Here is a 118,806-nt window from a genome sequence, read left to right as displayed (position 1 = left end):
TGGTGGCTCACAGCCATCTGTAATTACAGTTCCAGATCCTACTCCCTCTTCTGGCCTCCATGAGAACCAGGCACACATGTGGTGCACATACATGCATGCAAACACTCATACACATAAAATAAAAAATGTAATATATATAGACAATTTACTGTTATTTGTTAATTATCTTAGTACTGCTAATATACTGTTGTCTGATTTTTTTATTTTTTATTTCTCAAGACAAGGTTTTACTGTGTAGCTCTGGCTGTCCTGGAACTCACTCTGTAGTCCAGGCTGGCCTCGAACTCAGAGGTCCACCTGCCTCTGCCTCCTGAGTGCTGGGATTAAAGGCATGTGCCACTAAGCCTAGCTATAAGGTATATTCTTAATGGTCTTATTTTAAAAAGACTTCTGTGGATATTTGGAAGGTTTAAATGGAAAAGAAAAGTTGTGTGTGATGTCATGGGAACTTTATAAAAAAGAAAATATTCTTAAATGTCATTACTGATGTGTATTTTCCCTTCATACAAAGACCAAATTTAAAATGTTGGTATGGTAGTTTTAAAAGCTGAAGTCAATAAGTCTGTAAAATTAGTCTGAACTTAAGAAAATAAGCTTACTTTTATAGCTATCAAGCTTCTACAATTTTAGAATTTTTTTGTTGCTCATTCGAAAAACTTTTTTAACCTTAGCAATGACATCTGAGGTTCTTCCTAACTTTTAGAGTCTACAGTTACCTGTGTGCAAATGTCCCTTCCCTTTGTGTGTGTGTGTGTGTGTGTGTGTGTGTGTGTGTGTGTGGCTTTCAAATATTTGTAAATTCTTCTTTCACCTCGCGATGCCCCTGTTAGTCACCCCTATTTAGGTCTTTTAATTTTCCCCCTAAACCAATGCACATGCAGCCAGGGGCCTAGTCGGCCAGCTAATGAGAATGGTACCCTCATCTGTAATTAAAATTCCACACCTTTAGTCACTTCCAAGGAGTCTGTGTAAGAAATGGCAGATGGCAGAGAGAGGCTTTGAAACAAATAATTTTTTTTTTTAATTTCTGCATCCCATAAAAGAAAGGCATGTGGTAATTGAACAATGGCTAGGAGTGAACCCTATGGTTTTGGGGTGCCAGTAGCATAATTATAATATATATTATTTAGATACACTTTTTTTTTTTTTTTTTTTTGGTTTTTCGAGACAGGGTTTCTCTGTGTAGCTTTGCACCTTTCCTGGGACTCACTTGGTAGCCCAGGCTGGCCTCGAACTCACAGAGATCCGCCTGGCTCTGCCTCCCGAGTGCTGGGATTAAAGGCGTGCACCACCACTGCCCGGCTAGATACACTTTTTTATTCTGGTGTGCAATAGAAATTTCTCTCCAATTCTAAGCAATCACAGAATAAATGAAAGATTTACCAGTGAGGGCCTGAGAAGATTTTAGTATTCACATATGCAACGGACAACCCAGCCATCATGAAGAGCACCTATGTTTGAACAGCTCAGACACTGTTTCTTCAGGGAGTCTCAGATTGCTTGTTTCCTAAGGTTCTTCTGATGGGTGCTAGCCAGATTAAATATGTCAGCAAGAGTACAATGAATAGTTTATGTACTTACTTGTATACATATTAGTTGACAGAGCCGGAAATCATGAGAAGAAACCTCAGCTGAGGGTTTGCCTAGATTAGGTTGCTCTATGGGTACCTCTGTGAGGAATTATCTTGTTTATTAATTGATGGAGGAGGGCCCAGCCCATTGTGGGTGGCCCCCTTTCTTGAGCTGGTGATCCTGTGGTTGACTGAGCATGAGCCAAGGAGTAGGTCAGCAAGAAGTGGTCTTCCATGGTTTCTACATCAAGTTTCTCCCGGAGTTTCTGCCTGAATACCCTCAATGACAGATTTGACCTGGAAGTAAAAGCCAAATAAATCCTTCCCCACAACTACCGAGTTGCTGTTTTGGCCAGCCTGTCTTAACACAACAACAGAATGAAACTGCCACACCTCGGTGACTTTCTCATCACTGTGAACCCGGCACACACAGGGATGGCAGTTCCCAGAGCTCCTGTATTGTATCTGTACACCTGCTAAGAGGAGAACATGAACAGCAGCACTATATATATACACACATATATACGATATACATACATATGTATATATACATACATAAGTCATAGGTCCAGCTGCAATGACTGAATGTCAAACTATGACTGGGAAGAGAAGCTCTTGACTGAAGTTTTTAACCTCACACTGAGTAGTCAGACTAATGTAGACAGAGAGGTTGGTGTCCGGGAGGACAAAGGGGCCAGCGGGTTTCCAGCCCCCATTGGTGAACTGTTTTCATGATTGACTCTATGTGCACATGAATCATAATCTTACCACAAAGAGAGGATTCTTTCACCCACTCTTTGGTATCGTTAGGAACTCTCAGGTCAGATCATCTCCTTAGGTACTATTTACAAAGCAATTAAATTGGGCTCAGTAGGTACATTTAGACAAGCCCAAAATCTTATGTAGGTGTGTGTGTATGCACATGCATGTGCACACATACACGAATTCTATGCACATAGATACGTGTGCACACCCAAAGATGGAAACGTAATTACTGAACACAGAAAGAGAAATGTGTGTGACACTTTGACTCAACGAGTCTCAGAAGGATATAAATGATGGACGGGAGCCCTTATGTGACCACTGTGTTAAAAGATAGCTTTTCTGTTTTCTCCCTGGGGAGGTATGGGAACAAAGCCATCCTGGAACAAAGGCCAAGCGGTTGATCTGACATAAAACCATTAAATCCGGAAATACAGACCCCGTTGGTGAACATCCTCATAAAACTGGGCACTTAGGAAGTTGAGGGCATGTCGGAGGGGGCACTAATTTAACAGAGGAGACTCTAATTTAAGAAATCTTTTGGAATTCAGAACCAGTCATCAAAAGAGCAACATCACAGAAGATCTCTTGGCATGCTATCCTGCCTGCTTTTTTCCCCCCTTCTCATTGTCTTCCTATTCTTCCTTTAACATTCTGATAAGAATGCACAAGTCTGCCAGGCAGTGGTGGTGCACACCTTTAATCCCAGCACTCGGGAGGCAGAGCCAGGCAGATCTCTGTGAGTTCGAGGCCAGCCTGGGCTACAGAGTGAGTTCCAGGAAAGGCACAAAGCTACACAGAGAAACCCTGTCTCAAAAAACAAACAAACAAACAGAAACTGCACAAGTCTCCCAACTACATGTGAAGGAAATGCTGTGTCTTAACTTCCAAGGCTGAGCAGCAGTCAGTAACTAGAATCCTAGGAAAAGGGTAACTGGAGCACAGTCCCTTCCAACTAGGGATGCCCATCTTCAGTCGGTGGCCACCAGGCCTCTGAGTGTGTGGATGAAAAGGATGTTGTGGGTTCTGCAGGAGTCTCAGAATAGAGAAAACAGGTCAAAATGCTTGCCCATCCCCTACCGCTGGAAATCCTCAGAGAAAGAAAAAACTACTAAACCCAAGAAATAGAGGTACATAGATAAAAGGACAGATCGTGGATGTATACGCACACACAAAAAAGAACACAAAGGCTAAATGTATAAGGTCAAAACTGTAAGACACAAGAAGAAGTAGATAAGATCATTATACCCAGAGACTCTGATATGCTGGTTTCAGAATTGGGCAAACCTTGAGCACATGTTTGGCCTGGCATGATAAAAGAATTGAATACCATGATATAATGGGTGCCTATGTGTAAATAAGCCATCTCTCAAACGAACAAAAAAATGAAAATAAGGAATTTTGGTATCCATAGAATACTTACAAAACTCAGATATATTTAATAATGAATAAGTCCTTGAAGTGATCAAGCTATAACCCAGCATTCAGAAGGCAGAGGAGGAAGGATCATGAGTTCAGGGCCAGCCTGGGCTACATGGTGAGAACCTGCCTGAAAAATAAAACAAAATAAAAACATTCTTAACAAATTCTCACAGCTGCATTCTCTGTCTGGATCCCAAAGTTCTTGTGACTCCTAAGGATAAAGTTGATGTTAACCTCCACATTAGTATTTTGCTTTTCTGGATCCCAAAGTGGCAAGAAGGATTGGACAGTGAATAGTACACTACCTCCTCCCTCCTCCCTCCTTGCTCTTCTCTCCTCCCTCCTCCCTCTTCTATCCTCTCTTCTCCATCCTCTGAGAGGCGTGCAAAGACTAGCAGGCAGGTATCTTTCTCTCTGCTTCAGAGGAGAATTTGGGCACAGTTTGCCCTCCCACAAAAAGCTTGGAGAAAGGATAACACATTCCCTTCCTCCAGATCTTCTACTACATCTGGGAACATACACTTCACAAAAACTCCAATCCCTGAACCCGCTGAGCCTACCAAGGAAATAACACTGTATCTAAAGGGACAAGAAGACCAGATTTGTCTGTAACCCAGGGTTCAGAAGGCAGAAGTTGGAGTGTTTTAAGTTTAAGATCCTGGACTACATAATATGACTCTGTCTCAAAACCAAAGAGAACTCTCCAGATGACTCAGAGGTACAGGCACTTGCTACAATGTTTGATGACCTGAGTTTGATCCTGGGAACCCAAAGGGTAGAAAGAGAGAACCAACTCCCATAAGTTCTGACTTCCACAAGTGCACAGTGGTGCATGTACCCACACACACAAATAAATAAACAGACATAGAGTGATTTTTTTTTTAAAGACAGAGGATTTTTGTACTTGATTTTATACCTAAATGAAAGAAAAGATCAATCGCTACTGAGATACAAATTAGTGAATCAAAGGATCAAATGGGAAAATATTTCAAAGCACAGAGCAAAAATTAGATTGGAGGATAGCCTAAGGGGTGTAGTGGGTTGTTTTGGGGATCTGGATAGGCAAAAAATGTTCAGATAAAGGAAATAAAACAAACTTGCAATGGAGAAAATTTAGACCTAGAAATCCCAGACACTGTGCTCAGGGAATTACATTCTAGACTGTAAACACACACCCTAGCAAGTTCCTGATGATAAAATCTGAAACTCTTTGTGTTGGGGTAAGGTGAGGGGTTATAAGTGGATACACAGAAGGAATAAGAATCTGGGGACTGGTAAAATGTCTCCCCAGTTAAGAGCACTTAATGTTCTTGCAAAGAACCAGAGTTTGGTTCCTACCATACAAGCAGCAAAGCACCATCCTTCTGCTCTAGAAGATATGACTCCCTCTTCTGGCCTCCTCAGGTACTGCATGCAGGTGGTACACATACATGCAGGCAAGATACTCACCACAAATTAGTAAAAGTTATTAAAAATATTACTAAAATATTATTAATAAAATAAATAAATAAAAATATTTATGTATACAGTGTTCTGTTTGTATGTATCCCCGCAGGCCAGAAGAGGGCACCAGATCTCATTACAGATGGTTGTGAGCCACCATGTGGTTGCTGGGAATTGAACTCAGGACCTCTGGAAGAACAGCCAGTGTTCTTAACCTCTGAGCCATCTCTCCAACCCCAATAAATAAATCTTATTAAAAAAAAAAACAGGATCTGATTTCTGGAAGTTAGTACAATAACAGCCACAGACTTCTGATAAAAAAAGGACTCCAACTCATGAAATTCTTGACCAGTCAAAACTCCACTCAGATATAAGGGTGAAAGAAATCTACTTAGAGACAGGCCAGAAGTTGGAGACTAAACCCTGTGTTTTCCCACCTGAAGAAAATGTTTCAGAGGGGACTTAACCAACCAACAGACAAACCATAACAGAGCTAGGAAAATGACAGAGAAGGGAGGAGATGGTAGTGAGCAATGAAAATTGAAATAGAGGTTCATAGATAAAAAGACAGATCATGGATGTATAAGCACACATGAAAATGAACACAAGGGCTAAATGTCTAAGGCCAAAACTGTAAGACACACAAGAAGAAGTAGATAAGATCATTATACCCAGAGACTCTGATATGTTGGTTTCAGAACTGGGCAAACCTTAAGAACATGTTATGTTCAGCATGGCATGATAGAAAAATTGAATACCATGATATAATGGGTGCCTATGTGTAAATATGCCATCTCTCAAACGAACAAAAAAAATGAAAACAAGGTATTTTGGTATCCACAGAATACTTACAGAAGTCAGATATGGGCTGGAGAGATGGCTCAGCGGTTAAGAGCGCTGGCTGCTCTTCCAGAGGTCCTGAGTTCAATTCCCAGCAACCACATGGTGGCTCACAACCATCTGTAATAAGATCTGGTGCCCTCTTCTGTCATGCAGGCAGAACACTGTATACATAATAAATAAATCTTTAAAAAAAAAAAGTCAGATATATTTAATAATGAATAAATCCTTGAAGTGATCAGGCTATAACCCAATGCTCAGAAGGCACAGGAGGAAGGATCATAAGTTCAAGGCCAGCCTGTGCTATGTAGTGAGAACCTGTCTGAAAAACAAAACAAAAACATCCTTAACAAATTCTCACAGCTACATTCTCTGCTCCTGTTGCTTTATTTATGATGATGAGTCTGTCACCCAAGGCTCTCTGCTTTTCTCTGCACCACCGGGAAATGTCCTTAGACATAGTTTCGGATCTCACTCAAATAAAGTTGGAATTAGATAATATAGAAGTTACCAAAATTGGGGCTAGATGGCTCAGCCATTAAGCACTCATACTGTATTTCTCTCACAGAGGACCAGAGTTTGGTTCCCAGCATGCAGGCCGGACAGCTCACAAACACCTGTAACTTCAAAGCCAGAGGATCTGGTGGCCTCTGGAGGAACTGGCACTGATAGGCACCTACCCACACACAGAAATGCATACATACACAAAGTTATGGTTTTAAAATGATCAAAATCATGTGAAGAGGAAAAAATTCAAAGTATAATAGTACTTGTCATCAATCAGAAAGAAAATATTTTTTACCAAAATCCAAAGGTCACAGTGAAAACTGTACTCGAAAGATAAAAATGTGTGCCATAAATGTTTTCAATGTTAAATAAGAGAAAATAAAACACAGTTTGTTTTTTCATAAATAAATTAAAAAACAACAAAGAATGGAAAACAAAGCAAGTGATTATACCAGAAAAGAAGAAACTATGTGTGGACACAAGTTTCTCATTGTACAAAGGGGTACACAAATTTGTTCAGGACAAGACTGAGTGAAAGTGATCCATGAGCCACAGAAAGAAGTGATTAAAAACTGTAATGATTCTATGCCAACAAACTGGAATTTTGAAGACAGTGGGTAATTTCCTAGTGAACATGCAAATTATCAAAGTGAAATCAGAAAATAAAGATTAGCCAATCAATTGGAGAAAAGCTTGGAATGGTACTTTCAGATCCTGCTCGGGGACAATTCCAGGGTTCCATGTGCTCATAGTTGAGTATCAGCGACCAATTGCTAATTCTGATGTTGTTGTAAACAGTCAAGGTTGCTGCAGAATAATCCTTCTGTGCACTATGTGAATATATGTCACTATGATTGGTTTAATAAACAATCTGACTGGTCAATAGCTGAACAGGATAAAGTTAGGTGGGAAAGCCAAACTGAGAAGGGTGGGATGAAGAAGGGTGGAGTCAAGGGAGTCATCATTCAGACGCTGAACAAGTCAAACACACAAAATGGGATAGAGGTAAAAGCCACGAGCCTCGGGGCAGCACATAAATTAACAGAAATGGGCTAAATTATAAAAGCTAGTTAGTAACAAGCCTGAGCTATTGGCTGAACATTTATAATTAATATTAAGTCTCCAAGTCAGCTATTTGGGAAGCAGCTGCTGGTTATTTGGGAGCAGGTGGTTGGGACAAGAAAACTCTGCCTATACAAGGTCTAGAAGAAAATTAAAATAGAATTCTCTTTGGTTCCTTTTGTGGTTTAATATCAAAACTGTATGGTTTTATTTCATGTAAAAGAAAATGTCAAGGACTGTAAAACTCACTTCATTTAATGTTCTAGTGCAAAATCACTTAGGATTTTTGTTTTAAATTTAATAAAAGCACTGCTTTGTGTCTATTTTTAAAGTTTCAAAGAATAATGAACATGAGAGAAACAGATAAGACATTGGGGGAAATTCTTTGTCCTCAACACCACTCTGTCCTGATTATTTTTCAGGTCTCTGATGCTGTCAATGACATCCTCTATAATGTCATCCTCTATACTATCAAAATACAGGCAATATGACTTTTTCTGAAAAAGAGGTCTGTTTCTGGGATTCTTTTCCCAATGACTGCTTTCCCCTTGGGAAGTTTTAATTTACAGTGGCTTTCTTGTTTTTGCAAGAGTCATTGGAACAGCAGTTTGTCATTGGAACATTTCAGACCTGTCCAGAAGAGGCCATGAGCATCATGTCATGACCTGGGCCAGGCCAATGGCAGCTTTTCCCGCTGCGTTCTGATTTCAGAGATATTAAAACACAGAAACATATACATTACAGTATCGGTGAATATAATAGCATGCAAAGAATACTACAGGCTAATCTCACTGGTAGAACATAGGCATGAATATTCTAGAAACGGTATTAGCAATCAGGATCACATAATAGATAGAAGAATTGCCAACACCAGACCCAAAATTATGATCACTAGTTGAGCAATCAATAAGGAGAGAGGTGGGGGGGGAGACATTTGAGCTATGAATATTGAGATAATTTAAAATTTATCATCACCATTACTGAAAAACAGTGCTGGGATTGTAAGTTATAGTCTTGGTCCAGTCACGTACCGTCTGTGTGCTCTGGAGCATGCAAACCCTCCCTGGTTCTCCTTGTCTTCATGGAAAGTAGGGCAGACCTGGGTCCTTTCAATGAATAGTCTAAGAGCCTGTGCCTCGAGGACTACTTCTGAGCCACAAGAATCCAGCCCAGACTTTACCTCGGTTCAGTACAAGTCAAGCCCTTGGTTACTCAGGAAGAAAGCTGGTCACACTGCCCAATAAATCTTCCTGCTCTTTAATTTCACACAACAGTGCAGAGTCTAATTCCAACTCAAATGGGGAATTTAAAATGACTAAGTTCTCCTTCTCCACCTACTCCAGGCAAATATGCATGTCCTGGACTCCTTTCTGGGTGCCCATAAAAGCCAAGGTTAACCTCAATTGGTTAACCTTGGTGAGAGGCACAGACACAGGCACTGAGCTTGTTTTGAATGCCACCTCAGAGCTGCTCACACATCCTGCCATTCTCTCCTCCTGCAAATATTATTTATTAACGTGAGTTTACATATGCTTATTTACTTACTTTCTGATTATAAAATAAATAGACACAACAGAAATTTAACATTTTAACTTTTTTTTTTTTTTTTTTTTTTTTGAGACAAGGGTTCTCAGTATAACAGCCTGGACTGTCCTGGAACTCTCTCTCTGTAGACTCAAGAGAGATCCACCTGCCTGTCTCCCAAGTGCTGGGATTAAAGGCATATGCCACTACACCTGGTTCCTTTAAAGGAGTTTTAATCATATAGTTCAGTAACATTAAGTACACCCACAGTACATTGTGTGCAAACTCCTTATTTATATTTTACATTTACATTTATTTAAAAAATAAATGAATTGGACGGAGGTTGAGAAGATGGCTCTCAGCAGTTAAAAATGCTTACTGCTCTTTCAGAAACCGGGTTTGGTTCCTAGAACCCACATGGCAGCCTGCAACTGCTTGTAATTCCAGTTTCAAGGAGTTCTAACACCCCCTTTTCTTCTCTGCAGGCTCCTGCTCTCATGTGGTACACGTAAACTCACTGTAGGCTCACACACATACAAGTTAGATAGATAAATAGATTGATAGATAGATAGATAGATAGATAGATAGATAGATAGATAGATGGATAGATGGATGGATAGATAAACAAATAAATAAATAATAAATAAATAAATAAATCTTTTAAATGAATAAGCAATCAAAAGCCAAGGATGTAACTCAGTTAGCAGAGGCTTGCACGGAGATCCAGGTTCGATCCCCAGCATTACATGAACACGGCGTGGTGGTTCTTGCATATGATCCCAGCACTGGGAAGGTTGAGGACAACCTGGGATACATGAGATCCTGTAAAGAGGAGGAGAGACACCGACTGCAGGGAAGTGTTAGAGGCGCGTAGGTGGGCAGGAACGCCTAACAACTACTTCGATAACCCAAGAAGAAATGAAGACATTTTTAAGGGGCAAGGTTTATTGAACTCCAGGTCTCTCTCCAAGAGCCTCATGGGTGCTGTCCTGGGATGGACAGCCAAGACAGCGATGGTCATAGTTAGAAGAATGTTTTCATGAAACTCAGGAATGTTCACATATGTTGGCCGTAGGCCTGAGGGTCTTTCATTTTGTGGTTGAAAAGAACAACAAAACAATCATATCTGGGCAGGCAGGAGGCAATGGAGATATGATGAAAGTTGTGTAACCATGAAGGATCTGGACGTGGCTGATAATCAGACCACTTTACTCGACATTAAATATCAAAGTTTTTAAATCCTAGAGCTGAAAAAATTAATAAAGTTATATGTAATATATATAAAATGGACAATTGACTAAGGACCCATTAGTTAACGAAATAGGGCAAGCTGTAAATGTCAAGAAATTTAAAGGAAACTCAAGAGAGACCAAAATAGATGACTTTTTTTAGAAAAAGGAAAACTAGAAACGGGGAGTTTCTCAGGACTGTCTTAGGTTGTGCAGAAGAACCACCATTCACACCACACGTGTTTAGGATTCAGTCCAGGAGAGTCCTCAGCCGAGATGAATGAAGACCTGACCTCGCGCTAGACCTGGCCCAGCCTGCTTCGGAACCTCATGAATCAGTTGCCCAATTCTGCTGGAACTCTTTGTCCTCCCTTAGATGTTAGAGACGTTCCTCAAAGGAAATCATGTTAGTCCTCGCTGATCCAACCCTGACAAACTTCCACGCATACTACAGGCGCCCTGGCATGCTCAGGTCGGGTAAAGGACACGGGACAAGGCTCAGCAATGTGTTATTTGTTGTGGAGTCTGGTATGTGACCTTTGAAAGCTGACTGTGGCCTTTGCTTGGTGGCCCGGTGGGAAAGCTGCAGTCACACACCGCACTTGAGGCGCTGACAGTTCACTGCAGCTTGAGCTGAAGTCAAGGATTTGCCTCCCTCACCCCTCAGCAGCCAGCCATGCCCATGTATGTTTTATCTTCAAAGCTCAGGCACCGACCATGAGGAGACCTCTTCTAGGAGTTGGCTGAAACATTTCCCCGGCACTTCCTCTTTATTGAAAGCCCCGCGGGAGCACGTTCTGTTCTTCGCCCAGTTCCTTTCCACGCCTAGGCCCATTCCTGCCCTCTTAGTCGCGGGTGGAACACACAGGAACCTTTCTTAAAGGCCCCTCAACAGTGAGAGGGTTGCTTCCACTTAAACGGCACGCACCAGAAAAGTTTCCTTAACGACCTAAATGCCCAGCAATGAGGCTTGTGGAAATAAGATTTTGTGCACCTAAGACAAAACTATGCAGATCTTTAAAACGATGGGTGTAAATGAAAGGCTATTTATCAGCAGCAGCTCTAAGTAGCACGAACTCCATGTTGTACATTCAAAAAGTACAGCAGACAGAATAGACGACAGAAGTGACCTCTGGGAGCTGGGACGGTATAGCTGTGATGGTTTTGCCTATCATGTTTCTCGGTCAAGGACAATGATGTATTATTTCTGTAATAAAGAGACAACAGAAGTTATCATTTTTTATATCCATACCCCTTAAATAAGTGCTTGTGTTTCTGGGGGTTCACGTCTGAGCTTAAGCACACATACAAAGACTAAGCTACAGTACTGCTAAATGGTTTGTCATAGTGAATATTTAGATGCCGTTCTATTTCTAGAGCTTGAGAACGTAACTTTTAATATAGGCATAGATTATAATATTGGCAGCTAAACTGAGTATTTACGATCTGGAAAGACTTTCACAATGTATTAAGCAATAGGTTTAAAGTGTCGAGTTATATAACAGTGTATTTTCATACCCTTTGACCTAGTCATTCCAGTTCTAAGAAATACTAGCACAGAAAAACAAGTGTAAATATTGTGTCATGTCAGTAAAGTATTAGAAGCTGCCCAAATTTTATCAATGGAGATTGCTGAAACAAATAATGGCATATTCATATAATGGGGTGCCAGTGACCATTAAAAAGAATGAAATCTTTATGGACAAACATAGAAAGTGTGACTTAAGTGTGTATAAAATATCATCTATATATGTAATTATACATATTTTATGTATGTATGTCATGCACAGAAATGTAATTATGTATGTGTATATATGTCATACATAGAAATGCAATTTTATAGATGATGTATGGATATGTGTGTGTGTGTGTGTGTGTGTGTGTGTGTGTGTGTGTGGTAGGATTAAACTTAGAGCCTCACTTAAACTGGGGGGAGAGTGATATTTTCTTAAAAACATTAAGACTAAGTAATTTCTTCTCTTTTTTTTTTCCTAAGAAGAGCTAGGATAACCACTAAGCTTCCCAGCCTCAGAGGACCGGCTGGGTTTGGACTCTGAACATCTAGCTTGGTGGAGTGTGGGAATCCTGTTAAGATTCTTCTTCTGGATCAGGAGAGGGAGGAAGAAATTTAAGGGAGGTAGGAAACAGAAATAATGGAATACATGTCCTAGGAAAGAAGAATTGAGAACTCACTGGAGCAAGAATGGGAACCAGCTGGAGAGGAGAGGGAAGGGCAGTGAGGGAGAGGTACGAAGAAGGAAATAGAAGGATGTTTATGTATAAAGACGCTGTGATGAAGCCCATCACGTCGAATGCTAGCCTAGAAGGCAAGAGCACATACTGCTCTTGGAGAGGACCCAAGTTTGGTTCCCAGAACCCATGTCAGGTGACTCACAACCACCTGTAACTCAAGTAGCAGGGGTCCTATGCCTCTGGCCTCCACATGCATCCGCAATCACAGGTCCATGTGCACACACACACACACACACACACACTGAAAAATAATACAAATAAATCTTAATTAAAAACAAAGCAGTGAGCCATGGTGCATAAAACACTGGGTGACAAAAGCAGGTTGGAGATGGTGCAGGTTAGCCTTCGACACAAACCTGGACATACCTGGGAAGAGGGGATCTCAGCGGAGAAATTGTATCCATCAGACTGGCCTGTAGGCAAGTCTGTGAGAGCAGGTTTTTGATGTTGTTTCTTTTGAATTATTTTATTGTATATGTGTGGATGTTTTATATGATAATCTGTCTGTGCATCACATGTGTACCCTGTCCACGGAGGCAATGGAGTTCCAGATACTTGCAAGCTACCGAGTAGGTGCTGGGAATCTAACCCCAGCCATGTGCAAGGAGAGCCCCACATTGTCTTGATCAGTGACTGATGCTGGAGGGCCCAGTTCGCTGTGTGGAGTGCTAACCACGGCAGGTGGGCGTCCTGGGTTGTCTAAGGAAGCCAGCCAGTAAGCAGCGCTGCTCCACGGCCTCTGCTTCAATTTCCGCCTCTAGGCTCCGCCCGTGAATTTTCTCCTCTGACTTCTCTTTATGATGGACCGTAAGCTGTAAGGTGAAATAAATCCTTTCCTCCTCAAGTTGCTTTTGGACATGGGGTTTTGTCACAGCAGTAAAAGGCAAATTAAGGGGCTGGAGACTGGAGAGATGGCTCAGCAGGTAAAAGTATTGGCTGTTCTTGCAGAGGCACCAAGGCTGGTGGGTCACAACCACCTCTAATTCCAAGCCCCAGGGGATCCAACACTCTCTTCCGGCCTGCTTCGGTGCGGCATACACATCGTGCACAGACATACATGCAGGCAAAACACATAACATAAAATAAAAATAAAGTAAATCTTAAAAAGAAAAGAAAGCAAGCAAACAAAGACAGAGATTGCCTATTGGTTTTTTGTTTTGTTTTGTTTTTTTTTTTTTTTTTGAGACAGGGTTTCTCTGTGTAGTCCTGGCTGTCTTGAAACTCACTCTGTAGACCAGGCTGGCCTCAAACCCAGAGATCCACCTGCCTCTGCCTCCCGAGTGCTGGGATTAAAGGCATGTGCCACCACCACCCAGCAAACTTTTTTCTTCTTAATATCATGTGTATTTCTGTTTCCCACAAGTGTATCTTGTTCCTACCTGTCCTGTGGAACTCATGGTTGGGCAGTGAGGCCTATAAGACAGGTCCCTGTTGAGAGTCACAGTGGCGTTCCCTACCGATGGCCTCAGGTGCAACCAAGCAAGGTTGACAGCCGAGGACTCTCACCTCTTTAAAAGGCTTGCTGGCGGCTCAGAGAGTCACCCAAGTGTTGCTTTAGGTGCACGACTGTAACATGAAAAAGACAACCTAACAAAACCTGCTAATTACTATGACTCGGTCTCTGGTTCACACAAGATGGGCACCCACACACATGAGGACCAGGATCTCCCTCCTCACCTTGTAGGAAGTTATTTGATTTGCTCCCGGAAACAGTTCTAACCCACTGTGTTATTGGACTCCTGCAGGGCACTGGCCCCTCTTCCTTGAAGCTGCTCTTGCTGTTGCTATTGACTCTTTCCTGGGGCAGATTCCTCCCATTGACATCACCGTTTAGTTTTTTTAGGTACCACCCGGTGCGCACAGGGTAAATTTTTTCATCTCTCTGAGCGTCTATTCTTCATTTTTAAATTGAGGAGTTTGACCTGGACGGGCTTTAAGAGTTGTCCCAGTTTTGAGGTTCTACGCTTGCATGTTGAGTCAGGTGTAGAGGAAAGCATTCACGTTTTTCCTTCCCCTAGTAGTTTTTAGGCCCGAGTGGGAAGCCTCTGCCTTGCATTTCTATTCAGCATCACTGACCTTTAACCATTAGTCTCCACTGTCTCTTCTCGTGTGAGCCACAAGAATATATTATAGAGATTCAGCTGTTTATTAAAGGTATAGTTTGACTGACCAAGGGTCTGTCAAATGGGAAGCCATTTATCACGGAATACTTGGTGTTATACAGCTTTACTATTCAGCTGTGCCTTGCTATGAATTTCTTGTGGTTCCATATATTACTAGACCATTTGGCAAACAGTTCAGCTTTTCAGACCTGCTGAACCTCTAGGTGACTAACTCCCTGCTGAGTCTAGGAGACAAGCAGGCTGCAGGTGCATAGCTTTGCTTCTTGCAAGTGAGGCTCAGACCATCCCCTTCCTTCAGGCCTAGGGGCATGGCAGAGAGACTGACTGAGGACAACAGGACTTTTTGCATAACCAGGTGCAGTAAGGACCGGAGCGAATTTCCACAGGCAGACACAGAATCGTGTGGCCAGAGAGAAGAGAGAAAGACAGAGCTTCGGTAGAGGATAAAGCAGATCTCTTGTAGAGTTTTCTGAGAGCCTGTAGTAAGGAGCTAGGAAGGATAGATGGACAATAAGGAACAGAGGACAAAGATGAGGTCAAAAGCATAGGAGCTTACTAAAACTATGAGGACAGGAAAAATGGACACAGAGGGAGCTGAATGTGAGGACAGAGCTGAAGCTGCATAGATAGAATTTTGTCATAGAAGAATAAAGTTAATGGACAAAAGAGCTTGGTGTATCGAGATCCTTTCTCTGTCGTTGGTAGCATCTCTCCTGGGCCCCTGGGAAGGAAATTAAGAGTCTGGACCTCAAAATTCTGAAACTCTACTTAGACCGTGGTCAGGAAATTGCACGTTCTAGTTCCACCTCACCCGACCATCACCTCCCTTTTCTCCCCAACAAGATCTCTTCAGTTCAATCCAAACAGGCAACTTGCCTTGGGCATCCCCCCCTCTCTGCAATGCTCAGGGGTCTTTTTCTTTGGGGCAATTTCAAGGTAAAACTCCTAGGACTTAGTTTTCAATTCTAACCAGGAACAAAATGAAAAGGAATCCAGAGGAGAATCTAAAATAGAAGTTATAGTTTCAGGAGAAGGGATGGGATGGGAAGAGGGTTCCACTTTGTCAAGCTACAGCAGCTGGTTGGTAGTCTATTGATATAAACTGAGGTAACAATAGTGCCTCAACTTATATGAAAACATTACATCTACCAGTTGGACACAGGGGTGCCGTTCCTTCAATTCCCCACCCAGCCTAAGAAGGCTCACTAATGAGATTTTATCTTCAGAGTCTTTCTACTGAAATGTGCGTACGTCTACTGTTAGCCTGTCTTCAAGTTCCTGTCAGCCATCTTGCAATTAGTAATTCATCTTGCTGTGGAAGTTGTTCCAACTTCGGAAACATTTCACTAGTGTTAGTTATCTTCAAAAAAAAAAAAAATGGCCCCAAAGTGTCAAGACCTAAATTTCAAAAATCTCTCAGATGATGCAAATGAAGAAATCAACGTTGTTGGAGGAAATGAATTGTTAACATGGAGTAGTCAATAAAAAACAATATTAGGGATTGACAAGATGGCTCTGTGGGTAAAAACACATGCTGTTGAACCCGATGATCTCAGTTTGATCTCTGGAACCCACGTGATGGAAGGAGAAAACTGGCTCCCATAAGTCGTCCTCTGACTCCCCCCCCAGAGGTTATGCTGTATGTTGTGTAAGTGTACACATGTACAGGCACACATACAAAGTAAGTAACTAAATAAATTCAATCTGTTTTTAAACAGCAACAGTGAAATCTGGGGCTACAGCTCAATTAGTATAGTGCTCACCTGGCATGCATGAGGTCCTGGCTTCAATCCCGAGCACCGCATATACACTTCTGTAACCCTAGCACCCAGGAGACACAAACAGGAACATCAGAAAAATTAAAAAATGTCACCGAGATTCCATCTCACCCCGTTCAGAATGGGTGTCATCAAAAAACCACACAGGATGGGTCAGTGGATAAGACACTTGCAGCTTGCATGTGAGGACTGGAGTTTGGGGGGGGCGGGTGTGTGTGTGTGTGTGTGTGTGTGTGTGTGTGTTCCCATCCCAAGGCAAGCTGACTAGTTAGACAGGAAATCAGCAAACATGGGTTCAATGAGAGACCCTGCCTGAATAAATGAGGTGGTGAGAGATTGAGGAGGCCACTCCTTGTCAACCCTGGTCTCCATGTGGATGTGCACTTGCTCACACAAGTGTTCCTATACATGCGAGTATGCATCTAAACATGGATACACGCCAAACACATGTAAGAGAGGTGGGCAAGGGAGAGGGGAGAGAGAGAGAGAGAGAGAGAGAGAGGGAGGGAGGGAGGGAGGAAGTAGCTGGATGAGGATATGGAGATAAACAGACCTGCCTTATGATCCAGCTGTACCATTTTTGCAGATATTCAAAGAAATCAAACTCAGCATGCAGAAGCAGTGACTGTACACCCATGTTAATTGCAGCACTATTGATAAAAGCTGCATTGTAGTATTAGCCTGGGTACCCACCAATGAATGAATGGATCAAGAAAATGTAGTGTATATGTATGGTAGAGTAATTGTCAGTCATAAAGGATAATGAAGGGCCAGAGAGATGGCTCCACGGTTACAAGCATTCTGCTCTTGCAAAGGCCCAGAGTTCAGTTCCCACACCACACTGGGCAGCTCATAACCACCTGTAACTGCAGCTCCAGAGGATCCATGCTGTCTTCTGGCCTCTACCTCCATGGGCACCCATGTACACATGCACATATCCACATGGATAAAAGTGATGAATCCGTTTTTAAAAGAATAATGAAATGATGTCATGTATAGTAACATGGGTGGAGCTGGAGATCATCCTGCTTAGCAAAATAAGCCAGGCTCTAGGTTGAGTACATGGGTCCACAGAATGCTTGCAGGAAATGTGGGTTCAGCTCCCAGGCACCCTCATGGTGGCTCACAACTGTCTGTAACTCCAGTTCTAGGATATGCAATTTACTCTTCTGAACTTGGTGGGCACCAGGCATGCATCTGGTATACATGCATACATGCAGGAAAGCACACATTAAATAAAAATAAATCCTTTTTAAAAAAAATTATTGTAATCACTTGTTTGGGAGGCTGAAGCAGGAGGATTGCCATAGGTTTGAGGCTGGCCTGAGATATGTGCCACATGAGACTGTTATAGGAAATTATACACAATCTATATTTCATATATATACATATGTACCATATATACATACACATACACAAATATATATGTATATATACATACACACATAATATACATATATATATATATATATATATATATATATATATATATATATATATATATATAGAGAGAGAGAGAGAGAGAGAGAGAGAGAGAGAGAGATTTAAACTTTTTCTTTTTGGTTTTTGAGACAGAGTTTCCATCCTGGAACTCACTCTGTAGACCAGGCAGACTACAAACTCAAAGATTCGCCTGCTTCTGCCTCCCAAGTTCTGGGATTAAAGGCGTGCACCACCATCGCCAGGCTGAAATGCAAACCTTTTTAAATAAAATAAAATAATATAAAATAAAATAAAATAAAATAAAAACATATGTGCCCAATGCCTTGGGGGGAAGAAGATGAGACAGAAGCATACTTTGCCTTGTACACTCTGGCAGGGTGACAGGAAGACACAATCAGCTGTGGCACCCCACTTAGGGCTGTAACAGGCAGAGTGCTAAGAAGGAGCCGTTAACTCATCTCACGGATCTGAATGATAAGATCTGGAAGAATGATGTTGATGGACAAGGCATTTGATTCAGACACTGAAGGGTCCGGGGCAATTCAACCGGTAAAGATGTGGATGAGGAAAGGGAGGGAGCAAAAGAAAGATGCTTTGACAGCCCAGGCAGGGTGTATTCCGAGATCTGCAGTTGACTTCGCTTGATAGGAGTGGACAGAGGGTTGGAAAGCCAACCGGCTCTTCAACTGTGGCAGTTTGACGGTGTTAAAATCGCAGGGGAGAGTTACAGCATGGGTAGGCGGTGGTTTGCTTGTTTTGTCTTGAAAGTGACTTCTTAAGTCTGTGTTGATGGCGAGGAGACCCAGAGGCAGGTTAGGAGACCTGTTAGGAAACTATTAAAATGATTCAGCCCAGGGTAATTAAAACTTAACAAGGGCAGCAGTGTGGGAATGCGGAGGAGAAGAGAATCGCCAGAAACACTTCTGAAGGAAATGCGGTAGATCCAGGTGGGAGATGAAAATCGGTGGCCAGGAACTGAGGAACTGCGACATAGCTTGATGGGAAAAGGACAGAGGGATGGGAAAGGGGACCAAGCTGGAAGGAGTCCACGGCTACTTTTAGAGGGATTCCGGGGTAAGGTAAAGGCCACGGAGAGCAGAGGGGAAATCCTTAATGTGGAACCACAGATTTCAAGATCCAGCTTTGGATTCTGAAGTGAGCATTGGCGGAGAAAGACAGTCCCGGAAACGCATGCGTGAAGGAAGACACGTGGCGATCAGAAATTGATGGCAGCTGTCTTCCTCAACTGTCCTAGTTTTGTCCTAGTTTTGAGACAGGCACTCCCAGTGATCCTGAAGTTTAACCAGTTTAGATTGGCTGTCCAGGAAACCCCAGAGATCCGCCTGTCTCTGTGCCCTGCCCTCCCCGCCTCCAGCCTTGGGGTTACAGTCTCGGGGATTTTTATATGTGGGTGGGTGTCGGAACTGGTTCAGGTCCTCATGTTTGCAGGGCAAACGCTTTACCAACTGAGACATTGTTCCAGCTCCCCCACACCCCCACACCCCGCCACAGCCTTTTAAACTAGGTAACCCCAAAGGTGGAGAATCAAAGGGACCTCCGTAGCCTCTCAATGACAGCATCTAGCTGTGCAGAACAGAAAGTCACATTTTGCTCGTTTTCTTAAATAAGACGTTTGCTTTATTTCTTTCCTCGTTAATAAAATATTTTCCTGTGACAAGAAGGCTTTGGGTGACATAGCGGGTGTGTGTGTGTGTGTGTGTGTGTGAAAATATTAAACCCAACCTTCCCTATCATGTGATCTGAACCCTGCAGCCCTATTGGGTTCCCTTTCATCTCCTGTCCCTAAAGTATGTGGTAAAAAAAAAATGTGGCGTTTGGGGCCTGAGATGTGTCTCCCTGGATGAGTGAGTTCTCATCCACTTCATCCTGTACACGGACACTTAGGTCTGCGGATTTAGAATAAAATAAATGAAGATATGAAGTTCAAAGCAGATACCCAGGGCCCAGCTCATGCTCTCTCCCCACCTGGGCCCATGCCGGGTTTTCCTTAAGCGAGTCCTACACACTGTACATTCCTATTATACGCAACATTCTTGTCTTTCTGATTCTAAAGTAAACATAAACTCAATGCAAAGAATCAAAGAGTGCAGAGATAAAAAAAAAAAAAAAAAAAGAAGGATGAGGAAAAAGAAAGAAGAGAGGAGGGGGTAAGAAAGAGAGGGGTAAGGAAAGGAGAGAGGAAGGAAGGGGGGGATGCAAGTGGCCAGTTTGGGACCCGAGTCTGAGAACCAGGCGCAGGACCTGCTCCCCCCAGGCCTGAGCATCCTTCGCCTGCAGGGCTCCCCGGGCCAGCCACCCCTTACCCCCCCCCTACCCCACCCCGTGCTCTCTGAGCACAGTGCGAGGAGCTGCTGGGGGATGGGGTGACTCTCGAACCGCGCGGATGGGAACGGAGGTCCCAAGGAGTGGAGGATGCGGGAACAGGGGGCGCAGGAGTGGAGCGGCCTGCAGCGGAGCGCAGAGTCGGGTCCTGGCGCCGGGTGGCGCCAGAGGAGGGACGGCGGGCAGGCAGGGGAGGAGGCGACCCGCAGGGCACCGCGCACACCGCACAGCCGCCGCTCTGCTGTCTGCGTGGCGATGGGCGCGGTCCGCGTCCCTCCCGCCGCCGTCCAGCCCCGAGAACCCACCAGAGACCTGGAGACCACGCGCGTCCCACCCACAGCAGCGGGCTCGGCGCTTCTCAGCGGCCGGGGACCCCGCGAGGTGAGCAGTGCGCCCCTGAGGACCCCACGCCCGAGATTTTGTAGGAGCTCCCGGTGGACGCCGTGTGTCCACAAAACACCGGGCACCTGAATGCTACAGTAACAAGTGGAGAGGGCAGGGGCACTCTCTTCTCTTTAAAACCTGGGCAGGGTGTTCGGGAATGGTTTAAGAAAAAAAAAAAGGGATCAGGGATGCTGATGGCAGTTTGGGAGGAAAACGAAAAGAGAGAAGAGAGTGCTGTAACGGGGTGTGAACAGAGTGTGACTTCTCTGTTTTGTTGAATAAGCGGCAAACTGCTGAAAAAACGAGATCTCAGAACTATTTCCCACAGTCTGGAGATTTCTAAGCGTGACCCCAAATCTACCCTGCAGGTGCAAGCTCACCCCGAGGGCAGGGTGGCGAGCCGATGTTCCCCCACCCCGGCTCTGAAGTCGGAGAAGAAAAGTTTTACTACACTGTGTACGATCTGTAGGATGGCTTTGTTCCTGGGCACCCGAGGAGTGCCCCAGGCGCCCCAGCATCCTTGGATCTGGCCGGCACTTAGAAAGCTAGGCACCACGTGCTGCTTTCTGATCTTTCCTGTCAACTGTTAACATTTCAGGATTAAAACTGTGGGGAGACTGGAGTGGCAGGTTTTTCTGGGTGCACGCATAAGGAATAGGCAAATTGTGTCCTGACCCTATAATACATTGACTTTTCCGCTGTATTCTTTGAACAAGGGTTCAGAGGGTGACGTTAAGTGTGTGTGTGTACTTAGGTGAAAAGAAAAGGTTTTCTGGTGGGAGTTTAAAACCCCTTCACTTGTTGGTGTGTTAATTAGGCAGCCTGGCGGTAAAGAAAAAAAACACCTTTTCTCCACCAATAGCTGGATTCTCCCAGCAGCTGGAATTCCAGCCAGGCTTCCCAGTTTGTAGATGGTTTTGGATTTTACTGCTGCTGAAGGAACAAGGGGGTGTATACACATAAGTGAAGGGGATTCACTTGTCTAGGGGCTTCAGACACTTGGAGTCTGGGGCATAAAGTGCTTTGGCAAGCTTAGCTTGGATTAGGGCTCTCTCAGAAAGAGTGGAGGGGCTCCCTGGCCCCCATTTTGTCTGTCTTTAGGACCACCTACTGTATCTGGCATATTGTCTTTCTTTCTCTGTCTCTCACCTCCAACTTTTAGTTTCTCTCTCTTCCCTGATGGCTGGAGGCAGAGTGGTGGTAGCCTGGGGACAGAGATGTCCTGGTCCAGGGAAAACAGAAATGTCCCCCAGCAGAGACAAGGATGGTAAATAGCAGGAAGCAGATTCCGGCCTAAAGAATGGAACGATGATCAAAGGAACAGAGTCACCTACAAAGAAGAGGCCTTGGACACATTGTTCCTTGATGAGGGCTCCTATGTTCTACTTGCTCCCAATTTGAAAGTTGTATTGGAGGAAAATGAGACTTCTGAGAAGTACCCCCTCTCCTCAGATTTACTTTTAAAAAAATGATCTGTGTATGTCTGTGCGCATGTGTGCGCAAGTGTGCGTCTTTGTGTGTCTGTGAGTATGTGTCTGTGAGTGTGTGTGTGTCTGTGTCTGTGAGTGTGTGTGTGTGTCTGTGTCTGTGTGTGCAGACACATGCAATCAGAGGATGCCTCGGGTGTGGGCTCTGGTTTCCGTCTTGTTTGAGACAGGTCTTTGTATTTGTGTGTTAGCTGTGTGCACCAGGCTAGCTGGCCAGAATCCGAGGATTCTCCGGTCTCTGCCTCTCACCTCCTGGTAAGAGGGCTGGAACCACAGACCTGAATGCACAACATCTAGGTGTTCTGGGGATCCAAACACCTTCACAGCAAGCACATTTCCCACAGAATGCCTATTTCATGTTTCAAACCTTCAATGTTTTCAGGGAATAGCTTGGGGCAGAGGCGAGAGGAAGGAATGGCCATGAGCCCTGTAATCCACAGAAGCGGAGAAGTGCAGGCCGACCTGAGCAGAGAAACCGGACTTGATAGTTGAATGGAAAACAGACAGAGCCCTTATTTTACAGAAAGGACTGAGAACTATTGGTGTTTAGTTTCTAATGAATTTGCTAAAGGATGCTGATGATGAATGCAAATCCCTCACTTTTTTCTATCAACATTTTATTACGAGAAATTTTAAATATGCCAAGAAGTTATTTACCTTTATTTTTATAAACTTTAATTATCTTATTTTTAAAAGCTTATTTGTTTTCATTTTATGCACGTAAGTGATTTTGCCTGCATGTATTCTGTGCACCACATGCCTGCAATGCCCATGGAGAACAGAAGGGGGCATTAGATCCCCCTGGAACTGGAGTTACAGGTGGTTGTCGGCCACCATGCGGGTGCTGAAAATGGACACAGGTAATTAGGAAGAGCAGCCAGTTCTCTGAACCGAGATCCATCTTTCCAGCCCTTTTAATTATCTTAAAACATAAAAAAAAAAAAAAAAAAAAAAAAAGCGTAGGACCCAGTATGTGATCCAGGCCTAGACAAAGGTTAAATCAGAAACTGATTAAGAAAAAAATGTTAGGAAGATTTTTTGATTAAAAAAATTAATTATATTATATGAATTTTGTTTTTCTTAATCTTCCATAACAGATCTCTTGATTTTGGAGGCCCCCCCTCTCTCTTCCCCCAAATTTAAAGTAGCACACGTGGTAAAGACAAGAGGAGAAAGGCAGACTGACACTATTCTTTTACTCATTTATTCATCCATTCATCCATTCATTCATTCATTCATTGCAACAGGGTCTTACTATGTAGTCCAAGCTGGTCTCTAATTCCCAGTCCTCCTGCCTCAGCCCCCAATACAGAGATTACAAATGCCTTATTCTTTTTTTTTTTTTTTTTTTTTTTTTTTTGGTTTTTTGAGACAAGGTTTCTCTGCATAGCTTTGTGCCTTTCCTAGAGCTCACTTGGTAGCTCAGGCTGGCCTCGAACTCACAGCGATCCTCCTGGCTCTGCCTCCCGAGTGCTGGGATTAAAGGCATGCGCCACCACAGCTCGACAAATGTCTTATTCTTAAGGACACCACTTGGATTTATCACTCCCCCATGTAAAACCCTCCAATAGCTTCAACTTGCACTTAAATAAAATCCAGTCATCGTCAGAGGTGATCACAGACAGCTCTGTGTGATGGGATATGCTTGGCCTCACCTGGTCACATCTGTTGCCTGCAATCCTCCGTGGTTTTCACCGTCTGCGCTCACCTCTCTCTTATCTTTGTGACCTTAGTGAGAAGGTCCCTGGCATTTGTCACTTTCTGATGCTGTATGGCTGTCTCTGTCAATTGGGCAGATCTCCACTGGAGACCCCGTAAGGGCAAGAGATTTTGTTGTTGTTTGACTTATGGTTATGGTCCTAGTTGGCAAATGATAAGCAATTAACGTATGCTATTGAATTAATTAGATAATTAATGACACACATTCTCCCACCAGGCTTGGGAAACCAAGTTAAAAACAAAACAAAACTTGGTAAAATACTAGAAGTCAGGCAATCAATATTTTATAGTCAAATGATCTGGAGACCAGTGAACTCCTTTATCTTCAGGGTATTTCCCAGCTTCGGCTGCTGAAAGTCGGGTCAGTTTTGACCACACAGCCCAGCAAAATACACAAATTCCCTCGTGCCTCTTTCTAGTCACCCCCACCTTCTAGAAGCCATTGATCTTCCTACTTGGATGTTAATGGCTCCTGCATGTCACGTAAATGCATTTGCATGGTGTATCCTCTTTGTCCGGGTCATGTAAACGCATTTCATGGCGTATCCTCTTTGTCTGGCTTCTTTTTGCAGCAGCCTCTGAGAGATTCATTGTTGTTGAGCGTATCAATAGGCCACTTCTTTTTATGTTAAGGTGGTATCCGTTGTATGAATATTACTGTTATGGGTATTCATGCTCCTATTGATGGACATTCACGTTGTTTCCAGTTTGGGGCTATTTTGAATAAAGCTGCTATGATGATGCTTATAGATTCTGCCTCACTTTAGTTCTAAGTATTTCACTTGAAATAGGAAATGCTGTGTCCCCATGTGGAGAGAGGTGTGGTACAGCGACAGGAGCTCATGACAGGCAGTGTGGAGCCCATCTGTAGACATTACTGCTGTGGAGCTGATCTACCTCATATTCCGGAGGATAGCACTTGGAAAATGAGCACCCATGCAGTCAGGAAAGCCCTCAGGTATTCCTTATTGTATTTTAGGTCCTTAGAAGAAACGGTGTGATGTGCCTCCTATTCTCACTGTTCTATACCCCTCCTCCCCTCTCAGCTTCCCAGTCCCAGGACAAGTTGACTCTAATCAGTCCTGAACAGTATGCTACTGAGGTGTTAAAACATTCATGAGAAAGAGTCTTGTTCAGAACCTGATAAAATATTTATGTGTTTCCATGGGGCATTGGTTTCCATCTAGATTTCTCAAGGCGTTTTTTCTGAGCTGTTCATCATACTCATGAGCTATACAGACAGACGATACAGCCTCAGATGATGCTGTGTTCCTGAAGCCAGTATTAGAGCACCCTGCTTTCTGGGGATGGAGATAAGAAGCCCACAGAAAACGATTAGCTTCCAGTGTGATGACATCAAGTATGTGCTGTTGAAATGGCGTAAGGATAGAAGGGCTTGTTAACGAGGAACACTCACAGATGTGATCTAGAGGGAACAGTGAAGAGAACATGCTGGGGTGAAGAAGGATTCATCAAAGCAGGATGCTTACATTTCACATGGGAGGCTTAGTTCCTCTGATTCTGTCATGGACAGAGTCTACCCAAGCTAACTCTGCCCAGTGCTACAATGAAATTAAGACTTCCTGCCATGATAGGCTATGGCCAGGGGTGGAGTCTCTGCAGGATTTCCATGAGAGAAAAAAGTCAAAAGAAGAAAGGACATTGGGGTAGGATTCTGAAAGATCGATGCCTCTCTGGCTGGCAGCTACAGTGTAGAAGGGGTTTCCCAGAGGCAAACTTATAATTTGAACTAGAGTAAGATTGGGTATTATAATCAGGACCAAAGTGCCGGGATGGTTTGAGGAAGGTACAAAGAGGGTGAGGGGATGAGTGGCCAGGCTTTGGTAACAGATAAAGCTGGTAGGTGGCACACACCTTACACCTCAGTACTCAAGAAGCAGAGGCAGGAGGATCTTTATGAGTTCAAGGCCAACTTGGACTACATAGAGTTCCAGGACATCCAAACTACATAGTGAGACTCTGAGATACATAGATGGATGATAGATAGATAGATAGATAGAGATAGATAGAGATAGATAGATAGATGATGGAGACAGATAGCTAAAGGCCAATGCATTGATGGGACTTGAGTCTGTTTGTCATGGGTATCCATGTAACTTTTGGCCAGAGATTGGGTCAGATTTTGAGCCATTCTTAGGATGTGTGTCCAGCATAGGCAAAATCTTGAGATATGGTTATAAAAAGGACTTCCAGCTATTCTACCATGTCCTGTCCAGTCTAGAGAGAGGCTTGGTGCAATGTAATCTAAAGGAGGTAACAACAGGAGGTTAGGCAGACTTAACATATTCCCAGACATGACCTGAGTAGGTCTTGGTGCCCACCTACTGCTCCTAACAAAACTCAAGTGCCCCAAGTCAAACAAGATGTAGAGGCTGCATGCTGATTCTCTGCTGTATCATAACTCCTTTACTTCAGTGGGGGAAACTGAAGTCTAAGCACCCCTTCATCCAGCATAATTCAGCTGAGGGCTAGTAAGTGTGGTGATCTGAATGAAAATGGCCCCATGGGCTCATAGGGAATGGCACTATGAGGAGATGTCGCCTTGTGGAAGTAGGTGCCACCTTATTGGAGGAAGTGTGTCACTAGGGGTGGGCTTTGAGATCTCAGATGCTCAAACCAGGCCTAGTGTGTCTCTTTCTTCCTGCTGCCTGCCAATCTGGATATAGAACTCTCGGCTCAGTCTGCAGTACCATGTCTGCCTGTGCCGCCATGCTTCCCGCCATGACGACAATGGACCAAACTCCAATTAAACACTTTCCTTTATGAGAGTTGCCGTAGTCATGGCATCTCTTCACAGCAATAAAGTCCGAAGACAAAGGCAACCAAAGGCTAAGCAATGGGGCTGCCGAACCATCACCCCAGCCCACCAGACTGGGATGGTAGGGACAGTTATTAATGTGGAACGGAAGTCACATACATGATGACCCTTGGACAAGGCTGCCAGCCACCTTCCGTATGTATTTTCCCTTCAGGCTGCAGGTTCCTATCAGTTAGGATCTTTGGACACTCAGCCATCCTCTGGTATCTGAGATAGGTTGGTTCAGAAGCCCCTGCAGATACCAACATCTCCAGATGCTCACATCAGTTATATGAAACTATATAGTATTTGCATATAGCCTATACACATCCTCTTGTATACAATCTGGATTATTTATGATAACTATTACAATGCAAATGTGGTGTAAACAATTCTGTATTTGATTGTTTTGGGAATGAGGACAAGAAAGAATATCTATGCAAGGGGTTGGGGATTTAACTCAGTGACAGAGTGCTTGCCTAGTAAACGCAAGGCCCTGGATTCGGTCCTCAGCTCCATGGGAGGGAGGGGGAGAATGTCTGTGCACAGACACAATTTTCTTTACCCCAGGATTTGCAGTGTGTGCTTGATAGAGTCCACAGATGGCAGAACCCACAGACAGAGAAGGCTGGCTGTATGTGGATTAGCCAGAAGCTCTGGAATAGGGGACATTTCTTTGAGTGGGGACAGGAAATGGCATGAGAAGGTCTCCGACAGAAATTTCCATTCAGCCTGGTTGGAATTCCTCCCTTGCCATGATGGGATGGCAGGGTTCCAGAATGACACTGGACACATCTGCCCTAGTGTGCACTAGGCTTCCCATGGCTGCCACCTCTGCTGGAACATCAGGCTGTCCATGGGCACTGCCAGCATCTGCCATGGATCCCTGGGGGTGACTGGAAAGACCTTGAGAGAAAAAGCAAAAGTGGACATCTTAGCTAGGAAATGCTGACAGACCGACCGTGTGACCTGGGCTGAAGGCATGGCAAGGACTTGAAAAGGTCGGTCTAGCAAGATGCTGGATTAGCGAAACTTTTCTTGGAGGCTAGGCATGGTGGCACAGGCTTTTAATCCTTACTCTGGGGACGCAGACCAATCTCTGTGAGTTTGAGGCTAGTCTGGTGTACGCAGTGAGTTCAGGCCAGCCAGGGACACTTAGTGAGACCCTGACCAAAAAAAAAAGGGGGGGGGCCTGGAGAGATGGTTAAGATGGCTGCTCTTCCAGAGGTGGGTGCTGGAACCCCAGCTGTAACTCCAGTTTCAGGGTACCCAGCACCCTCTTCTGACCTCCACAGTCACTAGGCAGGCATAAGGTGCATGCATATACACACACGCAGACAAAACACTCATGCACATAAAATATAAATGAATAAAAATTTAAAAGAGAAATAGGAGAAGCCGTGAGGTATGGGTTGTGCTAGGGAGGACTGTAGAAGAGAAGGGCGTATTGGGAGACAAGTGAATTAATTCTTCAGATTTTCAGCTTAAAAATGTTTTTGAATTCCATAAATCTAACACACACACACACACACACACACGCACGCACGCACGCACGCCAAAGATCCTGAAAATGTCCATTACAATGAGACTAAGTTGCAAAACCAGAGCCAGGCATCATCTCTGCGGGGCCATTGCCTTGGCCGGTGCCATTTTGGGGGTGACAACCAGAAGGCCCTCAGGTGTTTGTCAGCGCTGCTCCGAGCATCCTCCGCGAAAACAGTCACAGGCCACTTCAAGCCTGAGCAGCCACGCGTCTCCACAGCCTCATGTGAACTCCTGCAGAGGCTGGGCTAGCTCTGTGTGTCTCGGCTGTGGAGGACACAGCAGGGCCAGCAAAGGCTGTCAGTAGTTGGAGCAGTGGGATTTCCCCAGGCAAAGCCTAGGCTGTTCTCATCCGTGCCTCTGCCCGCTGCACACCGGCTCTGGCAGCCCCTGGGAGGGAGGCTCGGTAGCTGATCGGTAGCTGAAGCATTGGAGTAGATACGATGACCATCTCACAACCACTCCAATTGTCCAGTGCCACCGTCGGAGCTGTGCTTTTTAATTGGCTTCTGTTGAGTGACACCAGGCAAGTCCTCTCTCCAGAAGTTTCTATCTGCCTCTGTCCACTAGGATCAATTAACAGCACAGGCTGGAGAGCCACATGCCTCACTGAGCTCTGGGGGCTGGTCTTACTTGTAATTATAAAATTTCGGGTCTTTTAAAATGTTTTTGTTCTTTCTTTCTTTCTTTCTTTCTTTCTTTCTTTCTTTCTTTCTTTCTTTTTTTTTGTTTTTTTTGTTTTTTTTTTGTTTTTCAAGACAGGATTGTAGCTAGAGTTTTCCTGCCTTGCCCACAGTCAGGACAATCTCTGTCACCACCAGTCCCACAGCCACTCAGACCCAACCAAGTAAACACAGACTTATTTTGCTTCAAACTGTATGGCCGTGGCAGGCTTCTTACTAACTGTTCTTATAGCTTAAATCAATCCATTTCTACAAATCTATACCTTGCCACATGGCTTGTGGCTTACCAGCATCTTCAAATGCTGCTTGTCCTGGCAGCGGCTGGCAGTGAATCCTTCTGCCTTCCTGTTCTTTCTTTTCTCCTCTCTGTTAGTCCCGCCTATACTTCCTGCCTAGCCACTGGCCAATCAGTGTTTTATTTATTGGCCAATCAGAGCAACAGATTTGCCATACAGACCATCCCACAGCATGAAACTTTCTCTGTTCTCATTTTGGGGGAAGGTGTCAGAGGCCCAGTGTGAATGTTTTTTCACTCTAGTTCATCCCAAACCAGTTCTTATGGAGTTACTTTTGACTTTATATGTAAACAGGATAATAACATACCAGTTACTATGCTGTTTCATTTTACTTATCGTATTATGTACATTATTTTAGATCAACACATATAAATAATCAATTTATATTAATAGAAAATTTTTGTAATTTCTCCATTGATAGCTGTTCGTGTTTTCCTCCAGTTTGTTTTCTACACAACAAACTATGCTATAATCCTATTCTGTGTTGACCCATACACTTCAAGGGGTTTGTTTTTGTTTGTTTGTTTATTGATTTATTTATTTAGCAGAGCTAAAGGTTGAACCCAGGGCCTTATGCATGCCATACAGTGCTCTACCACGGAGCAAGGTTCCTAGTCCCCATGCACTCTGATTTCCGTTTCTGTTGGAGAGACTCCACAGACGGGCTTTCCTGGGCCAAAGGGAACACACACAAGTGTAACCCTCAAGGTGGACGAAGGGATCCCCTCCCTCCTTTTGTCTTTCCCTGCCTACCTTCCAGCAGGAAGGCCTGTGTGCACAGCAGGAGGGCCTCCAGGGAGACTCTCTGCCAAGCTTGGATTATACCCGCTCAGCGGGTAGGGAGTCTGCGGAGCCTTGGCTTCATTGAATCTCTCTTGGCTGTTGGTTGGCCAGACTGTTTATAATTCCCCTCACTCATTTATTCCATGCTGTGGAGTAGAATGATGCACGGCCTTCAGCTGGGGAGGGGGAGCAGTGTGCTGGGAGGGCCAGGCTTTCCATAAAATGTCCCTGCTCTCCCACCAAGTCGTATCTGCGGTGTTTGCTGTGTCCTTTCTTCAATGGCTTCATTGAGAAAGGTCCTTCCACCCCTGTCTCGGTCTTCTTCCATTTTAAGGATTTGGGGGAGCTTTATAAGCATATAGTCAATCAACTGTAACTGATTATTTAACAGGAGGATAATTACATGCAAAGGTAGGGGTCTTGGAGTTTAAGGATCCGCGCCAAGCAACAGATGGGCGCACTCTTAAACAAATGATTTTTGTGAACCCTGGAGTTAGGAATGAGCTTTTCAATAGCACTTGGCTTTCACGTTCAGTTTTGCTCTGGTTGGGCTTCGAAATTCAGTCTATTGGGCTAGGGAGAAGCAGGATCCCCACCACACCAGAGATGGCTAAAACAACAGGGGGCCATTGAGGGAGGCGATACAAGCGAGCGAATTCCAGCTAACCAGTCAAAGGGCCAGGTTTTTAAATCCTCAGCTGAAGGCGGCAGTGTGAACATGAGCCGGTGAGCTACAAGACACAGTGTGGGAATTTGTGATCCTAGCCCTTATCCGATGGGATTCTGCACAGAAAATGCCAACATTCACGAATTAAGTCCTTTTCCAGGCAATTTCCTGGGAAAAGTTCTGTAGCCTGCTATGGAAAAAATGGCTTCTGTAGGCTGCAGTTTGGACTTAGCTTCAGGGTGGAGTTCGAATCCCAGATTGAACACTAAAACAAGGGAAACAGAATAGGAATTATTACAACTAATTTCTAAGGAGAAATGTTTAAAGTTAGTTTGCATATATATGAATATACACACATATATTTATACATATATATGCCTTCAAATAAACATTAGCTTTTATGTTAATATGTATTTTATATAAACCTTTACTTTTAAAATATGTACTCAATGATAATGATAATTAAATTTGTACATATAGGTGTGTCTTTTATAACTTAAGGATTCTATTATGTATCTTTTCTTTCTTTTTTTTGTTTTTCTTTATGGAAAGAGTTCCTTTATGTAGCTTTGGCTGTCCTAGAACTTGCTCTGTCAACCAGGCTGGCCTCAAACACACAGAGATCTGCCTGCCTCTGCCTCCTGGGTGCTGGGATTAAAGGCATGTGCACCACAACCACCTGTCTCTGTTAAGTATCTTAACTGATGTAGTTAATAGTAAGAATAGTCATGTTGTATAGTACTAGTATTTGTACTCATTGGGTAAACGTTACCTTTACTTTGAAATTACATTTCTTGGTACATTTTTGTGCTCACACACATGCCACAGTGTGCATATGAAAGCCAGAAGGACAACTTGAAAGACATGGTTATCTCCTTCTACCACACAGGACCCAGGAATCAAACTCAAGACATCAGACTTAGCAACAGGTGCCCTTATCTATTGAGCCATCTCACCAGCCTGTACATGTTCTCTAAATTGTCTGGTCTTGTCAATAATAACAACAATAACAAAGTAAGGTTAAAGATCTTTCCAGCATTCAGTATCTGCTTCTGGTTGTCACAAGCTAACTGGCAGTAGACTATTGCTGCCATGGAGAAAAATCTAGAAAAGCTATATTAAAAAAAAAAAAAAATTCATAGTCAAAGAAGACATACTAAGGCAGCTAAGAACTCAAGTGCTAAGATGCCCCCAAAAGGAGAGAAACTCATTAAATACCTCACATTCCAAACATCCTTTTCCTTGGGCCATTTGTTCGATAATAAACAATAAAGTAGTGGCCTGGAGTCTCAGAAGAATATGTGCAGTCTAATGGGGCTGAGAAGAAAACACGGGCATGTGAACTGGGCACAGGAGACCACAGCCACGAAAGAAACAAGGCACAGAGCGATCGGCTACTGGTCTAGGAACACTTCCCTTCCGCCCTTTACCGACTTGTAAGTAGCACAGACAGAGAGTTTTTAAAAAATCAAGCAGGGGAACGTGCTTTTGTAAACCCTGGGGGACTGGAGCAATTGTCCAGTGGTCAGGAGCGTTGCTCTTTCCAAGAATGAGGATTCAGTTCCTAGCACTCACAAGCACCTGCAAGTCCAGCTCCAGAGGCATCAGGTGCACACATGTGCACATACCCCCACACACACACACACACACATGCAGACACATAATAAAAATAAGTCTTAAAAAAGTAAAAAGCTCGAAAGCTAACCAGAACTACTTTTGTTGTTGTTTAATGCTTTAAAAAAATTTAAGTACATGGCTGTTTTGACTGCATGTGTGTCTATGCACCACATTGATGCAGTGCCCATTGAGGCCAGAAGAGGGCGTCAGACTCCCTGGAACTGAAATTATAGATGTTTGTTAGCCAGCATGTGGGTGCTGGGAATTGATCTCAGGTCTTCTGGAAGAGCAGCCGGTGCTCTTAATTGCTGAGCCATCTCTCTAGCCCCCCACTTGAAAATAAAAATTGGGGTTCAGATCTTACCTAGATAGAAAAGCCTGAAAAGCACCCTAACTTTTTTCTGGAGTTCCTGAAGGATTGTGACTGCACCGTTGGGGAGACAGAAGAGGTCTCACACAAGATGAAACCCCAATCAGCCAGTCATTGACTGGATCAGAGGTGCCTGTTCCTACTTCGGCCCCTGTCAGAAGCCATTTCCATTTTCTTTTGGGGAAAGAAAATGATGTGCTTAATAATGATTTATGAGATTCAGTGAAATTAAACAACAGGCACACCATGATGGAGCTTCCAGAACACAGTACAAGAAGGATAGCTCAAAACTCTCTGCCTTCGAGTCTAGGGAGACGGGCGACTACGGTTCCTAGGAAAGAATACTGGAGAAGAGAAGACATCAGAGAGTCTCTCAGGACACGCCTCGGACCTAATGGTGTGATAAACAAGACAACAAAAATGATCACGGATGGCAAAGATGACAATATAATAAACCATCTTGACACCATCGATCTTTACGCGATCCATTACAACAACAGGAAAACATACATTTCTTTTTGTCTTGGTTACTTTTGTGTTGCCTGTCAAAACACCATGACCACGGCTGCCTATAAAAGAAGGGATTTAGTTTGGGGCTCACAGTTCCAGAAGGTTAGAATTCGCCATCCTGATGGCAGCAGGCAGGCAGGCATGCTGCTGGAAGAGTGGCTGAGAGCTTGCCTCTGATTTACAGGCAGGAAGCAGAGAGAGACTGGGCCTGGGCTGGGCTGTTGAAACCTCAAAGCCCACCCCCAGTGACACATCTGCTCCAACAAGGCCACACCTCCTGATCCTGCCCATGAAGTTCCATACTGGAGATCAAGTATTCAGATATGGCCTATGGAGGCCATTCTCATTGAAACCACCACACTTTTTAAGTATAAATGGAACACATATCAAGACAGACCATATGCTGCATTGTATCATACCACGAAGACTCAATAAATTTAAAGAGATTGGAGTTATTCAGAACACGTTCTTGAACATGGTAGAATTGAGAAATCAGTAACAGAAATCTACAAATGTCTGATAACAAAATAACATGCTTCAGAATGACTTAGGAGTCAAAAAACTAATCAAGGGCTGGGGGGGGGATTGCTTGGTGGGCATAGTGTCTACCACACGAGAACTGCAGGCCCACAGGAAAGCCAGGCATCTGTAACTCTTGCCCTGGGGTAAGGTGTGCCGGAAGGGTCCTGGAGCTTGCTAGCCAAGCAGTCTAGCCAGCCAGTAAGTTCTGGGTTTACTGTGTTTCAAAAAAAAAAGAAGGTGAAGACTAGTAGAGGAAGATACTAGATCTGCCCCTCACCCTCCACATACACTTGGATACATACGCACATGCATGTACACAAACTACACACACACAACAGTTACATGAACACAAACTAGCTGGGTATGGTGGCCCACACCTTTAATCCCAGCACTCAGGAGGCAGAAGCAGGTGGGGCTCTGTGAATTCAAGGACAGCCTAGTCTACACAATGGGTTCTAGGCCTGCCAGGTCTACACAGTGAGACCCTGTCTCAAAACAACAATAACAAAAATATATAACTAAAAGGTGGACAAATAAAACAAGAATAAATCCAAAGAGAAACTATTGCCACTGAGTGAATGTGGAAAATCACATAGCAAACCAGTGCCTAGCAGGAAATGCTGTTAAGAGGAGTCCCACCAGGCAGGCAAGGCATAAACCAGTAATCTCGGAACTCAGAAGGCTGAGGCAGGAAGACTGCAGTGAGTTTTAAGACATCCTGGGCTACAGAGTGAGCTTCAAGCTAGCCTGAACTACTGAGGAAGACCCCTGTCTGAAAAAGTAAATAAACAAACAATAACAAAAAGAAAGCTTTGAATCAATATCTTCAGGCTTCATCTTTTTTTTTTTTTTTTTTTTTTTTTTTTTTTTTTTTTTTTTTTTTCCAAGACAGGGTTTCTCTGTGTAGCTTTGTGCCTTTCCTGGAACTCACTTTGGAGACCAGGCTGGCCTCGAACTCACAGAGATCCGCCTGCCTCTGCCTCCCGAGTGCTGGGATTAAAGGCGTGCGCTGCCACCACCTGACTGTCTAATTTCTTAATCATACTTCCCTGAAATCGATTTTGGAGAATAACACCAGTGGCTTGATGCATGTCTGTGTGCCTGGGCTTTGTCAGAATAGCCTGCAGCAAGTTCAACCAACGGTTTGTGCAACTCAAACTCTAACGGAATTCTATACTTCCTATGCTGAGCTATGGTTCTCATCGAATGATTTCCCAGGCAATAGCAGCCATCATCACTTAGAACAAGTTAGCTGCAAGGCCGGGCAGGGCAACACAGCAAGAAGAAAGGGGAGAAGCAGGGGTCGGGGAGAGGAGCAGAAAGAAGAGGAGGAAGAGGAGAAATCCCCGAGTTCTCGCTAGGTTTAGTATAGTGTGTTAAGGAAGTGGCTACAGAGTGGCTGGTGTGTTGATAGTTTACATTTTCCATCTTTTTCCTAAAAGAGCCCAAATGGCTCCCACCCAAGGGATGTGGATTATTACACAGCAATGCTGAACTAGTATAGGGAAATCTAGTGTCCATTTCAATCTGGAACTCACAGACAGCATGAGAGCTCACTTACACAGATTCATGCTTGAAGGCTTTCAGGATGAGCCCCTGAACCCCAAAGGCTTTGGCACTCACATTCCTTTGTGTGGTACAACATCCAGTCCCTTGAACAAAGTGACCATCACCCAGCTGTGTGGCATCCTCACGATGGCATCCTTGAGCCGGGGCTCAGGGTCACTGTGCTCTGTTAGCATAGGGACTTATTGAGAGGGACGAGAGTCTCTCTGCTGCAGCAGGTAGAACCAGGCGCTGTCCAAAACCCACGTCCAAAGCTGTCGACTCACCGCTCTCTCTGGTCTCTGCTGCCAGAAACTTGATTGTTAAGGCACCTGACTGCCCCGCTGAGAAATGGCATCAGATATTTCACAGGAGTTTTCGTTGAAAGGGGGCAGCCAAGTGTCACTCACCCTTGGCCCTTAATAGTTTTCAAGTGAGAATTTTGTTGCATATTAATGAGCACTAATTGATATTTGTTGACTCGTTTCTATGGAAACCATGCACATATAATTTACATACTAGCTAAGTGCCTCTAGTGTAACTCTGAAAACTTAGTTTCATATGATTTTTTTTTTTCAATTATCAAATCCCAGTCCGTGGAATATTAAGGGGTCTCCAGGATCCAATTATGAGGTAGCAGAGATTCACAGGCTGGTTCTGTGGTTGTTCCAGCACGTACCTGAGAGTCAACAACACACTTCAGGGTAGGTCTCTGAAATCAGGAGATGTGCCCAAGTAATGCAAGCAGTATTCCAGCTCATTAATGGTTGTGGAATATTACTTTAACTAGGCAAAGATGTGTTGCATTTGTTTAATTATGTAAAGATGTATTGTATTTGTTTAATTATGCAAAGATGTGTTGTATTTGTTTAATTATGTAAAGATGTGTTGCTGTTTCCCCTTGCCTGCCTGATTGCACCTGATTGGTCTAATAAAAAGCTGAATGGCCAATAGCTAGGCAAGAGAGGGATAGATGGGGCTGATGGGCAGAGAGAATAAAGAGGGAAGAGAGGATGAGAGAAGAGAACAAGGGAAAAAGAGAGAGATGCCCAGGGCCAGCTAGACAAACATGGAAGAAGCAGGAATAGTCAGACATACAGAATAAAAGAAAGGTAAAAAGCCCTGAGGCAAAAGGTAGATGAAGAGAAACAGATCAAATTAGGTTATAAGAGCTAGCAAGAGTCGGGCAGTGGTGGCTCATGCCTTTAATCCCAGCACTTGGGAGGCAGAGCCAGGCGGATCTCTGTGAGTTCCAGGCCAGCCTGGAATAGAGTGAATTCCAGGAAGGGCGCAAAGCTATACAGAGAAACCCTTTCTCAAAAAACAAAACAAAACAAAACAAACAAACAAAAAAAAAAGAGCTAGCAAGAAACGGACCTAAGCTAAAGCTGAATATTCATCACTAATGATAAGTCTCTGTGTCAGGATTTGGGAGCTGGTTGGTGGCCCAAAAGAAAGCCTGCTACAGTGAATCTTTGGGTCATGTCAGCAAGTAGGTATTGCTTTCCTACTGTGTGTGACAGGCACTGTGGCAGATGCTTGAGTAGGATTGTGTTGGCTTGTTCCTGGTGCATCCCTACCTCTTAGCAGGTAATATAAACTGATGTTCATTGAATTAAACAATATGATCTCTACTCTTGAGGTCTGTAATTCATTATTCTTACAAAAGCTGATTTTTAAAAAATTATTTAATTTTATTTTATGTGCATAGGTATGAGGGTGTCAGATACCCTGGAACTGGAGTTACAGATAGTTGTGAGCTGCCATGAGGGTGCTGGGAATTGAACCTGGGTCCTCTGGAAGAGTAGCCAGTGCTCTTAACCATTGAGTCATCTCTCCAGCCCCACAAAAGCTGATTTGAAATATGGAAATTTAGAGAAGCAATGTGGATGGGTGGATAACCTTGGGTATGTGTACCCTCGTGTTCTGTATAGATGACCCTTCTAGATGGTGGAAATGAAAGAAGTTGACATTTATTGAAGATACAGTAGGTATCAGTTGCCTTTGCGTATGTACCATATGTGATATGATTTAATCACCAACAATCCCATGAAGCACATATTCCTGTTTCATTGAGCAGGCAGCTAAGAACCGAAGAAGTCCTGGCCCGAGACACTACTAGTAGAGCATCATGAAGCTGGAGCTTAAATTAAAACCAGGCTATGTCTATTCCAGTGCCACTTATTATATCCCAGCATAGGAAAAGGGAAGCCAAACTCCACATACTGGATGGAATTCTAAGTTGGCCCAGTGACACTACAGTATTCTCCTCATTTAGAATGACCCACTGTGTATAAAAATCCTACTGCTTATGGGACTAGAGAGATGACTCAAAAGGTACAAATACTTAATTCTCTTGCAGAGGACCAGGGTTCAGTTCCAAGTACTCTCATGACAACTCACAATGATCTGTAACTCCAGGACTTGGGCATCTGATGCTCTCTTCTGGCCTCTGTGGGTACTTTACTGGAACTTTTGGGAAGCCAAGCTAGCATCCAGTCTGCATACTGGCAGCAACAGCATCTTAGAGAGACAGAGAATGCATCACCATGGAGATCTGTGAGCATCCACACCCTCGTTTCCTAGCTCTGGAGCTCCGTCATGATTCAATTTGTTTGTTATGCTTTTTGTATGGTGCTGGGAATCAAACCCAGATCCCAGACCATTACTAGACAAGCCTCTTACCTGAACTGAGTTCCCAGGCCTGGCATGATTCCATTTTATTGTTAGTTAGGCAGGAGCCTACTCAACAGGAAGTGAGAATATCATCCAAGGTGATTGTGATTGAGAAATAAAAATATATGTGATTTGAATATAAAGGATGATTCAACACTTGCATATTTGCAGTACATATATACTTACAGGCATAACTTTAATTAAACCTTTCCCCCCATTGTTGTGATATTTTTTCTGGGGAGACTATTTCTGTTCACTCCAGAAAGAGAGCAATGACTGATCAAGTTACTAAGTCCAGTGTGGTGAACCAATGAGCCTATCAGTTTACTTAGGGAACAGGGAAGGGATACCTTGAGCTTGGTGACGTGGGCAGCTGAAGCAAAGCTCAACCCAGCATGAGTGACAAGTCATGAAATCTGCATCCTGGGCTCCCTACCCAACCTGCAGGTGACCAAATGTTGGCTGCCTATATGACCTTAGGGACAGGCCTTCTGAGTCTTCTCTCCTCCAGTAAGTCTTGTAAGTTTCTTGAGCATCCTAATTCTTCTAAGTTTCTTGTGAGTTTCACGAGCCTGTGAGTCTCCCTCTCCCTCCATGTTTTAATCTGGAGGAAATGGCCACACAATTAAATTTACCTTGTTCACTGCTCTGGATTCCTTTGCTTAGGTCCACATTTATATCTGGCATCATTTTACTTTGGCACCAAGACTCTCCTCTGGCATTTTTTAAAATATATTTTTATTAATTCTTACAATTTCATATAGCATACAAAGTATCTTGATAAGATTCACCTTCATTCCTCCCCCCAATTCCTGCCAGATCCACCCCAACTCCAACTTTAGAGGACACTTTATGTACATACACATACACATAGATAGATCAGAGATAGAAAGAAAGATAGATAGATGATAGAAAGATAGATAGATGGATGGATAGATAGATGATAGATGGATAGATAGATGATAGATAGATAGATAGATAGATGATAGAAAGATAGATGGATAGATAGACAGATGATAGATAGATAAATAGATAAAAAGATAGATGGATAGATACATGATAGATATTAGATAGATAGATAGATAGATAGATAGATAGATAGATAGATAGATAGATAGATAGATAGATAGGAAAGAAGGAAGAAAGGAAGGAGGAAAGATAGATAGATAGGTAGACAGAGATACAGATACAGATATATCCCACTGAATCCCATACATGGGCATGGGACAATCTACTGGAGCAAGGTCCATCCACCAGGGCCACACCTTTAAAAGAAATAAAACCACTAACTCTCTGTCCTCTAGAAGCCATCAACTGCTTATAGTATCTAGTTCTCCTATTTTCTCGGCCTGAATTTTTTTTTTTTTTTGGGGGGGGGTTTCGAGACAGGGTTTCTCTATGTAGCTTTGCAACTTTCCTAGGACTCACTTGGTAGCCCAGGAATGAAATTTCTTAATAAGACTGTTATTTCTTTCTAATTGCTTTCTACCCTCTCCACTTGAAACATAAGTTCCATGTGTGCTGGAGCATTCACTAACATGCTACACAACCCTGTGCTCATTTTGATTAACATTTTTTTCTTCTATGTTTCATCTTTGCTACTTTCCCCTGCCAAGTCTTTGTTAACCAGTATTTCTTTCTAACATGTTTAATTGAGGGTATTTTGTTTCAGATGTTCTGTTTTTATCCGAGGGAGTTCTGTTCAGCTCTTCTTTGTGTCTTTGTTTCCTAGGCCTTTACTGTCTCTTCTGGTAGCTACGTAGAACAGTTGTCTTAAGGTCTGTGTGTGCTAGCTCTATCTTTTCTGTTATCTGCTTCCATCGAACTATTTTAAATTTTTTACATTTGTGAGTCGGATTTATTTTGAATCTTTAAATGCTTGGCATGTTCATTGGATGGTGTGTGTGTGTGTGTGTGTGTGTGTGTGTGTGTGTGTGTGTGTAAGATCATGTATATGTGCACATGTATATATAGACATGTGTGCATACACATAGAGAGGTCAGAGGTCGAAGCAGCTTGTCTCTTTCAGTTGCCATTCACTTTACTTTTTGAGACAGGGCCTCTCCTCAACACTTACGCTCTCACCAAGGCAGCTACCCTGGCTGGATCTTCTGTCTCCATCTCCCCAGTGCTGGGATTAAAGTGTACACTGTCATGTTTGGCTTTTTTAAAAAACATGGGTGCTGGGGATTTAGCCCATGTTCTTATGCTTGTCAGCAAGCATTTTATAGCTGAGCCATATCTCCAGCTCCTGGATGATAGACATTTCTAATTTATGTTGTTAACTGTTAGATCCTGTGGTGTTGCTGAAAAAGAATTGGGTTGTGTTCTGGAAAGGGCTGAATATTCTACAAGTTGTTCTGGTCCTTTGTAGGCACACTTGGTTTTTTATTATTATTATTATTATTTATTTATTTATTTTCTGAAACACTGTTAGGACAGGCCGAGAGCACCCTTTGGACTTGGGTTAATTTAGTTCAAGCGCTACGATGTGACTTTCCCGAGGACTCTATTCAGTGTTCTGGGTATTCTGAGTTTCCCTTCTCCGGCGGCTGGGAACACTGTGGAACGCCGAGTACTCATCTCCCGGACTGCGTAGCCGCTGCCTGCCAATAGTTACTTCTTCGGCTTTGAGAAGTGATCTCTCACTTGGGCAAAGGTCCCTGAAAGTCTGAGGCTCCCTGCAGATTCCCTAAGCGCTCGCGCTCTCTCTCTCTCTCTCTCTCTCTCTCCTCTCTCTCTCTCTCCCTCTCTCTCTGTACTTTTTCTTCTCCATTACTCTGTCTTCCAATTTCAGCCACCTCACCACCCTAAACTCGCACCTTTCCCTTCCTTCCTTCCTTCCTCCCCCCTTCCTTTATCTCAGCCAGACATCTCCTTTCTGTTTGGATTCTTTCTCCCGCTTGCTGCCCCAGCCCAGAATCTGCCTTCAGGCAGACTGTCTCTTAGGAGCCAAAGTCCTGTGATCTGTTGCCCAATGTCTGAAAAAAAAAATGCTTCATATGTTTTGTCTGGTTTTTAAGTCTGGTTTTTAAGTTTTTATATTGGTTATGTGACCAATTTTTCAATGACCAGAAATAAATAGGATGATTTATAATTAAAAAATAAATAAATAAGTTAATAAATAGGATATAAGACCATTGAAAGCCCCATAAAACACCGTCGTGGGAAAGAACTCTGTAGTGACTGATAAATGAACTGTAAGCACATGGCCTTGAGTCTGCTGCTGGGTGTAATAGTAACATAGTTTCCCCATGGGGACCTTACATATAGGGATGTGGGGGTGGATTTGCTTTAGGAAGGGTGTGGCAGACTTCACACCCTGAGCCGTGGGTTCTGACTCTGTTCTCATGGTCTGATGCCTCTCCCCAGTGAGTCAACACTATAACCTTCCAGCAGCTCTCTTTTCGATGGCCAAGCCCTCTACTGTTCAGAACTTGGACCTGGGAGTTTGTTAACACTGAGATGCACCTGCGATTGGTTCATTTGTGGATTTCTGTGACTAAGTGCCATCTTTGGGATTGCATGCCTGCCCATAGGGCAATTTAATACTGTCCTGCGTAAGGTTCCTGAACTGGAGATTCATGGACCGAAGGAAGGGCTCCTGAGACTTAGTTCCCAAAGCTTTACTTCTCAGGATTTCCTCCAGTATGTGCTACATCACGTGTCTTTACCAGGGGGTCTCAATTTGGCACGTGCTGGGGACAGTTGGCAATGACTGGAGACATTTGTGGTTGTTGAAACTGGGAGGGGAGTGCCAAGCATGCCACTAAACTAAATATTCATAAAGTGGTCCAGACAACAAAGAATTACCAAGCCGGAAATATGTGTCTTTGGCTTACCAATACGATGGAAAAGACAGAATAAGGCATATTTCCTCCAGACTGTCATAGTGTGATCTGCTCTGTGATTCGTGACATTGCTCAGTAGGGGATGCCTGAAAAAAAAAGAAAGAGCCTTTTTAGTGGGAATTCCAACAAAACTAGGATGTGAATAGCCATGCCTTGTTTGTTTCATAAATTTTTTATCCAGTCGTCTGCCTAGACCACACAAGACTTCAGATGCTAATGGGAGACAGTGGACTTCAGTTTCCTCATGAGTGCCCTGTCATGAAGCTGGTAAATAATTCAGGAACATAGCAGAGGCCAGTGACCGGGCGACACCTGGTGCTGTATTGTCCGGGTCTAAGCACACAGACTCCAAAGATGACACTCCGCACCTGTCACCATTGTGCGGCTTTAATCGTGGGCCTAGTGTTCAGTGACTATTGGTTAGTAGCAATTAATGTGTGTCCCAGTCTTCCTCCAGAAAAGCACAAAGCAGAAATGGCATCCTCTTAAGTTCCCTCCATTAACCCCATGTAGCAGGAATCTTAAAAGTTCTTATTGATAAAATCAAACCCGAGGCCAGTTATTGGGGTGAATACTGGAAGGTCAGAGAGACAGAACAAGCCACCACTACCTCACCTTGCCGGATCCTCAGCTGGTCTTGTCTCCTCAGACTGGAGGCCTCTGAGTCCTCATCCGGAATGGGTCTCAGCTGAACTGCTGCTCGAAAACCTGAAGCTTAACCGGCCAAATGCTTAACCAGCCAAATCTTAACCAGCCAAAATCTTCTAGTTTCTGGTCCTCACGCCTTATATATCTTTCTGCTTTCTGCCATCACTCCCTAGGATTAAAGGCTGGCTTTCTGGGATTAAAGGCGTGAGTCACTATGCCTGGCTGTTTCCAATGTAGCCTTGAACTCACAGAGATCCCAGATGGATTTCTGCCTCTGGAATGCTAGGATTAAAGGCGTGTGCTATCACTGCCTAACTAGTGGCTTTTCTGTTTATTAAGGTACACAATATTTTGGGGGAACACAATACCACCACAACCCCATGTCTTTTCTCTCTCTCAAAGGATGGATTGGTTAAAAAGAAGGGATAAGACACAGGCATGTCCAATCTGTGACCCAAGAACCACATATGCCACCCCCCTCTCCCACCCCTACCCCTTCCTCATCTACCTTTCTAGCCAGGCTCACCTAGCTCGGCATCCCAAGCCCTGAGATTCCTGATGCCTGGCTTCACTTCCTTCCAGATCTCAATATTCAACCTTCTGAGAGAAGTGCCACCTTCTCGGCCCCTCTCCCTAGAGCCTGGCTAGCCCCCTTACACTTCGGCGATTCTGACCATTTAAAAACCAGTCCAAGCTCAGGGCCACTCAGCTGTCTGGACACGGAAGGCTCTTCCACGCCCCGAGAGACAGGAGAAAATAGCTACAAGGTAATTGATGTAGAGAGATAGCATGCGGTACTCAGCCCAGAATCGCCAAGATCAAACAGAGCTTACGAACGTGGAAAGATCTTAGGACATGGATTTTGCAGAGGGAAAGGGGAAAGATGTGCCCTTCTAAATCAAAAGTAAAGTTTTTCAAGAGCTTGGCCATTAAAAGGCTCTGGAGGGTGAAGAGACTTTTACCTAGAAATTCTTAAATGTACTTACTTTATCTCTGTTTCTAAAGTATTCATTACGATGAGTTTTAAACATATTTATTAAAATATTTTCTATTTTTAAATGTTGTGATATGTATAAGCATATAACTACACATGATAGAACATAAGCGCATATAGTTAAGATAGTAAAAATATTTTAAACCTGTGTGTGCGTGTTTGTAAGCTGGCCTGACTGCTTTCCTCCAGGGCCCAGTTTGACTGCCCTCTGGTGGTGAACCGGAATCCACACGTTGTACGACCCGAGATGCCCACTCTTGATCACGTGGTACCCACTGGCCCCAGGGGTCCCGCTGAAGAGTGTCTGGTGTTCAAATATGACTGGTGACGGAGCCTAATGAAACAACCCTTCACCTCCACCCAGATCCCCTCTTCACCCTGGATCTGGAGTCTGGAGGCGGCTCTGAGATGGGGCCTCTGAAGGGAAGACTTGAGTCGAGTCTGCGTCCTTGCCCGGGAGTAGCCAAGACTGCGTAGGCGCCCATCGAGGGAGCATGTGGTGCCATGGATCCGGAAATCAACTGCTCTGAATTTTGTGACAGTTTTCCTGGCCAGGAGCTGGATCGGAGACCCCTTCATGATCTCTGCAAGACAACCATCGTAAGTGAGCAGCCGTGGGCATCAGTGCTCCTCCCATACACGGTGGTGGGGATGGGGGTGGTGGTGGGGGGATGGGGGTGGTGGTGGGGATGGGGGTGGTGGAAGAGGAACTGCCCTTTAGGACGAGCATCATCAGCTTTGATGCTGTCTATGGAGTCTTTACTCTTGTTTTGTTTTTCAAGACAGGGTTTCTCTGTGTAGCCCTGTCTGGCCTGGAACTCACGCTGTAAACAGGGTGGCCTCGAACTCACAGAGATCCACTTGTCTGCACCACCAAGCCCAGCAGATCCTTCATTCTTAACAGCGTCTTCTTCTTTTTTTTTTTTTTTTAATTCTACCTCCAGACTGATTCGCAGCCCAGCAGCGCAGACGTCTCTCCCCTGTCTCCCGCCTCTTGGGTATTGTTTGGACTTTCCTCAGCTGTGGACTACTTCTGGTGCTCTTCTTTCTCGCTTTCACAATTCGCTGCAGGAAGAACAGGTAAGCAGCCTCCTGCCTAGAGTCCCACCTCCTGTAAGCAGAACCGGAAACCCAGAGTGCTAGCATCACCTTGGCTTCGTGAGCAGCTTAGCCAGCGTCCATCAGTGCAAAGCCTGGGGTCACAGGGACCCTGTGTCTCATGCTCCCCACAGTGCCTCTAGCATTTAGAACAGATTGACACATAACGGGTGCTCAGTACATGTGTTTGGTGGTCTTGGAGGGAAGACCAATCCAAATGGTGAATGCTGCCAAGAAAATGACCGGAGAAAGTATAGAACTACAAGGTTTTATAACATCCGCCAGTGCGGGGTCAGCAAATTATACAAGGATAGCATTGTCTCACACGTGATTGGCTCTCAGTAAACCAGTAGTTGAAAGCATTCAGGGGCAAGCTTTGTTAGTGGAAACTAAAGAAACTTTGGGCTGGAGAGGTAACTTGGCTGGTAGAGTGCCTGCCCAGCATTCACACAGCCCTGGGTTCAGTCTCCAGCATCGCATTCAACCAAGTGTGGTGACACATGCCTGTAATCTCAGAACTCGGGAGGGGAGGTGGGAAGATTAGTAATTCAAGGTCATTGTCTTAGCTAGAGTTTCATCGCTGTGAAGAGACACCATGACCATGGCAACTCTTATAAAGGAAAACATTTCATTGGGGGTGGATTATCGTTTCAGAGATCTAGTCTATTATATGGAGGGTGACAAGCAGCATGCAGGCAGACATGGAGCTGGAGAAGGAGCTGAGAGTTCTACATCTTGATCCACAGTCAGCAGAAGGAGACTGGGTACCAGACTGGGCATAGCTTGAGCATATAAGACCTCCAAGCCTGCCCCAACAGTGGCACACTTCGTCCAACAAGGCCACACCTACTCCAACAAGGCCACACCTAAAAGTGCCACTCCCTATGAGCCAAGCATTCAAACACATGAGTCTATGGGGGCTATTGCTATTCAAACCACCACAGTCATCCTTGGCTATAGCAAGTTTGAGGCAGGCTCTTCCTTCTCAGCCAGTGAGATGGCTCAGTGGGTATGGGAGCTTGCTGCCAAGTTTGATGACCTCAGTTTGATCCCTGAGACTCCACATGGTAGAGGAGGAGAACTAGTTGTTACAAGTTGTCCTCTCTCTCTCTCTCTCTCTCTCTCTCTCTCTCTCTCTCTCTCTCTCTCTCACACACACACACACACACACACACACACACACACACTCTAAAAAGTAGAATAAAATTTAAACCTCCCATCCCCAACAAGGAAAGAAAGCTTTAACCTGAGAATACCATGTGGTATGCTCCCTCAGTACAAGTCGTGGCCAGGTCAATGGCTTCAGGATTCCTGTCTTCCCTACCCACAAAGTTGAAGGAGTAGAAGAGGACATAAAGGAGATATTTGGCTATGTTAAAAACAAACAAATCCCTCGATTGTTGAAGAATGCACCAGGTCTAGAGTCCATTTTAAATTTTAGTGACAATGTTGTCACTAAATTGAGGATAAATGCCATAGAACCTACATCTTGAGATTTAAGGCTACAAAAGTAAGCTGTGATACAGAGCATCATGAATATTGACTGAGGGTTAGTGCTTTAATTGGGAGAATTAGTATTTTGTTAAGATTTGCTACAAAGTTAAATGTAGTTTGAATGTTATGCTTTCAAGGACAACCTAGTGTTTTTCTTCTGATCAAGATCCATAATTTTTATATGTAATTTTTCACAATGGGGGTAAACATCGGGGGTAAAGATGGCTCAAAGGTTAAGAGCTCTGGTTGCTCTTCCAGATGACCCAGTTTTGATTCCAACCACTTACATGACAGGTCACATCCTGCTGTAACACCATTTCCAGAGGACCCAATACCTCTACAGGTACCAGGCACACATGTAGTACACAGACATGTCTGCAGGCAAAACACTCATACACATAAAATTAAATTAAATCTTAAAAGCTTTATCAAACATTTATACATACTATTAAAACAGAAGCACCTGATGGGTATGGTGGTGCATGCCTTTAATTCCAGCACTTGGGAGCCAGAGGCAGGCAGACCTCTGTGAGTTCAAGGCCGGCCTGGTCTACAGAGTGAATTCTGGGACATCCAGGGCTACACAGGGAAGCACTGTCTCAAAAACACAAAACCCAGAAGCACCTATGAGCAGCGCTGAAACAAAACACCCATATTTCTGTCATGCCACTAAAGATCTTCTGCCTGTCTTGTTCGCAATGGGAACGTGACTTGGCATAAAGAGTGAGATCATAAGAAGCCCTGCAGATCGAATTACAGTGTATGGTGAAGTAGCTTAGGAGACCCGGCAGGGAAGAAGAACGAACCCATTTCCAAGTGTGCCTTACTGAACAGGAAACTTTGTTCAAAGGAGCAACATCACAGTCAGGTGATCTGCTTTATTTCAGTTTAGGTCTCGTGTGTGTGTGTGTGTGTGTGTGTGTGTGTGTGTGTGTGTGTGTGTTCCTTCATGTGATTGCACATGTCAGAAAGAAAAGTATATTACTGAAACAAAAATACTATAATAATGATTAAATTTAGTCATAGATATTGCATTTATTTTAAAATAAAGTTAACGTAGCCTACAACAGAAAATCAGCAAAGACCTAGGAAACTTGACCTAACTGGTACTTGTCTAACCCTCCACCCAGCAACAGCAGACTCCCTCACATTCTTTACAAGGACACACAGGACACTGACCAGACCTGGAAAGACTCTAGGCCCCAGACAAAGCTGTACTGAATTTACACTGGGTGTGGGGACTCGTACTGCAACCTCAGCACTCAGGAGGTGGAGCCAGCGGGGAGGGCAAGTGTGAGGCTAGCCTTGGCCATACAGCAAGTTCTAAAACAGCTTAGAGCCTGTCTGAAAAATAAAACAAATGAAAAAGAAAGAAAAGAAGAAAGGGAGGGAGGGAGGGAGGGAAGGAGAGGGGGGAGAGAGAGACAGAGGGAGAGAGGGAGGGAGGAGGAAGGAAGGAAAGAAAACTTAAAAGAATTCAAGTCATACAGAGTATGTCCACTGAATACATTGGAATTAAATTGAACTCAGAAAATCCTAAAATACACAGAATCTACTTAGAACACTCCAATAAAACCATCCTCAAAGAAGGAATCAAAAGGAAAAGTAAAATAGAAAATATATCTTGGATTGAATGAAAATGAGCATGTATCAAAGCTGGTTAACTGTCTTTAGAGTAGTTCTTTGGGTACTCATCTCTTTATTAGACATGAAGAAAGGTCCCAAATCACAATCTCACCTTCACCCACGCACAAAAATAGACTAGAGAGCAAATGAGCCTAAAACAGATAGTGGAAAGAAAATGATAAAGATCAATAGAAATTGATAAAATGGAAAACACAAAACAACAAGGAAAAATAAATCATAACCAAAGCTGCTTCTTTATAAGTATCAGTAGCATTGACCAAGTTCTGGTCAAACTGATTGGGGGGAAACATTAAAGATGCAGTTATCCAAATGAGGGAAGGAAGAATGGACACCCTACACTGTGTCAGGTTGATAAGAGGGGTTGCCTCTGGAGTACTCTCCATTGAGTTCCAGCTCCAAGGAGTCTCACTCTCTGAAATCTCTTTGAATGTGACTAGACTGATTGACTTGCTTACTAATGAGATGCCATTGCTGTTGTTGGGATATAAAATGATATCTTCCGTCTCAGATCTTATTCTTCACCTGGTTGCTCTAGACTGCTCTGTTGTAGGCTGCCCGACAGTGAGACCCTTATGAGAAGGAACTCTCTGGGACTCACTCTATTAGTCATGGTTTTCTAGAGAAATATAACTGGTATATGCATATATGGAATTTACTAAGTCAGAATGTTTATAAAGAATAAGACCATAAGAAGCACTGTGGACCCAAATCCATTGTATAGGGAAGTAGCTTTTGAGGTAAGAAAGGAAAGATGAAATTGCCCATTTTCAAAGGTGCTTTATTGAACAATAAAATTTATTCAAAGGAGCAACATTACAGTCAGATGATCCAGCCTGGCATGGTGGTACATGCCTTTAATCCCAGCACTCAAGAGGCAGAGGCAGAGGTGGATCTCTAAGTTCAAGCCCATCCTGAGTTCCTGAGTTCCAGGAAAGCTGAGGCTACACAGGAAAACCCCATCTCAAACAAACAAATAAATAAAAATCATGATCCACTTCATTTCATTTCTGAGGTTGTGTGTGTGTGTGTGTGTGTGTGTGTGTGTGTGTGTGTGTGTGTGTCTATGTGTGTGTGTGTCTGTGTGTGTGTGTGTGTGTGTGTGTGTGTGTGTGTGTGCTGTTATGTCTGGGAAATACTGTTTCCCTGAAGTCATCTACTGCCTCTGGCTTTTACAATATTTCCAATCCCTCTTCCTCATAGATCCCCTGAGCCTTGAGAGGAGTGTGATATAGACATCCCATTTAAGGCTGAGCACTCTCCACTCTCTTGTTTTCTGTATGTTGACCAGTTGTGGATCTCTGTACTAATTGCCATCTGTAAAGAAGCTTCTCTGATGAAGGCTGAGTGATATATTGACCTATGGGTACAGCAATAAGTCATCAGGAGTCATTTTATTGTATAGCTGGAAGTTTTCTGTGTCCCGCCCAGTCCGCAGTCACTCAGACCCAAATAAACACACAGAGCCTTATATTAATTAAAACTGCTTGGCCATTAGCTCAGGCCTACCACTGACTAGCTCTTACATTTAAACTCAGCCCATTTCTGTTCATCTATATGTCACCACATTTTCCATGGCTTTACCTGTGTGCCATTACATGCTGCTCCCTGGATGGCAGGCTGGTGTCTCTTGACTCAGCCTTCCTCTTTCCAGAATTCTTGTTTGCTTATTCTACCTATACTTCCTGCCTAGCTACTGGCCAATCAGCATTTTATTAAACCAGTGTACAAAAGCATTATCCCACAGCATTATTTCTATGTTGATTTAACAGAATAATAGTAGTAGATTTTCCTCTTAGGCCCATGACCTATCTATCCATAGCTGCTTGACCTCATCAGCGGTTTCAGGAATGGATTCTATCTTAGTTAGGGTTTCTATTGCTGAGACAAAACACCATGGCCAAAAAAGCAAGTTGAAGAGGAAAGTGTTTACTTGGCTTACAATTCAACATTGCTGTTCATCACTGAAGGAAGTCAGGACAGCAACTCAAACAGGGCAATCCCGGAGGCAGGAGCTGATACAGAGGCCGTGGAGAAGAGTTACTTACTGACTTGCTTCCCGTGGCTTGCTCAGCCCACCTTCTTATATCCCAGGAACAGAAGTCCAGGAATGGCACCACCCACCATGGACTGGGCCCTCCCCCACTGATCACTAAATGAGAACATGCCTTACAGGTGGATCTCAAGGAGGCATTTCCTCAGCTGAGGCTCCTTCCTTTGATGACTCTAGCTTGTGTCAAGTTGACACACAAAAGCCATCCAGTACAGGTTCCATCTCACAAAGTGGGCTCAAATCCATATTTTCCCTGTAAAGTGGTTGGTTACTCCCATAGGGTCTATACCACTATTCCACCAATGAGCGTATCTTGTCAGGAAGATCAATAGTGTAACTCACAGCGTTCATAGTTAGGTGAGCTGGATAATTATTTTTCTCCTCTTATAGCATGCATAACACCTCCCAGAACTATGAAAAGTAGTCAGCAAGAATAAAACTTCCAGCTGAGTACCAGTTAGATTTTTTCCATATTCAGTGACTCAAATATGTGATGTCTTCAGCACTAGGGTCTTAAAAGGTATCTACTTATTTAAAAAAAAAAAAGCACTAAGCTGGGTGGTGGTGGTGCACACCTTTAATCCCAGCACTCAGAAGGCAGAGACAAGTGGATCTCTGTGAGTGTGAAGCCAGCCTGGTCTACAGAGTGAGTTCCAGGACAGCCTGGACTACACAGAGAAACTTTGTCTCAAAACAAAACAAAACAAAACGAAAACAAACCTAAGATGTTTTTGCTCTCAGCTAATCTGATTATATAGCAAATCCAAAGGAATTTATTTTTAAAACAAAGCACCTTCCCACCAAAACAAAAAACAAACCAACAAAAAACCTATTACAGGGGCTAGAGAGATGGCTCAGAGGTTAAGAGCACTGACTGCTCTTCCAGAGGTCCTGAGTTCAATTCCCAGCAACCACATGGTGACTCACAACCATCCGTAATAAGATCTGGTGCCCTCTTCTGGCCTGAAGTCATACATGCTGTATACATAATAAATAAATAAATCTTAAAAAAAAAAGAAAAGAAAAGAAAAAAAAAAGAAATAGTTAAGATGATGAGTTTAAAAAAAAAAACCCCTATTACAAACCAACAAATGAGCAAGTTTGTAGGGTGTAGGACCAATGCACAAAACTTAAGTGCGTGTCAATAGACTAACAACAGACCATGGAAAAGTGAAGTTAAAAGCAATGCTATTTATAACATCAGGAGGATTGTGAGACCTGGTCTTAGAAAAGGAAAGGAAAGGAGAAGGGGGTGGGAAGAGAGAAAGGAGGGAAGGAGAGACTTGTGGGTAAATCTAATGATGTGGAATACCTATACTCTGAAAACCATGACATACTAGAGAAAATTGGAAAAACTGAGTAAGTGGAGAGATGCTGTGTTCAGTACAGTAAAAATATCAGTTCTCTAACTGATTTGTAGAACAGCCCAATCACGTTACACCCACCCCCATTATATATCGGCAAGCTGATCCCAAAATTCATACCTGTTTGTAGTGGCTCCCGCCAGACAGAGCTGTGGCTATCTTGTGGCTGTCTGTTCCCACCCAGGCTGAGGGCACAGGGCAGGCCTGTCCAAAAGGTTTTATAATTCCAGTTACACAAAATTCTAGAAAACTAATCCGTTGCTAACTAACTTACACTAACAGAAAGGTCAGCAGTTGACCGTAAATGGGTGAGGTTAGCAAAAGGAGACAGGAAAGAGGAATTATAGAAAATCATGTAAGAAACTTAAACAGCTGTGAATGAGTGTCGTGACACAGACATAAGAAAGTTTGTATTGGGGCTGCAGAGATGACTCAGTGATTAAGAGTGCCGGCTGCTCTTCCAGAGACTCAGCTTCCATTCCTAGCACCCACATTCTTGGAATTCCAGCCCCAGGGGATCTGACGCCTTCTTCTGGCCTCCATAGGCACAGCACACACGGTACACAGACATATGTTCAGGCAAACACTCATACACGTAAAGTCAAAGTAAATGTTATACAAACATTCTTATGTTTCTGGGAAAGATCTCATGGGAAATAAAGTATATAGGTTTGTTTTTGTTTTTGTTTTCGAGACAGAGTTTCTCTGTATAATAGCCCTGGCTGTCCTGGAGCTCACTCTATAGATCAGGCTGGCCTCGAACTTAGAAATCTGCCTGCCCTGCCTCCCAAGTACTGGGATTAAAGTTGTGCACCCCCACACACATACAGGTATGTTTTTCTAAAGGGCTTGCTAAGTTATCTTAAAATCATCTAATAACTTTATTAGATATTAATAACTGATATAGAAAAAATATTTTCCTTAGATTATTCATGAACTTATTAATAAGAATATTCCTTTACTAATATTCTTATTAAACTGTACAACTTAAGTTGAAATTGTTAAAATATTTCAGGCCCAATAGGAAGCTCTCCTGGTATCTATCTCCTCTGACATGCACAAAATAGGACTCATATTCTACAATCTACACTAAGCTAACCTTGTTCAATAAGGCCTTTTATTCTGAGGTCTTATTTCACCATTACTTGAGATGATAGTTATAGATTGTAGATTGATATCTTGTTGTATCTCAAAGTCGACACTGGAATTCCCATCATAGTATTCAGTGAAATGTTGCTGTCTGAGAAATATGAGTCATAATTATTGTGTAGAATGTGGATTTTTACTCTGCTTGCAAACTAACAACTTAACCTGTTACTGTTTCTTGGATGTGAGCCAAAGTAGTCAGCACTCATGACTGAAACAGTAAGCAGCTTCTAGTTAGATTGATTGGCTCCCAGGATAATGACGGGCCTGTGGACACAGTCCAAATCCCAAGAGCACGAAGAAGGGCCCGTGGAGGAGGCTTGAATAGCCAGTGAGTTACCTGTCAAGGAGAGGGGCACTGTGTCTAGAGGATTCACTGCCTTTACAGTGAGTTACAAGCTTGGAGTGTGTGAGTGAGTGAGTGAGAAAAGGAGAGAGAGAGAGAGAGAGAGAGAGAGAGAGAGAGAGAGAGAGAGAGAAGGAGAGAGAGAGAGAGAGAGAGAGAGACAGAGAGAGAGAGAGAGAGAGAGACAGAGAGAGAAGGGAAGGAGGGAGGAAGGGAAATTGAGATCTACATTACTTTTCAAGGTTGTTCATGTATTATGTGATCAACCCTGAGAAGGGCGTGGATAAAGAACAGGCAGGCACTTGTGTCTTGGAGGACCCAGCAAGAATATACAGAGCTGTTCCTGGGCCCACGGTAGCTTTGCATCCAACTCAGAATCATGACAGTCAGCTACCTAGACCGAAAGTGTCTTTTCCTGTGCCCTCTTCACTCCTGGACATGGTCCTCCCCAGGTAGGATCCTCACCCAGGTCCCCTGCCTGCTTCCAGCAGAGCTGAGTCTCATGCTCTAGTGTGCGTGCTGTGTTTACCTGCCCTGCTTCCAGAAGATCCACGCCATGGTTCTCAAGCACCACCTTGTCCCCTTCTCGGACTCTGCCTCCCAGTGGGTTTCACGTCACTGGTCCTCATCACAAAAGTCCTTAGGATCTCCATGCTTTCTCAAGCAGGCTTCGACTCATATTTTTCTTCATTCTTCCCATTTCTGAGAGTGTTATATTATCATCTGAGTGAGGCTGATCTTATTACAGTCAATAGGAAATGTTTAGTGAGCTGAATACTTTGTACCCAGGACACTGTGTAAAATGTGATTTATGAGTCTCCGAAACCTTGAACTTTATCTGTCCCCGGGGTAGGGAAACATGAACAAGTCAAGGTATGTTCTGTTTTTGAAAATAATAATAATAACTTTCAGGCAGAAGTGGGGCTAGCTGAGGAGAGAAGGGACCAGCAGGAAGGGACGGGGACTGGGGAAGGGTCAACAAAACAAAGAAGGTAAGAAAATGCCATCATGAAATCCATTGCCCTGTATATGGATCTTTAAGAAGTTCATTTTAAAATCCGGTTTGAAACCTAATGCCTTGCTGCTGGGTAGGATCTGTGCTGTCTCCACATCGATTGTTCCAGGGCTGTCATCTTTGCGGGCTGATTCATTGGCGCTGAAGGCAAGGTCACGGGAAGGACAGGCAAGCAGTACCAATCACTTTGGGCTGAGGGAAGCTTGCACACTGGCGTGCCGGGATCGTGGCTCTCATCTTTGACACCGTGATTGCTAAGCAGGACAGAAGAAGAGGAAGCAGTCCCTCCTAGAACAGACACTGACCAGGTTGCCCAAGTCAGGATGATGTTGCAGGGTCTGGGGCTGGATGAAGCAGAGGGGCCAGGGACAGATCCTGAAAGGCTCTACCATCACAAGAAGCTGACCGTCACAGAAGGGAAATATTATTTGGACCGTTGTTTCCAAGAGATGGGGCAGCGTGCTAAGGGTAGATGTCGTAATCATGAGGTCAGATGCCACTGGCATGTGGGAACAGGGCAGGAACAGAGATGCAGAGCGAAAATGAGGTGGTGGGTGGGGAAGGTCTTCCGTGGGTCCTGCCTGTGGCATAGAGTATGGGTGGGAGTGTATGGAGGTTAATGAGGCAATCAGGTTAAGACTTAAGAGTGGTCTCGGCACAGAGCTTTGATGCTCTTTAGTCACCTGGCAGACAGGCCTAGATGGGTCTTAAGCCTAGATGAGCTGCTCACACCTTCCTTCAAACCTCTGTGGATGTGAATTTGCATAACTAGCCAAGCATGGTGGCATAAGCCTTAGGAGTCAGAAGCTGGAAGATCACCAGTTCAAGACCAGCCTGGGCTACATAGTAAAATTCCTGTCTGAGAAACCAAAAAAAAAAAAAAAAAAAAAAAAAAGAATAAGTAACTAAAATAAAAATAGATAGACACATGGGCTGGCAAGAATATTAAGTGGCAAAGGCACTTGCCACCAAGCCTGACCACCTAAATTTAATCCCAGGGGCCCATAAGGTGGAAGGAGAGAACTGTCTCCCAAAGTTGTCCTCTGACCTCCACATGCATGCCATGGCACTTCTGCACATGCACACATACCCACAACACGATAGATAGATAGACCGATAGATAGATAGTTCGATAAATAGATAGATAGATAGATAGATAGATAGATAGATAGATAGATAGTGGATAGATAGGTAGATGATGGATAGATGATAGATAGATAGATAGATAGAGGATAGATGAGTAGATAGATAGATAGATAGATAGATAGATAGATAGATAGATAGATAGATAGATAGATAGATAGTGGATAGATGAGATAGATAGATAGATAGATAGATAGATAGATAGACAGATAGACAGATAGACAGACAAACAGCTGAAAACAACTGTCACTGTCTTACAGCTGGTGGTGGATAGCATTTACTGAGTTGGGAGAAGGCAGTTCTAACTCCTTTACCAAATAATGAGATCCTTGAACTTTTTTTTTTTAAATTAAAGCCTTGTTTTTATGCTCCTTGGTGTTTTGCCTGGAGGTGTGTCTTTGCACCGTGAGGGCATGCAGTGCCCTCAGAGGCCAGAAAAGGACACCAGATCCCCTAAAACTGGAGTGACAGGCAGATGTGAATTGCCACGTAGATGCTGGGAATCGAACCCTGGCCCAGTACTCTTAGCCACCGAGCTGTCTCTCCAGCCTCTGTTCTTGGATTTTTGAACATGTATTTACTTATTTATTTAGTAGTGGTCCTGAGGGTAGAACCCAGGGCCTTGTTCATGCCAGGCAATTCGTCTACCATTGGCCACCCCCCAGCTCCTGACTGTTTTCCTCTTTGCTCTCCATTGTACCCAGATTATGTTCTTTTCCCAGGGGAACACTTTAGCTGGCCTGGAAGAAAACCGAGCACAGGGATAAGGATAAGCTCTTGGAAGACAGACAAGTCCTTTTGCCTACTTAACAGTTTCAAGTCCACACTGACAGTGCAGAGCAAAGCGACTGCTCTCCACCGTGGCCCTTTTCCCTCCCCACCCCACCCCCCAGCATGACACACTGGTCCCCAGCCCTTCTGGCTGTGGTTCTTCCAACCCATCCTCCCAGTCCCGTTATCCCACAGAAACGGATCCATCCTTGGTGCACTATTGGCCATGGTGGGCTGTGCTTTTAGAGGGCCTTCGTGCCGTCACGTTCTTACATAGCTGGCTATTGTTATCTACAGATCTGTGAGTTCAAGGCCAAATTCGTGTACATACAGAGTTCTGGGTCAACTGGGACTAGATACAGACTGTCTTTATAAATACACAAGCCCGGGCAGTGGTGGCGCACGCCTTTAATCCCAGCACTCGGGAGGCAGAGCCAGGCAGATCTCTGTGAGTTCGAGGCCAGCCTGGGCTACCAAGTGAGTTCCAGGAAAGGTGCAAAGCTACACAGAGAAAACCTGTCTCAAAAATAAATAAATAAATAAATAAATAAATAAATAAATAAATAAATACACATACACGCACACACACACACACAATTGTCAAGCAGTGTGATAGATGCTATCTAGGTCCTGGGGGTCATATTAAAGGACAAACTAGGCAAAAAAAAAAATCATCTCCTTCATGGAATTTGTTTTCTCCAAGTTGAGGACTCAGAAAATAAAGCGTAAGTACATGGGCTGGAGCAGATTAAACGAGGCAAGATAGGGGAGGGTGAGGTCAGGGAATCAACAGGGCAAGATCCATGGGCACTTTGTAGGTCAACATAATTAATGTCTTTGGCTCCTGCCCTGGTTGTTACAGGCAGCCACGGTAGGATTTGGAGCTGAGACATAACATTGCTTGACTTCCATGGGGTAGAAGTCTAGCTGCTGTTTTATGACTAGAGTATTAACATTTAATGGAGTTGAGCAGAACTGCCTTAAATATATCCATCTCTCCAGGTGCCTTAATCCAGGCACCTAAATGGTAAAGTCTCTGGGAATATTGGAGGAGTGCTTCTTGGCTTATTCTGCTCATGGCTGGTAAGTGGGCACCGACCCTACCAGTTTGGGTTGGGCTTCCCTGGCAGAGCATGTCCACATCCAGTCTTCCTCTACTCTGTGCTCTTTGCCACCGGAGGGTTGGTGGCACACGGAAGAGCTCTCGAGGGACAAGACCCTTAGTCTAAGCTAAGAGAAACTTGGTACTGAGAGGCATGTGTTGCACGAATCCTAAATGGTCTTATAATCAAAACCCAGAGCCCAATGTCAGGGTGAAAGCTGAAAGATCAGAGAAGCAGAGCAGGCCACAGCTACCACCTCTTACCTCACCAACTCCTCAGCCTGCCAGAGCCTCTGCAAGAGAGTGAATGAATTCCTGTTTCCTGCTGCCTCATATTCCTTTCGCAGAGAATATCACAGCCATATCACTTCCTGTCTCAACCTTCCTAGTGCTGGAATTAAAGGTGTGTGCCACCATGCCTGACTCTGTTTCTCTTTTAGGCTAGGTTAATCTCATGTAGCCCAGCATGGCCTTGAATTTACAGAGGTCCACATGGATCTCTGTCTCTGCCTCCAGAGTGCTAGGATTAAATGTGTGTACCACTACTGCCTGAACTCTCTGGCTAGCTCTGTCTTCTGATCTTCAGGCAAGATTTATTTCTTAGATTACAAATATATCACAACAGGGATGAATACTTAACGCCAACGGTACTGTTCTTTTTTAAATGTTGTTTTTTATTATTTGAGCGTGTGTGTGTGTGTGTGTGTGTGTGTGTGTGTGTGTGTGTGTGTATACATGAGTGCACATAATTGAAGTGGTCATAGGTGGGTGTCACACACCTCCGGAGCTAGAGTTACAGACTGTTGTGAGCCACCTGATGTGAATGAGGAAATGAACTCATGTCCTCTGTAAAAGCAGGAGGTGCTCCTAACCTCTAAACCATCTCTCCAGCCCCTCTAATGGAACTATTCTGTAGGGGCCACAGGATAAAAACTGAAGGAACAAAAGAAAGCAGATTCCAACATTGCTGAATAACGATAGAAAAAGAAGGGGCTGTTTATATTCAAACAGAATATAAATACTATTATCGTGAAGGGAAAGATTGTTCAGTTTCTCTACATTAAAACTAAAAGGCTAGGTGTGGTGGCGCACGTCTTTAATCCCAGCACTCGGGAGGCAGAGACAGGGGGACTTCTGTGAGTCTGAGGCCAGCCTGCTCACATAGTGAGCTCCAGGATAGCCAGGAGTACATAAATAAATCTTGCCTCTGGATAGATAGATAAATAGATAGATAGATAGATAGATAGATAGATAGATAGATAGATAGATAGAGATAGAGAGATACAGATAGAAAAAAAGAGAAAGATACTGAAATTTTCTGTTAAAGATACCACTATAAGAAAAGGAAGCCAAGCCATGGAGTGAGACAATGTATTCACAACGTGTGTATAAGGAAAAGATTTTTATCCAGAATGAAGAACTATAAATCAATAAGAAAAAAAACCCTTTTTTTTTCTTGTATTGAAGACAGACACTTTTCTCATACAATATAACCTGATTATAGTTTCCCCTCCCTCTAGTCTTCCCAGTTCCTCCCACCTCCCCTCACCTCCAGATCCACTCCCTTTCTGTCTCTCATTAGAAAAGAACAGGCTTCTAAGAGATAGTAACCAAACATGACAAAATATAGCATATTGAGATGAAGGATTGTTTTTAATGAAGAAAAGATATGCAGTGATACTTCACCAACAATCCAGCTAGCCATAAATTGACCATAAATAAATAATGGTCAATCCGAGGCATGCACATTGAAGACACAGTGGACAGCCTACATGCTTACTTAAGAGACGGACAAAATTAAGTTTGGAGAAGCTGAAGAGCTATAGGAATTCTGATGCATTGTTATGGAAGTATCGTTGCTTAACTAGAGAGATGACCCTCTGAGAAATGTCTCATCATGTGAGGTATTGTGTGAATGTCATAACACATTGCACACACCTAGACAGCATGGCCTCCTACAGACCTAGGCTATAGAAACCACTGCTGTATGAAGACTATATGCATGTGGTGTCTCAGTATATATATATATATAAATGCGTTCACTTTGCAAAACTGTTCAGCAATATCTATAAACCTTGAACATATTCATGCGCTGTCTGTCTGAAGTCCCAGAAAACTGCACATAGAGCTACCAAAATACATTTACTAGAATATTCTTAGCGGTACTATTTATAACAAACCTATCTCAGACCACTTTGTGTTGCTCTAACAGAATATCTAAGGCTGAGTTATGTATAAAGAAAGGAGTGTTATTTGGCTCGTGATTCTGGTAGCTGGAAGACCCAGACAGGAAGGTGCTGCTATTGGGTAAGAGGCCCTAGCTGTATCCCAACATGACAGAGGAACAGAGAACAAAAATACACACAAAAGGCCAAATACATGGGGGTCGTCTTGATTTGTAACAGCTGGCTTTCATGCTAACCTGGTCTCACAAGAATAAACCTATCGCCATGAGGTGGTCATTAATCCCTTCCATGGTGATGCTTACATGACCCAAGTAGAGATGATGTCCCATCATCTCGAAACAGTGTTGCACTGGGAACCACACCCCACCATCAGTTCGGGTGGGAACAGATGATATTCACGCCATAGCAGAACTGTCAAGAAACCGGAAGCAGCTCAAAATGTTCATCAACATTTTTAACGTCGCAATACCTTCAGATACATCCCATAAATCGATGCTACACCATGACAGTGATCTACAATTACCTGCCACAGTACTGACAATATTGTTGAGCAAACACAAAGATTATACCTGGTGTGATATCTCTTGCATGAGAAGCACAAAGACAGACAAGCGAGCCTGTCAGAATTCTGGGCAGTTTTTACTCTAGGTCAGGATAGAGAAAGGGAGGCCACATGGTGACCAGCAGAGCCAGGGACAGGTGTCTGAAGGGTAAGTAGGCTTCCTTCTTGGGCTGTGCACTGGATGCAGAGGCGTGTCTGGGGTGGATTTTTGAATTGTGTATTTATACATATGAATTTATCTTTATTTGTCCCTGTTTTCTTTTGGATTTGTGTTTGGTTTTTATTTGGTTTTTGAGACCAAGTCTTGCTATGTAGCCCTGGAAAGCCTGGTGTTTCTTGTGTAGCCCAATCTGGGCCCAAATTCATGGTAATCTTCCTGCTTCCGCTTCTAGAGTGCTGGGATTGTAGGCATGTACCCCCTTCATGCCTGACCATGTATATTTTTCTTCAACGTGTTTTTAAAAGTGTCATTGGGTTGTTTTTTTTTTTTTTCCACAAGATGAAAACCTCCAAAAGTGATATATGTCAGTTTGTTATAAGAAACAAAAATTCTGCTGGGCGACGGTGACGCACACCTTTAATCCCAGCACTCGGGAGGCAGAGCCAGGAGGATCTCTGTGAGTTCGAGGCCAGCCTGGTCTACAGAGCAAGATCCAGGACAGGCACCAAAACTACTCAGAGAAACCTTTTCTCAAAAACAAACAAACAAACAAACAAAACCAAGCAAACAAAAAACCCAAAAATTCTTAAATATTTTTCTGGAAAAATATTCTTACTTATGTCTCTATTATGTATATTGAAGGACATAATGATTAGTTATACTGTAAGTGTAAGGTGAACTATGTAAGACTCCTTTATATGCCACTGATTAAATAAAAAAGGAGGAGAACTTGGGCCAGCAAGATAGCGTAACAGATAAAGGTGCTCCCTGGCCACCCTGACAATTTGAATTTGATTCCCAGAACCCACATGGTGGAGGCAGAGAGCCAATTCCTCAGTTTTTCTTTGACCACCAACATGTAGCCTGGCTCATGCTCACACACACACACACACACACACACACACACATCAAATAAATGTAAGGAAGAAAGAAAGAAAGAAAGAAAGAAAGAAAGAAAGAAAGAAAGAAAGAAAGAAAAAGAAAAAAAGAACTTGTTTATCAAAAGACTCTTAGTTAAATGGCACAGAAGTACACACAATAAAAGAAAACCAAGTTCAGGATCACCAAAGTTAAAACTGCTGTGCCCCAGGGGATGGAGGGACAGTGCAGTTTAAGAGCATGTACTGCTCTTACAAAGAACCAGGGTTCAGTTCCCAGCACCCACATCAGGTGGCTCATAATTGCCTGTAGCTCCCGCTTCAGGAGATCCAACACCTCATACAAACATAATGCGGGCAAAACACCAATGCACATAAAATAAAAATAAATCATAAAAAGGAAGTGTTTTAAAATGATATCTCAAATAAAGGATTTATGTCTAGATATTTGAAGGGATGCTTACAACCCAATAGTAAAAGACAAACCAAAACAAAATGAATATAAACTAGACCTGCCCATTGATTGTCAGCAGACCTGAGTAGGACATATCTCACTCTCATAATGAAGAGTGAAAACTGGTACAACCATCTTGGAAAACAGTATAAAGTGGGCCGGGCATCTGAAAAGATATATAAAAACTCAGCAGGCACTTCCTTAAGTAGGAAGAGGAAAGCAGATCCAACCGGATTGTATACCACTTTCCACCCCCTGGGATGACTGTAATTAAAAAGTGAACAAGTGTCTTTGAGGCTGTGGAGGGATTATAACACTCACATACTGTGGGTGGGAATGTAAAACAGTTGAGCTTTGTTATGGATGTCGTTAGAGAATCCCCCCAAATATTGAGTGGTCAACAGTTAAATTCCTAGGTCCTCTATCTAAGAAAATGAAAACATATGCCTACATCAAAACATAAACGGATGTCCACGATATTATTTATAATAGCTCCCAAGTGGGAACAACTAACCCAGGTGTCAGCTTTAAAAGCCAGTCATGCACCGTGTGATTCCCCTTCATAAAACAGTTCAAAGTCAGAACTAACTGAATTATAGTTCTAAAAGTCAGTGCAGCGCTTTGCCTTGGGAGAGAGGGAAGGTAACAATTATGATGTGGCTGTAATGGTCTCGATTTGGACTTGGCTTATGGTCACCTAGATGTTCTCTTTGTGGTAGTTCATTTATAATCTGTGTACGCTAAAAAAAAAATAGCTTTCCTTGTCCACAATCATTACAAAGGCAAACTGTCAGAAATGTATATGTATAGGCGTCACGGACAGGAAGTAGCTACGCCTTCAGGGGACTACGGAATGTAGGGACCAGGAGTTAACTTCCAAGCATCCACTTTACATAATTCTAGATGTCATGAGCACCAGGCTCCCCAAAATTCATACATGGAAGCCCTGAGTCCTAATGTGACTGTGTTTGAAGACAGTTTTTGAGGTTAAATGGCGTTAGGTTAGGTCACAGCACTAGCCCCTCAGGGCTGGTGTCCTGAGGGTGCTCTTACAGAAGTGCCTGCTAATGAGGAAGAGTCCGTGGAGATGGCAGGCCAATGTCGCAGGCTGGAAGGGACCCCGCACTACAAAAGAGCCTTGGCCCACTCATGACCTTGGACTTCGAGTCTCCTGGATATGAGAAATAAAATCCCGTTGTTTACTTCGTCAGGTCTGTGGACTTTGTCATGGCAGTCTGCGCAGAACGGTACAGCAGATATTGCTGCGTATTCACCAGCCTTACCTCTGATCAAATACTGGATCGAGATCTATTCAAAAATTCCCTGCTCTCTCTGCTTTTGTAAATGTAACCCAATATCCAAATTTTACTCGATTGGGGGTACTAACTAGATTTGAAAATAGTCTGACATTAATCTACCCTGACTCCCTCCCTGCGCGGTCTTCGCCACCCCCGAGGCCAGGAGCTTGCTTTTGCCTCTGTAATTCACCAGAGAGTAAATATGCTTTCAAGTATTTTGAATTTTGCAATTCTCAATAGCAATGGCAAATGGTGCCCCCCCCACACACACACTGTGTGTGTGTGTGTGTGTGTGTGTGTCTGTCTGTCTGTCTGTCTGTCTGTCTGCCTGCGGTGGGAGGGGTGGTGATCGCTGTGCTAATCTATGCACAATGACCTTTGTTTCTAGCTGACTGAGCAGATGTAGGAATTAATCATTGTCACTCCTGGATGGCTCGGCGGCGGCAGCTGTCCCCCACTGCCTCTCTCGCCCCTGATAGATTTATTAGTGTGTTTTGTGTGTTGGAAAACACATCCGAGCACAAAAGAACTAGCAAATTGCAGTCACTTATCTGTAAGTATGGATTTCTAGAAACACATTATTTTTTTCCTACATGTCTTTAAATATACACACTGAGCCTTTAAAAGAAATGGGAGGAGGAAAAGAAAGAGAAGAAGGTGATACCAACTGGCCGTGCTGTTTCTGGGACACCAGGATGATTCTTTCCTTTCTGAACTTCACTTTGGACCTGGCATGGCCTCCAGCCTAGGCCCTCCCCCAGGACCTGGGAACACCTGGCTTCTGGGCCCATGAAAATGAATGGCCTGGTTTACTTAGCACCAAATTTCATTTTATAGCAAGACCATCTCCCACCTTCAGACCATAACCACCACCTCCTGTGGGCCCTAGACACTCCTGCTGTTCCCACAGCTCCTGCAGATCGGCCCCTGGTGATCCTGACACAGGCCTGGATGGACATTAAGCAGCGATGACCCTTTGCATGTTGGAACTTGGCCCCCAAACCCAACTTGGGGTTTGTGGGTCTGGGCTTTTGTCTGTTTTCAATCAGGTACCCCACCAGCCACCAAATCAGGTCAGCATACCGCAGGGCAAAGGCTAAAGAGAGTAGAACAATGCCTGTCAAAATCTGTTCTTTCCTTTCTGATGGCCCATGGCCCTGCTCAGAGTCTTAGACCTGGGAAGATGTCCCAGCCAGCCTGGGCCTGACTGGTCCCACCCTTCCCTCGTTGGGCACTGTGAGGGTTTTCTGCCTGACAGACTGACTCACACTCCCAGTCTGCCCTTTTGTGGACTCTGTCTGTACTTTTCTTCCCCAGAATGTCTCTGGTACACACCCTTATGTATTCAGTCCTTTGCTCACCCCTGCCTGTCGTTTCAAGTTTTTGGCATCGGCCTGTGGGTCTGCCAGACTCCTGAATTTAAACTCTTCTCATTTAAATTCTTTGGCTAGTGTTTGACAATGCTGATAGTATTTCTATCTGGAAGCAACAACATGCATCTTTGTATGAGATAAACATCAGACTTCCCAGTTAGAGCTAGCTCCCAGAGCAAGAGACATAAAACACCTATTAGTGGTAGCTCATTTTGGACAGAGTCTATTATGGAAACATTGCTTTAAAGTTATATATATATATATATATTTGCCTGTACTGTCTCTTGGATGATAATGATCATTCTAAAATTTACTGTATTTCACAGGTTAAAAATTATAGATAGAAATGAAATATATTACAAAAATTATAAAAAGAAAAATATTATAGGAAAAGCAAGCATTTTGTCTATAATATTCTAAATTTACATATCTGAGTCTTTTCTTTTTGTTGCATGTACTTATTTATTTATGTGTGTATGGTGATCATGAGCATGTACGTGCTATCGTGGGCATGTACATACTATCGTGAGCATGTACGTGCTATCGTGGGCATGTGGCAGTCAGAGGACAAGTTTGCTCTCTCCTTCCACCATGAATGTCCCAGGGATCAAATTCAGGTTGTCAGGCTAGCGACAATCATCTCACAGAGCATCTCACTGGCCTCGTATCTGAACTTTCAAATGGCAGTTTATCTTTCAAGTGTTTTAGAAATTCTGCCATACTCGCTCAGCATCTCTTTACACCTCACTGGTCTTTTCCTTTCCCGGCTTCCGAGCAGTCTGTCCTCACTTACTAGGAATCCTGTCTGTCACTTGTGTTTCCCCCCATAGAACTTACTTTTCTCTTATCCTAAAAGTGGCTAACGTCAGATGGTCCACGTTAATACACTCTGAGGACTCAGCCTAGGCATCAGGCAAAACTAGATGACTCCCTTCCTTTCTGTCCTGATGCCTAGGCTAAGGTGGGAAAAACGGTAAAACAGAAATGTGCTTAGAAGGGCGTCATCCTCAACGAACCGAACCGTTGAGCAGGAAGCCCCCCCCCCCCCCAGCTGCGAGATGACAGTTGGAATGCACGGGCTCCTTTGATGTCTTTGGATATGGGACTCACACACCATACATCAACCCTGTCTTTCAAAAGTTTCCGGAAGAATCCCACAGTTGGGAAGCCATCATCAGACCATAAGTTTAATGTTCGAGAATGACTAATCCCAGAACATTTCATTATCCCAGTACTCGGTGCTGGCTTGCAGTTTCTCTCCATTTTCTCCTTCTCCAAGCCTCTGGAAACCAAGTAGTCTTTCTGTATCTGTGGGTTTATCCATCCCAGACACTTCATGTAAATGGATTCCTAGATTAGTGACTGGCTTCTTCTATTCAGCATAATATTAGCATGTTTATTAAGTATATCCATGTGGTAGTATCAATCAGCATTTCATTCCGTTTTGTGGCTGAGTAATATCCCATTATATGGATACCACACATTTTGTTTATTCATTCATCAGTTAATAGGTACTTGGTTTTTTCTGCTTTAGGGCTGTTAGTAAACAAAATGATGCTCTGAAAATTCACATACAAGTCCTTGTGTGAGCATACATTTTTGCTTGCCATGGAACAGAGTTTCATGGTAACCGTTTAACCTATGTTTAAAACTGTTGATGAAATGGCTACACCATTTTACAGTCACACCAGCAACCTATGGGGTCTCCTGCTTCTCCACATCCTCACCTGTGTCCATATGCATTTCCTGTTCAATTCCAGACATCCCAACGGATATCAAGTGTTGTCTCATATGGTTTTCATTTCCATTTCTGTATGACCAATGATGCGGAGAGTTTTTTCATATACTTATTGGTCATTTCTGTATCTTTGCTGGAGAAATGTCAATCCAAATCTTTTGATAATTCTAAAAAAAAAAAAAAAATGATTACTTTAGGAAAGTATTTAAATTAGTAGATGTCAAACTTGGTTTGCGTTAAACTCTCCTGTGAAGCTTTAAAAAAATCTTCATGTTGGGGTCTGGAGGGATGACTCAGAGGTTAAAAGCACTTGTTGCTCTTGTAGGGGACCAGGTTCAGTTCCCAGCACTGACGTGGTGGCTCACAGCTGTTGGTAACTCCAGTTCCAGAGGACCCAGCGCCCTCTTCTGGCCTCCACGGGCACTGCACGTACATGGTGCACATACATACATTCAGGTAGAACACTTATATACATAAGTGCATCTTTTAAAAGAGGATGCTTAGACTTGGTTCCAAGTTAAATCAGAATACCAAGCAGACATTAAAAAAAAAAAAAAACTTTCCAGGTGATTAAAGTTTTTGTCAGCCATTGCTATAGAATAACTGAGCAAGCTCATGATACTGGCACTGAAACATTATCAACATAGAAACATAGACATTATGCAAGTCATTTTAAGTCAGAGAGTTGACTCAAATATAAGTCATAAAGTGGCTGATGGGGCCAAAAGGCTGTGATTAACTATTTAATAAGGAGAGGAGGTTCAGGTATTAGAATGAACGCCGCTGTAACAGGAAGTTACCACCTACAGCTAGAGAAAATGACCTAGCTATGATTCTGATCTAGGAGATACTCCCATGAGGTGACCACGTGTGCATTCCGATTAAAGTAAATGTGAGTGACATGACACAGTTAAATCCGTGAGCCCAGAAAACTTATCTCAACAGCTGACGTTCACTAAGGGGGAAAAAATGTTCCCCAGGAAAAACTGAAAGGTGTCTTTGAAAGTCACAGGACAAATGGAGACTATTTTTAAAGACCTGACTGGAAGCGTAGAAAAAGAGCAAGTGAGAGATTTTCAGAAATCTAAGCACATGAAGATGTGTTGGTCACAGTGGCTACCCTTGGTGGGAAATGACATCTCTCAAAGAATGTCAGAAAGAGAGGCGAGCAGGAGACTCGCGGAGTATGTCAGGTTAGGAACAGGGTGTCGGGCAAATGTGCTAGACAAAAGAAGAACTTTTGAAGAGAGTTAAAGGGATTATTTTAAAATCTATTAAAAAGAGGAAGCTTGAATGACGTGGCCGCTTTTGCTGCTCTATGGGGACCCAGGGCCTGTTCCACGTACAAAAGACGATCGGCTGAACTAATCTCACATCTCTGAGTGTGTTGAGAAGGACATCAGAGCTGTTATCACACCCAAACTGCCTCTTAAAGGGACCAGGTAGCAGTTATCAAGTATGTTTCTGGGTTTTACAGATTCCTGTTTAGGCAGCCAAAATAAACACAGGTTAGCGTCCAGAAGGCTTCCAGGAGAGCATCGTCTCTTGATGGTTCCTCTCGCTGAAGCTTTGGCCCCCAGCCACCCCTTCTTACCACCAAGCCTCTTAAAAGAGCATCCTCAACAGCCACCTCCATCCACACATCTGAAGTTCGTTCTTCAGCCCATCCCTCCGACTCCACTGGAAGGTCATCATTCAGTCTGACTCCTTGCTCGGGTCACTGAACCAGCAGCTGCTTCTTAACTATCAATCTTTTCAGCTCTTAAAGATGTGCTGACACTATTAACCATCTCCTCTTTCTTCCCTTCCTTCTTTTCTTCTTTTGACTTCTGTTTGTAGACAGGGCCTCACTATGTAGCCCAGGATGGTTCCGGGACTCACGATCCTCCTGCTCTTGCCTCCCAAGTGTCAAGATTACAAGCATGTGCCACTGTACCTGGCTCCTTCTCTTTCCTGAACATTCTCCATTCCTAATTTCTGCCATTTGTAAAGTCCAGTTCTAGGGGGGCTGGATAGACGGCTCGGGGGGGTTAACAGTGCTCTTGCAGCGGACCCAAGCTTAGTACCCAGCACCCACTCCAGGCAGTTCACAGCCACTTCTAACTCCAGCTCCAGGGAATCCAGTACCCTCTTCTGGCCTCTGCAGGCAATACACTCATGTACACACACACACACACACACACACACACACACACACACACGCACGCACGCACGCACGCACGCACGCGCTCGCTCGCAATTAAAAATAAAACAAATTTTTAAAAAATCCAGCTTTACCAATAGTTCTAGAATTCCATCTACCCACTTAACGTTGATGTCCCCCTGGGTTCCAGTCTTGACTTACTTCGTACCCTGCGCCTTTTATTCGGGTTTGACGTCTCCCCTTCAGCATCCTCAGCCATGGCTTCCTCTGATCCCAGTGTGACTTCATAGTTGCCGTAAGGGTTTTTCCATCGTTAGTCTAGATTCATTGGCTAAAAGCAGACTCTAGTCACTGGTCTTACTCTCCCCTTGACCACGTAATTTCCATCTTGTTTATTTAGTGCCATGCGTCCATACGCACTCTACTGTCCCCCGTGCATGCAGATACTCACCAGTTCTCAGCTATATCAGCTCTGCGGTGTCTCTTATTATCCAGCTCTGTTGTCCAAGTATAATCTTAATTTGTTTTCTTTTTTAAATATTTGTTTGTTTATTTTATGGGCGTTGGTGTTTTGCCTGCGTGTATATCTGTGTGAGGCTGTCAGATCTCCTGGAACTGGAGTTACAGACAGTTGTGAGCTGCCATAGGGGTGGAAATTGAACCTGGGTCCTCCGGAAGAGCAGTCTGTGCTCTTAACTGCTGAGCCATCTCTCCAGCCCCATTAATTTGTTTTTGTTGGGATGGTTGCCATGGCCCCCTAGTAGGTCTTTCTCATTGTTTAAGCTTCTGATCTTTTGTCAATGTAACTTAAGAAACACAGCATGGTTTCCTAACACAGACTTGGACATGCCTACATAACTCCTTAGGTGAGCATTTAAGGTTTATGGGGGTTTTGTTTTTGAGATAGGGTCTCACTATGTAGACCAGGCTGTCCTGGAACTGTTTGCCTCTGTCTCCCGAGTGCTGGGACGAAAGGCATGAGCCACCATGCCTGACTTGCACTTAAATCTTTGTGTTTTGTTTGTAATGTACAGTCCCCATGTTTTCCCTTAGGCGATGCTCCAGCAGGTACCATGTCCATTGATCACCTGCCTGTGGCAGTTCTGTTCTTGTTTTATGACTCGTTTGTCACCAGAAGAACACTCATTCATCCTTTAAAACCAACTCTTGTCTCTTAACATGAGGCTCCTGGGCCAGACTTAGCAGAATCACCCAGAAACTTGCCTGAAATACAGTCCTAGATTCTACCTAATCCAAAAGTTTTGGGGGTGATGAGGACCAGCAGTCTGTGTTTTGACATGCTCTCCCTGTGATTCTGGTCATATTAGGATCTAAGAACCACTGTTCTAAGACCCACTTCCTTTATCAATCTCCATGTCCTTTGAACAACCCTTACGTTATTTCAGAATTAGATCTACTTATTCACTTACCCATTTCCTTTGCTAAAGTCTGAGTCAAGTACTACATTTTTGTACTCAACATCTACCGTCACGCCCAGCACTAAGAAGAGGATTGATAAGGGTTGAGTACATTAAGGGATGGAGAGATAGCCCGGGCAGTAAAGTGCTTGCTGGGTAGCCTGATGCCCTCAGCTCAGTCCCCAGCACCCACACAAACATGTCCGACGCAGTGACAAGCACTTAGATTCCAGCACTGGGGAGACAGTGGGGATCCCCAGAGCTCACTGGGCAGTTAGTCTAGTCAAATCTATGAGTTCCAGGGAAATAAGATACTCTCTCTCTCAAAGGGTATGGTAAGAAGGGGCTGGAGAGCTGGCTCACAGGTTAAGAGCAAGCACATCCATTTCCAGGGAATCTGACACCCTCTTCTGGGCTCCATGGGTGCCCCTCAACATAGGGTGTGTGTGTGTGTGTGTGTGTGTGTGTGTGTGTGTGTGTGTGTGTGTGTAAACAAAAATAAATATTAAAGCCAGGTGGTGGTGGCGGCGGTGGGGGCGGCGGCGGCGGCGGCGGCGGCGGCAGCGCATGCCTTTAATCCTGGCACTCGGGAGGCAGAGCCAGGCGGATCTCTGAGTTCGAGGCCAGCCTGGTCTACAGAGCGAGATCCAGAACAGGCACCAAAACTACACAGAGAAACCCTGTCTCAAAAAACCAATAAGTAAAAATAAGTAAATAAATGTTAAACTCTAAGGTGACAAGTCATTGAGGAGGAAGCTGATGTCAACTTCTACATGCACACTTATATGAACCCATACATACACAGATAAAATTAATCATAAAAATTCAGCATACTGAAATATACCTTCTTCCCTACAAGATTTATTCATGGCAATCAAATGGAATCTAAGGCTTCTACTCATTTTTTAAAAGATTTATTTATTTGTTTGTTTGTTTATTTTTTAATCAATGGGTGTCTTGCCTGTATGTCTGTGTACCACATGCATATGGTACTCTCAGAGATCTGAAGTAACTGTTGTGAGCCACCATGTGGGTACTGGGACTGGAACCCAGGTCCTCTGGAAGGGTAGTCAGGGCTCTTAACCACTGGGCTACCTCTCCAGCACCCCAAGACTTCTACTCTTAAAGGCTGATACATCACACACGCGCGCGCGCACACACACACACACACACACACACACACACACACACACACTAAATGTTAGCAAAAGTATGGGAAAACTAAGTCTCACATGCATCGCTGCATGGCAATTTAGTAATTTCTTGGAAAATTAAACACATACTGTGTGGTTCAGCCATTGGATTATTGGGTACTTACCCTAGGGAAATGGAAACATATGTTTACACAAAAACTTACGCCTAAATATTTATAGTAGCTTCATTTGTGGCACTCAGAAACTGGAGACGTTGACAATAAACTATCTGAAAAGGAAATCAAGAAAACAATCTCATTTATAAAGTGTCAAAAAAAAATCAATGAAACAAAAACTTGGGATCTTGAGAGGAGACTCCGGAGCTAAAGCCCTCGCTACACACATTTAAGGACCTGAATTTGACTCTCCAGAACCCACTAAAGCTGGGCATGGTAGTCCTCCTGGCTGTAATTCTAGGGTTCTTTTTTTGAGACAGGGTTTCTCCGTGTAGTTTTGGTGCCTGTCCTGGATCTCACTCTGTAGACCAGGCTGGCCTCGAACTCACAGAGATCCTCCTGGCTCTGCCTCCCAAGTGCTGGGATTAAAGGCGTGTGCCACCACCGCCAGGCTAATTCTAGGGTTCTTAAAGTAGTAAGTAGAGACATGAGAACCCCCAGCGGCCCATGGCTCAGTTAGCCTGGTGTCCAAGGCAGCCAACAAGCAAGAGATCCTGACTCAAACAAGGTGGAGGGAGAAGATGGATGCTTGAGGCTCTCCTCTGACCTCCAAGCGTGTACCCACACCCATAGACATGAACATGCACACACACAGATATATACACTCATTGCACGCGCACGCACGTGTGTACACACACACACACACACACACACACACACACACACACACACACACACACGGTTATTCCTTTTTCATCAGATTATAGGAAAGAATATATAATTCCTGTCTGTCTTAATGTGGAGCCACACTGCCAAGCCATCACTGGGGCCACAGCTTAGAGATACCAGACAATGGCGGAAACCCAAGAACCCAAAGCTAGCTGCAGCGGGAATTCAGGCTGGATTCCAGCCAGTGGGTAAAATCAGGAGGCATGCTGGGAAATCAGCCAGAGTCCTCGGTCTGAGCCAGCCATGGGATCTGAAGACACAGGCGAGTCCCTGTGAAGAGCACCCTAGGCTGTGTGTACCACAGCGAGCTGAGTGGTCCTCTGTGTCTGCTCTTGCTGACACTGAGAGCCAAAAATGGGGTCTCTGGGGAGGCAGCTGAAAACACGGCCTGCTAACGGGGTGTGAGCAACCAGGGTCAGAAAGGCCTCTGAAAAAGGTTCATTAATCAGGGAGGTGTCAACAGAGTTCTGGGCAACTGTGACCGATTTGGGGAAGTGAAAGAATGCTCGAGGAAACCAGAGTCAGAGAGTGTGGGTCACTTGTGCCCGCACTGTCCCCAATGGAAATCCACATGCCAGTCTTTTCATGGTAAAATGAGAGTCAGGGCAGGGTGTGAGCCTCAGGGTCCTGGGACTCCTGTCCTGCCCTGGACAACCGATGGGGACAAGGCAACAGGGAGCAAACAGGTCTTCCTTCATGGCTCTCTTACTTCTCACTTTTCTAAGGCCGAAACCCCTAATACTCATCTAAATCTAATGATTAGAATTAATTTAACAGGCCGGGTGGTGGTGGCACATGCCTCAATCCCAGCACTAGGAAGGCGGAAGCAGTTGGATCTTTGAGTTCGGGGCCAGCCTGGTCTAGAGAGTGAGTTCCAGGATAGCCAGGACTACACAGAGAAACCCTGTCTTAAACAAAAAAAAAAGAAAGAAAGGAATGAAGGAAGGAAGGAAGACAGACAGAAAGAGAGAGAGAGAAAGAAAGAAAGAAAGAAAGAAAGAAAGAAAGAAAGAAAGAAAGAAAGAAAGAAAGAAAGAAAGAAAAGAATTAATTTAACAGACATTTAATAAGGTACCACTAAGAGAGAGCCCCCTAGAAGGTACTCATAGGCACAAAGGTAGGGCAAACTCAGTCCCAGGGTCACGAATCCCCAGATTCTGGCCCGATGGAGAACCATTTTTGCATGGATTCATGGATTCAGCATTCCTCCCAGATTCCCAGACACACTCCGGCCCAACATTCTCCTAACATAATAAACCTGAAGACTGAAAAGAGGCGAACGAAGGAGCAGAGATGGATTTGCAGCCACCCGGGGCTGGCGCCCCGCGATTGGATGCTTCAGACGGCCAATTGTGTTTGTGCTTTTTGTCCTACTTAGAGCCAGGCTGTCTGCTCTGGCTTTTTTTTTTTTTTGGAAGTGCTACAAGAGACTTGCTAGAAATCGCTGGTGGCCTTTCCTACAGCTGTGGTGGGAGGGAGAACGGAAGTGGAAATCACAGCCTGACCACAACCCATGTGGAATTGGAACCCTTGGGTAGGAGAGCTTGAGGAAAAGGGGATTTTCTTCTGTGGGTCTATTGTCCACTCTTGCTGTTTAAAAGCACATTTAGAATATTTTACAGTTGTGTGAGACATGGAAATATACATTTGGGAGTTTATTTTAAAAATAAAATCGATACCAAATGTTACCATAATACTCCTAAATAAAGCAGGCTTCCTTTATAAGGATGCTCTTGTGGCTTTTGCTTTCTCCTCACTAGGAGTGTGTCTTCAATGTGCCGCTCACTACTGTCCCACACTTGAGCTGGCACCGTGAGGAAATGGGCATTTGCTCTGAAGTGGAAATCTAAATTTCCATATTTCAGCTTTTAAAATGGGTGCAAGGGTGCCGTTTTGAATTGATACTCAGTTATGTTTGTAGCCCAGGAGAGCTATGAATTCTGAAATATGTGTACTGTGAATCTATATGTATTTTGATATATTAAATATATATGTATATATATGTATATATATGTGTATATATATATATGTGTGTGTGTATATATACTGGCTACAGGTAAAGGCACTTGTCACCAAGCCAGATTCTCTGAGTTTTATCCCCAGGACCCACACAGTAGAAGGAGAAAACCAACTTGTGTGAGTTGTCCTCTGAACTCTATGTGCATGCCATAGTACTCAGGTGCCAACACACACATAAATAAACGTAATTTGAATTTTTAAATCTGTGTATTCTCATATGTGTGTGTTAAATAGCCCTGGATACCGAGAAAAGAACTGTTAGTGTTAAATGCAACTTGTATTCCCTTTTAAAAGAGGAGTAAGGAAAGTATCCTTGTAGTGAAAAGGTTAAAAACCCAAGGAAGTAGCCTCCTGAGCTGAGGGCAGAGGTTCTATCTTTTTTTTTTTGTTTTGTTTTGTTTTGTTTTTCAAGACAGGGTTTCTCTGTGTAGTTTTGGTGCCTGTCCTGGATCTTGCTCTGTAGACCAGGCTGGCCTTGAACTCTCTGCCCAGCTCTGCTTCCTGAGTGCTGGGATCCACCTGGCTTAATTTTGTGTGTGTGTGTGTGTGTGTGTGTGTGTGTGTGTGTGTGTGTGTGTGTGCCATCTCCATTTTCTTAACTCTGTGATAGGTCCCTATTCAGGAATTAGTGTTTGACACAAAGTGACCGCTAATGAGAGGATAAGCAAAGCACTGAGGCCATCGGCTAAAGGAGAATCTGGGGCCAGGACATTCGTCAAGTTTCCTTTTGTATCTAATAAGCAAAGCTTTTATTTGGATGATCAGTTCTTCGGGCTGTAAAATCCACCACATCTCTGGAAACCAGGTCAGTCTGCTCTTACGGGCTAAGGAAGTGAGGCAGAAACGCACGTGACTGGCTTGCTGATCAGCCAGCCGCAGGGGAAAGGTGCTGTAGCTAGCATGACGTGAGAAGGGAAGAGCTGGGAAGGACCTTGGGTCTCATCCGCTCTCACCACGGCTAACCACGTAGCTGTTCTGTAGCCTCTGCGTCCAGTCCCTTACAGCTTCGGTAACTGTCGGTCCGAAATGACAGGTGGGTGGGCTGGACATTTTGCTCTCCCCAGGTTAAAACAAAGCTGTACCAGCACTGAGCTTGCTTTGAAAAGCAAGCGAGCTTAGAGAGGCCAGGCCCACCCAGCACTCGGGACTTCAAGATACAAAAGAAGCCATGCTTCTATGTCCAGCTGCAAGCAGCAAGGTGTTCCAAGATCCGCAGCTTCTCTGAAATCCGGGAGAGCAATGCATGCTGTTCACTTCTGTCTCTACTAACGTCAGCTGAGAGTTGGGAACCTGCACTGTCGTAAAGATGAGGTCTGCTGTCGCTTTGCTGGGCCCTCCTGACCATATGACCCAGGAGCTGTGTTAAACAAAGGCATTTCCTGGGAGAATTCTCCAGGATGGATTTGGCCAATGGAAAGGAACCTTCGGAGGAGCCTGATCTCATTGGAGAAGAGAGAACATACGTGTGAACATGCATATGTGAATGAATGAATACTCCCACAGATGCTGTGGTTTCCTAGAAACTGAAGGGGGGGAGGACACAGGGCTTCACAAACACCCTGTTAGGATCTCTCATTTATTTTCAGGCTTCGTTCAGCACGGTGCTGGGAGGGAAGCCCGGGAGAGGCTCACCCACACACCAAGGCTTGTCAGTGAGGACTTTGTCTGCTAAAAACAGACAGAAACCCAGAGCAATCAGAACCCCAAAATAACTCTGGTCTTTGTGTGTGCGGTAACACCAGGGAAGTCTCAGCCATTCCATGAAAGTCCAGAGAGACAGCCGGAAGTCACTTCTGTTACCCAGCATGTGCCCCCCCTTGTCTAACACGTGGACATTAAGCCAGCTCACGATCCCCTCTGACTTCCGGTGGTGATCGGAGCACTTTGGCTCTGTCTGCAGGGACTTGTAGTCCCCTTGGAGGAGGAAGTTCCCGGATAGGAGCTGGGAGAGCAGCTAGGAGGCTACTGCAAGGGAGGCTTTGATCAGTTGGTGGCAGCAGAGGTATCAAGAAGGAGCTGGGTTCTGGTTGAGTTTCCGGTTGAGTTTCCAGTCAAGAACCACTGAGATGGGGAAACAGATTGGATGTGGGAGGTAAGCAGGAGTCAACAATGACTCCAGGGTTTTTATCCACGCAAACACAAGCTCCTGCTGACCTGGAGAAGGTTGGTGGAGGGACAGCTTATGAGACAAGACAAGGACTTCAATTCTGAATGGACTGTGGTTTAAAAATTAAGAGAGAGAGAAAGTGCCAGGTGTGGTGGTGCACACCTTTAATCCTAAGACAAGGCAGAGGCAGGTGGATCTCTGTGAGTTCAGTACCAGTCTGGAACACATAGCAAGTTCCAGAACAGTCAGGGATACACAGTGAGACCCTATCTCAGTGAGGGGGGAGGGGGAGAGTATGTTTAAAATTCCTGAAAGTAGAACTATTTCAAATGATAAGGACAAAGGATTCAGAGACCCTGAAGCAAAATAAAATGAAATCATTATGATTAAAGGATTTAGAGCCTAGGAAGTTGAAAGGTGACATTGAGCTCTCTGGATGGTCCTCCATGAAGGCCCAGGTGGGATGAGGCGGCAGGGTGATTCGGACGTGAAACAGGAATGGTCAGAGGTCACCCAAGCATTAGTGTGAGGTGTGCAGAATTTGAATTGATCAGTTAAAACCTTAGAAATGGACAAAACAGCACACAGATCAGATCTGCGGCACCACACCAGATCTTAAATAAAACTGGAGTTTTGCACACCATAGATTTATTATCTTGTTGTAACATAATATAGATCAAAATCGGCGGACTAAATGAGAAACTCAACAAATTCTTGGGATTGAAATCTTTTTTGTTTCACTGCAGAGCTGTGGATGACTCCTCTACTTATTTTTAGGAACTCGTTGATAGGGGCTGGAGAGATGGCTCAGAGGTTAAGAGCTTGTATTACTTACTGCAGTTCCAGAGGCCTCAGGTTCAACTCCCAGCACACACATGGTTCACAACCATCTCTAACTCCAGTCCCAGGGAATCTAATGCCTGCTCCTGTCTTCTGAGGGCACCGGACATGCAGCTGATGCACAGACACCCATACACATTAAATTAAACAGAACAAAACGACCGAATGCTAGCCTTTACATCAACTCATGAGGCATCTTATAAAGTACACCCTGTGATGCCCTAAGGGAACTTTCCTTCTAGTCTAGCCATAGCTTGCCAGGCTATGCCCCACCCCCCAGCCCTTCCCAACCCTGAAGCATGTTTCCAAATTCAGTAACTCCAAGTCCCCTAGCTCAGAGGGCAGCGTTTGAGCTGGTGAATGTCACAGGCATCTGAGTCCACTAGACTTCAGGAGTGACGACGGTGCAGGATTTAAAGAAGTTCTACAGATGCTTATTTACATGCCCTGAGATTTCACTGGAGAACAGAAAACTTGAGAAAGCCCTCGCCTCACATTTCCAATCAATAAATGAAAAGAAAGAGGGGGAAAAAAATGAGATTGTTATATAATCTTTAGACACCCCCCCGACCCCCACCTCGTCTCAGACTGCTAGTCACCTAGTCTAGACTTTTCACGTGAATCCTGCCATTATAATTAAGTATATAATATTTAAATCTCCTGGCTTTGTGAAATCTGCATGGTTGTAGGTGAGTGAAAATGTTCAGCTTCGTAGACTTCATCATTTAGTTCAACAGATAGCGAAAATGACATGGTGGCTGAATACCTCCCAACACGGAAAGACGGTCCCCGGACGAGTCGTTCACCTGCTGAATTGGAGCTGATTGACATTTAAGTGGCTTCGCAGGTGTTCGCTCAGCCAAACAAACAGGTTAATCATCTCCCATTCATTTTTTTTTTCTTTTATGCGATATCCTCAGTAAAACTTCTCAAGGAAAATGCCAAAAAAAAAAAAAAAAAAAATACACATCTGGGTCCGTGGCATGTGTATCTGAACGATGGCTTTACACCAGGGCTTGAGACAGGAACACTAGAGAATGCCTGTTTGAGCAAAAATAACTAGACTGGTGGGTTCTTCTCCACTAAATCAGAAAGGGGGAGAATTCCAAATCAGGGTTCCTGCAATCCTGGAGTGTGCAAATGAGACCAAATTAGCGTGTTCAAATAAAGAAGGTGCAGAGAAGAGCAGGGCTGCCAAGCCACCCACCAGTGAGGCAGACAAAACAGGTGTTCGGCTATGAGGTCCTGGGAGGTCACCATCAGATGCTCATGGCCTATGTCCTGCTCTTAGAGAAGCTCAAACATCAGTGATGCCCAGAGCAAGCCTGATTTCCCCCTTGGATGAACTGAGTCGCACGCTGAACCTCTGCTGGTGCCCCCAGTTTGTCTGGGACCCCAGTTAGCCACAGTCCCTGGAGTCTTTGCTGCCCGCTGACTTCATTTTGCCCCACCTTAATCCCCTGCATTTGATCTCTGCTTCCTCTTTTTTTCAGTCAAGTAAGAAAAGAAAAGCAATGTGTACGTCTAATAATTGAATAATATGAAGCACCCCAAACCTCTTTCCAACTAGTAGTCTCCCTTACAGCTCAGTTCTGCGCACCCCACACTGTCTCCCTGTGTACCCGCTGCTGGTCGACGGCATATGCTGACCTGTCCTTTAGAAGCCTTTAGGACTTTACTGACCAAGTTCTCATCCTTCTCTGGTGTCCTCTGTGTGCCGGGGGCCAGCCTTCCTTTAAAACTCTGAGTTATGTAAGCAACAGATGCAAGAATTTAAGATTAAAAAAAAAAGCCATTAGGGGTGCAGAGGTGGCTCAGCAGTTAGGAACCCTGGTTGCTCTTGCAGAGGACCAGGGTTCAGTTTCCAGCACTTACATCATCAGCTCACAACTGTCCGGAGCTCCAGTTCTGAGGAATCAGGCACTTTTTCTTTGTCCTCCATGGGCGTGAGGCACACACATGACCCACATATGTACATGTAGAGAAACGTGCATAGACATAAAATAAAAATTTTAAGTCTTTTGTTTGTGTTTGTTTGTTTGTTTGTTTGTTTTGAAGCAGGATTTCTCTGTGTAGCTCTGGCTGTCCTGAAACTCGCTTTGTGGACTAGGCTGACTTCAAACACACAGAGATCTTCCTATTTCTGCCTCCCAAGTGCTGGGATTAAAGGCGTGCACCACCATGCTCAGCATAAATTTCTTTTTTAATTAGACGTGTTGACACATGCCTGCAATCCCAGCATAGGGGTGGTAGAGGCAGGAGGATCAGGCGCTCAAGGGCATCATAGCAAATTTAAGGCCAGCCTGGGCTTTATTATGTTCTATACACACACACACACACACACACACACACACACACACACACACATAAAACAAAACAGGACTTGGTTTAAATGAATGTAAATAAACCGTAGGTTTTGGGAGGGCACACAGTGGCTCCTTCCCAGTGACTGGGGCTGCAGTGGGGATCGTCCCCGGAAGAAGTATTGCTCTGGCATGTCTTCGACACCAGTGCAATGGGTCATAGCTGTACCGCTCTTGCTGTTTCCACCTAGGATTGTGAAGATGTCCAGCCCCAATCTGAACATGGTGACCTTACTGGGCAGTTGTCTGACTTACAGTAGTGCTTACCTTTTTGGGATTCAAGATGCTTTTGTGGGGAATTCAATGGAAGCACTCATTCAGGTAGGTGACATTTTGAAACTTTGTTTCAGACACCGCGTTGAGCTTTGGTAATGGTTCATGCTCACGGCTCTTCCTGTGAGTGGCAGTTACGTGTCTGTGTTATGGGCACATTCAGTGAGGCCCGCTTTCCACCCCATGTCCTCCATGGGCCTGAGACATTGAAGACAGATGAAGGTCCCGCTTGTGACTCTTCCTCCTGTCCTCTTCCACCCGCAGACGAGACTGTCCATGCTGTGCATTGGGACGTCCCTTGTGTTTGGGCCCATTCTGGGGAAGAGCTGGCGACTCTACAAGGTGTTTACCCAGAGGGTCCCGGACAAGAGAGTGGTGAGTTGGCAGCCAGTCCACAAGGCTGGGTTGCAGCAGGAGCTCCACGGTGGCTCGGAGCTGGGGGAGTCAGTGCAAATCTCTGGAGTGACGGTAGGATGGCTGGAATTCTTGCTCCGTAGTTCCGTCCTTGAGTCGCGTGGCTCCGGAAAGCCCCACCCAGACTTCTAGGACTGAGAGTGAGTGCTGCCGGGAACATGGGCTGCTTGAAGTTCACCCACCCCAGGCTCCATGGGAACCTGTGAGCTGGCCAATACTGGCACAGTGGGAGCGAAAACAAGATGCCCAGAGAGGCGGGCTCTTGGCGCAGACGGGAACTGCAAGGGAAAGAGTGAGTGTAGAGAAACCATAGCAAGAAGCAGAATGATTCCTCTCCCTAGAGCGGGTCTTTTCCATGCAGGCCATTCTCTCTACTGAGACGGGCATAGGTAAGGCAGTGAGCAAGCAAAGGGCCTCAGCAGGCAGAATTAACTGTGGAAGCCATGCAGCAGCCGGGTCACCCGCATGTCCCTGGCATCCAGCATTTATTATAACCATACTCTAACATTTTATCAGATTTCCTGATATGGCCGCCCAGACCTCAAAGCCAGACCATGGGCTCCTTCGGCTGGAGACTCCCCAGACCTCATATATAATTCTGTCAGACGGCTTCTCTGTAATTATGGGATTTTAAAAACCAAACATTATTGAATCACGGTGACTACTTAGCAAAAGTTGTAACCACACAGATGCAGAAAGTTGGCTAAACGGACAGAATTCATCCCTCTTGATACCTTTTCCAAAAATAGCTTTTTTTTTTTTTTAAAGGAAGAATTGACAGACAAGAAACACAATATTGAAAGCGTGACATGATGCTTACCTGGCCAGCCCGGGGGGTGGGGGGTGAGGGTGGGGGTGGGGGTGGTTTTTTCACCTTTTGCATTTGGGGTGTGCTGACCTCTGAGATGTCCTCACACACAGGAAACTTGACTGTGTTAATTTGCAATAGTGAGGGACTGTATTAGCCCTCTCTCCTGAATAAAACATGTAATATTGCCGGGCAGTGGTAGCACACGCCTTTAATCCCAGCACTCGGGAGGCAGAGGCAGGCGGATCTCTGTGAGTTTGAGGCCAACCTGGTCTACAGAGCGAGATCCAGGGCAGACACCAAAACTACACAGAGAAACCCTGTCTCGGAAAACCAAATATATATATATATATACACATATATATATATTATGTCTTAATCCATGATCTAGCAAAGTCTACCATCCCCAGATGTTCAACATCCTCTACCCATTGTTACATTTGTTACATTGTTACATTGGCCCTCCCTATCCGGAGGACACCAGTGTTTTGCATTCTGGCATTAAAGATTAGTTTTCACTTTCCAGAGTTTCACATAAATGGAATCATGGGCTGGAGAGCTATCTCAGCAGTTAACGGAGTTGGGTTCCCAGCACCCATGTCGGGCATGTGCACATTTCTGCACACAGGTGCACACATGCACATAATTTAAAACTAAAATTTTAGATTTTAAAATTCTTTTAAAAAAACAAATTTTAGACATTTATTTTATCTTATGTGTATGAGTGTTTTGCCTGCACATATGTATTCATACCATGTGTGTGCTTGTGACCAAGAAAGTACAAAGAGAGCATCGGATGCCCCAGAACTGGAGTTGCAGATGGCTGTGAGCTGCCATGTGTGTGCTGGGAACCAAATCTGGATTCTTTGTAAAAGCAGCTAGTGCTCTTAACCACTGAGCTATCTCTCCAGCTCCTAAAAACAAAACATTGGGGAAAAAATTGAAGGTCATCCTTAGCCACATAGTGAGGACACATGAGACTCTATCTCAAATAAATAAACAAGCAAACAAGTAAGTAAATAAATGAAAATGAAATTTTGCTCCTGGTGACTGTTCAGTGGGAATAATGTCTGCTGTGAACTATGCAGTGGATACTCTTGTTTAGTTTGGTTTATTTTATTCATGTAATTATTTTTTTTTTTTTTTTTTTTTCGAGACAGGGTTTCTTTGTGTAGCTTTGCGCCTTTCCTGGAACTCACTTGGTAGCCCAGGCTGGCCTCGAACTCACAGAGATCCGCCTGCCTCTGCCTCCCGAGTGCTGGGATTAAAGGCGTGCGCCACCACCGCCCGGCTCATGTAATTATTTTGAATATAACTACTCACCCCTGCTGCTGTGTGCATCAGTTGTTTATCTGTTTACACGTTGATGGAGTTTGGGTTGTTTCCAGTTTGGGACTAATACAGATAAAGATGGTGTGCACATTTGTGTACACATCTTTGCATAGATAAAAACTTCCCTTTCTCCACATCTCTCTCCACCCCACAAAAAATAAAATTTAAAAAAAATAAATAAAAATTAAAAAAAAAAACCTTCCCTTTCTCTTTGCTCAAAACCTGAGCCTAGAATGGTCTGCTCATATGATAAGTGTGTATTTAACTTTGTTTTGTTTGTTTTTGCTTTTGAGACAAGGTCTTACTGTGTAGCCCTGGTTTGCTTGGGACTCACTATGTGTTACCAGGTTGGCCTTGACTTTATAGATCTGCCTGCCTCTGCCTCCTGAGTACTGGAATTACAGATGTGTGCTCCCACATCCAGCGCTAACTTATTCTTTGTGGATCATGCTTTGGAGGTTAAATATAAGAAATATTTGCTAGATTCATGGCACCAAGATGTTCCCTCCTGGATTTACTTCTAGAAATATTAGAGTTTTTATGTGTGTGCGTGTGAGAGGCAGACAGACAGACAGACAGACAGAGGGGTACACTTACCACAGCATATGTATGGTCCTCTCCTTTCACCGTGTGGGACCTGAGGATCAGCTCAGGCCACCAGGCTTGCTGGCAAGCGGGTTGAGCTCCTGAGCCCTCTCAGTAGCTCTCAAACAAGTTTTTAAGTTGGTTTGCCAATCAACAAAGTCATGTTGGGATTATAACTGGAAATGTAATTGAATCTAAGATCAAACTATTGAGAATTGATGACTTAACCATGTTGGTTTTTAGCCCATGGCTATTGTCCATTTCTCCACTTCTTCAGGTTTTTATTAATTTATCTCGGCAATATTGTGTATTTCTCAGGTATAGATCTTTCACATATTTCCCAGATTTATTACCCTTTGTCATACATTGCATGTTTTATTGTTTTGCAAACTATACTTTTTCATTGATTTTTGCCCAGATACAGATAGATGGGTTTTGGTGCTGATCTTGTACGTTTCAACCTTGCTAAATTAGATAATAGTTTTAGCAGCCTTATCTTCTAAGATGGTCTCACAATATAGTCCAGGTTGACTTATGTATTCTAGGCTGGCCTTGGAGGCTGGTGTTCCTTCTGTCTCTGCTTCCGAAATGCTGGATTACAGTTGTTCTAGCATATGCAGATTTTCTAGCAACTTTTTAATAGACTCCATTAGATTCTCTGTATTGATGTCATATCACCTTTGAATAAAGAGCTCTTTTCTGATAGAATCTGTAAAAAAAAAAAAAAAGTACAACTTCAAATTGAGGTGACGAGCAAAATATCCTTCAATTATTGTTGTTTTATATAAATACGTGTGCCTGTGCACCATGTGCATGCAGTGCCCAAGGAGGCCAGAAGAGGGCATCAGATCCCCTGGAACTGGAGTGGCAGATGTTTGTGAGCATCCATATGGATGCTGGGAATTGAACCTCTGCCGGTGCTCTTGAGGGATGAGCCCCTTTCCAGTCCGCTTCAATTAGTCTTGACTTATCTGGAAGGCATTCCCGATCCACGCTAAGCATGGATTGAGTGTGTGGCTTATTCCAGTCATCCTAGCACTTGGCAGGAGTTTGATGAGTTTGGAGCCAGCCAGAACAAGACCCTGTTTCAAAAACAAACACACACACACACAAAAAAAAAAAAAACCCATTATGTACATGTATGAAAATGTAATTATGAGTTGTATTATCATGTATAATTAATGTATACTAGTAAAAACATTTTAAAGAACAAACAAACCCATGGATGTTGGCTGTAGTTTCATAGATCATTCTTCTAGCTGTGGAAGGTTCTTTTCCCTCTCAAGTTCCTGAGAATTTTATTAATACTGGTGTTGGGTTTTATCTAACAAATTTCCATGTCTATTGAAATTATCCTATTATTTTCTTGTTTGGTCTGCTCATCTGGTGGATTGTGTTAAATGATTGTAGGATGCCCAAACATTTATCCCAACCTGGGATAAATTCAGGCGGGTCACACTGTGTTAAACTCTTTATATTTGGTAGAATTCCTCTTTATGGAAATTTTGTTTGGATTTGTGCACTTACTCTTTTAGTGAATATTGCTTTGTAGTTTTCTTTTTCTGTAGTGCATTTGTTTACCTGGTTTGGGTACTGGGGTAATCCTGGCCTTGTAGAAGGAGTTGGGAACTATTCCTTCCTCTTCAGTTTCTAGAGTACTTTGTATATGATAGTAAAATTATTACGTACTCATGGGATAATCTCCATGTAATAATGTACTTCCATTTCTCCCCATCCCAATCTTCATGTTATTGCTTCCATTTTTACATGTGCTACAAGCCCCACTCATAATAATAATTGTTTTATTAAGCAGTTACCTTTTAAAGGTATTTAGCAGACTAGATCATATGTTTTTCTATGTAGTTGACATTTCCAGTGCTCTTAATTTCCTGTACACATTTTTTTGTTTGTTTTTTGAGAGGAAGTCTCACTATGTAGGCCTAATTGGCCGGCCACTCACGGAGACCCACCTGCCACTGCCTCCCAAGAGCTAGAATTAAAGAAGTGTGTAAGCACACTCAGCCTTACCTCCTCATTTTCATTTGGGATCATTCCCCTTTGATCTGAAGGATTGAAAATGTTCTCATGTGAATGGAGAAGTGTTAAGCTCTTTCAGCTTCCTTGGGCTGAGAATGTCTTTATTTTGACTGTGTTTCCATACGCTACATTGCATTTGTTTGTTGTGTGGTGTTGGGGATGGAGTGCAGAGCCTTGCTCACTCGAGTCAGTGGACCTTTGGATGTTTCTTTTTGGTTCCTGTACTCAGATGGAGATGCCCCCCTCCCGTTGTCTTCTCGCTTGGCCTCACATGGTGAGGTCTGACACTGTCTTGATCCTCGGTACAGAGTGCGTCATTTCCCTGATTGCTAGCAGAGCAATTTGATTCAGCAAAGTTTAACTTGCTCTTGCGGACATTCTACCTGGATTGCGTCTTTCCTTTGGTGGTTGTCAAGGATGTGATCGACCACACCTATCACCCTGTACAAAACTCAACTCCAAATGGATCAAGGACCTCACCATAAGACCAAATCCCCTGAACCTGGTAGAAAAGAAAGTGGGAACAGGCTTGACCTCATTGGCACAGGAAAGGCTTCCTGAGCAGGACAATGATAGCATGGGCATTAAGACCAACAATTAATAAATGGGACTCCATGAAGCTGAAAGTACAGAAAGGACACCGTCATTTGGACAAAGCAGAAGCCTGCAGAATGGAAAACTATTTACCAATTGATAGTTAGATATCTGGAGTATATAAAGAACTAAAAAAAAAAATGAATATCAAAACATCTTTTATTATACATCTTTCATTAAATTGTCATAATCAATTTAAGATTTATTGTCATAAAAAGAACATTCTCTTCATACTAGTCAAATTGTAGAGAAAATATTAATAATTCCTCCATCTTTCAATCCCATCTCCAAGTTCCGGCAAAGTCTGGCAGTAAAACCTCCACATTTCTCTATGTGTTCATAGAGATACAGCTAGAAATAAAAGCGAATTTCCTTTATAAGACCCCTGGAAACCTTTGCCAGAAAAGTTAGAATATCAAAACATTAAACATGCTGAGTGGTGGAGGCGCACACCTTTAGTCCCAGCACTTGGAGGGCAGAGGCAGGTAGAGCTCTGTGAGTTCAAGGCCAGCCTGGTCTACAGAGTAAGTTCCAGGACAGCCAGGGCTACACAGAGAAACCCTGTCTGGAAAAACAAAACAACAAAATGTTAAACAAATGGACATGGTTAATGGTACCAATAACAATAGCTGAATAACTTATAGGGAAGGTATTTAGTCTTGCAGTCCTCATCATGAATTGGGTTAGTGGTGGTGGTGGTGGTGATGGCGGCGTTGGAGGCTTCCACAGAGTGCTGTGCTCAGAACAACAGGGCACACTCGAGCACCTATGTTAAACACAGCCAGCAAGCGAGGAGCCATTTTGACCTGGACTCTTTTGCAGATCATCAAAGACCTGCAGTTGCTGGGCTTGGTAGCAGCCCTGGTGGTGGCTGATGCAATCCTGCTTGTGACCTGGGTGCTGACTGATCCCATCCGGTGCCTGCAGATCCTTGGTGTGAGCATGAAGGTGAGGGCCTCTCCCTAGGCACTCTAATTCCTGACCTGGGCTGGCTTCTGTGACGGTCATCATCTCAGCAGGAGCACTTGCAAAGGAGTCAGGAGCCGTGGCCGCCCGGAGCACCCTGTCCCCTGTCTGCAGGGTGTGCTCCCACCCACAATGCTCCTTGTGCTCCCAGATCTTCTCGTGGGAGTCCTCCCAGATGTCAGTGCGCGGGGAATCTGCCTGTCAGGTCTCTGGGCTTGCTGTCACTGATGAGAACTTTCAGCTCTAGGGAGTTGCCTTCCCCTCCCCATCGAGGGATAAAGGTAACGTTTTGAGGTTGTCTTTGTCATCGTTGGACTTTGGTTCAATCACAGCCTGCATCAGCCATGCCCCTGGGGGAGGCCACATAACCTCTCTAAGTCTCCTTTCTAGACAGAGGGGTGAGGAGGAGGTAACAATACTGCCTTTTTCCCTGGGCTCGGGTGAAGATGAGGAGAAATAATTCCTCAGGTAAAGGGCCTGAGGAATACGGCGGAATCAGTATCGCAGGGGTCAGCGAATAAGGAGTTGGCTGTCTGAGAACGATGGTCCATGATGTGAAATACTCTTGTAATTTTGCTGAGGTGATGTTTGAAGTCACTGTGGTAGCAAAGCACGTGCCCTTGAGTAAGCCCCAAAGTGGCCCAGCATCTCTAGCCACCCCCACCCCCCCCCGCCCCCGGAATCCCCCCTCCCGGCCTTTCTTTCCCTTCCTATCTGCTTAGGCACTCCAGTTTAGGTTCTAACAGAACTTAAATTTTTCTACATTTTTTCCATTTTTACACACTAAGAGGAGAAATTCTGTGCTACGGAGGAGTTCACACTCCAGGAAGATCACAGAGCTCTGCTGTGTGGTCGGTCCCAGGAATTCGAATGCCCTTGGTTCTGACCCTGTGTCCCTCACAGGTGACCGGGAGAGACGTGTCCTGCTCTCTGACCAACACACACGTCTGTGCTTCGCGGTACTCCGATGTCTGGATTGCTCTGGTTTTGGGATGCAAGGTTGGTAACCACATCTCCACAGGTTACAGTCCGTCTCCAACAAAATGTTTTTGGGAAGAGAGTTAGGGAATTGATGAGATTTATTCATGGGTAGTGATGACAGAGAATGGTGAGCTCACAGCCAGCCTGGGCTCATGCGGAAGTCCCAACGTTGTGAACCATTTATTTCTCCACTGTTTACATTTGGAGGGGCACTTTTATAACTCCTCATGCGCCTTCGTTCAGTCTACCGACAAATCACTGGGAATTCCGTTTCTCATATTATGATCTGCTTTTCTGTTGTGTGTGGGGGGGGTTTCTAGGGGAGGAGTTTTGATTGTTTGTTGGTTGATGGTCTTGCTATGTAACTAACCCTCATTGGCTGTACCAGCCAGGCTGGCCTTGAACTCATAACATGAGCCATTGTAACTGGTTTATGAGGTTTTGTTTGTTTGTTTGTTGTTTTTAAGAATCCAGGAGGCAAACAGCCATCACTCGCTTGTATCCTGGAAATGGTTAGGAACCGAACCTCTGAATGCTACAGAATGACGCCGAACTAGCTGAAGCCCTGACCCCTTCCTAGCTGAACCCCAACCTTACCTAACCTCCCAGAGCCATAACCCCCAAGACTGGGGACAATGATGACAGCCCCTTTAGAGTGCTCTCAGCTGCTTAGAATTCACACACGAGAGTTTCCAGCCACCCCTGCCCTTGGCCAGGGCTCCAGAATGTTCTGTCTTGTTACTCTTGTTCTTCCTCTGGTCCTGGGCAGTTCTGAAGCACTCGGGTCATCTCCGTTCTTGGATCCCCTCCACCTCACCTCTCCACCCCAACCCTGTCTTCGTACATCTCCTCCATGGCTTTCTGTACATTCCCATCACACTTCTCACCACCCCACTGTTCTACAAGATATGGAGAAGAGTAACTTGCCTGAGCCAAGCCTATGGGGGGCCCCTGCCAGCAAGGAGCTCCTGGGGAGGGCTAGCCCCACCCCCATGCTTGCTGACTAATGGCAGATGACAGTCAAGGACCAGGTGCAGCACCCTCAAATAGTAGCCATGGGTACAGTGGCTTTGACTCACACCTGTTTCCCTTTTTAGCAAGAATATTAGTGGAATGAAGCGGTTTTGTTAAGATCATAGCTAACATGTCAGAATCACAGAGTTCATTTTAGTCACCTTTGGTAAAATGAATAATGATGTAACTGCTGAACGCCACTCAATGGCGTCAGTTACCCAGGAGTCAGGCCCCACGGGCCTCTTACTTGTGGCCATCTACTCAGTGAAGATCCAACGGTGACTGGGTTTGGCCCTGTACCCCCATTTGGGACGTTGGGTGTCAGGAGTACCTCCTTCCCCTCTAATAGAGCCAAAGCTTCCAAAGTCACCCCTTAGAGCCATGCCTGCAGGTGGAGTGGGCCAGGTCACGTGATCTCAAGAGTCAACAGGACACCTGGCCTGACTTTGCTTGGCTCAGCCTCACCTCATACCCGATGGCATCGCCACATTCCAGTTACGAACAGGGCATGGCTTGCTCTCCTCCTCTCCTCTTCTCTCCCTACCAGCCAAGCCCTCGACTGCTATTGTTTTTTTTTGAGTCAGAGTCTCACCGCATGGCCCAAATTGTCCTGAAAACTCACGGCAATCCTCCTGCCTCAGCCTCATCACGCAGGGCTGTGCATGTCCTTGGTAGCAATGGTTTGTAGCGTTGTACTTTGAGCAAGTCAGAAAGACTAGTAGTGTGTGCAGAAAATGGACACCGAGCGTTGCCGACGAAAGCTTTGACATCCGGATGTGCGCAGCTGCCTCTGGGGAAAGCAGCGCTGTCGGGTGCCATGCCATGTTCTCCCCAGGACAAACGAGAACCGGGAGGACAGGTTCATGTTTGTGAAGAGAGGGAAAGAGCTGGGCCCCAGTTCCGTGTTGCTGGAGGCGGGGCGGGGGCGTGGTGGGGGATGTCGCAAAGCAGTTCAGATCCAGCACCTGCTGCCTCTGCCTCCCCTCACCCTTGCTGGGGTCCCAGCCTACCTTTGTTCCCCTCGTTTTCCATCTTTCATCTCCCAAGGACCCCCACTGCACAGAGCCCCGGGCAGCCTATGGCGTTCCTTTGTGTGGAACAGAAAACAGCGTTCTTCTTCCCGGGCCAGCCCAGGCAGTCCTGCAGGTGCAGAGCCTGGCAAGCAGATGGTGCCTTTGAGCTCCCTGGGAAAACAAATAATAATCCTCTCCCCGCTGGCACTGCCCTGCTACCGTAGCACAGGGCTGGACAAGCGGACCACAGGTCCCTTTCAGTTCCCATGTGCCACTCAGCCTCATTTACTGCCAAGCCATAATGGATAGGTAGCATGCCTCCTACACACACGCGCACACACCAGCAGGAGCTGGCTCTCCTCTCTTCCTGGTCCCCACTGCCCTGTCTGAGGGACACCCATCCACCCCTATCAAAGGCTCTGTGCCTTCTCCCAGAAGAATGTTGTGTTATCTGATGACTTGCTTGCCCATCTCTGATAAACTCATTCTCAGTGAAGGATAGAAGTAGCATTCAGAGCCCAAAGGTATAAGGATTCATCTCCTGGTTTCTTGTGTCGCATCTTAGTGGAAGCTCACAGCCCAGCATTACCGGTGAGGACACTGGCCCCCAACCCTGCCGCTCTGACCTGTGGTCCCCTTCTCTGTGTCTCTGGTCCCTGCTCCTCCTGCAGGGGCTGCTGCTGCTGTATGGCGCTTACCTGGCTGGCCTGACCAACCATGTCAGCTCTCCTCCAGTGAACCAGTCCTTGACCATCATGGTCGGAGTCAACCTCCTGTTACTCACCGCCGGGCTAATTTTCGTGCTCACCAGATACTTGCACTCCTGGCCCAATCTAGTCTTTGGATTCACATCTGGAGGGATCTTCGTTTGCACAACCACCGTGAACTGCTGTGTGTTCCTCCCCCAGGTAGGCTCGGATTGCTCTGTGGGGTTCTTTGGGGGGGCACGACGGGTCATTTTACTTTCCCTGAAATTATGGTAGTCAGAAGAAAGGCTATCTCTGTACCTCCTCAATGCTTAGAAGACAGCTCTGCTCCCCAGTCAGGCCAAAGAGGGCTACCAGTGGCAGGACCTGTTCCTTGAGGTGACCTCACCCCTGCTCCCCCTCCCCCCCAGCTCCCACTCTGCTCTACTCCATGCCCCTTCGGTCCTTGAGATTTTTTTTTTCCAAGAAAGTATATCTTCTTCTTCTTTTCTTTCTTTTTTTTTTCTTCACTATGTAGCTCTGAAACTTACTCTGTAGCCCAGGATAACCTCAAAAAGAAATACCTTTTCCTTTCTAATTTGGGATTGCAAGTTCATAGAGAAATTTCTGCTTAGAACTTCATGAAGTGGAATGGTTCTCCTAGCTAGGTGTGGTAATGCACCCCTGTAATCTCAATACCTGGGAGATACAGGCAGGCAAGTCATGTCATCCTCAAAGTTTCCTTTTTTATTGGATGGAAACAGAGTCTTTACAAAAGGCAGAGATTAGCCACGCAGTGGTGACACACGCCTTTAATCTCAGCACTCAGGAAGCAGAGGCAGGAGGATTTCGGTGAGTTCGAGGCCAGCCTGGTCTACAGAGCAAGTTCCAAGACAGCCAGGGTTAAACAGAGAAACCCTGTCTCAAAACACACACACAGACAGATAAACAGAGACAGAGAGACAGACAGAGAGATTAAAATGTATTTTCTATTACAGAGGTTAAGAATAAAATCAAATAAATAAAGGAGGATGTTAGAAGCAGAAAAAAAAACATCTTGGCAAGGAGAGAAGAGGTGGAGAATCCTTAAACCCAAGAGGAAAACTGATGGCTACAGAGCCTCCTCATCCATCACGTTAATGACCTGGCCACTGGATGCTTTCTTTTTCCCTCTGGCTCTTCCTTTCTTCCCCCTGAAGCTCGCCCCCCCATGCTGAATCCCTCCCCCAGGGGAAACTACTGGCTCATCCCACAGTTGACTGTCAAGGTTACAGTCAACTCAGAGCCAGCTCAGCTCCTTCCTGCTTGCTAATTCTCAACCAAACATTCAAGCAAATAAACAAACTGGGGGCGGGGGTGGGGGGGTGGTCCCTACATGAGCAGCTAAGGCTGGGTGCAGCTTTTGTGCCGCAAACTGGAGGGACTTTGCAACATCTTAATGTTGTAAGAACTGGGCTGGAGAAGGCCATTAAGAGTGGAGGCTCATTGTCTGGGTCCCTCCTCCCTGGGAGATGCCGAGCTGAGGAGAAACTTTGGGGTAGCCTAGGCTTTTTTTTCCTTTCTTGCCTATGAAAGAACTAAGCATTTGTCAGCCTCCTGTATAGCCAGGGATATCCCCGGAACCATTTGAAACACTAGAGGTTTCCTGGAAGGCTTCTGAGAAACAACATGCTGTCCTGGGGGTGGAGGGATAGACACTGTTGGCATAATATCCCTTTTATCGTCTTTCTGCCTTGAATATATATAATGTCTGGTGTGAAGGCAGTCAGTTGTGATCAATAAAACAGATTTATTACACTAGGAGACTGTAGCTCCTTCTGTGGAAGGGTATACACTCAGGAGAGGTTTGTTTGTTTGTTTGTTTGTTTGTTTGTTTTAGAAACAGGGTTTTCTTTGTAGCCCTGGCTGCCCTGGAACTCGCTCTGTAGACCAAGCTGGCCTTGATCTCACAAGAGATCCACCTGCCTCTGCCTCCTGAGAGCTGGGATTAAAAAGCGTGGGCCACCACCACCAGGCAAAAGGATTCTTAAGGAGAACCCACAGACACAAAGGAGAACACATATCTGAAGGTTTGGCGAAGATGCCTTCTTCTACATTTGAAAAGGTTCCAAGATATTTACTTTGCTTGGTCAACAGGATTCCAAGGACATTGCCTCATTTCAACAAAAGCAAACCACAAAGTCAGGAATCTAGTCTCAGATAATGAAATATTGAATAAGGGTGAAAAATGATGCTAAGTTGAAATGAAGCATTGAATAGGCAATTTAGACACTACAAAATATTGAGCTAACAATCTAAGGAAGCGAAAGACAGATAAATATATGTGATTAAATAAAAAAATATAAGGAATAGGTCTATCTAGAGGCAGAGTCCATAGTGATAGAGAACGAGAGAGGGAGAGGGGGTGCCGGAGGAAGGAGACTTAACCACCCAGGAACTCGAAGTCAAGGCTTTCTGATTTGAGCAACGCTGCGCCCTATGGAGATGGAGGGGATCCACACCTCCCTGGATGGTCCCAGTTGGTGTTTCTGCTCCGCTCTCTTACCCTTGCGTCCCCGAGCCTCAGCAGCAGGATTTCTGCTTCCTCTGGCTTTTGAATCCTCTGCAGCTGTGATGGACAGATGAACTTCTGTCTCCCCGAATTTACCTACAGTTGCTAACTGTGCCGGAGTGCGGAGGAGTGGGGAGGGGAGGGGAGTTGCTACTGAGTCCTGGAATGTGGTGGGTGGGCGACCCCTCCCCTGCCTCACCCCTCTCCCTCCTTCCTCCTGGTTTTCTTGGCCTTCCTTTCTCTTTACTTCTCGTCTTCTCTCTCTCTCTCTCTCTCTCTCTCTCTCTCTCTCTCTCTCTCTCCCTCTCTCTCCCCCCCCTCTTCCTCCCCCGCCCCCCCCCCTCGAGCTTTTTCCTCTTGAAATGACCGTGAATGAGACTAAACTACATTTTATAGTATTTTAGTTTTAGGGGCTAAGCCATGTTCCAACCAGAGAAAAATGACCGAGGACTGTTCCTGAATTGATTTGCCCTCTGAGCTCAGAGATGTTTAGTGGAAGCACGTCTTCCCCTGGGAGGCCAGCGCTGTGTCCCCAGGGCCGTGAGACAGCTGAGCACTTTCGGGAAGGTGTCCCGGGGAAGTCAGGGGAGGGAGGATCAACCCCGGCTGCAGGGAGGTGAGTCCCGGGCTAGCCAGAGCCTTCAGAGCGGCTGTGACCCGGAAGGGTCTCTAGGCGGCGCTGGAGAGCAGGGTGCAGCCACTGTAGGCCAGGGAACCAAGAAGCTTGTACACAGCTCTCAGGAAATGCCTGGGTGTATCTGATGCCAAGCGCTGAGGTCATCGCCAGCCAGCCACCAGCCAACAACCCCTGCTTTTGTGACCTGAGTGTGACCCATCCCCCTATCCCGCCATTCCATTCCAAAAAGCAAAATTCCGAGGACATTTTTCTCTTCCAGCCCCGCGTCCATGACACACTTAGGATTTGTTCCCTTGACCTTGTGCCCACAAGCCTGGAGAACTGTAAAGAAAACCATCCTTCATTTATTCGGGTATCCTCTGGTCACGTAGTAGCTGGGGGGGACAGGCAGTGATGCACAGGGCCCTTCCCCTCTTTAAGTCTGGAGGGAAGCAGACATCAGAGGAATTAAAATACGTGTGCTGAATATGTTTTGGAAGCTGACTTCGCTCGCGGCACCTTCACGGCAAATGGGCGTTGGAGGTCAGTCTTGAGACAAACGCCGCAAGCCGATGGAGAGAAATAAGTCAGAAAAATGAGAAAGAATTCCCAAGAGTGGGAAGAGCTCCAGAGAAGGAATAGCCAGACTTTACTCTTTTCATTTTATTCTCTTTAAAAAAAGACTTTTATGTGTGTGTATGCATGGACACATGTGTGCATATGTGTATGCTATGATGCACAGATGGGGGGAGGTCAGAAGACAGCTTGCAGGAGGAACTGGTCTCTCCTTTCATGATGGGGTGTCCTGGGATTGAACCCCGGTCTCCAGGCCTAGAGGCAAGCACCCTTACCCGCTGGGCCATCTTGCTGGCCTACTCTTAGCAGTTTTTAAATTAATTTTATTTTTTATTAATTTGTATGTGCCTGCATGTATATCTCTGCACCATGTGCATTCTTGGTGCCCACAGAGGCCAAAAGAGGACACCAGATCCCCTGGAACTGGAGTTACAGACAGTTGTGAGCCAGCATGTGGGTGCTGGGAAACGAACTGGGGGCCTCTAGAAGAGCAGCCAGTGCTTTTAACTGCTGAGCCACGTCTCCAGCCTCTCTGCTACTTCTGAAATAGAAATAAAGTGAGAAGTCAGGGACCAGAGAGGCAGTTCTGTGGGCTTCTAGAAGCACGGTGTGGCCCGATGCCACGTGGATTCCCACCGGTTCTGGTGTTCTGTGGCTGCTGTAATCATCGCCAACAGCTTTAAACAAAACAAATGCATTGTCTTTGCCTCAGTTAGAGTTTGTATTGCTGTGAAGAGACACCATGACCATGGCAATGCTTGTCAAGAAAACATTTCATTGGCCTGGTTTGCTTACAGTTTCAGAGGTTCAGTCCATTATCATCATGACAGAGAGCATGGCTGCCTGCAGGCAGACATGGTGCTGGAGCTGAGAGTCCTATATCTTGACTCAGAGGCAATAGGAAGTCGACTGTCACATTGAGTGAAGCTTAAGAAAGAGACCTCAAAGCAACCCCCACAGTGACATTTCCTTCAACAAAGCCACACCTCCTAATAGTGCCACTCCCTCTGGGGGCCATTTTCTTTCAAAACACCATGCTGTGGATATTGCTCTGTATGCTGTGAATGTGTTGCTCTGATTTGGTTGATAAATAACATGCTGATTGGCCAGTAGCCAGGCAGGAAGTATAGTATAGGTGGGATAAGCAGAGAGGAGAATTCTGGGAACAGGAAGGCAGAGTCAGGAGTCACCAGCCAGACACAGAGGAAGCAAGATGTAAAAGTACTGGTAAGCCACAAGCCACGTGGCAACTTATAGATTAATAAAAAAGGGTTAATTTAAGATATAAGAACTAGATAGCAAGAAGCCTGCCACCGCCATACAGTTGATAAGTAATATAAGTCTCTGTGTGTTTACTTGGGTCTGAGCAGCTGCAGGCCTGGGCAGGACTGGAGAAAACTCCAGCTACACCACCACAGTCTTACAGTTCTGTAGGGCAGATATCTGAAGTGGGTCTTATTTGACTATAAGCAAAGTATCCATAGATCTGCATTTATTTTTCTTCAGACAAGGAGAGAACCCATTTCTTGGCTTTTCCAGCTTCTAGAGGCTTCCTGCCTTCTTTAGTTTGTGTTCATCCCTCCCCTTTCTGACCCACCAGGGGGGCACCTTCATGGCCATCCCTCCCCCTCTCTCTTTACCTCATCTTCTTCTCTGGCTTCTCCTCCTCCTCCTCCTCCTCCTCTCCCTCCTCTTCCTCCTCCTCTTCCTCCTTTCTTATATGGACTCCTGTAATGACAATGGGCCTACCTGAATAATCCTTCCATCCCCAACATCACCTTAACATCACCATTACAAAATTCTATCTGCCATCTTAGATAACAGTCAACCAGTTCCAAGGACTCAGAGACAAGAGATGCGAGGAGCCATAACATATCCTGTAGCATCCACATCACCCAGAGGCCAGACACAAAAATTTTCAGGTCCTTCAGAAGAAGCTGATCCTTGAGGATTGATTACGGGTATCTCAGAAAATATAAAGAGTCAGTTCTTGAGGACCAGGATCTTCAGAAAGAAGAACTAAAAGGAATTGGAGGGCTTTGGTCAAAGGGAACCTTGGCTCCACCAGCTTAGGGGAGATGAACCCAAGGCTAGACATGGCCGTGTGCCTAGGTTGAGCTGGTCCTTGACAGCTGTGTGGATATGGTTCCAGGAGGGGTAGTGACACTGTGGAGGGTAAGAGGTCTCTGCCTCTACTGCTGGGGTCCCCTGTCCTTCACATCTCTGGTACTCCCTAGACAGACACAGTGTCCCAGCAATTCTGCAGCAGACTCCTATCTAAGAATATTCTAGGTCACGTCTGTCACTGTGAAAGTTGGCCAGCCCATGCCTCCACCATTTTTTGGACCCCCCCCCCAACATTCTGTCTCTTCATCAGTTACATGAGAATCCAAGGTGTGACGGTCCTGGGTTATAGCTGTCAGAAGTGATGTGTGACCTTGGAAAAGTCACGCTCCTCCTACCCACTTTCCCTGTTGGAAAATACAACCATGTGTCAGACTTGACATTCTGTTGCTTTTATTGAGACCTGTTGGTCTTTCTTTGCTCTTTGGTCATTCCTTTGGGTTAGAAAGCCTCCAGCAGTGAACTGGGCTCCCAACAGCTGGAAATACATCACTCCTCAACCCCTGAAAAATGACTAAGAATAAAGACATGCGACTAGAAACAGCTTCATAGACACATTATAGTTTAGTCGGTTCCCAACCAAGAGCCTTAGGACACTGCCCTAGACATGTCTTTGCTCTGATTTCCTTTGACACCTTGACAACAGAGAGGCTGTTCTGTATCATGTTCTGTCTTATTCTCAGGAACTTTTAAAGCATGAAACCTTAACATCCTCCATGTTTTCTGTCATTATTCCCTATGAGCACTGCAGAGCAAATGACATTTTAAGGAGTAACTAGCTCGTGCATTTGTGTATTGGTGACAGTGTCGTCCCTTGGTATTTATGAGAAAGAGCAAGGGAAGTATTTCTGGGTGTGTAATTAAATAAATAACATGTGTTCTTTTGACTAACAGCTGAAGCAATGGAAGGCATTTGAAGGAGAAAACCAAACAATCAGACTAATGGCCAAGTATTTCAGCACCCCTAGCAAAAGCTTCCACAGCCAGGTTGATGAGGACCAGAACTGCCACTTGAGGGACGAGAAGAGCTGCATGGAGAGGCTCCTCACAGAAGTAAGCCCCACCTTGCCTAGCAGGCTCCCTGTGAGGAACTCCAGCCCTGTGGGAGCAATTCCACATGCCCTCATGGTCCCGCATGCCCTCATGGTCCCTCATGTTCTCATAGCCCATGCATGTCTTCATGGCCCCACATGTTCTCATCGCCAACATTCTCTGTCCCAGTCGTTCTTCTAATTTCCCCAGGAGCGAACAAAACCTCACCATCACCCCGTGACCCTCATCCATCTCACTCATGCAACAGACAGGTGTAGACTGAGTTATTGGGCTACAGGTTGATGAACAAGACCATCTTGGTTCCTGACCTCATGGAGTCTGCAGTCAAGTGGAACAAATGGATATTGATTAAGTAAACATTTCATCATAAACTGTGATAGGAGAGATTGGAGATGAAGTGCAACTGAAAGAAGGCTTATCTAGCATATACAAAGCCCTGGCGTTCATCCCGTAACTACTAAACCGAGTGTGGTGGCTTCTGCCTACAGTTCCAGCACTCAAAAAGTGAAGGCAAGAGAGTTCAAGGTCATCCTCAGATTATAGGGAGTTCAAGGTCACTCTGGGCTATATGAGACTCTAGCTCTAAAACCAGAAAAGAAAAATTGGAAATTGTGATGAGAGTCAGGAAAGAAGCATCAGGATTATAAATGAAAATAATGGGTTGGGGAGGGAGGTAAATGAACACAGCAGAAGAGTCAGAAAAGACTCTGAATGAAGGCTAATGATGAAGAACAATTGGCCAGGTAAAGAGTAAAAATAGGGGGAAAAAATCCATGCAGAGGGAATAACATTGGAAAGACCCTGAGCTCTAGTCAGACATTAGGATCCCTGTGAACATTCTTTACATACAGCCATGCCATTGTGTCCAAGATCTGATGGGGCCTCTCCATGACACCTCATCCTTCTCGTTGCCCAGCATTTCCAGATGTGTCTACAGATGTGGGTGGGGGTGAACGAGGGTCTCTGAATGTCACCACAGCATCAAGGCAGCTTGGGTGCCCAAGCCCTTCTTTATTCTCTACTTGAACCAGAATTGGCCCCTCTCCCAGACAATCATAACGTGGGCTTGAAAAACCTGAGGACTGTGCTTCATAAGAAAGCAGGACAGGGCCCAGGCAAATGAATTAGTAAGTATTTTGACACAAATTAAATCATATATATATATACACACACACACACACACACACACACACACACACACACACAAAACATACCTGAGTTTGTGCTATTAGGGAAACCAAACTTGTTATTTGATAGAGGGACTATGCCATGTCCTGAACATGAACAGCCCTATGAGAGAACAGTGTGGGAGAAACCTTACATGCACCCTGATGATGGGCCAAGCCTGGCCAGCACCCCTGGCCCCTGCTTCTCCGGCCTCCCACAATATACCCTCCACTCTGGGTCTTCTTTATCCATCAGAGAAACCTCTCCTTCTCCTCACCATTTATTAAGCATCCTGGACCTTATTTCAAAGGCAGATTTCTCTCCACCTGGTAGGGCAGTAGCCTCTGGTGTTCTGTGCAGTCTTTAAAGAAATGTTTCCCCTGATAAACAGAAGGCCTGAAACTTGGCGAGACCCAGCAGGATGGTTTTCATTTACAATCAGCTAACCCTGGAACAGCCAAATGGACTGGAACGGACTCTTTAGCCGTATGGTAATTTTTTTGAGCAGCTTATTGTACTTCTGCCATGCTCCCCTGCTTCCCACGCAGTGTGGCTGGATGTGCTCTTTCCAAAAGAAACGCCCGAGTCGGCAGGGCAAGATCCCTTAGCAGGCATAAGAGCACAAACAGCAAAAAGCTGCTTCTGTCGCACGGGCCATGCCTGAGCATCTTCCGTAGAACACGCCTGAGAGCCATCGGCCGGTCCTGGAGACCGGAGGTGGGCAGCCCCGGGGTGGTCTGCTCAGCATCCTGGGTGCCAGCCCTGCCCTGTCCTTACTCAGGACTGCACATTTCCAGCCAGGGTTTGGGCTGAGCTCACTGGACCCCCTTCACGGTTCCCATGATCTGACAGCACAGCTTCCCATTTGTGTCTTGTTTTTTTTTTTTTCCTTGTTTGTTTTTGAGACAGTATCTATGTAACCCAGGGTGCCATCAAACTGTGATCCTCCTGCCTCCGTCCCCCAAGTTCTAGGACCATTGGCATCACCATCCCAACCAGCTCTTCTCATTCTTGCCCTCACACCACATCTCATGTGGGCATGAGAGCAGTGGACAGACTGTCCCCTCGTACAGACGACCTTCCCTTCCATGCTCTGCCATGGAGGAAGCTGCCATCTCCTTTTCTTCCTGGTACTAGAGAAGTGAGACGTGGATTCCTAGGGCCTGTGCCCTCTTCCGTATATCTTTGACATTTTGATTCCCCGCCGTGGACCAAAATAATCATTTAAGAATTCATTTTAAAGCTGCTGCCACAAGGGGTCAGATTTTGGATTCGCTGTGGCAGGACCTCACACCATGCCTCTAATTAACATGGAGCCACGGTGAAAACCCAGTCTTGCTTCCCTTTGTGGAAGAAGGGAAATTGACTGTTTACATTGATGTTTCTAAATCTGTAGCAGCCGGCTTCAGAGGCTGCTTGGAGGAGGGTATTCTTCCCAGCTGGAGGTTCACCAGAGTTTCCTATGCTCATTTGCATTTGCAGACGAGGCATAAGGAAAGTTTCACCCCTAGAGTGTGGTGTGGCTCGAGTTTTCCTGCCTTTCCCACAGTCAGGACAAACCTCTGCCACCCGCCAGTCCCACAGCCGCTCAGACCCAACCAAGTAAACACAGACACTTATATTGCTTTCAAATTATATGGCCGTGGCAGGCTTCTTGTTAACTTTTCTTATATCTTTAAGTAACCCATTCTTGCTTCTTATACACAACTAATATCTTTACTTCTTATGAGCTTATTACTACTCTATACCTCGCCCCGTGGCTGGTGGCTTATCGGCGTCTTCACATGCTTCTTGTCATGGCGGCAGCTGCAGCCTCTCTGGTCATTGCGGCGGCTGCAGCAGCGTCTCTTTCTGCCTTTGTCCTTTTATTTCTCCTCTCTGCTAGTCCCGCCTATCCTTCCTGCCTAGCCACGGCCGATCAGGTTTTATTTATTAACCAATCAGAACAACTTGACATACAGACCATCCCCCAGCACAGCCAAGTGCAGACCATCTCAAACACCTGCACTCAGGCCCATGGTCCTAATCATCCTCTATACGGACCTGCTGGGTAAAGCCACGAGGAACCCAAGAAGGGCTCCCACAGGACATACAGAACATCCCACAGCAGTGTGGTCATCAGCTATGGCTTCTTCCTGCCTGCTGAGGCTGGCCTGAGGATATGGAGGTGGGTTTCAGGAATGGGTGCTGAGGGGGAACTAAGTTCCTACTGAGCAGCCACCATGGTTACCTTGTGAGGTCCTGAGAGCCATCTGACACATCCCAAGGAGCACAAGGCGCCTGAGTGTTCCCCTTCTCACTCATGGGCTCCGTTCTGGGTGGTCTCCGCTCACCAACCACAGGAGGGGGAGGGAGACCTGGAGGATGGGAAGTCCTCTGCAAGTCCCTTCCACCTGCTTCCCTAGTCTCTCCCTGGCCTTGGCCCCTCTTCTGATGGAAAGGAAGCTGACGAAGCCATCAGGAAAACAGAGAGAGCCAGTACCACCACTAAAGACCACCTCCTGGTTTTGCCAGGGACAGGGGCCTTACAGGGCCACTGCAAGTTTATTGGAAGGTTTTACTCAATGCACTGCCCCCTTACGTGGTCATTTCTGATCAGGTGTGGTGGCACATGCCTGCAATCTTAATGCTTGGGACTCAAAGCAGGAGGATTGCCATGAACCTGAAGCCAGCTTGGGCTACAAAGTGAGTTTAGACCAGCTGGGATACCCTGTCCCAAAACCAAAAAGAATCGTTTCTGGCCAGCTTTTCCATGTAATTGGATAGGCAAGCCTAGGCTCAGTCCGTGGGCAGGCTGGGTTATTTATTATTGTAAGACAAAGTCCATTCTTTTGTTTCCAGGGCATGATAAAAGGGTGTCCCAGCACTGGTCTTAGGCTCCTAAATAGGAAGGCAGCCACAAGGGCAGCATTGTGTCATCCAGACAGCTCTTGCTGGAACCCAGTGCTTGCTGTACTATATTCTCCACAGTCCATTTCATCCACCCCAGCCCATCCACTCCTCGTGAGACTCTTCTCACTGCCCCTCTGCCTTGAGCATTGAACTCTCCAATGAATGCGGTCTGAGCTAGAACAGCACACTCCTACGTTCCACAAACGCAAGGGTGCAGGTATGCCCAGACACCCACTACCAGCTCACACCCTTATCTACTTCCTGCCTCACAGCCTGCAGTTAGGACAGGCACATTTCCGCAGCTGTCACCTGTCTGCCCTCCAGGGCACAACCTGCTTATTCACTAACATCTGCACAGGGGGACAGTATCTTAATGACAGAACTGCCCCGGCCTCCTTCACCTTCTGCACTGCGTTCTAGAGCTGCTTAATCAAGCTCTCTGCTTTAAGTTTCTATGATAATTCTTTTCTTATATTATCACATATTAATCTGGAAATTAATGGGACCCATTGTAATATTTGGGGGCACGCATACAAGTATGCCTTGATCATAGCCATCCACACCCTCTCCTCCACCTTATTTCTCTCCCATTCCACCCCACTTCCTCCTTAGTTCCCAATAGCCTATTTTCTACTTTTAGATCATTGTTGTTTTTGTATCTACACATGAGGGGGAAAAAAACATGAAATATTTGACTGGGTCTGGCTTATTTCACTTAACACGATGCCCCCAAAGTTCTACCCATTTTTCTGCAAATGACAGGGTTTCATTCTTCTTCATAGTTGAATAATATTCTATTGATATATATTGTATTTTCTTTGTTAAATCTTCTGTTGATGGGTACCTCAGCTGGTTCAAGCCTTTGTGTTTTATAGATAGTGCTGTAACAAACATGGATAGGAGGATAACTCTTTATCCAGATTTCATTTCCTTTGGATATCTATCTACTCAGAACTGGGATAGCTGGATCATATACTTTTAGTTTTTAAAAAAATCTCCATCTTGACTTCCAAAGTGGCTGCACTAATTTCATTCCCACCAACACCATATAATGGTACTGTGCTCTCTACATCCTCACCAACATTTTTAATCATAGACATCCTAACTGAATAAGGTTATTTCTCTTTTGACTTTTGTATTTCTCTTATGGATAAATATGTTGAGTATCTTTTCATGTATTTATTGACCACTGTATTTCTTCTTTTGATAAGTACCTATTTAGATCATCCATCCATTTTAAAATTGGACTCCTTGAATCCTTATTGTTGAGTTTTTTTTTTTTTTGTTGGTTTTTTGTTGTTGTTGTTCTTTATGTATTCTGCATACTGAGCCTCTGTAGATGAGTTGATGACAAACATCTTCTCTGGTTCTGTTGTGTTGATTGTTTTCTGTGCTGTTCAGTAGACTTTTACCCTGATGTAATCCCACCTGTCATTCTTGCTCTTATTTCATGTCAAGCTACAATAATGTGGATGCACACACTTCTTTAAGAGCCCTTGATAGACAATTGGTCACTTAGGCCTGTCACACCAGGAGACCCTGACACTTCCAAGGAAGTGTTGAAACCAACTTGCAATTCTCATTGGCTCGCTTAGAGTATGAACAGTTGTCCCAGGAATGTCGTCTATCTCCCTATCCTTCCCATTTTCCAGGCTGTTTTACAAGAGGCAGAACATTTGTTTTCTCAATTGTCATCCCTGGAGATCAGCTTCAGATTCATCTGTGGTTTGCACAAGGGTGAGAAACCAGAGCTGAACAATCCCTACACACTGTTCAGCATGGCATCCTACAGAGTAACCTGCCCCTCTTGGCGCTGGGGAAAATGAGACCATGGTGCAGCTACCAGCACGCCTTGAGGCTAGGTCCCTTCATCCTCACAGACAGCAGTACACAGTCAGGGGCTGGGAAGGAAGCCCATAGTGACAATACTTCTTACAGTCCTTTCCTGGGTACCACATATCCATCTCTGTGCTAAACACTTGGCATGCATCATTTCACCCAATGTAAGTCCCACCTCCAAGCTTAAGGCCACCAACCAGTCCACTGGAAGAACTGGGATGTAGGCGGGGTCTCCAATGTCACATTTTCCACCATGGAAGGCCTTTAGAAGCCAGCATCTTTTGTTGATGTGATGGTCTTGCTTTTGTTCCACAGAAAAACGCAGTGATTGAAAGCCTGCAAGAACAAGTCAACAACGCCAAGGAGAAGCTAGTGAAGCTGATGTCTTCCGAGTGCACCTTTGACTCCTCAGAGTGGGCTGCCCCAGCTGCAGCCTCTGCCCAGGGGCCGGCAGATCAGGGACCTTCAGAACCCCCTGCTGCCTCTGAGAATGCTATTAGCGAAGCAGCCGCTGAGGACTCCCTACCCGCCTCAGTGGCCTCCCAGCACAAGCAGAGCCCTGGGGCATCTAGAAGGGACACCGGTCCCTCCCCAGACCAAAAGGACAACGTGACCTTGAAAGAGTTTTGTGATCATGCGGACATGGGTTGCAGCCGGAAGCCACAGGCTGAACAATGCGAGGATCCAGAAAGAGGAGACCAGGGACCCATGGCCCCCAGGCAGAGTCTCGTGGCAGATGGAGTGGGCTGTGAATCCCATAGGCCCAAGCAGAGGAACTCAGAGGAACTCCCAGAGAGGCTACCTCGGGTCAGTTCAGTGGTCAGGGAGAAGCTTCAGGAAGTCTCCAAGAGCTGGACCTGGGCACCGAGGCTCCCCTTACGCCACTACCTTGTTCCCAGCAGCTTTGGAAGAGCACCGTTTCCCGCAGCCCCCGGAAGCTGTCCCCATCTAAACTGGGTTTCAGCCCATACGTGGTGAGGAGGCGACGGGCCGCCCAGCGGGCTCGCTCCCACTTCCCTGGCTCTGTGGCCCTCAACACGGGGCATCAGGCAACTAGGACGGCTGTCTCTGATGCACAGAGAGGGATGGTTGTGCAGAGCCAGGACAGCCCCACGCTGGACCACCAACATGCAAGGTCCAAGATACCAAGGTCCTCTTCTGTAAAACCGTCACCGCTTTCAGATCCTCATCGGAGACGGAGTGCCCTGGCGGGTAGCAAACGATGCCTGTCCGAGCCTCAGGGGGCCGGAGAATGCGATGTAAGCGTTCCTGGCCAAGCTTCTGCTTCTGCTCCGGCACAAAGTCTCACTGCTGCCCCATGCCTACCCTCTTCACCAGGTCTGCCCAGGCAGCGTCAGGCTCGACCCCTAGTGTCCCCTGCTTGTCCTTCCTCGTCTTCTGGCTGCTACAACCTTGACAGTGAGTCCAGCAGCTCCGATGAGTTTTTCTGCCGCTGCCACCGGCCCTACTGTGAAATCTGCTTCCAGAGCTCTTTGGACTCCAGTGACAGCGATACATCAGACAGCGACCTTGAACAAGCTCGGGGACTAGCCTCCTGGGAAAAGTCGTGGGCCCGCTCCAAGCCTGTCGTGAACTTCAAAGATGACTTGAAGCCCACACTAGTGTGAGAAGCAGCGAGGTGGGACTGGCCACAGAGCTCAGTCTGGGTCCCACAGAAACAGGGGTCATGGGAAGAGAGCCAGAGCTCGGTCTTTGAGGACCAGATCAGCACCACGCCTCGACCAGCCTTGACTGTGTTTCTGCTGTTTCATTCTTACTTTGAGGACTTCTTGGTCTATGAACGGAAGGGCTTGTCCATCCGGCTACTACCTCAGCATTACTGTGAGGAGCTCTGGTGAGGGACTGAGGTGCTAACTGAGCAGACAGAGTTGTCCATTCAGCTCTGCCTGTATTCTATGAAACTCTGAATGTATACCAAGTGGCTAGCTAGCTAGATGGACAGAAAGATGGGGAGATGGCTGGGAGAATTCTGCAGAACCGCTGTGACCCACCAAACTAGCCTTTCAGTGAACAGACCTGCCAGGTAGATAAGTCTACACCTTTATCCCTCCAACTCATAAGAAGGTGACTTGCTTTCTGTTGAAGGCGGTCAACGTCACTCTTCCGGGGTCCCAGCTTCCGGTTCAAGTCAGTCCAGCGCTTCCTACTCCATTTCTTCTTGTCCACCCGCCATCATGGTACCCACTCACTGTGATCCCCAACACAGTTTCCTAACATGTGCACACAGGCTTCTCGGGTTGTTTTCCTGGGCTCAGTAGTCCCTGGACCCTGTCCCCTGCTCTCTGCCAGTACTACAGTGTTCTACTTGAGCACATTGCAGTCTGGCTTGGGAGACTTACTGGTCAAGAAGTACTTTTTTTTTTTTTTTTTTTTTTTTTTTTTTGTTTTTTTCGAGACAGGGTTTCTCTGCGTAGCTTTGCGCCTTTCCTGGAGCTTACTTGGTAGCCCAGGCTGGCCTCGAACTCACAGAGATCCGCCTGCCTCTGCCTCCCGAGTGCTGGGATTAAAGGCGTGCGCCACCACCGCCCGGCTCAAGAAGTACTTTTAGTGAGGTTGAGGTTACAAGACCACCAAAGACACATAAACCTAGAAACAAAAATGGGGAAACAGAAAAGAAGAAATGAAGGGCCAGGCGTGGTGGCGCACACCTTTAATCCCAGCACTCAGGAGGCAGAGGCAGGAGGATCTCTGTGAGTCTGAGGCCAACCTGGTCTGCATAATGAGTTCTAAGACAACTAGGGCTTTGTAGAGAGACCCTGCCTAAAAAAATAAAATAAAATAAAATAAAGGAAGAGAAGAAGGCAACAGGTTGTGAAAATTTCACCTGAGTCTGGCTTGGTACTTGGCAATACCAAATTTTAGTAGCTCCTAGTTAACCCTTTAAAATAGATGTTTCTGCAGCTAGGGACCATTGGGCTTGGAGAGATCAGCACCATAGTGCTGACAAGTGACTAGTGGAGAATTTGCACACACTGCTGATAGTTGATGGGTTTCCCCAGGGACACATCTCTCTATTCCTTCTTCTGGAAGTGGCAGGCAAGATTTAGGAGAAAGCTGAACAAGGCAGAGTGAGCTTCCAAGATGTGCTCACCCTGAAGTCTCAGAGGACAAAACCGGGTTCTTTACCCCCTCTTCCCACTTCTGGGGCACAGCTGCAGTTCCAGGGGATCCACGGAGCTGGTAAAGAGTGAGTTCCAGGAACCCACCTGCCACTGACGCTTCAGGGAAGGCAAGTGGGGTCCACTTCGAGGGTCGCTTAACCCGTCAGCTACTGCCTGTGCTTAACCCGTCAGCTATTGCCTGTGCTGTCATACTGCGTGTGGGTTTGTGAAGGAGCTTGGGTTTGGTGGGGCGACATTGGACACTAAACATCTCACAGATGTGTCACGGACTCTCAGGGCCTGCCGACGCCTCATGAGCCTCCGGGTGCTTAGCCACCGAGGCCCTGCTGGCAGGACCACATCTTCCACTGTCCGCTGTTCAGTACCAATTTCATAATTTATTCTGTGTAGAAGGTTGTAGTTTCCGTGTGTGTTGTTTGTATGATGACCAAGTGGACCTTAATAAAAGAGAAATGGTCCTCGAAATAAGTCTCTTCTAAAGTTGTAGTCTTGCTGCCAGGCAGTGGTGGTGCACGCCTTTAATCCCAGCACTCAGGAGGCAGAGGCAGGTGGACCTCGGTGAGTTCCAGGCCAGCCTGGGCTACAGAATGAGTTCCAGGACAGGCACCAAAACTACACAGAGAAACCCTGTCTCCAAAACAAAACAAAACAGACCCAGAAGTGACTGAATTCTGAAATGACAGTCCTTCGGGTCTCTTAGGGAAGGGTGAGAGGGGATAATGGAGTTCCTGGGACAGACACAAGGAAGCTCTTTTGATCAAAATCTTCTCCTGGAGATTCTTGCTTCCTGAACTTGTTACTGGCATCAGATGATTCTTTCAGGACATCGGTTGACCTGAGGAAGATATGGGCATCTGCGTGGAGTTGCTCCAGACAGCACTCCCTTGACCATGGGCCTGCTTTCCAAAGCCTCTGGTACCACACCTACTCTGATCTCTCTGGATTTTCCCTGACCTCCTCTTCCTCCTCCTCCACCACCTCCTCCTCAGACAACTGCATTTGAAGAGGGGAACATCTCCAGACCTCACTAATCAAAGTGGTGGAGAGACAGGAAATACCAACGTCACACTGTAAGGCAAAATACCTGTTGTGAGTTTCCCAGGTCTGGGTCAGGGTTTCCTGAGATGAGTGCTTGGGGAAGGCCCTATGGAGGCCTCTAGGGAACTCGGAGAAAAAGCAAAAAGAAGGAAGAGAAGTCCAAAGAACAGAGAGAGGCTGGAGGGCCGCACGGTGAAGGAGGAAGAGCGGAGAATGGAGGCACCAGGCTCGGCTTGCTTGGTAGATCGTTCCTGACAATTGCCCCTCCCCTAGACAAGTATGCTGGCTTCAGCTCCCAGCGGAGATGGCAGGAGGCTGATTGGGGCGAAGCAAGGCTGAGATGCCCTTCTTCTGTCCTTTCTTCTGCCCAGAGAGTATGTGATCATCTGTTTATGTCTCCCTTTCCCTCTCCAGACTATGAGCGTCACCAGGCTGGAGCTTGTTGTAGTTGTCTCGATGGCTCCCAAGCTCGGCACCATTTATTCCTCAGGGCAGCTGCTCTGCAAATATTTGTCAAGAGAAATGAATCAAGGAAGGAGAGTGACAGAGAGCGGTGACACCAGCAAGGCAGCTCCCAGGGGACGCCTGGGAGGCGGGACTCAGTGCCCCACCTGCTCATGTAAGGGACACAGTGTTGCTGACTTACCTCAGCCTTATCCCCTGGGGTGTCCGACCACGCCGTTATCAGGAGAAGGTGATTACGCTGGTGAGACGGCGCAATAGGAGACACTGGCCAAGGCTGTGACAAGTTTAGTCCTTCAAGTCTGTGGGCAGGGGAGAAGCATCTGACTCAGGTTTTCTCCTCTGACCTCCACACAAGTGCTGTGGCGGGCACACACACACAAGCACACACATACACACACACACACATAAACACATACAAACACACATACACATATACACACATATAAACACATATACAAACACAAACACACACATACAAACACACATATACAAACACAAACACACACATATACACATACATATACAAACACACACACAAACACACACATACATACATATACATACACACAAACACACACATACACAAACACAAACACACACATACATACACACACACAAACACACACATACAAACACACATACACAAACACACACATACATATACACACACACAAACACAAACACACATATATACAAACACACAAACACACACATACAAACACACATACATATACACACACAAACACACACATACAAACACACATACACATATACACACATATACAAATACACACAAACACACATACACACACAAACACACACATAAATATACACAAACACACATATACAAACACAAATACACACTACACAAATACACACAAACACACATACACACATGCATATACCTACACACAAACACATACATACAAACACACATACACATATACACACAAACGCATACACACATACACAAACACACACATATACAAATACACACAAACACACACTATACAGATACACACAAACACAAACAAACAGTAAAAACAATTTAAAGAGGAAATTTTTACACTTTTAAATGCTTTTAAAAGTTGCTATGATTAGCTGGCCAGTGGTGGCGCATGCCTTTAATCCCAGCACTAGGGAGGCAGAGCCAGGTGGATCTCGGTGAGTTCGAGGCCAGCCTGAGCTACAGAGTGAGTTCCAGGAAAGGTGCAAAGCTACACAAGAGAAACCCTGTCTCGAACAAAAAACCGGAAAAGGAAAAAGAGACATTTTAAATAGGCTTCTTCTCCATTAACTTCTAGACAAAAATAAATAAATAAATTGTCCTTGCTGCACTGTCTGGAATAGTGTCATGTGGCTTTCAGCAAGATGTGCAACCTCTTTGTGGCTCAGTGTCCCCGGATGTAAACTGCGACAGTAATGCCTATCTGATACGGTCTTCAGGAAAGCTCAGTTAGCTAACATGTAGAAACGGCCAACCCTGCCTAACATGGCAAGCATTCTAAATGTCAGGTCCCCCAAGAAATCCAACCCCCTCCAGCATTTGGACAAAGCCAGCCTTCCCTCAGGAACTTGAAGAAAGTTCCCACTTGGTAAAAAGGGATCATTCTCCTCATCTCTGGCAAAAGGGGCGTGTGGCTCCTCCATTAACATATAACTGTGGTGTCTATAGGCTTCTTCAGTCCCTAATGGCAAGGCCCCACCCAGCTCCCAGGCTCCCTTGCTCCCAGTTACCTGTTTCCATATAACCCAGGAGATATATATTTCACCCCCAGCCTCGCTCTGCTTTCATGAGAAACAGCCTTGGCAGTTTAGAATAAACCTCATTTCTCTTTTCAGCCACTTTTCAGCCACAGAATGGCTACTTGGGTTTCTTTTCTTTTCTTTTTTTTTTTTTGTTTTTTTGTTTTTTTGTTTTTTTTGTTGTTGTTGTTGTTGTTTTTTCGAGACAGGGTTTCTCTGCGTAGCTTTGCGCCTTTCCTGGAGCTCACTTGGTAGCCCAGACTGGCCTCGAACTCACAGAGATCCGCCTGGCTCTGCCTCCCGAGTGCTGGGATTAAAGGCGTGTGCCACCACCGCCCGGCTACTTGGGTTTCTTTACTGTGCCCATTTCATACAGTAAACACGGTTGTTAATGAGGAGGCAAGACTTTCTGGAAGACTCTCCCCTCTACAGGCCCAACATCAACAAGCTTTACGCAGTGGGCTGTTTGTTTGCCCACTGCCTCCACTGATGACCTTTAGCGTACCTGCTGATCTGAGGACCCCAGGCAGAGCAGAGCAGACTTTCTGAGGAAAAAAAGAAAAGAAAAAGAAGAGGCCGATAAAATGTTTCAGAGCAGTGTTTAGAAAACACTCGTTATATAAACTCTCTTTCCCTTGCTTTACACTGAAGTTCCCTGTCGTGGTCTTCAGCTTCTTCCTGTGGGAACAGATAGACACGGCCGCGGGAAGATGACCCTTTGCTTCAGCCCACTTTGGAGGCAGCCGACTTTTCAATCCAGGGTACCTCCCACGGGGAGAAGAGATTCCCGGGTGGGGCCAAAGGAAACGATGTTCAAAAGCCAGGACATGCGATTTTTTTTTTTTAAGGTACCCAAGTCACATGAGTAATTTCCTTTGTAAAAACATTACACTTTGCAACAGCAACAGGCATATTAACATATACTCCCAGACACAGGATAGCTACTACCCGCCATTTCCTCCTTGTCTCCTTTCATTCCTATCGCCATCTACAAAGCAGGGATCATCTAGGCGATGAAGAAACTCCCCGGGAGGGGTTAGGTAAGGGAAAGCCATGTGATGGATTAGGGGCAGAGCCCCACTGAGGTCTCACTAGAGATTCCTAAGTAATTCTTGGACTCCCCCAACGCGGCTTCTAGATCACATGGTACAAGTATGCTTCTAGGACTGAGTGGAATTTCAACACAGAAGGGCAAGGGCCACGCCTGAGGTATCCCGAGAAAAGGCCGGCTGGTCTGGTTCTGTCAGTCGGTTGCAAAATCCTCCGTGCTGAGTCACTGAGCAGTCCCCGAGGCTGGAAGGTTGCTTTTGTGAGGCTACCTGCCTGGTCCCTCCAGCCCCTTCAGGAAGTTCAATTCTGAGCGCAGGTTAGACTGAAAGCAAGCAAGCCACCTCAAGCCGATCCCCTCCCGCCCCCCATTAGTCCATTAGCACGAAAAGAGGCGGAGTAAGGGACCCATAAGACACATGGTGGCATATGCCTTTAACCCCAGTATGCGAGAGGCAGAAGCTAGCGGATCTCTGAGTTCGAGCCCAGCCTGGGCAGCCAGGGCTACACAGAGAAACCCTGTCTCCAAAGAAAAAGCCCCCATGGCATGTAGATGCAATTGGGTACCTCAGCTCATTAGCTGAGATCCGTTATAGCTCACACCTCTACGGGACTGAGAAGCCTCCTGGCTTGCTCTCCATTTCTTCTAGGACAAAGTCTCACTGACCTGGGGTCTGAGGCTCTCCGGATTGAGCCCCCCCCCAAAAAAAAACCTCGGTTTACTAAAAATCTCCTGGCTCTTTTCAAATGGGCTTGCTGTTTCCACTGCATATCCCACCTGGCTGTGGTTGAACTACCCTAGTCTGAAGTGGTTTCCCTTCCGACTAGAGCCAGCTAGCCTGATTTATTAGGTAATAAATCTTACACTCCTGATAGGCCCCTGAAAGCAGCCCTATTGTTGATCTTGGGCTATTATATAAGCCCTTCATTGTTAACTTTCCAGACGCTCCTATCTTGCCTCTTCAAATGTTATCAGAGGCTCGTTGGCAAACACCATTTAACTTCTCAGTGCATTTTCACGGTATCTTCCATGATGCTGGATGCCCAGTGGATCTTGATCAAAATTCCAAGGTTTATTCTGCAGATGGGCCAACTCTCTGTCTGTAACGAGACTATCCCGAGCAGAGAAAAAGGAATTCGATGGCAATTTTTTTCCCCTCTCTCTCAAACGGTATCTGAAGTTTAGCATTTCAGAGAATCTTGGCTGTCTCCTTGGGAAGGAGAGGAACACACACTTGCTGCGAGTTACCGTATGCCAGCTGCCATACTGGGGCTTACAAAATCTATTTCTCATGCTTCTGGAGGCTGGGAAATCAGAAGTCAAGGTACCAGTGTGGTAGACAGTTTGTGAGAGCTGGAGTTTCTGTACGGAAGGAACGCTGGTCCTGAGAAGACAGAAAGGAAGTCAAACAGCTGTGAAAAGTCTGGTTTTTAGAATTATGTGTACTTATCTATGCCTGTGTGAGTACGTGAAGGTGAGCAGAGGCTCCCACAGTAGAGGGCAGGCATTTAATATCTCTGCAGTTAAAGGCTGTTGTGAGCTGCCCAGGGTGGTGCTCCGGAACCACACTGGAGTCCTCTGGAAAAGCAGTGATCATTCTTCACCACTGCACCATCTTTCTAGCTCTCTTCTGGGCTTTTGGTTTAGGTTTTATTTTTCTCCTCCTCCCCCCTCCCTCTTTTTTTTTTTTTTTTTTTTTTTTTTTTTTTTTTTTTGACACGGTTTTGCTTTTTTTTTTTTTTTTAATATGTATAAAAGTTTTTTTACCTGCATGAATGTATGTGTACCACATGCATGCCTGGTGCCCACAAAGGTCAGAAAAGGGTGTTAAGAGGGTGTCAGATCCCCTGAAACTAGAGTTACAAATGGCTATGAGCCACCACGTGGGTGCTGGAAACCTAATTAATCTGTGTTGTATGATATTTTGTGTTCTGACAAATAAAGCTTGCCTGGAGATCAGAGGGTGGAGCTGGCCACTAGTTATCCATTGAAGCCAGGCAATGGTGGCCCACATCTTTAAAACCAGCACTTGGGAAGAGAAAGCAGGAAGATCAGGAGTTCAATGCCACCCTGGGCTCCACAAAACTGATGCAGTCTAAAAGAGAAACAGAGCAAGGCAGTGGAGGTTCATGCCTTTAATCCCAGCACTTGGATCTCATGCCTTTGATCCCAGTACTTGGGACGCTCACACCTTTAATCCCAGCACTAGGGAAGTGGAGACAGGAAGTGATATGGCTGGGCTGAGAGAGGAATGTAAGGTGGGAGGAGCCAGGAGCTCATCCCTTTTCTGTCTGAGGATTCCTAGAGGTAAGAAGTCTCTCTAGTGGCTGGTAACTCTGACCTTTCAGCATTGACCCCAGTATTTGACTCTGGATTTTTATTATTAAGACCAATTAGATTTTGTGCTACACAGGGAGGTAGCTAACAAAATATAATCTTGAGGTTTCTCGAGTTATGAAATATAGTGAAAACTCAAAACAAGACACAGATCCATTGGTACAGTCACGGATGTCACAAGCAGACACTCTGACTCCAAGGAAAGGGTGCTCATACCAGTAGAATGCCGCCAGATGTTTTATTTCTTGTGATTATGTTGTTACCTGGAGCTGCAGATATTGACCATCATGGCCTGAATCCAATCAGAAGCTAACGTGGTCAATCATACACCGAAAGGATTTCTTCCTTCTGGTCATGATTGTAGTTCCTGGGATACCCCAAGTCCTGACATCATATACTTCAAGTTTTCAAAGCAGTGCTAGTGATATCCTCTGAGTCTTGGCTCTGATCTCTGGGATTCTGCCTGTCATCTCCAGCTCTAGGCTTTGCCAGATCCTGGCTTGAGGCCATCCTACTCTTGCCTTGGCATAGCTTCCAAGTGGTGGGGAAGGCAATGGGTTATACAGACATATCCCCAACACATAGTTCCTTCCCGCATCTCAAATGCACATCCATCTCCCTCCATGAGCTCATCTTGCATCTCAGCTCACCCTAAGCCAAGTTATGACTTAGCCCCTGGCCAGGAATCACTCATCAGCTACCTGGTAGTAGAATGCAGAGCTGCATGGTAATGTTGGAAGCTGGTGGTGCCCTTAGCAGGTAAAGCCAGAAGGAAGTTAGGCCTTGGAGACTTGTCATTGAAAGCAACAGCGGGACCCTTGTCACCTCCTCTTCAGCTTTCTTTCCCTTGCTTCTTAACCATATGGCAGTAGGTTTTGCTCTATTTTGTGATCCCCACCATTGCCATATGACATGCCCACCAAATGCCAAGAAGCTGTGGAAACAACCAATCACAAATGTGAACCTCTCAAACTATGAGCCAGAGTAAACTTTGTGCTATGATAAGTTTAGTTTTTAGTTTTTATTATTTGTGTGTGTGTGTGTGTGTGTGTGTGTGTGTGTGTGTGTGTGTTTATGTGTACACGTGCTTATTGGTACCTGCAGTATGTACGAGAGGCCATTGGATCTCCTGGAGCTGGAGTTACAGACAGCTGTGAGGCATCTGGCATGGGTGCTGGGAACTTGGGTTCTCTGAAAAAGTAGCAAGTGCTGGTAACTGCTGAGCCATCTCTCCAGCCTGTGGTGGAATATTAGTTGAAGATGTGTTACATTTGTTGGTGCTGTGGAACATTGTTTAATGACGCAAAGATGCGTTGTATTCCTTTATTGTTGCATTTGTTTAACTCTGTGAAGCTGTGTTACTGTGCCTGTCTAAAACACCTGATTGGTTTAATAAAGAGCTGAACGGTCAATGGCTAGGCAAGAAAGGGATAGATGGGGCTGGCAGGCAGAGAGAATAAGTAGAAGGAGAAAAATAAGATCAAGGAGCAAGAAAAGGAGAAGGAGAAAAGATGCCAGGGACTAGCAACCCGGCCACACAGCCAGACTCAGAATAAGAAGGAGAGAAAAGATATACAAAAATAGAGAAAGGTAAAAGCCCAGAGGCAAAAGCTAACAAAAGCTGGCTAGAAATAAGCCAAGCTAAGGTTGGGCATTCATAAAAAAGAATAAATCTCTTTGTGATTATTTAGGAGCTGGGTGGCGGGCCCTCCAAAGAGTAAAGAGAAAAATCGACTACACCAGCCCATCTTTTAGTTTTGTTTTGTTTATGGCTGCTTGTTGGGTTTGGGTTTGGGTCTTATGTAGCCAAGGCTGGCCTCAAACTTATTGTATAAGCAAAGATGACTTTTCACTCCTGATCCTCCTGTCTGCACTTCCCGAGTCCCGGAATTACAGGTGTGTGTGTGTGTGTGTGCGTGTGTGTGTGTGTGTGTGTGTGTGTGTGTGTGTGTGTGTGTGTCTGTGTGTCTGTGTGTGTGTGTCAGCATGCCTGGCTTTCTGGACTGCCTGTCTCAGGTGGATGAGAGACCTGCTGTAAGAGTGCTATCTAAGAGTCATTCCTTGTACCTTTTCCTGCCACGACCTGACATAACCGAGTATGGAATGCTGTGTACACAGTAGACAGGTGCTTAACACACTAGGTAGAGGGGGGATAAACAAGGAAGGTTAAATTCTTATTGGACAATTACTTCCTACACAGCTATCATGAAGCTAGCAGAGTAACAATGAAGGAGTCAACAAAAGATAAATATTATTTCTAAGAGTGACAAGTACAATATAAATTAATAATAAAGCATGTTAAAGAGGTGGAATGTAGGTGAGCAGATAAATGAATAAATGTATTACATTTCTATTAAAAGAAAGCCACGTAAATAAAGATTAAGCTATGTCCACCCAGGATTTTCCCTCATTAGATTGTACATAGCAAACTAATAGGAGCTGATACAGAAATGATGAGAAAAAGGTAGATTATTGAATCTACTTTAATTCAAAAAACAACTATTAACAAATATTTTACACTGGTATGGATTTTGGTTTATTGATGCAAATTTTTGTTACACTGTATGTATGTTTCTACTCTTATTTAGGGTATTGTGCTTATGCAGCTCATCTAAAAATGTAATGTATAATTAAGAAATACAGGTTAATAGTCATCTATGATAATCAAATTCTCAGTCATGTTAGATATGTTTTCAAGGTTACACAGATATATTTAGATAGATGGATGGTCTTCAAACACTTCCAAGACCTATAAAATATGGCATTTAAAATGTTTAATAACCTGAGCCGGGCGGTGGTGGCGCACGCCTTTAATCCCAGCACTCGGGAGGCAGAGCCAGGCGGATCTCTGTGAGTTCGAGGCCAGCCTGGGCTACCAAGTGAGTTCCAGGAAAGGCGCAAAGCTACACAGAGAAACCCTGTCTCGAAAAACCAAAAAAAAAAAAAAAAATGTTTAATAACCTGAGGCTTTTCATGACAGTGAGACACATCTGCTTCTGGCAACACCAATTTACTTCAAAAGAAGATGATGGGCATTGAAGAACCTCTGTATGGAATTTGCTTTCTTTATGGCAAAAGCTGGCCATTTGGGAAAAATAAAAACTGCCCTTGCTTCAACTGTTGACAGTATACTGACCAAACTGGACCAGCAGAATGCAAAAAAAGCAACTGCCAAATTTTGCCAAGACAAGGTAGGACAATCCTTCAAAATTCCCTGCCTCTCAGAAATGTTTGTCAGATATTCTAGGTCTATAGACCAAACATAAATGCCCCAACATTACAAAGGAACTTTTGGTGACTGTCCAGGCAGACAGAAGTCCTTATCATTAGGTAATATTACTTCCTTCTAGGGTCTTTGATGGAATTAAAGACTAAATAGTTAAACTTATAGTTTTCCTTAGTTATAAAAAAAAAAATTAGGTATAAAACTTTAGACTCACAAAGATAAGATTGTAGCGGTAACGCCCGCATTACCGATACCCGTTTACCATGTCTGAGCGAAGGGCTGCGGATTAATCCCAGTAATCAGCATACCTGGAGAACTTACCGACGTCACTGTTCCTGGAGAACTTACCGACGTCACCGCTCCGTGTGCTGAGTTCTGAATCCTCTTCGACCCCTCACCTGGTGTCCGAAGTTTCTGTCCCGGGTTTCGGCACCAGTTGCAGCGCGCTCCTCGGCCAGCGAGGAAGAACGACCACCATGCGAGGATTCTTCTCAGAACACACTTTATTGGAGCGCCTCTTGATTAAGGGAGAGCGGGAGGTGAGGGGCAATTATGCACAGTTAACTCATCCTCGATCGGTCAGCACATCATGAGGTGGGGACCTGATCGGATGAAATACTTGTGCTGCAGAAATCAGACCTATACTCTCTCCTGCTGCTTAATTAATAAAGAGGGGGGAGATGTAGGGAGCCGCTATTCAAAGATGGCGCTGGCTTCCTGGTAGCCTAGCTGTAAACAACTCCATATTTGGCTATGATGCACGAGTATGGTAATCGACCTTATGTCCTCAGTCTATCCCGTGGCTCCCCGTGTTTGCATTCTGGCGGGACCCAATCACAGTACAGCACGTTTGCTTGATTCCCCATATAAGCAGCTGCAGTTTAGTCCTCGGGGCCCCTCACCTCCCGCTCTCCCTTAACCAAGAGGCGCTCCAATAAAGTGTGATCTGAGAGGAATCCTCGCGTGGTGGTCGTTCTTCCTCGCTGGCCGAGGAGCTACACCGCAACTGGTGCCAAAACCCGGGAAGGAAACTTCGGACACCAGGTGAGGGGTCGAAGAGGATTCAGAACTCAACACACGGAGCGGTGACGTCGGTAAGTTCTCTAGGAACGGTGACGTCGGTAAGTTCTTCAGGAACAGTGACGTCGGTAGTAAGTTCTCCAGGAACGGCTACGACGTCGGTAAGTTCTCCAGGTATGCTGATTACTGGGGATTAATCCGCAGCCCTTCGCTCAGACATGGTAAACGGGTATCGGTAATGCGGGCGTTACCGAGACATAAGATAGATAATATTTTCTCTAATTTTGCCAAATACAAATAGACTGGATATTGTAACTATAATTCTTACTTGATAACAGTTTTTGTTATATATAGTTTTACTATGTTAAAGTTAAAACCTTCCTTTTTAATTAGACAAAAAGGGGGAAATGTTGTGGAGTAGTCCTTTTGTACACTGTGAAGATGTTTTGCTCTCATTGGTTTAATAAAGAGCCAACAGACCAATAGCTAGGCAGGAAGAAGTTAGGCAGGAGAGTCAGACTGCGAGAATGCTGGGAAGAAGGAAAGTGGAGTTGCTAACCAGATGCAGAGGAAGCAGGAGACAAACCATGCCACATTGAAAAAAGGTACCAGGAAAAAAAAGGTACCAACATGTGGGTAGAGAGTAAATAAGAAATATGGGTTAATTTAAGATGTAAAGAGCTAGTTAGAAACAAGCCTAAGCTATCAGCCATGCATTTATAATTAATAATAAGTCTCTGTGTGATTACTGGGGAGCCAGCAGTCCCAATAAAAAACTCCGCCTACAAGGAGTCACTAAATGTCCTATTAATATGCTATGGTTATTATGACAAAATATCACAGACTAGATGGATTAAACAAGCAAAATTTATTATCTCAGGACTCCAAAGGGTTAGAAATCAGTTTGTTTTTTTGTAGGCAGACTTTTCTGTCCCACCAGCCAATTCCCAAACAACTGTGGAGACTTAATATTAATTATAAATGCTCGGCCACTAGCTCAGGCTTATTACCATCTAGCTCTTACAACTTAAATCAACCCATTTCTTTTCTTTTTTGGTTTTTTTCGAGACAGGGTTTCTCTGTGTAGCTTTGCATCTTTCCTGGATCTCACTCTGTAGCCCAGGCTGGCCTCAAACTCACAGAGATCTGCCTGCCTCTGCCTCCCAAGTGTTGGGATTAAAGGCATGTGCCACCACCACCCGGCTTCAACCCATTTCTATTAATCTACATTCTGCCACATGGTGTTAACCTCTCTTTCATCTTGCACCCCCTGTTTCCTCTCTATGTCTGGCTGGTGACTCCTGACTCTGCCCTTTTTCTTCCCAGCATGCTCTCTGCTCTGAAAATCCTTCCTAGCTATCAGCCAATCAGTTTTTATTAACAATGAGAGAAACATATTTTCACAGTGTACAGAAGGATTATTCCACAGCAGATTCTTCTGAGGGCTGCAAGGAAAAGACCCGTCTCCTCAAATTGTAGACAGCCATTTTTTCCCTATACCTTTTCACATGTCTTTCCTATCAAGAATGAATCACTGGGGTCATGCATGACACTTGGGAGATGCTTCATAAATGCTAGGCTGCATTCACAATTGTCCAAGAAAATGCAATGCAAACGGTGAAGCTATTTAACCCAGGAAACTAAAAAGGTTCATAGCCTGCAGCAGTTCCTGGAACTCTCTGAGTCAAAGGAAATTATGTCTCCATGACACAGAGTCTGACTCTGGACTTCTTAATTAGGGGTATTTGCATGATGAGAGGAGACTTGTTTCTGAATAGTCATTGCTCTCCTCCTCTCAAATAAATGGCCCACTGCTCCTGACCTATGAATTATCTCTACAGCAACCCCATGAGTCATGGAAAGAAGGTTTGGCTCTCAGGAGGGGAAGGAACAGCAGGAAGGAGGCAATGTATCTTTAGCCTGAGACCCCTCATCAGGGTGCAGAGGCAGGTGGGGAGCTGGCAGCTCAGCCTCAGCTGCCAAATGAACACGAAATGAACTTTAAACCAGTGTCTCTCCACCTGCAAGATACACTATTCCTCTTCAGCAAAGGCACCCAAAGTCCTACATCAACTGGAAACATTATTTGTTATCGCTGGACCAACAATAAAAACTCAGTACTCAACAGCCCAAAGGGAGGTCACCCATAGGTGTGAGAGGTAAAGGGACTGGTAGCACAATGTGGTTCCACCTTCCTTCACATGTTGAGGTTTTACTGTGTTCTTAGATGATCCCCTAGAGATATAGATAGGGCTCCTTCATCTAGCCAACAGAGAGTCTCTAAGTGAGACATTCAAAGACCCTTGAAGACATACATGTTCATGCTTCCCATGTTGTCTTCCATCACTAAGAGTATTCAACAAAGGTCTCCACAGACAGAGGTAGAGACGATTCACTGGGTAAAGGTCTTTGCCACCAAGACCGATGACCTGAATTTGATTTCTAGGATCCACTTGGTGGAAGGAATGAATCAACTTCCCCCAGTTGTTCTCAGACCTCCACCTGTGTGCTGTGGCACGTACATACACATACATACTTATACACACAAAGATCCCTACAGGGACTTTGTCACAGAAAGCAGCAGTCTGGGGAACCACTGGTTTGGACAATCAGAGCCAAGAATCCTGGTAAATGAGGGCAGGCCTCTCATGCTTTCCTACCAACTCCAGCCTGTGTCACATGACAGCCTGGGTACCGAGCAAAAGTCAGAGAATGACTTTTAGAAGATGCCCCCACAAGCCTGAGACACATCAACTAGAACCACATAGAGCAAGTAGAGGACTTTCCTCTCACACCACTGCGAAAAGGCTGCTGACCAGCTGCTGTACCCCTGAAAATGGCTAAGAAAAATCCTCTGCTTTTATTGGTGTCTCCAGGGAAAGGCCTCAATCAAATCCTTGAGGTACAGCTTCCCGAGGGAGTTCCAGGGAGGAGACTCTTGCAGCCAGGGCAGCCTGTGATGACAGGACTTTGATCTTTTGCTCCAGGAATGGGTTTTACAAAGGGCCAAAAAGCCGCTGTGTGACTCTCTGACCGGAATCTGAGACCAGAGTTTATGAAACAGGGTAAATACTTTGCAGATATCTGCTGTGTAAGT

The 118,806-nt window shown here is 45.0% G+C and overlaps 1 protein-coding gene across 1 annotated transcript; it reads left to right on the top strand.

Annotated features, from left to right (window-relative positions):
- The first annotated feature begins 20,446 nt into the window (after positions 1 to 20,446).
- Gpr156 (G protein-coupled receptor 156) lies at positions 20,447 to 104,076 on the top strand. Its single transcript, XM_028894994.2, is given in 12 exon segments — positions 20,447 to 20,681; positions 43,777 to 44,012; positions 44,357 to 44,399; positions 44,402 to 44,492; positions 78,357 to 78,486; positions 78,703 to 78,813; positions 85,031 to 85,156; positions 86,078 to 86,173; positions 88,854 to 89,090; positions 95,630 to 95,788; positions 102,002 to 102,524; positions 102,527 to 104,076. Coding segments are annotated over 11 exon segments (2,400 nt in total). The 5' UTR covers positions 20,447 to 20,681; positions 43,777 to 43,916; the 3' UTR covers positions 103,315 to 104,076.
- Positions 104,077 to 118,806: the final 14,730 nt, after the last annotated feature.

This window comes from Peromyscus leucopus, chromosome 12 (assembly GCF_004664715.2).
Source record: "Peromyscus leucopus breed LL Stock chromosome 12, UCI_PerLeu_2.1, whole genome shotgun sequence".
Lineage (NCBI taxonomy): Eukaryota > Metazoa > Chordata > Mammalia > Rodentia > Cricetidae > Peromyscus > Peromyscus leucopus.
The sequence above is the reverse complement of the archived record's forward strand: the minus strand, read 5'-3'. Positions and strand labels throughout refer to the sequence as shown.